At 38.3% G+C, this 144179-nt stretch overlaps 1 protein-coding gene across 2 annotated transcripts; it reads right to left on the reverse strand.

The window, feature by feature from the left end:
- Window positions 1-40437: 40437 nt before the first annotated feature.
- NDFIP2 (Nedd4 family interacting protein 2) lies at window positions 40438-104013 on the reverse strand. Of its 2 annotated transcripts, none has more exons than XM_061170705.1 (8): window positions 103655-104011; window positions 68740-68905; window positions 64849-64982; window positions 58799-58892; window positions 51191-51315; window positions 46087-46153; window positions 43276-43381; window positions 40438-41865 (listed from the first exon to the last, which is right to left on the reverse strand). In XM_061170705.1, exons 1-7 carry the CDS (start codon window positions 103973-103975, stop codon window positions 43278-43280), a joined length of 1011 nt encoding a protein of 336 aa, XP_061026688.1. In that variant the 5' UTR covers window positions 103976-104011; the 3' UTR covers window positions 40438-41865; window positions 43276-43277. The 2 variants fall into 2 exon arrangements, with proteins under 2 accessions (XP_061026688.1, XP_061026689.1); XM_061170706.1 differs by lacking the exon at window positions 40438-41865 and adding an exon at window positions 42711-43001 and having other exon boundaries at window positions 103655-104013.
- Between the last annotated feature and the right edge of the window lie 40166 nt (window positions 104014-144179).

The following is a 144179-nucleotide window of genomic DNA, read 5'->3' on the forward strand; positions in this document are numbered from 1 at the left end:
GCTGCTGGTGTGTAAATGAGTCCAAACTTCATGGAAAGCAATTGGCAATATCTATCAAAATTTACATGCACATACTTATGGAAATTCCGCCTCTAGGAATTCATCCAGTGGAAATACTTGCACATGTGCAAAACAATATTTACATAAAGATCTTCACTGTAACATAGTTTGTATTAGCAAAAGTTTGGAAATTGCCATCAGTAGGGCATGGCTTAAATAAGTGACAAGTCATCTAAACCATGGCAGCACTCTTGCTTTTCTGTATGATGATCATTCTCCAACATCTGTTTTGCTAACAGGCTGTATTTCGCTAATCCTCTCCCCAGCCCTAGGAGATTAGTCTTGAAGAGTGTAAATCGATCATGGTCATTCCATTCTCCCTGTTGGAATACAATAAAACCTCCAGACCACTGTCTCAGGAGGAAACCAGTGGCTGGGGTATAGGAACTGAAAGGAGATTTACTTTTCTCTAAATGCCTCTTTGAACTCTCTGAATTTTTCAACAAGGACAAGTATCTATGAAAAAAAATACATAAAATTTGTAAATAACGTCATCTTCCATTTTTAATTAAGAAACTGAGGCCTAAAAATTATATTTTTGAAGGTTTTGAAAGTAGTAGCAGAAATGAAACCTAAGTCTATGTACTCTAGCTGTAAAGTGAGTCCCAGCAAGGCCCAGCCTATCTGGATATAAGGTCTGTTGTTATTTGCTTTAATATCATCTCTTTTCCCTGGTGAATATGCAGAATGGTTTAAAAACTGATAACCGTAAATTCAGGCAAAAGAGTTCAAATTCTGTCTCTGCCCCTCCTTGAGAGCTATATGAGTTTAAGCAGGTAATGTACTCATTTGCACCTCAGCTTATTCATCATCAAACAAGATAACAATGAAACCTCAGGGCTGTATTCAGTTACAGGTGACCCTTGAGCAACACAGGTTTGAACTGCAGGGGTCCATTTGTACGCGGATTTTTTTCAATAAATACGACAGTACTACTTACCCCTCCTTGGTTGAGTCTGCGCACGCAGAATCGTGGATGGGCCCACCTTGGGACTTAAGTAGCAGTGGCTTTTGATATCCATCGCGGGTCCTGGAACCAATCCCCCAAGATACCAAGGAAGGACTGTGGTTTAAATGAGATAAATTAGAAAAAGCTGTTAGCCTTGTGCTGGGCTTTAATGAGTGCTCTAGTGGACATTGGTTGTTGTAACGTGCTCACTTAATGAAAGTAGATTCAAATGAAGTTTTGGTTCAATATTTTGGGAATTTCTCAGCACTTCTTAAAATAATCTGAAATACCGCATCAGGGATCATAAAACTAAGATCGGGATAACTCCTTTTAAATCAGCAAAAAGAGTATTCTGGGCAGTGTTTCTCACACTTAAGCTTTGCCTGAACATTGGAATTACTTGAAGAGTTTCTTAAACTCCTGATGCCTGAGTCCCACCTTCAGCGACTCTGAGTTAATTGGTTTGGGCTGCAGTCTGGGCAGCAGAATTTTTAAAGAATTTTTAAAGGTCTAATGTGCAGCCAAGGTTGAGAACCACTGGCAGAGACTCTTCATAAATCACCTGCTCTTAAGTTATAGCTATTCTCATGGTGTTGGTAGAGGTTTTGAGGGCTTATATATTTCCCTCAAAGATTAGAAGTTTCACCAGGACAAGAATTATCTCTTTCTTTCTTTCTAATTCTTTTTCTTTTCAACCTCTGCTTTCTATCTTTCCTTTCATCTCATTAAGTGCCCAGTTGAATCTCTATCTTCTTCTGTTGATTGATTGGCTATTAAAGATTGCAAACTCTGACAGCAGCTGGAAGCCTCCCTCCTTAAGAGTTTTCCTCCTCAGGTGGTTACCTGCTTAGTGAGAATCACATCAGGTGGGGCACATCTGCCACACTGCTAGGGCTCCTTCTACAGGCAAATATTTCAGAGATGGATCTGGTTCCCAGCCAAAGCAGTCAAGTTCCCTGTTGTTTTTCCTTTCCTCCCATTTGTTTTCAACTTTTACTGAATTAAATAATGATGCACATGAAACCGTACCCGGAAGTAACGTAACTATTTTGGTTTTTGCTTTCAGGCGTTTAGGGAAGGAGTGTGATACAGCAGAAGAGCACTGGATTTGAAGTCAGGGTGTGGGTTCAAGTCCTGGTCTACCACTTACGCTGAACAATCACTTTGCATCATTGCTAGGCCTCAAATTCCTAATGCATGAGATGGGTAATAATAATATAGGGTTGTTAGGATAATGAGATTAGGTGTCTGGAAAGCACTTTATAAAATATAAAGCATGTTTCAAATAATAATTATTATGATTGTGAAAGGAATAAGTGAAAACCTTAGGCAAATGATTACATCGGTTCCATATAACAATCATTTAGCATCCCTCATTTAGAAGAGAAATAATTTCCCTTAACTCTTTCCTTGTTTGCCAAATCTATCAGATCCTACATCCCTGTCTAAAATTTAACGTGGTTACCCTTATTCCCAACCCTGTAAAATTTGTCATCTAAACACAAAGCAAGTATGTCATTGTTGAGATATTCCTTTTCCCAGTGAACTCTTAGAAGGAAGATATGATGTAAAAAGCAAAGGGAAGGCAACTAGTAGGCATTCGCTCATTTATTCATTCCACAGGTGTGTACTGAGAACCTGCCAGGTGTCTTGAGAGCCTGCCGGGTGGCCAGAGCTACGTGAGGAGCTGTGGTGAAGTGCCAACCAGGACCAGCGGGGGAAAAGTGATAAATGTTACAACTAGGAAAGATGGCGATCATCAGCAGGAGACCTCACAGAGTCAAAAACTACAGAAGTGAAGCTTGAATTCACCGTCCAAATGGGCTGGGCAGGATTGGTGCCCAGGCATGGAGAACAGGAAGGTCTGGGTGAGAGAGAGCACGGTTCGTTAGAATAACTGAAAGAAACTGAGTATACCTGGAATGTGTGAGAGGGAAAGTGGTGAGAGAAGAAGCTGGAAAGGTAAACAGGAACCCTAAACCTTGGAACCCCCGTCAAGGGATTTGGATTTTATCCTAGGGGCATTGGGAAATCATTAGAAGATTTGAAACAAGAGTGGGAGCCTCAGGTTTCTAAGGGTTTTTTTGTGGGTTTTGCTCTGTTTGTTTGGTTGCAGTTTGGAGCATGCTTTTGAGAGGAGAAGGAACGAGGCAAGGAAACTGGTTGTAATACTCCAGAGGGAAAATGCTTGTGATCTAGTCTTGTGACAAATGGAATCAGAGAAAGGAAGGGAGCATTCTTCCTAAAACTCAAATCTGATGATGTCACTCCCACACTTGAAACTCTTCAAACTTTTCCCATTGTTCTTAGGATAAAATTTCAAAAACTCTTAAGACGGCTTAAAGGGCCCTTCACGTTCTGGAACCCCCTTCCTCCCCGCTTACACACCGACCCTCTCTGCTCCTTGTATGTACTAAGCTCTTTGGACCTTGAGGTCTATTACACATAAGCCGCCTAGAAACTTCATAAACTATTTGGTTTACTGAGGAATAAATGAATGAAGTGAATGATTTAAGAGATATGTATCAGTTAGGCTTGTAACTGATAAAACTTGGAGGGGAGAAGGACATCAAGGATGAAACAAATGTTTCTGGCTTGAGCAACTGGTTGGTTTAGGGAACCTCTGAAGAAGAGGCAGAGAAGATGTTTCAATTTGGCTTATATTGAGCTTGAGATGGCTGCAAGTTATCCAAGAGGCGATCCTAAACAGGCTATTGGACCTCAGTACTTAACACACACCTGATTCTGTGCCAGGCACTTTCACATCTATTATCTCCTGTAATTAACTAAAGCCAAATGTAGATGAAAAACAATTAACTATATGATCTAATTTTAAAACAGGCGCTGCACTAATTATGGTAATCCAGACTATGAGTAGCCCACATCTATTCATCGGCGGAAATGAGAAATTTATCCCTGGAGGAGTTTTAAACTATTGATTTCAATCACTTCATTTCCAAAGTATCCCTATGGCACAATTATGGGAAGACTTAAAAAACAAAAACAAGCATAGACGGGTTGGCGAATAATTTTATTCCCATGGAGCCATTTTAGCCTGTCCCAGTCTTTTGCATGAGTAATCCTGGGGCCCAGCTCATTTTAAATAAGCCCAACAGAGGTAAAGAGGAAAATGCCCTACCACCTTCAGCTCAGCCAACATTCTGCATTCCATACCACCCTCAACATCAGTCCCTGCAAGGGTTCTCCCTTCCTACTTTTGGCAAAGTATTAAAAGCCAGACCTGTGAAATATTTCTTCTACCTGGTTTATATATTTTATGTATCTTTGTTTCATCCCCAGGTGCAACATTAGCATTCCAGAATACATTTCCATTGCATCCTTCAAACCTGCGGACTCTAAGTTCCCCAGCAATAGAACCAAGCTCCTTGCTCCACAATATTTTAAAACAATGTTTCTCAAAATATGATCTATAGCTCAGCACACTGGAATCAACAGGGCTGATTTCTTAAAACACAGACTTGGGTCCTTATCCCCAGATCTACTAAATCATCATTTCTCAAGACAGGACCCAGGAATCTGCATTTGTAAAAAGCTACCCAGGTGTCATATAGTCACACTAAAGTTTAAGAATTTGGATAATTTTTCTTAAGTAAGGTAGACAATTCTCACTACACATCTTGCTATCAGAAATAGTTATGCCTTCTCACAGAGAAGTAATATACCAGAACAATAAATACATTCAATAAGTTAATAAAAATTTGAATCCACAAGAGACTGTTTGAACACTCTGAATTGGACTCCTCGAAAGAAAATTTTAGAAGATTTTACCCACCTACTGCTGCCACTAGAATAATTGCTGGAGAACAAATATTTTACACAGAACTACTAAATACCAGGTAAGTGTTCGCTGATTACAAAAAAGTAAGCTAATTAAAGGGGGTACTTTATTTTTTTTTTTTGAATTTTATTTCATTTTTTTTATACAGCACGTTCTTATTAGTTATCTATTTTATACATATTGGCATATATATGTCAATCCCAATCTCCCAATTCATCCCACTAAAGAGGGTACTTTATAATTAAGGTATCTTATTGAGAGAAGGGAAGATTCACGTTACAGAGTAATTCCTGTGTTATGAGGGTTTTGTTTTTAGATTTTGTTTTGTTTTGTGCCTATTTGTTTGGTTTTTGGTAAGTGCTTTTCAAAGACGTTTTCTAAAAGGAATGGCAGAATTGACTCACTGAATTAAACCCTCAACTATTGCCCACAAACCTTCATTCAATGTCTGTATCTTTCCCATAGAAAGATTGTGTGCGCGTGTGATTATATATATATTTAATACTCAACCTAAATACAGATATTTCAGTGTGTTTAAAACTCTTGTTTTCAGAGACAAATAAATACTGTTATTTGAGAGATGCTGGACAAACAGAGATATGTGAGACTTAATCTCTGTGTTTCTCTGCATTTTTTAAATTTGAAAAAGAGAAGACAAAATCACTTTTGTGAACATTTTCATTCACAAAGCTGCAGTCTTTTTTTTATTATTCAGATACTGAAAGGTTAATTTTTAAGTACTTTTCGTTTGCAAAATAAATAGAAAATTCTATTATCCATCAATTAAACATAGGTAAGAAGTAACAGACTTTGAACAGAGGAGAGATACATATTATGCATGCAAGGAAAATTAAAACTCGAGATGCTGCTGGGGTGCGGGGCACGTGCTTTGATGTACAAAAGAACCATTGTTCGTGTGGGACAAAACCTCCCCAGTATGGAACAGAGATAAAAAGGCGGGAGTTTCTAGCAGATCAAGGTCAACTGAGATCTATGAATAACATAAATGCTATTAATCTAGTACCGAATGAATCACGGGAGTTCAGCAGGGTATGGTTATGTGGCAGAGTTCGTGGCAGGAGTGTTTTATGTCACTTTTGTATTAGATAATGAGCATATTCATCCAGATTCCTAAATACCATCCAAACTGGCACAGAAGAAGCCTTAAGGAGCTTGAGAGAACAAATCAAAGAACTAGATCTGAAGCTCAGAAAGGTAATAGGGATGTTCAAACAGTGCGGCAAGTTATGTTTGCAGGCATCCGTACAATCTCACCCTGCAGGAAATAGCGTGAGAAAGGATTTCTTAGTTGGATGGCTAGCAGCTTATTATGTATAATGTCGCCTCCCTCATTATGTCCTAGTTTAATACTTAGAAACGATGCAGACAGTAATACCTTAAAAGACTGGATGCTGGAAAACATGGAATTCTTTTCCTCTGATGACTAATTTAAAATACAAAATGAGCTACTTCTTTCTTCAGGGAAACATTATAAAATCAGTAAGTATCATTCTCTTTTTTTCATATTAGAATCTACCTAAACATTTGGGATTCCTTTCATCTAAGTCTTATTGAAATATATATTTATTTTATATATATATATATATATGTTTGTTTATTTATTTATTTATTTACATTCCACACCCATTTATTTTTTTTATCTTTTAGTTTTTATTGGAGCATAGTTGATTTACAATGTTGTGTTAGTTTCTGCTGTACAGCAAAGTGAATCAGCCATACATATACATATATCCACTCTTACTTAGACTCTCTTCCCATATAGGTTATCACAGAGTATTGAGTAGAGTTCCCTGTGCTATACAGTAGGTCCTTATTAGTTACCTATTTACATATAGTAGTGTGCATATGTCATATATATGTGTATACATATACATATATATAGTAGTGTGTATATGTCAGTGTGTATACGTATATTTTAAAAGCACAATTAAAGGAGTTGAGAAAAGGAAAAAAAAGAGTTGAAAAGGAAGGAGAACTGGGCAGAAAACAGAGGACTTGTAACTGGTGCTAGTAAACTAATCCAACAGAAAATAGGAAGGAAACAAAAGAAAGAGAAATAAGAATAAAAGAAATTAAATTAAGGAAATAATATAAAGATGAATTTTTTTTAAGTAGACTGCAAAGTAGTACACTTTTCACTAAGGGACTGCATTTCCATCCACCCAGTGGAGCATAAAACCTTATAGAAATACATTAAAAACTCACAAAAAGCAAGCACCATAGAAGATTGGCCCATGATGACATCTTAATTTGAACACAGCTGGCCACATGTACTGAGCTCCTACCACTTAGACCCTGTTTCCACTTTATTCATTCTTTTATTCAATAAATATTAAATGCCTTGAATTGGGCATTGAGGATACTGCGGTGAACAAGACATACATAATTCCTGCCTCATAAAGCTTGTTGCTTTAAGATTGATTTCGGTGGTTAAAGAGGGTTGAATAGTGTTCTCCAAAAATTCACATCTATCCAGAATCTCAGAATGTGACCAATTGGAAATAGGGTCTTTGTTAGGATTTTGAGATTAAGTCAACCTGGATTCAGAGTGGGCCCTAAGTCCAAGGACTGGTGTCCTTATAAGAGGAGCAGATGTAGAGACACAGAGAAGGTGGCAGAGGGAAGGTGGAGGCAGAGATTGAAGTGATGCATCTATAAGGCAGGGAAAGTCGAGAACTGCCAGCCGCCCCCAGGAGCTGAGAGGGCAGCACGGGATGGTTCTCCCTCAGCTTGCAGAAGGAACCAGCCCTGCTGACTCCTTGATTTCAGACTTCCTGGCCTCCAGAACTGTGAGAGAATGAATTTCTGTTGTTTTAAGCCATCCAATCTGTGGTCATTTGTGATGGTAGCCCTAAGAAACTCAGATAGTGATGCACAGAATTAATGCAGACGTCAAAACCCAGACTACAGTACCACTGAACATGTGAGCAGCCAGAGGAAACAAAAATGCAGACATCAACAAAATCCTTAATAAAGGAACCAAAGAATGAAGGTGGGCTCACCAACAGAAGGGACTTTAAGATCATCTGGCATCATCCTATTCATTTTAGAGCTGAAGAAACTGAAGGGGATCTGTCTTTTGGCTTCCTTTCTCCTTTGTCTCAAGTGAGACGTAGATGGTCTCTTCTGTGTCAGGCAGCAAATCTCTGTCTGGCTGACACCCCGAATGATTCAGCTGAATTCCCAGGGAGTGGGAAGTTCTCACCAGTAAGATGGTAACTATAAAACGCTTTTATTCTAGAGTACTTAACCTGTAGGTCACAATGGGAGAAGCAAGAAATATGGACTCCTGTCCTTTAGAAACACATCCACAATCCCAAATACGAGACCTGTTACATTTAAGCTATAAGTAAAGTCAAACAAGTGTATTTTTGGTTCCTTGGGTTAAAACTTAAGGCTTAAAACAAGGCAGAAGAAAGGGAAAGTGTAGAATGTTTCCACCAGTGGCATTTAAAACAAGGGCAGGATGTTGCTATCTGGCTGATAGCAGACCAGTTCTATCAAACCAGAAAAGCCGGACAACACACACACACACACACACACACACACACACACACACACCCTATTTAATTATGTTGAAGGACTACGAAAGTAGCCAAAAGCTTGAGGGGGTCAAGATCCTTGGCAGAAGGAAAGTTAATTGAGAAGCTGGGGAGAAAGTGGCTGCTGAGATGCAAAGAAACTGAGCACAACCGTGAACAGTCTCGTGGGACAGGAGAGTCAACAACGGGAGCTCAAGACCATCAGGAGACCCGAGATGTGAGAAGCCAAGATCCTAGAGAGAAGGGAAACACGGGAAAATAAGCCGCTTTTGCTCCTGAGACGCTCCTCCGTTCGTCCGTGGCGCAGGCCAAGAGATGAGGACGCAGATCCAGCAGGCGCTTTGCTAAGCGCTGAAACACTGAGCAGAGCTATTGGCAGTCTCGCTGCACTGGGAGATTAAAAAAAAAAAAAAAAAAAGAGTATGGGGGCTGCCAACGTGGAGGTGCCCAGGCAGACATTTCAGGGTTTCAAGTGAGATTTCCTACACCTTCAAGTAAGGGCAAACCCCAAGTAGAGACGCCTTAAAGATTGGAACTCGGCCCCAAATCAGCTTGTTCCCTAATTGGTTTAAGGTGATCTGCTTGTCTACCACCTGCCTTCCAGAATCTAAAGAAATTCTCTCTGAAGAAAGAGAACATCTTCGAGCCCTTCTACAGTTTTTCACATGTGAGGTCCAGCCCTCCCTGGAAGATGAGCAGACACACTGGAGAGAGACAACTAGAAGGAAAAAAGCCATCATGGAACCAGACCCAGCTGTGATTCGGATATGGAAATGATCAGACCCAAACTTTAGAACCAGAGCAGGTTTGCACATCCCTTTACCACGGACAGTTCATAAAGCATCACAGACAAACTTGTAGTGCATGAAACTAGAATGGGACCTGGCTAAGCATCTTGGTGACTCAGAAACTTCTCCTCTGAAGGCTGTTGTTCTGAGGAAGAGGAGGGAACTCTGACCATTGCCCCAGAGGCTCAGTCCTGTACCCCCTTAGTGGTTGAAGCCAGTATTTCCCAAAATACTGCCAACCTGGCAGTCTGCATAAGGGATATGCAGACCAAGACCTGGCACGGGGATATCCTTGAGGTAACAGCTTCTGGGACCAAGACAAGCAGGCAGAAAGGAAAGTGAGGGGGCCCCTGGCTTTCCCCACTGGCAGCATCAGAAAGGCTCTGAACGGAGAGAGGAGCTCTGATGCTGACAGGTGCCAACCTGGGAGGGAACCACTGGCTCCACGGTACCAGGACGGGTGACAGGCTTTGCTCTGGTCACTCACGTCTGTGCTCTGCGTGTCTTTGCATGCTAAAAACCAAGGACAGGGGTTTTGCCCTCTCTCTCCCTTCCCCTAATGACTTTTAGTGGTGAAGCAGTTAAGGCAGTATTCCTCTTCTTGGCTGGGACTTTGCATTTTTTATTGGCACCGTCTTATCCCCGGAGACAATAGCAGATTGTGTGCCGTGTTCGCAGAGGGATCTTGTCCTGGCAGGCAGGCCTCCAGTCAACACGCTTAACATCCTCTGCAGAGACCGTGCCGCGTGCCTTGTTCCAACCTGACTTTCAAGTGTCTTTTATAAAGACAATCATCCTAATCACAGCAGGCAACTGCGTGAAGAACTTGCACAGAACTGAAACCAAAAATACTCCTAAGAGAGTCTGAGGGAGAAGCAAAGAGAGAGAGGATGCCCCGAAGAGTAGTAGGGAAGGGGGCCTCGACTGAAATCCTGGGACCAAAATGCTCCTGACCTCCTGCCTGTTCCCTGATTAGAAAAAGCCCTTCTCTTCCTCATACCTCGGACCTGGTTAACAGCCCTAAACAGCTTTCTGTTGGGTAATTTTAACCACAGCCATCACCCAGGTGAGGAGCTTTCCTGGCAGAAAGGTAAGAAATTTCAAGATATGCAGAACTGCCAAGCAGGGCCTGAGGGTCTGTGTCCCCGACCAGCAGCCACGCCCCGAAACCACAGTTCCTCCCCAACAGCCGGAGGAAAGCACCCCACAGGTCACCTCCAGGAAAGGCTCTCTCTCGGGCGACGAGAAATATGAACTAAGAGAAACAATGACTAAAGCCCTCGTAAAGTAACAGTTCATAAAGCACAAAGCATTCTGCACTTCCATATTTCAAAAACTTATGTGAAGAAGACAGATTTTAAACATAAGGAGACAAATTCATCAAGGTAAAGCAGCTTGCCAGAGGTCACGTGGCTGGCAAATGACAAAGCTGGTTATTCAAAGAAACTTTCTGGGGGAGAAAAGACAAACCCGTCATGCAGAAAAATTCCCAAATAATTTACGGAGATGCTCTGCCCTCAAGGAGGTGGCACATAACTGCCCACTCCGTACGTGTGGGCTGAGCACCGTGACGACCTTCCAGGAGGATGGCGTGGGATCGTGAGGGTAATTTCACCGTGGAGAAACCTGACACAACCTCAGCCATCAGGTGGTCGATGTCAACATCAACACTGATAAGTCACATGGATAGTATGTCCCCTTGATTGGATGTGATGAGAATGGCACTTTACCTCTGTGGTCTGCCTCCCAAAAACCCATCAACCCAGTCCAATCGTGAGAAAAACAGCGGACAAATTCCAACTGAGGGACATTCTACAAACACCTGACCATTCTACAAACACCTGACCAAACACCTGACCACCACCTTCTCAAAACTGTCGAGGTCAGCAAAGACATGGAACGTCTAAGAAACTGTCTCAGCCTAGAGGAGCCTAAGGAGACACGATGATTAAATGTACTGTGGTATTCTAGACAAAATCTAGACGGGAAAAGGTCATGAGGTGAAAACTAAGGAAATCTGAATAAATTATGGACTTCAGTTAATGATAATGTATCAATAGTGGTGCATGAATGGTAACAAATATACCATGCTAATGTAAGATGTTAACAATAGGAGAAACTGTGTGCCAGGTAGATAAGAATGCTCAGTAGTATCGTCTCAATTTTTCTATAAATCTAAAACTGTTCAAAAATTAAAATTTCACTTGACTAAAATGCCCGAATATCTCTGCCTAACATCTTTCTATAACAGCACACAGTTCTGTCTCTTATTAAGCAAGCATTTTCTTGGTATGTAACTCAGTTAATTAAGTCTAGCTCCCTGACCAGACACTAGATTCTGAGAAAACAGGGACCACGCCTGGTTTTGCTGAGCGTTTGACCCCTACCACTTTGCACAGTGGCTGGCACATAGTAGGTGCTCAATAATGCTGAATGAATGAAACTAGTTCCAAGGGTGTTTAGAACAGCTTTCTCTAAACACATTAAATTCAAACATTCAAAGCTAGGTCAGAAAGGATGCTAAAATATTTAAAGTGTCAAAACAAGAAAACAGGATCCCAGCACTGATTTCAATTAAGGTATTAATTCTGATGGTGGGGATTAACATGGACATTTAAGAACAAAGCACAAACCATATGATCCAGCAATCCCATTCCTGGGCATACATCCTGAATAGATGAAAACTCTAATTCAAAAAGATACATGCACCCCAGTGTTCATAGCAGCACTGTTCACCATAGCCAAGACACAGAGACAGCCCAAGTGCCTATTGATAGATGATTGGTTTAGGATGTGGTGTATATATATATATACATATATATAATGGAATATTAGTCATAAAAAAGTGAAATATTGCCATTTGCAGCAACATAGATGGACCTAGAGAATATCATACTAAGTGAAGTCAGACAGAGAAAGACAAATATCATATGATATCACTTATATGTGGAATCTAAAAAATAATACAAACAAATCTATATACAAAACAGAAGTAGATTCACAGGAATAGAAAACAAACTTATGATTACCAAAGGAAAAAGGGAGGCGGAGAGGGATAAACCAGGAGTATGGGATTACCAAATTCAAACTACTGTACACAAAATAGATAAGCAACAAGGATTTACACAGGGAACTATATTCAATATCTTATAATAACCTATAATGGAAAATAATCTGAGAATGTATATATGTATAACTGAATCACTTTGCTGTATATTTGAAATGAATACAATATTGTAAATCAACGATATTTCAATAAAAAATAAAAATAAAAAATTTCAAAAAGAACAAAGCACAAACTAGAGCAAGGTTACAAGCATGAGTTGGAACCCACATTACAAAGAAGAGGAATCAAAGAGTCAATGAACTTCAAGATACGTACAAACAATGTGGTATCACATTAAAAGTCAGTGTTATCCATGTGTACTCACAGAAATACAGCATTTGTAGGCCTGAAAGTTATCCTTTCACTTTCTTGGCTTCTTGGCTTTATTCAAAATTCTGTGTACAGTCTGAGTTTCCCTACAGAAAGAAGACAAAATATTTAAATGGTTACAGAATAGATAATCACCCCATGAGGAAAAGTTAAGAAGTTGAGAAAGGTTAGCCAGAAAAGGAAAAAGCTAATAAGTGATCAATAACAGCTACTTAATATGTAACAAGTATCTGTAAGGAGAGACCTGACTACTTTTGTGGCTTCACAGAAACCACATAAGAGAAAAATTAGCTTAAATTGCCATGAGCCTTTTTCATCAGAAACTTCCTCTCATATCTTGGATAGCTTTAAAATTAGAATGGCCAGCCATCTGGTTGACATGGCCCTACCAAGAAAGAAGTGTGGCCTTCAGGAAAGTCTGTTAGATCCTTATCAATCTATGATTCTATTATTTGACTCTGTCTTGACTCTGCACATAAATAAAATGATGGCCACAAGGCTTTCTTCCATCACCAGCCAGCCCACAATCTTCACGTGGGCAGAAACCATCTCTGTTTTGTTCACCTCTCTCCTCAGCACCTAACCTTAGTGCCTGGCTTTTTGGTGTTCAATCAATACTTGTTGAACACACACATTAATAAGTAAATCAACCTTGAATCATGAAAAAGATGGCCAATTATTTTCTGCTTTTTTAGACTTATGAGAACTCAAACTAGAAGAACAAGAGCAAAAGAATGTTGCTATCGTTGATTTCTATTCAATCATCTAAAAGAACTTAAGTAGATATTCTACAGAAAAGCCTAGGAAAAGGCATTAACACAGTGCCTGACCCACTATAGTCACTATGGCAAATGTAATTTACAAAGATGGCCACGTTTAATGTATAACCCATCCCACTCTTCTTACAAAGTGACACTGACACACCTCCATTAGGGTCCACATTCCCTTTCCTTGAACCCAGGCACACCTTGTAACTGTCCTAAATGTTACAAAAATGATGCAATGTTATTTCTGAGTCTAAGTTATACAAGGCAATATATGGCTTTCTCTCTTTCCTTTAGAATGTTTACCCTTGTAACCCAGCTACCATGTTGGGGAGAAGCCTAGGCCACATGGAAAGGCCACAGGTGGTGACCCAACATCAAACACTAGACATGTGAGTGAATGAGACTTCAGAAGATTCCAGCCCCCAGCCTTCGAGCCTTCCCCCTGGGGCCCCAGTCCTCATGGAGCCATCTCTCCTGTGCTATGCCTGAATTTTGGACACACCAAAATCATAAAAGTTAATATATGATTATTTTTGTCTTAAACAACTGAGTTTCAGGTAATTTGTTACACAGCAATAGATAAGTAATACAGGGGTTACTCGACGTTAGTTCAATTGGTTTAACTGGCTTGAATATCCCCAGGTCAGCTGAACAAATTTGCTGAACGCCTACTCTTATATGTCTGGCACAGTTTTAGGTGCTAGGAATACATACACTTGAGTCAGGCCCCTCCCTTCTACTAGCTTCCTGTAAGGGGAATAAACACAAAGTAAAAAGTTAATTTCAGAATAATATGATCTGTCTTTCTATTACTAGTGGATCCTTCCTGGCTCAAACTTGGATCCTGAAATGGGGAGCTGGTGACCCCTGTGGGCACCTCTTCAACTGATTGGCATGTGATCTCCTGGCTTTTCTTGTGATGGCGGGGACAAGAAAAGTAGCTAAAGAAGGAGGTGGAGGTTATATTTGCAGTGGGCTGGGGCTCCTGAGGAGAGGGAGAGATACAGAGCAAGGAATGGCATCGTTTGCACAACCCAGGCCTGATTCTGAGTCTCTTTGAGAGGGGAGTCAATTGAGAAGTGAAGAGAGTTAAGTTTTTGAAAGATCTTGTGACACCCTCAGTGCAGTCAGGGCTGTTTCAGGGGCCCAAGTGGTAAAGGCAGAGTCTGCAAGACATCAATACTGTGTTACCATGTTGGTTATTTCTTATTAAATTAACACATTCATGGTCTGGGGGTTTTTTTAATTGTGATAAAATATATATACCATAAAATTTACCATTTTGGCCATTTTGAAGAGTACAGTTCAATGGCATTAAGTATATTCACAATATTGTGCAACCATCACCACCATTTGTCTCCAGAACTTCTTCACCATCCCAAACTCAAACTGAAGCTCCACGTCCGTAATAACTCCCCGCTCTCCCTCCTGCCAGCCCCTGGTAGCTTCCATTCTACTTTCTGGCTCTACAAACTTGACTATCCTAGGTATTGGTTCACAAACTCAGGAGCAGCCCAGTGAAATCTGAGACCGGCGCCTTACATGGAGGTGCAGGGAGGGACCGAGAGAGGCAGCCCACTCCGGGGTGGTAGGTGGCAGTTTTAACAAGCAAGGGAACTTACTTATGAGGCTTGTCTTTAGGGGCCGCAAGATGAGTGTCTGTCCGCCCTGCCCGCCAGCATCTTAACTGTTTATAGAGACGCCTTAAGGGGGTTCAGTCACGTACGCACCCAGCTGGTCTCAACACCACACTGCTCTCTCCAGCCTGCGTTCTTGAAAATGTCTCCTAGTGTGGGAATGGTGAGTGAAATATACATTCACAGGACGGGGGCGGGGGTGAGGAGCCTCCCACTGCCCGGGTCCAGTTCACGGGTGAACCAGCGGTCATGCCCTCTCGATGACCTCCTCCAACCCGCTACCCCTCACAACCTGCTCTTACAATTTTACACGCCCCTCGTTTTTCACAATGTGCCCTGAGCGGTCAGCAAAGGGGTGTCACTAGCGTGGAGCTAGTACATTTGGTGGCCCTCTGGCTGCACTGGAGGCCGATACCACAGCAATGATATAGGCACGTGCAAGAGAAAAGACAGATTAAGAAAATGATTCCCAAAATAAGTAAGAATTTTTCCATCCAGAGTTCCATCATCCAAACTTTTTTTTTTTTTGGAAAAAAGGTTTATTATTCAAAGGTTCTGGAAATTACACAGCACACCTCGGGCCGCACAGTGAAGTCAGGGGTAGAGAAAGAGAGGCAGCAGGCCTAGGGTTCTGCTTTTATTGGGATCAAGTATGGGGACCTAGGGTTTCAAGGGCCTTCTTTTTATTGGTGAATTTAAAACACAGAATGGGAATTTAAAACGTAGGAAGAGAATAAACAAGCAGCCCAAATGGCCAGTTATTGAAATCAATCAAGATCTCTGAAACCAGCTGTCACATCCTCTCAATGACCTCCTCCAACAGTTAAGATGGATATAAAAGAGTATTTTGGTATTATGGAATAGTTCTTTATCTGATTGTGGCAGTGTCTGTTACAATTCATAGAAATGTATATTCCCCCAAAAAAGTCAGTTTTATTATATAATAATTTTTAATGAAAAATAAAGTGCAGGCTTTGCAGACAGACTTCCTAGGTTTGAATCACGTACTAGCTCTTTATCTTGAGATATGTTACTTAATCTCCCTATTTCCTAATTTCCTCATAAAAATAATGGGAATAATAGTGACAGCACCCTCATAGGTTTGAAGTGAACATTAAATGGGGTAAAACATATAAGCATTTAGAACAACCCCTGGTATACAGTAAGTGCTCAATAAATATTAGCAATCATTATTAGTACACATATACATTATGTGGGATTGTTTTACGCTGTGTAATTTTAAAAGAGTATTTTCAACAATTCAGGTGTTCCTTAGTTGATGAGTAGATAAACAAATGTGGTCTAGCAATACAATGAAATAGTATTCAGAAGTAAAAAGGAAGTAAATACTGACCCATGCTACAATATGGGCAAACCTTGAAAACATTATGCTAAGTGAAAGAAGCCAGACACGAAAGGTCACATATTGTACATCATCCAATCTTTTGATTGTTTAAGTCCCCTAGGCCAGGGGTCAGATCATTCAGAGTGTTCACTAGTGTCCTCATGTGATTTAATAAAGATGACACATGAGAAGACTCATCAGGTATGAACACACAACAGTCTGTTTGGATAATGACACAGGTGCCTCCTGCACGGCAGTAATAATGTCCAAGGCCATCCTGTTCTGGAGGACAGCTTTTCTCATTAGAGATTTCAGTATTCAGTAATGACAGGCTTTGCCAGGTATTACTTAAGTCTTGTTCCAGGCCAATGGAAGGGACAAAGATCGTGGCCAAATGATTGTACAAGTGGAAAAGGGAACATGTGCACCTGGCCTTGAGGAGAGGGAGGTTGGCAATGTTTGTTACTATGGGATGGATTCTCTCCTGTGCCCAGGGAAAACCCAGGGTGCAGCTGCCCAGTCTCCCAGGTGGCAGCCACAGCCACAGATGTGTACCATGTAACCACTGGGTCCCACTGGGGGTGACCCAATAAATACATGGGCATGAGCGGTGCAACAAGTCAATGCCACACCGGTCACTATCCTTTAATGTGACAGAATGACTGCACAGTTCCAGTGATATCCATCCCTTATTCCTGGTACAATTATGTTGGTTCTATTTAAAGTGATTTTTCTATTCCCAACATAGGGGTGCCCAGGTGCTCAAATGTCTATTACCTGGGTGAGTGACATGAACCCACCCCAAGTCTGAGTATAGCCACCCATCGGTCTGGTGATGGAATTTTTAGGGCCCTGTCGGTCAGTAGGTTGATGCTTGCCTGTGTAGTTTAATTGACAGAAAAAGAATACCCATGCATATTGACAGCGTGTGTCACGGGCCAGGTGTCCGGGTCAGTATGGGTGATATCAGATGAATTGAGTGCTAGTCCTAGCTTGTTCTTCCTTAATGCACTGCTTTAGGGCCTTCCAATCCCTTTCCTGGGGTGGTGATGCCCACCATGGCAATCCTGACAAGCTAGAGAGGGGCAGCTGCCCACATACCCAATAGCTGGATTGATTCCTTTGCCAGGCATTCAAGTGGGCCCGCTGAAGAAAAATATTTCCATCAGGTGCCCATTCTGTGACCAAACACCATAAGAGCAGCAGAAGTCAAATGTCGAAAAGCCAGATATTTAGTAAGAACTTGTATGGGAAGGTCTTCCCCTTCTACAAGAGTTACGCTTGTGGCCTGACCCTTAGATGTTAAAGGGGCTGCAGCTTTAGATGTCTGACCCAGTTGTGCAGACCCTCCGTGCTGGCCTGGGGAGGCAGCTCTGGGAGGAGATGGCAGACGAGGACCCGCACCTTCTCCCCTCTCTCAGTGCTGCACGTGCCATTCCAGGTAGAGTGCATTTCAGCAGGTCCGGTTTGCAGCAAGACAACAGGATCCCAGTAAAAACTGAGGGCTTCCCCCTCAGCCAGGGTGCAAAGTAATCCATCCCTCCCAGTGGGACATCACATTGCAAATTCCAGTGGATAACGCCTTTCCCAGGCATGATGGGACCTGGTGTTCTCCACAGCTTAGCACGTTGATCCACGGTAAGAACCAGGACAATGGTTGTTTCCCGTGACTTCCATAACTTTATAGTGTTGGGTGTTTCAGCAGGGGTCCCCAGGGCATACGCAGCAACGCTGTACTGGTTGCTCATGTGAATGTATAAAGGCTGGGATAGTACTTTAGTCCACTAGGCCAAGGTGGCTTTACCTGTTAGCCATTTAAGCTGCTGCTTTAATATTCCTTTCTTCCTTTTCTACCAGCCTTGCTGCTTGCAGGTATAGGAGAGATGGAACCTCCCTTCAATGTCATGTTCTTTTACTCAGTCTTGCATACCATGACCTTTGAAATGTGACCCTCGATCACTATCAGTTTGATGAGGTTATCTGTACGTGGTATTCAGCCTCTCTAATCCCCTAATGGTGGCAGTCTGGTTTCCGTGGCAGCAGGGGAAAGCTTGGGTTAGGCCAGATGCACTGTCCACACAAAACAGGGCATATTTAGAGCCCTCACTCAGAGAGGGAGGGGGCCAACATTATCAATCTGCCAATCTGTCCCTGGTTGGAAACTCCAGTGAACGGCTTCAGACTCCTTTGGCAGTTGCCATGGGTGTTGTTTAGAATACACAGAACGTGCTGTTACCAAATTAACCAAATCACCGTCTATCAAAGGCAAGCCGGCATCCTTGGCAATACGCCATCCCGCCCAGGTGCTATGGTTGCCACTTTTTCTAAGTCCCTAATCTGCTGTGTCTACTGAAGGATCAGTTGCTAGGGTTCATACCCAGGCGAGGGCAGCAGCTTCCTGATTGCCAGGGGGTGTCAGCACCTTATGAGCCAGGACGAGGAAGACAGTGAGGGTGTCTTTCCACACATCCTGACTCCACAAGGACTTATTCATGATCATCCACCCCTCCGCTTCCCACTGTCCAAGCCACAGGGTTAACCCCTTTAAAACAGCCCAACTATTACTGCAAAGGGTTAACGGCCAGGGCTTCTGAGTGAGCACTGCCCAGACTGCCCCATTCAGCCCACTGGCTGCTGCGGTTCGTTCCTGTTTCCTTCCAGATGGTGTCAGTGTTGGGCTAATAGAGACTGCAGTCCGTGTGGACAGATGGCCCCAACTAGACCATCTGCACGCCAGACATCAGTGGGAGTTTCCCCCCTCCCTCTCTAAGGGCTGCAGGGGCCGCCACAGCTATGGGGCGGGGAGGGGCATCTGGAGGATCCACATACTCCACAGGGCCTGGAAGCACCCCCGTTTCTAGAGACAGTGGGCTGGCGGGCAGGGTGCTCCTGTGCTACAAACGGGTGTGTCATTTCATCAACGTGGGAGTTTAAGCCATGACAGAGGTAGGTCAACAGAACATATTTTTAACCCACCGCTTGATAGGAAGGGAAGTTCTTACCAGGATATATTGTTCCTTCACGGGAGGCTGTACCTGGAGGAGCTCTTTGTACACTGCAAGGAGCTAGTGCTCTCTGGGGGTATCAGGTTTCTGCCCTCTTCCAGAACTGAGACCAAAATCCTAGGGGTGCTCTCTCCTTGTGTTGTCTCTGCCACACTGCCCAACCCATACCTTCCAGAATCACACATGCCTCTAATTCAAATGGTAGCCTGCTTGGGAGATGCCCAGAGCTTTCATCTGCTTCACTAGTTCATTTTTGCCTGCTTGAAGGGAGCTTGCTGCTCTGATTCCCAGGCCCACACGTGCCCTTTCTTTACCAGGCGGTATAAGGGACAGAGGCACTGTGCCAGGTGGGAAAGTCCTCCCAAACCCCAGAATCCCTACAAAGGCTTGCACTTCCTTCACCTTCTTAGGGGTTAGACAGGCTTGCACCTTATCAATCATAGCTTATGGGATACTGTGGGTCTTGCCCAACTAAACGACTCCCAAAAACTTTACAATGGTGCCTGGGCCTTGAGTTTTCTGTGGGTTTGCCGCCCATCCTCTCCCTCACAGATGTTCCAGTAAAGTCTGCAGAAGGTCCTGCAGCAGAGGCAAGACTTCATATGTTAACATTATATCATCAATGTAACAGGCCATTTTTCTGATGTGGGAAAGAAGAACAGGGCCAGATCTTGGGCTACCATCCCATGACATACATGGGATGTCAGGTAGCCTTGGGGAAGCACTTGTTGCCCCTCCCACATGAAAGCAAATGGATCTTATGACTAGGTGGCCAGTGGTGTACTGAAAAAAGCATTTGCTAAGTCTAGTACAGCATGGTACATTCCTAGGACAGCAGCCAAGATATCTAAGATGGTGGCAACGTTGAGCACAGCCCCATGGGTGGGGGCATTACCTTGCTCAGTTCTCAGTGGTCCACGATCATCTGCCATGAGCCATCTGGCTTTTTTACCAGCCATACTGGGCTGTTGAGAGCACTAAGGGCAGGACATAAAATACCCAGTTCTTGGATGGTTTCTTTTATTTCCTTATGCCCCCAGGCAGTTAACATTGTTTGACAATTACCACTCTTCCCCAGGGGCAGTAGATTTACTGGTTCCCAGTTGGCATACCCCTCAGCACTGGTTTGATTACCCTAGCCTGGAGGCAGAATTCACTGACAGAGGTTTGCAGAGTTTGATTTTGTAGAATATCAGTGCCCAATCTGTTCTCTGGTATTGGAGAGATAAAAACCTCATATTCTCGTGGGGGAGAACACGCAACTTGCAGTGTCAAAGGGACCTTCGCCCTCCATAACCATTGATGGCACTAAAGGGACCAGAAAACTTCAAAGGGTGACCATGTATTAGAGTACATTTGGCTCCAGTCAACCAGAACTGTCACCTTTTGTTTATTTCTGGGGGAGTCAGTGAATAGTGAACTCAACAGGATGCCTCCGATCGCCTCCAATGGCCCTCACCTGGAGGTGACCTTGGCCTGCATCCTATACCCGGGGCATGGTGGCAGGGGGCACCTTGAATAGGACTGTATCCCTGAGGTCTCTGCTGGAGCATGCAGGGCATCGGGGATGGTAGGGGTAGATGGGCAGGTCTGCACTGTTCAGGTTTTAAGGGTTTCCACAGGAGACCAACACTGTGTTTCAGGTGGGTCCTGGCAGCAATGAGGTCAAACCACATTTGCTTCCGCGTTACTTTTACGAGATTCTTTACAGCCGTCTGGGATAGCCTTTTGGGTTTTTGAGCTCCCTTTCTATCTTGGGTCTCTCCCGTAGCCCGTACCTGTTCCAAGGATTTGTCAGTTTCCCCTCAGATCAGCAGTGGATTGCCTAGCATCACAGATGTCTTGCCCACCAAGGGGCTCAGCATGGATATCAGTGTCCAAGCTGGGTGCTGGTGGCGGACTGGAGTATTTTAGCCTTCATTCCTGCAGTGAATGTGGCCTGATCAGGGCTTTCAAAAACAGGGGTGTGGTTGGTCTGTCTCATTCCCAGCTCCCTAAGAACTTATCGCACCTCCTCTATAGATTTCCAGGGTCCCACATGCCTAGCGAGGCCCCGCTCATTGGGCCAAGCCTCCCCACAGGCTAGAATAATCCGACCTGTAACGGAGTGAGGACATACTGTGACCCCGCCCAGGGGACCACGCAGGCACCACCGAAGGGCAGGGTGTGTGGCTATGTTGCTCATTTTCTCTGCCTCTTACCCAGTCATGAAAATGCCACTGTTCCCACAGCTACACTAACTTTGCCTGTTTACTTTCCCTCCCTTTCGCTGGAACTTGGCAGCTATACCAATAAGCTCAGTGGGAGAAACTTTTCTCATCATGGACGTGTCCTGACTTGGGGGCTGCCCTGTTGACTGGGGTTGTCACTGTGCTTTTGCTTTCCTTTCTATTGGGGTCCCATGGAACCTATGTCTTAGGGGGCATTTCATCCGTTTCACTGTCAGTCACAGCATCCTCCCCTTCACTCTCCTCACTTTCCCAGGGATTCCAGCTCTTAGCCTCCCGATCAGCCTCTGTCACCAGCTCTCGGACCTTCATCCGTGGCAGGTTGCACCCTCCTAGGGTTTTAAAACCACACCTAAGGTCTCCAACCTCGCATCCTGCTCTCCACCATGTCTGCCTGCCCTAGTCTTTCTCTAACGTCAGCTCTTCTTCCCGCTTTCTAACTCCAGCTTCAGCCTCTAGTTGGGCATCGGTGGCCACCCAGCAGTCCAGCAGAAGCCTCCCGCCGTGCAGCCATTCGCTTCCTTCCAGCCCGCGGTGCGCCCTGCGCAGCTCCTCAAACCAGCGCGGGAAGCCAGCCGGCGCTCTCGGCTTCCCCAGACGCGCGCGGTGGTCCACGGGCATCTAAACCCAGGCCACCCCTCCCCACACGGAGGTCAATGGCCAACCTGGGATTTTCCCTACAGATGCCTCTTTCCCAAGATCCATTTCTTCAGTCTCCTGGCTGGTTCACCAACTGCGGAATCGCAAACTCCGGAGCTTCCCAGATGAAATCTAAAACTAGCCCCCATACCCAGAGGGCAAGGAGAAGCCAAAGAAAGAGGCAGCTCACTCCGGATTGGTAGGTGGCAGTTTTAACAAGCAAGGGAATTTACTTACAAGGCTTGACTTGGCGGCCGCAAGACAAGTAGCTGTCCGCCCCTGCCCGCCAGCATCTTAACAGTGTGTATAGAATCCTTAACGGGGTTTAGTCAGGTATGCATCTGGATAAGCTCAACACCACATTGTTCTCAAGCCTGCATCCTTGAAAACTGCTCCCACTGTGTGAACAGTGGGTGAAATATACACTCAAAGGACAGGGGAGGGTGTGAAGAGCCTCCAATTGCCCTGGTCCAGCTATTGGGTCAACCAGCGGTCACAACCTCTCAGTGACCTCCTCCAACGCCAGATACATCATGTAAGTGAATGATACAGTATTTGTTTTGTGTGTGTCTGGCTTACTTCACTTAACATAATGTTTCCAAGTTTTATCCATGCTGTAGCATATGTTAGAATTTCATTCATTTTTAAAGCTGAATAATATCCTATTGTATGTATATACCACATTTTGTTTGTCCACTCATCCATGGATGGACACTGGATTCCTTCCACCTTTGGCTGTTGTGAATAATGCAGCTATGCACGTGGGTGTCCCTGCTTTCAGGTCTTTGGGGTATATACCCAGAAATGGAATTGCACTACATGGTGGGTCACTGGGATCCCTTTCTCAGAGTTTATCTCAATTCCCCTGCGTCTTCAATCTTTGCTCAAAGCCTCCCAAGCAAAACCCCATCCTGGGATGCATGCTGCCTTCACTGTCCTTGCTGCAGGTGGCTGGGATGCTGGAACAACTCGTACAGCCACAAAGATTGGCTGGAGTACGGGGCCCACAACACTGCCCATCAATTCTTCCATTGCTCTAGAACTCCATAGCCCACCCCTGCAGTGGCTATTCTAAGCCTTTACCACACTCCTCCAGCCCCACACCTTCCTGGGTTCTCTCCGCTCAACACCTTACTTCACCTCTTAAAGCAAGGTTCCCCAACCTCCTTCATTCACCTTTATGATTTTTGCTCTAATCATTTACCCTGGAACTATCATTTAGTATGTCTCTTTAAATCATTTAATTTTTAATTATTTATTTATTGGCAATAACAGCCGGAAGGGTCCCAGTTGTGCTATACAAGATTTTTTTTTTTTTTTTTTGTCTGCGTTGGGTCTGTTGCTGCGCAGGCTTTTCTCTAGTTGCGGCGAGCGGGGGCTACTCTTCGTTGCGGTGTGCGGGCTTCTCATTGCGGTGGCTTCTCTTGTTGCGGAGCACGGGCTCTAGGCGAGCAGGCTTCAGTAGTTATAGTACGCGGGCTCAATAGTTGTAGCTCGTGGGCTCCAGAGCGCAGGCTCAGTAGTTGTGGCGCACGGGCTTCGTTGCTCCGCGGCATGTGGGATCTTCCCAGACCAGGGCTCGAACCTGTGTCCCCTGCATTGGCAGGCGGATTCTTAACCACTATGCCACCAGGGAAGTCCCCAAGATATTTTTTCTATAACACAGCTATTCAAAATGTTCATTCAGACACCACTTACAATTATTACCATCAGTAAGTATACCATAATTTGGAAAACTGTCTTCTGTGAATGAGATGAATGGCATTGAGAGCGTACCTGTTCACCCTCTACAAGCTCTCCTACATCCACACCCAGGAGATCCCACCATCTGGAATCTTAACTCCATCACCCGTTGTCCTATTAGGAAACTTGATCCATCAGGAGCCTCCTCTCTCCTCCCATATTTTGACCTCTTTCAGCTCTTCTGGTTCCCATCTCTTGTGCTAGGACTTCATCACCTGTCCCACTTAAGTCTCCATTCTCTTCTTTCATCACACCCTACCTCTCACTTCTTGCACAGAAACACTAAACTGCTTGAGTTTTTAGCTCATATTGTTTTCTCTCACCTTCTTACCATTGCCCAGGGTCTTTTCTCGGTCTATAATTCCTTTCACTACCTCCCCTCCTCATTTGAAAAAAAAGATAAGAATCTATGGACTGAAAGAGGATAAGAGGTTTGATTTCTTTCTTTTTATGATCTCTAATTTTAAATGGACACAGCATATGGACAAGTTATATACGTTTGCTCAGTTTTACCACCATCCCTCATTCCCAGCCACCATTCTTTTATAAAACTCTATTATAAAATTTTTAATATTTTTTCCATTCTTTACTCTGGCATCAAAAGACCTTGTGGATGTATAATACTGACAATAACACTACCAAGTCCACAAGTTCAGCTCTGCATACAAAGTAAAAGAAATGTGTCCAAAATGTCTTTTGCCACAATATAAAGTCGCTCTCAGCAGATATAACATATTTTTCTATGTAACATAAATTAAATCTTTAAACCATATCTTGTTGCTAAAATAAAAGTGCTCTCTAATTTTATCTAGATATCAGACAATATAAATATTTAGAAAGTTTGTTATACTTAATATAATGATCTTTCTATTATCAATTAATAATTATAGAATTACTATATATAATATAATGCTTTTGATTTGCTCAAATTATTTGACCAAGGTAATCTTTCCTAGAAGACTTCAAATGGATGAATTTTGTCATCCAGATTTTTGTTCATGTTAATATTTGTAGTAAAAAGAAAAGCTAAAATCTAAAGTCAAATTTTAAAAATAATTCGACAGTGTTTATAGGAAAAAATACTCCCTTATAGAGACCTAAGCCTCTTGAAGATCTTATGAAATTTCTTCCTAAGTTTTATTTTTCCAAGGTCACAGGAGGAACAGAAATTTTAGTTTGCCACCTCAGTTTCCAAGTCTAATACCTGCAACTTTTTATTGCAACAGTAAAGCAGCAGAAATTACAAGAACTTTCTTTCTTGCTACAGACTCCCCATAAGTCCTACATTCCACTGGATTCTGGACAGTGGGTACTGGATGAGGCACATTTCAAATGCCAGTTTTTTATAGAACATGTCTACAAAAAGATTAATCCTTTTAATGTTGTTCATAGTTATCCTTGAAACCTGGTACGCTAGTAGTTAGAAAATATCCTATACTTTACGTTTCAAAGTTCTCAACCTATAAGAACATTTTTTGTTCTTTCACATATCTCACATCATTTCATCGCAACCATAATCTTGGTTGTGTGGCAAGTGCCCTCTTTTCTTATTCCACTTCCTTCTGAGAGAGAATTGCCTTAGTCTGCATTTGGGGAAGCCATATGCTTCAGGGGAAGCTGGGTAATTCTGCCTCTGCTGTGATAAAGAGATTGCCTTTGTCAGTGACTGGTTTGCGAATGACAAAGAAATGTGAGGGCAAATCTCTGAGGGACCTCTAGAGAGGTTTTAAAGCACACCAGGGGAACCCCTCCCTTTTCCTGCCTCTGGAAGCTGAAGCCACAGAGGAAGAAAGTGAGCCCATGAGACGCTGTAGGCCGAAGGCCCAGGCATTAAAGGGAGTGGATGGGAGGGGACAGAGGGCAAAATACTTATAAACAATAGACAATATATATAAACGTAAAATAAATATATATATAAATATAGAAAAGTGTACAATGGCACGCTGACATAGATCCTTAATGCAACCAAAACTCCAAAGCAGTAGCACACCTCAACAAAAGAGAGACTGATGCAAAAAACATCAAGGAATGAACTACAACTACATGTATCCCCTCATCATGTATCCTCTCTTATCGACTCTCTTCATCCCCCCCAACTGTAGCAACTTTATCTAGTCTTGGGGCTGGGGCGTTACCTGGATCTGTCCAATACTCTTCTATGCCTCTTGTTTGTGCCACAGGGTTATTATACTTGGGTCCTTCAGAGTTCTGATTTTTGACACTGATTTTCTTACAACTCAAAATCTTTTTATCTTCAACTACTGTCCCTGCCATGAATGTCATATGTGCATTTGAGAACATGAAACAAAAATTGACTTTTTTAAATTAGTCAAGACCCTTACTTGATAGTCCTGGCATTGCTGTTCTAATAAGCAGACGCTGAGAACACTTAGTACTGCCTTCCCTGCTGCCTGGCTAGAGAACACATGGTATGATTCACAGGCAGATCAAGGAAAGAAGTATAGATTAATATTTTAGGTTATCATCTCATTACACTAAAGAAAAGTTTGCAATTATTTTGATATCTTAGTTCAAAATAAGTATGGCAAAATGTAAGACATTTTCCTTTAACTTATCCTAAATAAGTGAAATAGAACCTTTATTGATGATGTATTGATGAACAGCAAACCTATTCTTGAAAACCCTGATTCATTTTTATTTTCAGTTTAATTTTGACATATTGTGAGGGTTCTTTGTTAAAGATATGATGTTAAGTTAAAACATTTCTTAAGTCCATTTCCAATGGGACAACCTTATCCAACAAAAATCCAACATTCCAATTTGCCCAGCCAATTTGATGTAGTCCTGCTGTGGAGGTAGATCAGGACTGCAACAGTATCACGGGCATCGGTCACAACCTTGGCTCTTTCTGTTGAAGCACATTTCCAGTTTGCACTGGGAGCTGAATATTTTGCTCTATATGGGAACAGCCCTACCCAGGCTGCCTGCATCCAGGGTTTCAATGCAGTTTAATCCAGTCCCTCCACACAGTGTCTTTTCCTATCAGGTTACTTTCTCCTATCCTGGATTTCAGAGCCAGGTGACCTAGGTCAGCTCAGCACAATAGTGCTTCCTTATATAAGAGCCTGATGGGAAAGAATCAAGTCTACAACTTGTCAACTCATTTCTGCTTGCAGCACTGCCAAATTTGGGGGCGAATTTCGCTTCTGTTTTGCTCTACAGGCCAATGAATGGTTGGGCCATCCTTGGGGCTCCCTTATTCGTTAGTCTTCTCCTCCCATTCTGTCTGTCAAGTGAAGTTCTTTGTTCGAGACATAACACAGAAGGCACTGCCGTAAGATTACTCAACCTGCTGTGACAGTCAGCTTGACCATTAGGGTCCCTGGAGCTGACCAAAGAACCATGATCAGAATCTTCATCCTTTTGGCTACTGTTGAAAAAAGCACTGATGTCATATTCCATACAGTTTATAGGCTGTGATTTACCACTGCCGGACTATGATTGTATTCATCGTTTAATTATTACATATAAAGCTGTCATGAACGTCTTTATAAAGAATTTTTTCTTCAGTTGAATTTTTGCCACGTGATAAATTCCCATAAATGAGATTATTAAAACTATTACAAATGATAATTACGACAATTGTATAGAAATAAAATTTAGGGTAAAACCTTTTTTAGAAAAAAAGAGAACACGACTTGCCTGAAAATTCGTGGCAACTCTGCGTGGGGTCAAGACCTGGGAGGAAAGTGTCAAAATGAAAATTGTATTAAGGTAATGAGATTAGGAGTGATTTTTTTTTTCAGAAATTTATAAAATGATGTTAAATTTTGCTGGAATTTTTTTTTTTTTTAAAATATTTGATTAGCACTTAGCACAAGGCCTGGCACAGAATAAGCATTTAATACTTAGTTATTATTAATGATATTCCTCTTTTTTTTAATATTAATTAATTTATTTATTTAGGCTGTGTTGGGTCTTCGTTTCTGTGCGAGGGCTTTCTCTAGTTGCGGCAAGTGGGGGCCACTCTTCATCACGGTGCGCGGGCCTCTCACTATCGCGGCCTCTCTTGTTGCGGAGCGCAGGCTCCAGACGCGCAGGCTCAGTAATTGTGGCTCACGGGCCTAGTTGCTCCGTGGCATGTGGGATCTTCCCAGACCAGGGCTCGAACCTGTGTCCCCTGCATTGGCAGGCAGATTCTCAACCACTGCGCCACCAGGGAAGCCCTTGCTGGAATTTTTTAAAAGAGCACTGAAGTTTTCTAATTATAGGGGACATGAGTTTCTCATTGAAAAAGTATTTATTCTTATTCTCTAAAGAGTATGTGGGAAAAGAGTGGGTTTTCTTCAGAACATTACAGCTTTTAATGACATAGTCAAACTATTCTGGTATTGTTTGCTGGGGTTTCAATAGATGAAAAGTATCTAAAGAACAATAACAACAACAAAAAGAATCTCAAAGTACCCTGTTTTTATTGTGCGGCTCTCTCTCATAAACATGCACATTTGGGGAGTTGTAATAATGACTGATCTACTAATTCAACATAATTGAATAATCATTTTTTCATATTTTAGTCTTCATTCATTCAGATTTGAATTTAGTTTACATCTTGTATGTAGATTCCAGAGGAAAGACAAAGCAAACAATGAGAAGGAAAAAACACTGAGGGTTGGGTGGATTTGCTTTGTGTGAACAAGTAATAAAACATTTCCTCTATTTGTAAAATTGTCTTAAAAGATGGAGAATAGCATTAATGCCTTCTAGTAGCTTACTTTAAATCAACATTTAAACTTGAGTCTTTATTCCTTTTGCTTCTAAGTATCATTATGTATCACTTTGTCCTTACTTAGACAATTAGGTAATCTCTAGCATTTAATAGGAAGCTTTTGTTTTATGTCTAGAATGCCCACCTTCGCTAAAGTAGATACTATTTTTAAAAATTAATGTGCCTCATTCATTTCATTCTGAAATCACGGTACGAAAGTGCTGTAGACTGCTGCTGTGAATGCTGGGTGGTTTTTTTTTTTTTTTTTTTTTGGAGGGGGGAGGTTGTGTGTTTTGGTTTTGGTTTGGTTTGGCTTTTTGCTTAAGATTTTATGCTGTATGGTGCGTGTGTGTGTGTGTATGTGTGATTCCCACCTTGGTAAGGTTCAGCAGGGGAAATACAAGGAAAAAGAAGTTACAAGAAGAAAGTTTCTATCAACTCATATTTGCCAATCTGGAAGAGAGTTTTGTAAATAGGTCACTCATTAAAAATTTATATGGTAAATTCAGGAAGGCTCATCCCGGGGAGACCAACCGTGAAGGTTTGATAGAGCGTTCTGGGTGGGCAGAAGTGCCGGCAGAACCCACAGCTTACGTAAACCATTGCTCTTTCAAATACCCCTCTAGCCCCTCCATGAACATTCAGCTACTCCTTACCCTTAAGTAGACACACTCAGGAATCAAAGGAAGACAAACTCGGTTACACAATTAAACAAACTATTCATTTCTCATGCCCCTTTTACAGATATGTGAATGCTAAAGAATGCTGGACCTGGAGGAGAAGAGGGATGTACAATAAATTACTTAAGGAATTAGCAGTACTTTTTATTTTCTTTACTTAAGAATGTCATCTTTTCCATTTTTAAAGATTTTCAAAAGTCACCCCCAAATCTGTGGCATGATCAACAATATACAGTAGAGATGGAAACGTCTAAGATTTTTTAAAGCATTTTTAATTTTTATGGACATGGGCAACTAAATAGATGATCTGCTTCCTTAGAAAAGCATAAAACACTTCTCCAGTAAAAGCTAAAAATGATTCCTACCTCCAAGAATCTTGCTAGCTTTATTTCCCAGGTATTTTTAGAAAAATTTCAGTTTATGGGCTCCATTGTACCTCTGGACTCTTTAGTCTCATAATTCAAGGTCACTACTTCATAGTTCTCTGGGTAACCTTGTTCCTAGAATTCTCCTTCCAAGCTCCCATCACCAGGGCTCTGGCTCTTATACTTTCCACACAGCATCAAGTTCAGGGCTTAATAATCATAAGGTTTTACCTGCTTCTATTAGCATTCTTGAGATACATTAAAATAAATAGCCAATGACTAAAATTGCTTGGATTTTTCTCCACTCTAAATGACTTATAAGATTACATACTTACTTGAACAGTCACATGAGAATTTCTTGACATTATTTTTCCTGGTTTAGATTTTTAGTAACTACACAATTGAAATCCCTGTTATATGACAAGAGATTTTTGAATGAAACCTGGACGTTTCACATTATGTTTTGAGACTGGATCTTAATGAATACCTTCTGTTTTAGAGGGCTTTCTCTGGCCAGGAAAAGGAGTTGCTGCCTTGTTACTGCAGGCAGAGTAGAAGCCCAGGTCTCCCACTCGGCCTGCACTGACACCCAAGGAGAGGGCCCCCTCATTACTGCTGAGGAGGGAAGGGTGTTCCAGCTCCTCACATGGTGTCCACTAACCCTGAGGAGGGGTGGCTTTGTTATCACTGGATGGCGAAAGTCCTGACTCCCCTCTAGGCCTCTTCTGACACCCAAGTGCAAGCTCCCTACTTGGCCTTCTCAGCCCAGTGGAGGGAGGGTGCCTCGTTACAGCCTGGCAAGCATGGAAGTCTAGGCTCCCCACTTTGTTGGTGAAGGTAGCAATGAAACCATGTTTATTTTCTGTGTGTTTGGCTGCAGCAGAGTGGCTATTGTCTAACAGTTTTCTGTCTTGTTAGGTTGGCCCTTTCCTGGTCCTTTGCAGAGAGATCAGAGTTTTGCTGAGGGCTGTATGTGTCTGTGGCCTTTAGTGTTTCCGGGTTGCTGGCTTCTTTGGCTCCATGTCTGGGATATACAAAGCAAGGAAAACTCAGGGAACTCACCCCCATGTTGTCTCCTTGGTCCCAAGGTTCCTAGCTGATCTGCCTTCTTCCCTCCACCTTTTCTTAGTTAGGTATGTTCTATGTAACATTCAGATACAAGCCTAGCAAAATATGTGCAAGATCTATATGTGAAAAATTACAAAACTCTGACTAATGAAATCAAAGAAGAACTGAATAAATGGAGAGAGTTTCCATGTTCATGGATAGGGAGACTCAATATTATCAAGATGTCAGTTCTTCCCAACTAGATCTATATAGATTTAATGCAATCCTACCTAGGATAGACTTTCACATATTTGGTCAGAACTGTTTTGAAAGCAAAATATTTGGGCTTTGAAGTTAAATGGAATTTGAGTGTAAATTGTGGTCATCTCATAATGGTACAGTTTCTTCAGATTTTGTTCTAGATAAAATAAAACTGGCTAAAAGATTTCAGCTGAGGACTCCAGCTTCTAGGAGGATGGAGTAAACATACTTTCCCTATTCCTCCCACTAAATACAACTAAAAATCCTGCTTTCACTACATCTGCATCAGAATTTTGCTACAAATTTTGATAACTTGTGTTTTCATTTTCATTTAATTCAAAATATTTTTAAATTTCTCCTGAGATTTCTTGACTCCCATGTGTTATTTAGACATGTGTTGTTTAATCTCTACGTATTTTAGGATTTTCCTGTTACCTTTCTGTTATTGATTTCTGGTTTAATTCCACTGTGGTCTGAGAACACACATGGCACGACTTTTATCCTTTTAGATTTTTGAGGTGTACTTTGTGGCCCAGAATGTGGTCTATCTTGGTGAATGTTCCATGTGAACTTGAGAAGAATGTGTGTATTCTGCTGTTGTGGATGAAGTAGTCTATGATATCAATCACATCCAGTTGATTGGTGGTGGTGCTGAGTTCAGCTCTGTTCTTACTGATTTTCTGCCTGCTGGATCTGTCCAAAAATCCTGCCCTAAAAGACTTCAAATATAAGAATTCAGATAGTCTTGCGTTTGAGGCATGTGTATTGAAGACAGCTAATGGGACATCTAGTCAACAGCAGATCTAATGGGATGTATGTTGTGAGTTTCTGAGGAACCCCAGACTTGGGCAGAATTGGGCAGATGTACTCTCCCCAGGTAGTACTGGACCGTGGCTGGCTTCCCTGGGCAGGGGTGGAGCAGGGCTTCCCTGGAGAACAGAGCCCAGCTGGAACTCGTGTAAGGCACTAGCTGCAGAGAGGAAGAAGACAAGCTAAGCAGAGCATATTTACATTTCAAATTTACCCATGAAATAAATTATTCCCCTGGGGAAGAGCTAATAAAGAGGTGGAAGAGGTCAGGAGTTATACCAATTACATTCCTTCCACACAGACGAAACATCAAAAGTGGTGACCTCCCACCCCTTCCAAGAGTACACATTAAATCTTAAAAAAAAAAAAAAAAAACTCACAAACATGGAAGATATTAGCATTATTGGAAACATTTTCCCAGAATTTGAGGACCCAGAGATTTGCCAACTGTAGATGAATGGCTGAAGTTAATACACAGGATGAAGCTCACATGACAAGTAATTTCTCTTGCAGAATATTTTATATCCAGCCTTTACTCTTGCCTTCAGACAATGATAAACTAGGTTTGTGTTAGCCAAGAAATGGTGAGAGAGAGAGGAGGGGGAAAGGGAGAAAGTGCAGGAAGTCAGGGAGGTAAGAACAAAGAAGAGACAGGGGGAGAGAAAGGAAGGGAAGAGGTCATCACTGTTAACAAGGAGGTGTGAACAGTCCCAGGGTTTTTCTACCCAGAGCTGAGAGTGTGGTCAGTTTCAGAATCTGGACCCTGAGCAGGCAACAGGTATCTATCTCTGCAGGGCTTCTTTATATCTTATTGCTTTAACTTTTCTCTGGTAAAAATTATTTTTGTCTGTGGAAGAGAATTTGGGGTGGGGAAAAATGTATTTCTGATTAATATTAAGGGGGAGCATGAGGCAGCACTCAAAGCCGCAGTAATCACTGCAAACCCACTATGGGGAGGCATCTGTGCAAGGCTTTCCTGGTGTGGACAACCCGTGAAGCTCAGGGTCCTTCACCTCGCACGAGACCGGAGGACAGAACCAGGGCAGGTGAGAGTGGAGACTGTGGGTTTTCTTTAGGCCCGTATGAGCAGCAGGGTCTTTACCTAGAACCCTCCTGACTCAAAAGAAGAATTAGACTTAGTTTCATTTCTAAAAATAAAAACCAAGATCACGCATTTGGGAGCTGGATCACTGTAAAGGGGAGTGCCTATTTCAGCTGGGCATTTCCATTTGTTGTTTTACCAAGCAGAGATTTGAAAATGGCACCTGCTTCCCCTGGCAAGGTTTTGTTGATGGACAGTGTGGGTAGCATTGAATGATCTTTGAGACAGTGGTTAAATTGTTGCTGTTGACATTTCCACTAAGCGCAGCTCTAGAAGCAATTGTTGAGAAGTTCGTCACTCTGTGGGGCTCCCAACTGGAAAATGAAGAGAATGAAGGGGCAGAGTAAAGCAGATGTAAACCCACTGCTTTCACACTGCTGTTGCAATGACTTGATTGACAATCAATAAACCAGGTGCAAGGAGCTTGGATGGTCAGTAACCCTGTGGGCATGCAAGACTTGTAACTTCTTTTTCCCGTTGGTGGCTTCTGATGGCCTGAGCAGTTCTGTCAATTTTGGGGAAACAGATAGTTATGCCTGTGTATCAGTTTGAATTGCTCTTAAGTGTCAGTAGTAAAAAACTTGACTAATAACAACCAAGCAAATAATTTATTTTTCTCATTGAGCAAAAAGTTGGAAGGTAGGTAGGTCCAGGGCTGGTGCAATGCTCAATGATGTCAGGGAACCTCACGGCTCCTCCTTCCTTACCACTCTTGATACTTAGTCTACCAACTGTTGCCTCAATGGCACAAGATAGCTGCTTAAGCTCCAGATGTCACACCTGAGCCCAAGGCAGGAAAAATTTGGGAAAAGGAAAGGAGGGGCTTTAAATATCTGTTGCTTTAGCCAGAGAACCCTGGGACACAATTTTGGTACTGAAGCAAGGAAAATTAACTTTAAACCCAGAATCATTTTGTTCTTCTCTAAACCTTCCCAGGCTGGTTATCCTCATCAACCCCAACCCCTTTGCACCTAATAACCTGGTTCCAGAGAATTTCTCACCAAAACAGCTGTAAGAGATCATAGGACAGGACATTTAAATGCTGCAAATACCTGATCCTGGAGCAGCCCAGCTCCCAAAGGCCTTGAAGCCACAAGTCACCCTTCATCTAGAGACTAAAGGACCACGGAAATAAGCCTTGGTTTCTCAGGAATAAACTACATTCGCAGGAAGAAATAATACTCTCCCCCGAGAGCTGCCTCCTGGAATATAGAGAAAAAGGCACGTTCTCTCCAACATTGTGCCTGGGAACATCTTACCCTGATGAAATTAGAAGTCATGCTGACATCACAGAACACAGGGCCATTCTAGTAAAATAATGTATGTGGAAAACGTCTGTGAGAGTATATGATACTTAACAGTGGTTACTTCTGGAGAGGGAGAGGGAGTTGGGAGATATGTGAAAAGGAGATATCACAATTGATTCCATATATTTCTTGTACCCGTATATTTGGAGAAGAGGGTGCTTATACTATTGCTGGCTTCTGAAGTTAGTAATATGTGCAGTGGTAAAGTGAATGGCTCCAACGACAGGTGGAGAATCTCGGACGTGATTTTTTAAAGGTGTAACCGTGTGCTGGGCACACTAGACTATGAAGTTACACTGGGCCTGGATCCTACCCTCAGCGGAAGTGACTAGGCGTGACTGCAAATTACTCCGACCCAGAGTAGAAGGTGAAGAGGTTCAGATGCAGTATCATGGGAACTGGAAAGAGAATTAGTTCCTTCTGAACAGGAGCAAAGAAGGAAGGGCATCATGTAAGAGATGGTAAAATATGAAATGTTTAAACATACTTGCACACTTCCATCTTTTCAAGATCTAGTTCCAGTGTCATCTCAGCAGTGAAGGGTGCCCTGGTTCTCTCAGAGATCAATTACTCAGGCCCATGATGTTTGTTCCTATCTATCTCACGTTAGCACCTTTTTCTGTTCATAAATCTGCTTCCATTAGACTCTGAGCTAAAGGGCAGAAAGCATCTTACATATCCAGGGACACACACAGATCCCGGCCCTAGCAGCTATGCCATCCACCCCATCCATCCATTCATTCAATTTGTCAAGATCTGTGCTAGGCGCTGGGGAGGCAAGCAAAGCTGAATAAGATAAAATATCCACCACTGGGGACAGAAACACAAAAATCAACAGTGACGGCGCAGTGTCATAAATGCCTTGACGGGAATCAGAGAGGGGTCTAAGGACCAAGAGGACCAGAGTCAGGGCAGGACGATGAGAAAGGCTTCCCCAAAGAGAGAGAATTTAAGCTCTTTTTGAAGAAGGTGGGAAGAGGAATAAGGTAGGAGATGGATTTCATGTGGCGGCAACAGCATCATCCCTTCAAGAACCATGAACCGGCACTCAAAAGTATCTGACCCCAATTACCATCACGGTAGAGTCCAAGGGACTTAACTCCAATCTACGTGTTTCCCTTTCAAAGTCATAGACATTAAAAGAATAAATAAATCCAAGACTAAGAACCCATCATTCATAAGAGAAAGCTGGTGAAGTAATTTATCCTAGAATCAGAAACCACCAGCCCACCAACCTATTTTCTGTTCACTTCCCAACCAGGATTTCAGTGCGCTGGCTCCCTGAGCAAAAGCAATGAGTCACCAGTGATAGAGTGACAGCATCTCATCAGCTCGCAGCGGAGCTCTGAGGGACTGGCCTGCAGGCTTCCGAGCTTCAGCCCGGAGACGTGTGTGCACGTCCTCTGCCCCACCAGCTGGCGCGCTTCCACTCTTTGCGTAACTGGGCCCCTTAAACCAATGGTCACCTAGGCAACTGTCGCTTTAATTCCACTTGCCACAGAGGAGACACAGGGAGCCAGCACTCGGTCAACGTGATGCTACTATAATCACCCTTTCCAAAGGGACTGGCAGATAAAATGCCCACGTCAGGCAAGGGCTTACTTCAGGTCCTGGAGGCATCTGCTAACACCAACTGGCAGCCCAGTCAGCGAACACACTGGGCCGAAAGATGTAATAGTAATGTCTACCTTTTTCTTTGGCATAAATCTCACCTAATCCTCAGGTACATATTGTGCTTCCCAACAAACGGATGGGGAAACTGAGGTGTGTCGGTTAAGCAAATTGCCTGAGCTTGCATGAGAGCTGATATGTGAGTCCGGGGGTAATCTGGCTCCAAAACCTAGTCTTTCTGTTACACAAAGCTCCCTCTCTTAATCATCCACAGACTCCTCAAGGACAGAGAAGGGAAGATACTCGTGGAAAAACATTATATTTTTTTGAGGCGAGAAAAATCAACTATATGGTAATTAATCCAATTCTGCTCGCTTTACAGGATTATGGAGAAAGTAACTGCCTTCTCAGCACAAACAGTTCAATTCTGTCCCAACGCTCCCACACTGCCCTGCAGATACAGCCCTGCGGAGAGCCATGCTGTGTGTTTAAAGGCAGGAAGACCAGAAGGCTCTCAGTGAGAGAGGTCATGAAGCAAGAACTCCAGAAATGCTCATTAACCGTTGGAGATCTGTATTACGTGCCTTTTCCTTGCCCTGCAAAGTCTGACTTACGTGTTGATCCTAACACTTGTAACTTTCTATCACTTGTACACAAGGAGATAGATATAGAGAGACACACATGATAAGAGAGGGATCAGCAAGACTACTAGACCAAAATCCCACAACTTCAAACTATGGGAAGGAAATGTGCTGTCACGGGGCAGATGTATTGCACTGGAACCTCTGGAAATTGAGGCTGGGATGTTAATTTCCCCCAAATTCCCAGTTGACTATAATGCACCATATTGAATAACAATCACAGCTCTAGAGAGGTATTCAAAGAATCATTCAATCAAAAATTCATCTCTGGAGATCCTGTAGAATTAGGGAAATGTACGACCCAGCTGTCTGTTAAAAGTTCATAACTCTTCAGCTGAAAATGGTATTTAAGGTGAGGGTTTCAGCCATTTTGGCGAGTTACTCAGTTTTTCTGGGTCTTTCCCACGTATACCTGTTATTAAACTTTTGTTTGATTTTATCCCGTTTGAAAAAAAAAGGTTCATAAATCTCAGTGAACTGACGCTTTCCATAGTCTCATCATTTAAAAAATCTGGATTTAGGAAGTGATATTTCACACTTTATTATATTAGGATGAGTGGTCACCAATGCTTGCTAGCAATTAAGGGTCTTTAGGTCTTCTCTCTGAATGAATAAAATGGGAATTAAAGGTTTACAGCCCAAATGCCATAGTTAGTCAAACCAAATCACTATGCAGGAATTTACATGGCTGAGAAAACTAAGTTTGATGGAAAAGAAATAACATATTTTCACACTAGGGATTTAAGCACAAGTACAGTTCTTATACCTCTGAAGAGTTCATCTTTCCAACAAGGTTGTTACTTTTCACATTCTGAGTCCTCCAGATTTCTTCTGAGCTTTGGGCAAACTTTTGTTGTACTTGCTGATCTCACTATGCTTCTGGTAAAGCTAAAAGAAGAAAAGAAACTGCTTTAAGGAAGGATGGCCTGTGGCCATTCTCGCTGTCACTAAAGGTAAAGCACTATTTAATTAAAACAAACACGAAGGAGTAGGAAAGTAATAAAGTGGGTTTGTTTGTTCTTTTTGTTTTGCAAGCTTGAGAGGAAAACCACCTCCAAGATTATGTGAACCAGTGTGTGATCTGGGCTTGCTATAACCTCAGCTGTTAAAGGGGCAATAACCCTATCTCTTCCCTATTTAGCTGTTAAATTTTTTTTTTAATGGTTTCCATGAAAACTAAGTGGGTTTTTTAGAAGCAGGTAGCTTAATCTCTCAAAACAAAAACAAACAAAAAAAGAAAGCTAAGTTGAAAACATCAAGAAAGAAAAGTGAAAACAAGCAAACATGTTGAGTTCAAAATAAATATTTTCTTTTTAACTGCTTAACTTTTATGAAATATGGAATGAGCTTTTTCTGTTTTTCTAAATAACTTTAGGGAAGGTTGCATTTTAGGTCATATGTCCCAAATAAGAATACACACCCGGGCTTCCCTGGGGTGCAGTGGTTGAGAATCTGCCTGCCAATGCAGGGGACACGGGTTCGAGCCCTGGTCCGGGAAGATCCCACATGCCGCGAAGCAACTACGCCTGTGCTCCACAACTACTGAGCCTGTGCTCTAGAGCCCGTGAGCCACAACTACTGAGCCTGCGCGTCTGGAGCCTGTGCTCCGCAACAAGAGAGACCGCGATAGTGAGAGGCCTGTGCACCGCGATGAAGAGTGGCCCCCGCTCGCCGCAACTAGAGAAAGCCCTCGCACAGAAACGAAGACCCAACACAGCCAAAAATTAATTAATTAATTAATTAAAAAAAAAAAAAAAGAATACACACCCATAAGCAGGTCTGATGTATGGTGATGACTAATCTTTTGCAAAGTAGAAAGAAACATAAATTATCTTCATAAAGCTGATGCTTTTGCATTTATTAAAATTAAACTGCAATCTATCTCCCAACATACAAATTACTGTGACAAGTTAAATGATGTTCCCACACTCCAACCTAATTCCATGCCAGTTGTTTTCATGTAACATAAGTTTGATCATATAAACATTTTGTGAGGCCAAGGTGGTGATAATATATTGTATCAAACTGATTTTCAAAAACATGCATGACAGGTTCACATTTCCACATTTACTGAACGTTATTAACACATATAAAACATGTTTTATATATGGGCAAGGACATTCAATAATAAATGGCACATTATCATCTAACAGTTGAACTTTTATCAAGAATGAGGTTTTAGAACATAATACACTAATATTTCACGACTATTTGAAGAATTAAATAGCAAACAATTAAAAAACAATTAACAGCAGTTTAAACATACAAAAAGCTCACTGTTTACTATTTACCGTAAGCGGAATCACTCCAATACAACTTCTATTTAAAAAAAAAAAAAAGGAAAAAAAATATAGTACTATGTGTGTTCTACAGGCCAAAAAAACGGGTGTCTAGGCAGGGCTGACTAGGTGACTAGGTGACTCCTGCCCTAATACTGCAGTTCCTTCTCTCAAAGGGCAGTGGGTTTAGGCAGTCACTTCTCAGCACAGTGTAGAGTTATATATACGGTGATCATATAATTTCTCCTCCAAATTAGGCCACTTATGAGAGAGGAGGCACTATATAAGGTGAGGAAATAGGAATAACCAGATCTGTTATGAGCAAACTCAGGATATATATGTCACTCTAGTTAAATACAGTATCAGATGCACTATCATTACCTTTGTGCTTTTGGGGACAGTATAGACCAGTTGAAAAAAATTATATTAAATTAAGAAACCCTGAATTTTTCTCCAACTGGACTTTCTGAACTCCACTTTTCCTGTCATCAGAGGTTTTGCTGGAAATATTAGTGATTATTGTCTTAACAGGTTAAAATTTATGAACTTCAAAGGCATGGGATATAGCTTATAGACTCAATAAAAGGCTAGAGATTAGTATTTTTTTCTATTAAAAAGAGATTTTCATTTTAACCAACTATAATAGAATTTGTCTTTTCATTTTAAATTCCTAAGATGTATCCTGAACACACTATATAGAAAATGTATTTTTACCTTAAATTCAGTTTATTTCATAAAAACATAAAAATGGATTTTTCTGGCCATAACTAGCTTATTCAAACATAATAGAAATAATGTAATATGTTTTTTGTATTTAACTTCTGAGCTCCAGTTCACACTCATTCAAAAATTGTTTATAGATACCCTAACAAGGATTTTGATTTTCAATCTTTAAGGCAGAGTGCCATGGCAATTAAGTATCTCCAAAACACAACAGCAGCTATTCTGTCCAAGCTCACAGGAAATGAAGGGAAGTATGGAGGATTTGATAAATCCAGAAGAGAATGTTGTTTTTTAAAATAATATTCTGATTCTCCTGATTAGATGATGAGATTTAAGACTACCAATGAATTGTACCAATTAAAGAGGATCAGGTAACATCACACTTGAATCTTACAGATTTGGGGGGAAAAAATCAAAACAAAAAGTGAAGTTTTGACATTGGGTCAACATCCACATGCAGAAACTAAGTATTAACGCCACAGAAACAAAAATAAAATTTTAATAAATTGATGTATGATAGATGATCTAGATATTTTAACTTACTATGTATCATAGCTTAATTTCATTAAAAACTATTACAAAGAACAAAGTACAGGTCTACAGGAAAATTAATGTGCAATAAAGAGATCTAGCACGAGTTCACATTTCTTCTAAGTAAATTTTAACTTTAATTAATTTCCAAATCAGGCAACTAAATCAAATATTTTGTTTCTTTACCCCAGGCTATTGTTTTACTTCAATGGGCATAACAGGTACTTTAACCAACAATAAAAATTCTAGCAGGGGAGGAGAATAAATGAGGGAAAACAAGAAAATAGGAGGCTCAATTAGCAAAACAAAACATGTTTTATTTATCAAAGACAATGAAATAAATCAGAAAATACAGAGAAATACAAAAAAAGTTATAAAGCACAATAAATTTTATTTTTTCAGAAATGGAAAAATGACCCTGAATAGTTTTAGATGTATCTTTTAGTAGTCAGTGTCTAATAATAAACAAGCAATCAATTTTATATGTTCTATATAGCTGTATCAACTGATTTTTAAGTTTAAAAGATAATTCCCATCATTTTTAATGTTGCATTTCAAAAGCAAAGATAACTGAAGAGAAAACAGATGAGACATAAAATGATTTGTAAAATGTAGTAGCTTATGAATGTAAAATAGATTCCAGTTGTGATAATATTCACACACACTCTCGCAACACACTCACACCCCATATTCCACAGACACACTTCCATAACTTGAAAACAGATATTTCACATATCGCAATTCAGGAAATGATTTTTTACAAGTTAATCCTACAATCGGAAAGCAAGAAGCTATTAAAAGCACAAGTTTTTATTTGCTAAATTAAACTAAACATCTAAAGGAAAAAATATTACAATGATATTGAAAGATACTTTTTATTGGCTTTTTAAAAGACAAAATGCAAATGAGAGTATCTTATTCAGAATATTAATTTTCAAAAATGTCTTAAATGAAATAAATATAATATCTAATACAATCTCTTCCTGCAAGAATCTCTAAGATGAACAATGTTAAAAACCAAGCTTCTCATTTGAGAAACCCTAAAACTGTCATGTCCCTTTAAAAAAAAAAAAGATTTTCTTATAAAGGACATGTGGCATACCCACATTTTCTTAAAATTTGTCCTAAAACTATCTTTAACACCCAAATTTTCTATATATATTAAGTTCACTTAATTTAAAATTAATGAAGAGATATCTAGACACAATTTCTAATAAAACAATGCAGAAAGTAATTTATGCATGGTTATTTACAGAAAGTTTTGCTAAATAATGATGTAAATATTGGTTCAACAATCTGACAAAGCCTAATAATCAGCACTGCAGGTTTCAAAAAACTTTCGATATAACAAAGGATGTTTCATGTGTAGAGTTACTAGATAAATCTAAGAGCCAGAAACTAAAGTATTTGACATGGTTAATAATTTCATTTTTATTACATTAAATGTCAGGTCAGAAGTCAATGGCATTTACATGCTGGAAGACTGTTTATCACTCAACTCTTTCAATTATATCAAACACTGATTAATCAAATGTGACTGCACTTTACTGCTACAACTTTACGGTTTCTTTCAAGTATACCCAAATCTTTTAAATGGGCACATATGCAACTGTGCAAAACAAATGAAATATAAATATTTAAGAGAATGAACAGAAACAGTTTTTAAGCATAAACCACTCTGCCATTCAGTTTTGAAGCTCTACCTTTTCTTCACTAATTTGTCTTCTGTTTTTAGTAGTCTTCTATCTTATTAAAGTTGCAGGTTTACAGACGATCTGGAAATTTCACATTGATATAAGAAAGGAATGTCTGGTCGATGCAGTCTAGGGACAAAAAGAATTAGCCTTAAAATGTATTAAGTTGCAATTATCTAAACGACAGCATAATGAAAACCCATCTTATAGTAGTATTACATCAAGTATATAATATCCTTTTGGTAAGAATGACATAAGGTAGCATATATCAAAATATATTCTAAAGTTTAGGTTTCTAACCATCTAGAAAATATTTACATTATAGTTTAAACTCTTGAAAATGCAAACAAGGTAATCACACTGAATATTCACAGAATATCATTTAAATTAGTAAAATTACTTTGCCTTTTATCTTACAGGTAATACCGACAAACTCTTAAGGTCACTGCTTGTAAAGACATTTTACCAGTTAAAGAGAAAATGTGACATCTTCTAGGGGGAAGAAGAAACCTTAGTGGAACATTTAAAGTGATATTTAAATATAATCTAGAAATGCAATTGTAATCATTGTTCTCTTTAGCAGAAATAAGTAAATCATGTTAGCTTATGTAAAACTCATATAAGCATAAAATTTAAGCAACCAAATCACAAACCATACAATTTATTTATACTTAAGTCATAGCAACTTGAAACATTTTGTACTTAAAGATACATCCAGAAGTTAAGTGTTTTAGCAGACACTTTGCTTATGCAGTTCAACTACTTTAAAAGTTCAAATCAATGAAGTGTATGATACTTGCTTTAAAAGTATCAATAGTATAGGAGTAGAGATATGAGGTCTCTTCATGTGAAGATCTACTAGCTGCACAATAAATAAATGCCTTTACTATAGACACAGCCTCCAGAAACTCACTGGATAACCAGTAAGACAACCTCTGCTCATTTCTTTATATTCCCATTTATTCAAGTTGCAGCCTTCGTTGTTGATACAAACTGGCACACATTAAGAAAATAGTAACAAAGCACCTATTTTCTTCACACAACTTTTATTCATTGATCCAGTTTGCTAAGATCAGTGCATGGCAAATTGCTTTTCAATCACAGATTTGTTTTTTTGTTTGTTTTATCCACCAGATATCTATGTGAATTTCACACTGTTGTATGCAAAATGCCCATTCTCTCCGTGTAAGTGCTTTGTCATATTTTGTTTTCCAAGCTTTCAAATGCTGTGCTGGTGGTTACTTCATATACATCCTGTGGTCAAGCTTTAAAAAGAAATTTAAAAGTCTAATTTAAAGTTTCAGTTTACTCATAATACATTTTTAAAAATTAAAATGTATGAAATTCAATTTTAAAAATGGAAGTTATCTTAAAAGTTCACAACTTCTTAAATTTCAGTAAGTGACTGTTAACAGTATAAAAATCTATTAAATATGCTAAATTTGAGTAAACAACATGAGTACACATTAAGCACTTAATATGCATCTGGTGAATTTGAATACAAAAGGAATAAACAGTTAATATATTAATATTTCTTACCTCTATAATAAGAAGAAATATCTTGTTCTATGAGCAGCTGCCATGCTTTCAGACATGTTTCTGACTTTTAGATAATTAACAAATCCTCTGAAGAAAAGAAGCAGGCCTGAGAAGGTTGAAATAATACAGATATGTTATGTTCTTACACAGAAAGGGGACACAATAAATTTTAGATAGACAATTATAAACAAGATCCTCTTGGTCTAAGGAATTTAATGTGTAGGATTACAGTCACTCCATAATATATTTTACATTATAATGACAACTCTATTGTAAGGAAATATAATAAAATTTTACTGCCACCCCCAAATTATTTCAATTTGTTACACCTAGATGTATCTAAAGTAAAGTAAATCCAGCCATGAAAATCCAAAATTACACAAAAATACACACTTACTAAATTATTTCTTAAAAAGCAAAGCTACCTAATGCATTTAAACTGATTCAACTCATAGAAATCCCATTTTATACCAAACTTTTTAATTACTATAAGTACTAAGCAAACTAAGACATATTTACTGATATAAAGTATTCAAGAGAGAACATATGCACGTAATTGCTAACAATTGTGGGATAAAACCAATAATAAGCCTGTCTAGCAAGATCAGGTGCCTGTCATCTGCAAGATCTGTATTTAGCGATATGTGCATTATGTAAATAATTTACTTATTAGCTATTATTTTCAAGTAATAATAAAAGACTAATTTATAATAAAAATTAAGTTGAGAAAAATCAAGAAAGAAGACTTTGGAAGCAGCCACTCTAGTGATTTCTTAAATGATTTGAGATCTATCTTCTATCTATCTCAGTGTTCTCCTCTGTAAAATAGTATTTTTAAATAATAAACATTTACATTAATAATCATTTATAATAATCACAGGTATCTTTAGTAATCAATAAAACAAAGCCTGTGAAATGCTTCAAAGTTTCAGATGAAAAATATTAGCTAAGTATAAAAAACATTACCATTATTAGTAGAGTTAAGTCTTTGATATACTTAAGCATACAATTCTAAGGGCAACATTTATTAACTCCAGTAAATTTTTAACTAGGTAATGGTGGGCGGGAGGGCAGGGACCAAAAGATATGTACGCATGCAACTTTCCTCACCAGGAGGAAGAGTCTGTCAATTTAAAATGTAAAGTCTCAACTGAAATTTGTAACCCAATTCTAAGACAATAATCGAAGCACTAAAATAAGAAGCATGGTTATAATAAATTAGAAAGGAAAGATAGAAGAGATATACAAATAATGACTTAAACAAGTGGTATAAGTTTCACCTAAATCTGATCCCATCTGCTTCCCATATCCTCTTTCTCCTTGTGACTCCCACTCTGAATTCTACCCTCATGCCCTTCCAGATGCTGTTCAAAGATAACGATATTGTGATCCAAACGTAAAAGTATTACTGAAAAATGTAAACCAAAATTATTTGTGAAATCCCTTCTTTTGTCGATGAAGCTGCTGATTCTAAGACATATTTTGTTCTGCTCAGGCATTTTCCAAAATAAGCCAATTCACATCTAGAAACCGATCACTCAGCAGCTATTGCTTCTCAGCGTTCTGTGATGTGCTCAACACTCCTCTGAGTATTATGTGAGAGCAACATTTTGATCATGAATTAAGTTTTCACATTCCCCTAAATGCTAGATTATGGCTCTGATATGGAACTGGGGCTGTCCTCTGCATTCTACTCTGTCTCACAGTTGCCTTCCGAAGACTCCTCAATCCGCTAATAATATTTATAAGCAAGTATCTCATTCAGTATGCTTAAATACCTAAAAGACTTTATCAATTTTTTCAGTTTTAAGGAAGAAACTCAATAATGAGCACAGAATCAGTCAGAAAACAATTAACAATACAAAAAACTGGCTAAACTTTTGTACAAGTCTGACTTCCCAACAAAATCACAACTTTAGAATAATTTCATTGTAATTATTAGAGAAACAATCTAGGATTTTTAGTGACCTTAACCGACCACTAAGATTTTGTTTCCCCAAAGATCCAAAAGATGCAACAGCAGGACTAAATAAAAACTCAAGGAGAACACTGCCACCTACTGAAATGCTATTTTCTGGTATAATTATGTTACTAGAGAAATGTGGGCTCTTAAACCTAAATAGAAACAAAATGTATTCTTCATGTCAGTAAATAAACTTGAAATGTGGATTAAAGGTATAATGTGATTTTAAGATTAACTTAATTATCATATATCTAAAGAGGAAAACACAAGGGATCAAAAATCGGAAATCCATAAAATTCATCAATATTAATAAAAGACATGCCTTGTAAGAAGAAAACTCAACAGAAGTACTGTGATCATTAGGCATGAAGCCTTTCCTTATGCCTGACTGATTAATGATTAATGCAGGGTACACTTCAAAAGTGTAAAGAATGTTTCAATGATCCAAAAATAAAAGAATGGACAGAATATCCAACTATCCTCCTCTCAACACCTCCTACGATCATTAAAAGAAAATTATGCATGTATATTTTCCAAAATAAATGCTGAAGGCAACTATTTTTTAATCATTTTAGGATTTTCAAGTTTTGTAGGATTGACTTATCATTCAACCACTGATTCTGTAAATTGACAGGCTCTGAATTTTAAATCAGAAATCCAGAGTGCTACATAGAATTATCTGAATAGCCAAGATGATATAAGTGTTTGGATATGAGAATTTTACAACAGGAAAAATTTTTTCCACATAAATTACAAAACAGTATATTTACATCTCACATTTTTAGGAAACATCAAAGTTAAACTAAATGCAAATTAGTCATACTGAAATGCATTAAGAATAAACTTACCAAGTACAAGAAATATCCACCAAAGCCAATACTGTCCATTGAAATATCCAGTAAAATAATCAGAAAACTGTGGAGTGAACATAAATATATTAACCGTATTTGTGTACCTAAATTTGAAAATCATAAGTCTTAGTTTCAGAATGATTTACCTCAAATAATCTTTAGCACTTAAAACAGCACAAAAAGAGAAACAGAAAAGAAAAAAAATACTTAATGACATACACATATAATTATTTGAGAAAAAATAACAGCAAACAAACTTATGCAAAATATTTTAGGAACAAAAAATAGTTTCAAACTGCTTGTAAAGAAGAAAGATAAGTGCTATATATCTGAATCCAACATTTTCTCATTAAGGAGTTCACATGTCAGTTCTTTTTTCATAATCTCTCAAAGCCACAACTACCATCCCAAACACACTACAGCAACCTGCTGCTTTAGATATTAACACCAAAAGCCACATTAGTTTAATCTTATCAGATGGGGATGTTCTGCTGACCTCTAAAAAGAAGAGCTTTTGACCTTCTGTACACCCCCTACTGTTAATCACTGCCAAGAATACTAGGCACATAAAGACCGCCAACTCATTAGAGTCTTTTTATTTTCAAACTAGATGCTCCAGCATTCATTTCCCAACAGTGAGCTGCGAACAGCTAAATGAACCTTGAAGCGGCATTTCAACAGTTCCTATTAGTGGCCGTGGTAGACAGTCTATATTCTCTGTGAAGTGAGGATATGAACAGGCAGATGGAAGGCAGGGTTTGATGACACTGGACACAGGTATCTTTTCCTTGATTAGACTCGGGACATGATGATTTATTATCTTCGAAAAGTTTTCTTTTTAAATCAGTCTAATTTTCCTGCTTATTTAATCTACTCTGTTTCCATTGGTCTCTGAACCGAATCTGATTTAACTAAAAATGAGTTTGTTAAATGCAGATTTGTCCTCAGATGTATCTATCTCCAACTTTATAGGTAATTATTTCCAAGTATTCATTGGTAATTTCCATAAAAGCTTAAAAATCTTATAGGTTTGGTAATAACAAAAATGCTTACAAATTGTAATGTTATTAGTGAGGAAGCATATCCACTAAAGATTATCTAAATCTGTTTTTAAAGGCTTTTAAATTATTCTCACAGGAAGTATTTACAATATATGAACCATGATCTAAGTTCTCAGCTTAGAGTTTTAGAAATTACAAAGATTAGGGATTTCAAAGTACCATCATAGATGCAAATCCCACATACTCCTACACCTTTAAAATATGTACAATAAAGGGAGAACTAGAAAATTGTGGAAATATAGCTTGTAAAGTAGGAAAGCACTACACTACTTTTTAACCAAATGATTAATAATTAGAAATAAAAGGTTTTCATACAGGTTTTAGAGATTATAAGAACAAAAGGAATAAAGAACCAAAGCAACACATTTTTAACTTTCTAATTTTAAAATATATTTAAAAATACATATTTCTAATATTTAATATATAATATTACCCGACAAGAGGCAACCAGAAAAGAACAATGTCATTCTTCACCAAAAGTACTAACCTGCAGCTATTCTTTATTTATTCCCAAGTGAAGAACAGAATTACCTTCACTTTGAAGTCAAAGAGAAAAACTCACCATGTAAAAAGGATAAACTAATAAGCTTTGGGGCTCATTACTAAGTTATCAAGTGTTTCAAAATACTAAAAGTCATAGGGCTGAGCCAAGGTGTGTTTTTGGTTTTTTTAAAACAAGTAAATAACTCATGTTGACTGGTCAACCGCAGGCTGCAGAAATCAAATTTTGGAAAATAAATTAACCAACAATAAGAATTTACCTGATTTAAATTTGCAAAAAAAGAATTCATCTGATTTTATTTTATTAATATGACACCAGTATTTTATTGTTTACATCCTGTCTACTTTCTAAAAGACTTGTCAGTTTTTAATAAAATATATATGCCTTTTAAAACAAATAACAGAAACATCAAAAGCCTTAGAAATAATATCAGAATCTTGGGCTAAAGATATTTACACTAAATATGAGGTTCACAGCAGCTCAGAAACAAAAAGAAAAGCAGCAGTTAATTTATAAATTGCTTATTATCTAATAAAAGGAAACACCAGGCTTTCAGGAGAAAACCTTTCTCTCAGCACTGAACTACAAGGGAAATTTATTGCCTTGAGCATTATAATAAAAGTCAAAGTACAGTGTTACAGAGGCAGTACAGAATTAGGAGAACAGGCACTGAACTGAAATCAAGCTAGATTTAAATCCACATGCAAACTGTGGGACACTGAGCAAGTTATTAGACTTTTTATTCTTAGTTTCATCATCAATAAAATGGCTGGCTTGTCTCCAGCATCACTGATACAGACAGGGTTAAAGAATTTAGTGCCTGTAATGAATTATGCCTGGAACATAGTAAGTGCTCACTGAATGGTGGCTATTGTTATTTTATAACAAAAGATTTTTAAAAATCCTTCTCTTATATCAATTCTCAATATACACTACAGGTATAATATTAACCTTAACTCAGTAAAGGTATTTTAAAAGGAAACTAAACAGTCCCGGTGATTAAACTTGACGCTCTTATATACCTTACAAAACTTTGAGAAACTCCAGTCTTTGAATTTAAGGTCCCCATCTTTATCACACTGACTGGAGTTGATTACTAGACAATCTAACCCCTTCTCAACCTGGGATTCTAAGAGAGAATTAGGCCCTAATATCCTAGAGGCAAAGGTTGCATATAATGCACTAATTTCTTTTTTATGAATGTAGAATGATACTAGCAATTCAATAACTTTAGGAGAATTGAGAAAATCAAATCATTTTCTGTGTTCTGTGACTTAGACAAGAAATCTCATTTGAATAATAGTAATTAATTCTATTACTAACATAACCAATGTTGGACATTACCTAGTTCCAACTCTTTTGAGATTTTCTAGCAATAACTTCTGCAAAGGCAGGAACTGTCTCTTTATCTCTGCATGCCCCATAACACCTAACAGATTTATGCTAATGGTGGGAACCCACTCTACATTTTTTAAATGAAATTAAAACAAGTAATTGCCAGGGGGGCAGTTCTTACAATGGCTCAGGTTTTAATCACCTTAGAAGAAGCCAGTCCACAGGTCCCACCAAGAATCAACTGTTTAATAACCAAATCCTATAATCTAGTCTGAACAGAGACAGGGTCTGAGAAGATTACTGAAACCCTGGGAAGTAATAAAATAAGTTTAAAAATAATGAAGAAACACACAAAATTCAAAGTTTTAATATTTTTTATAATGGGTAATTTTTTAATCTATTTGACAATGTAGGTGCACAATTGAAGTGTCTGAAGCACTTAATAAAAGCCGACATATTAGTATATGATTCTACTGAAAATTCCTCAGGAGGACTTGACTCATTCAACCAGAAATCAATGTTTAAATATATATGATTTGTAGAAAGTATATATTTTATTAGTTGTATATAGCATTTAAATGTGTGGGTAACTTTCAAGAAGAGTTATTAATTAACAAAGCCACTTTCCTAGCCTTACCTAAAGAAATCAGGAGAAAAGCTTTGTAAACAAGGAGCCAAAAGGGGCCTTCAAGAGGCAAAGGAAAAGAGCTGGGGGAAGATTATGTTAACAATACTACTGCCTGTACAATGCGTACAAAAAATTATTCGGGGGCTAGAAAAGCTGTTGAGATAGGAGAAAGAAAAGGACTTCTTGTTATCTCCCTACATACTACCTTGTAAAAGATACGAGATAGACAGAGGGTGATTTCCAGGAACAACAGGAAAATGAGAAGAAAGGCTTAGAAGGAATGTAAAGGAAAAAAAGATGAGTTCTCATAACCACCTCAAAGGCCTGTACTGTAATTTTTAGCTCTTAATGTTACCAAAAAAGAAAAAAAGAAGAAGAAAAAGAAAAAAGAAACAGTGAGAAGATATTTAAGTCCATGATAATTTCACTAACCAATGGAAATTTTTATGTTTTAAAACTGATTTTAGGCAGACCTACGCTATATCACAATAGTGGCAGCCATGATTTACTGAGCACATATACTTGTGCAGCAACTGAGCAAGGTACTCTAAATATGTCATGTTCATGCCTCACAAAAATACTAAATGGCAGCTGTTATCAGCTTACCATGAAGAAACTAATGCTCAGAACAATTTAAAAACTTAAAGTTAGAACACTCATGTACAAAAAGATGAGATTCAAACTAAGATTTATCTGATTTCAAAGTTCTTTCCACTTACTGAGACTTCCCTGGTGGCGCAGTGGTTAAGAATCCGCCTGCCAATGCAGGGGACGCGGGTTCGAGCCCTGGTCCGGGAAGATCCCACATGCCGCGGAGCAACTAAGCCCGTGCGCCACAACTACTGAGCCTGCTCTCTCTAGAGCCCGCGAGCCACAACTACTGAGCCCGCGCGCCTAAAGCCCATGCTCCGCAACAAGAGAAGCCACCGCAAGGAGAAGCCCACGCACCGCAACGAAGAGTAGCCCCCACTCACCGCAACTAGAGAAAGCCCTCAGGCAGCAACGAAGACCCAACACGGCCAAAAATAAATTAATTAATTAATTAAAAACAAACAAACAAAAAGGTCTTTCCACATACTAACAAGCTCTCATATAATACAGTCATAAAATGTCCACACCACAGAGATCACTATGATAGTCAAGTATAGAAGTTAGAATAAGTCTCAAAATAATTGAGCTCATATACACAAAATGAACATTTATGAACTACATAGGAAATTTTATGTATTTTAATTTTAGAGACAAAAGTGATAGAGGCTATCAAGACACTCACCCTGGGGAGGGGTAAGATGTGACAGGGTGAGAGAGTGTCATGGACATATATACACTACCAAATGTAAAATAGATAGCTAGTGGGAAGCAGCCGCATAGCACAGGGAGATCAGCTTGGTGCTTTGTGACCACCTAGAGGGGTGGGATAGGGAGGGTGGGAGGGAGGGAGACGCAAGAGGGAAGAGATATGGGAACATATGTATATGTATAACTGATTCACTTTGTTATAAAGCAGAAACTAACACACCATTGTAAAGCAATTATACTCCAATAAAGATGTTTAAAAAAAAAAAAGACACTCACCCTGACAATAAGGATCCATTTGATCAATGAAAGGCCAAATCCACAGATGGCACCATACCTTCCAGCTATGGTATTGGTGATACAGAAGGATAAACAAAATCCAAGCCAGTTGAAAATAAATGCCACTGAAAGCAAGAGAAATAATTCTTTTAAAGACCACACTTAGGAAACAAATTAACAGAGATATAATATAAACATCAATAATACTTCATGACTCAATGGAAATAGCAGTTCTTTCTCTTAATTCTGTACTAATTAAGTCTTCTTTATAGACTATAGTTTACCTTTTGCAAATGTATTAGTTATTTACTATACATTAACAAGTGGGTAAGCTTGGTTTCTTGTCAGTTTGGTCAACAAGAATCAATACCTTACAGCTTATCACCAAAAGGTGAAACTGCATTTTTTTTTCTTTTATACATACATTTGTTATTGAAACTGCATTTTTAAACCAGTTAAAAATTAGGTCACAATGTAGCTCCCATGTGATCCTACCCAAAAAGTCTAGTCTAAGCCATCATCAGCCAGCCAAATTAAAAAGCAATATTAAAGATGAGCCGAATAAATTATAAATTACTGTTCCCAGAGCAGATACTGTTCATTGCCTTCTCTTCTTACCTAACAAAACCTGTTGTTCCCCTTCCCAGGAACCCACCAACCTCTAGAGCCTGTATTTTTAGGAAAGGCTGGACTCCATACTTAGCCCCCAAAGGTGAGTCCTGTCTGGGAAAATCACAGAAGGCCCAAATCCCTTGCCAGTGAATTTTTTTTTAAATAGGACTTCCGAAAAACATTCTTAAAAACACAGCAAGGAGAGGGAAGATGGAATATAGGTAAAACAACAGTGGTTTTAAATTGATCACTGTTGAAGCTGGGTGATGGATACACAGATGTTTATTACACTCTTGTCTAGTTTGAGAATTTCTACAATGAAAGTTTTTTAAAAAGAAAAGAAGAAAAGGCCCTTCTTCCACTGGGTATCACGTTTAACTGTAATACCTGGAACTGCTGCAGGGAGCCTGCTATCAGCCTGAGGATTCAACCATCACTCCAAATAGTGGGGGAGTGAAGAAAACCGAAGCAAAGCAAGGCAGAGCCACAGCACTGATACGGTCTGTGCCTGAGGTCTGCTCATCCAGGAACTTCTTGTTTTGGGAGATAATCTCCTAACTATTTAAAACAGTTGAGTAAGGGTTTTCTATTTCTCATAGCAGAAACCATTCTGACATAGGTCCTTGAGATATAATCAGAGTACCTTATTTACGTCCAAGATAGCAACATCATCAAAATAATAATAGTAATAATAATAAAACTAAAGATCAATTTGAACCTAAATCTTGTTCAGTGCCCAGCCTCTTACCCTAAATATCTCCAACCAAGCCTCAGGGAGAATAAAGCAAATTACCTAGAGAAATTCTAGTTTTTCAGAATTCTAAAGACAAAGAGGAAACATTTTAGGATAAGTTTAAATGAAATGGTTATTTCTTCGAAGTAATGCCCCTACTCCTGTAATTTCTTCCTTCCTAATACTTTCTAGTCGCAGCTTTTTGGATCATTTATGGCAAACTGTACTATATGGTGTGAGAGTCAGAAAAATCAATTTTGAAATAAGAGACTCGTGTTTGAGTCACACCGTACTCACTCACTAGATATATGACCTTGGACTCACTGCTGACTTCTGTTGAGCCACAGTCCTCTGATCTTTAAGTACCTACTTCACAAGATTGATAAGAGGATTAAGTGAGAATGTAAAGAGCTTAAGGGTAGGACAGAACCTGGCACGTGGTGACTGCTAAAAAAACGCTAGCCGTCATCACTACCCATGCGAAGTGATCTCTTCACATTACAGACTAGGTCCCATCTTTCCTGCAAAAGAAGTTCAAGAGACACTACTATAAATAAAGCTTGTTTACTCTCTACTGTACTGTACAACAGAGATAGGATATTTCCATCACTGTAGAATAATCTATTGCACATAGCCACTCTGTATCAAACTGGCTAATATTTGTGTTAGCTGTAGGGAAAGCACATAACAAAAAATAATTTTATATCTATTTAAAGTAAAGAATTTATATTACCAAACAGCAGTAGAGATTCCCAACTGGTTGCTACCTATGTGTTAATGACAGGCTGAGATATTTCTCTCCTCAGCCCTTAGGGCAGGCAGGTGAGGTCTGGGGCAGAGGACAGACTGCCACCAGTCCTGAGCACCTCACTCCTTTATCTCAGTTTGCTATAAACATTCTATCATTTTGCCAGCATGTCATGTTGTTGAAACATAGGAGGCACTGACGGAGAAAATCCAAAACAGCAAAACATTCCAAAAGTGTATTTTCACCTTTGAGTATGTGTATGTTTAGCTTTGGGGAAAAAATAATTTAAACACTGTCCAATTTCTTCAAAATCAGATTTACCGATATCTATTATATGTATCATTGTACCCAAACGAGAAATAAGATTCAAAAGAACAAAAAAGTAGTTAATGAGCCATGTTTTCTTTATGCTCTCCGCCAGCAGTATGAATTCCTATAAATTGTGCTCATGTGATATAATTTGTTATAGACTGAACTCTGTCCCCTCAAAATTCATAGATTAAAGCCCTGACCTCCAGCGTGACTGTGTTTAGAGATAGTGCCTTTAGGGAGGTAGCTAAAATTAAATAAGGTTATAAGGGTGAAGCCCTAATACAATAGGATTGGTGTCCTTATAGGAAGAGGAATAGACACGAGAAAGCTCTCTCTCTCTGCACACACGTAGAGAAGAGGCCATGTGAGGACACCACAAGAAGACAGCCAACTGCAGGTCCAAAGAGAACCCTCACCAGAAACCAAATTTTCTGGAACCTTAATCTTGGATTTCTACCCTCCAGAACTGTGAGAAAATAAATTTTCATTGTTTAAGCCACCCAGACCGTGGTTTTTCTTTATGGCAGCCTGAACAGACAAATGCATAACTTAATCATCTTTAATTGGTTTAAGCACTAGGAAAACAGAGAAGTTGTGACTACTGAAGCATAAGTAGATTCACTTTTTATGGCCCTTGGTCTATAAAATAGAAGTAAAGCTGAATAGGTCTTTAAGGTACAGAAAGAGCAAAGCATTCAATTCCGGATCCTCTGTGACATGTCTGTCTCAGTTGTCAAAAAAGAGAATTTAATAAATTGTACACTAAACCTTAAGTATGTAAAATCCATAAAAGAAATAATGTGTAGTAGAGGCAGGTGAACATATACATGCCTAAGAAAGAAGACAAGAACAGGACAAGTTAAGACTTAGAACAGTTGGGCTCCACACAAAGTCACAAGGCAAGTAAGAAGCGTAGCTGGGACTGGAGCATCCAAGTCTTTTATGCCTATATCCAGTGATCTTTTTATTATATATACCTCCCACCTACCCAAAGAGGTTAGCAGAATAATCTAGAAAGCAATATTGTACACTGTAGTTTATCCATTAACTAGTAAGGCTACACTTTAAAATTTTCAATAGCCACAAGATACTTATTAATAATAAAGGGGAAAAGAGTAACTTCATAGTGAAGAAAGCTGGCGGACACCACCTTAACCTGATGAGAGTTAACATCACTAGTAATAAGACATATCTAGACCATTGCTTCTAATTTGATGTACTGAAAAGAACACATCATTTCTGTGGTATTCTTGAGGGGGAAAAAGAAAAAAAGGAAAGAAATGCAAAACCTGAATCTACTCATGAGGAAACATGAGCTAAATCCAAATTGAAAGACATTCTACAAAATAACTGACCAGTATTCTTCAGAAGAATCAAAGTTGTTATGAAACAAAGAAAGACTAAGAAACTGTTCCAGGTTGAGGCAGACTAAGGAAACACAGAAACTAATATAATGTGTAATCCTGAAATAGATGCTAGATCAAGAAAAGGACATCAGTGGGACAACTGGCAAAATTTGAATAAGGTCTACAAACTAGTTCGTAGTATTTCGTAATGTTAATTTCCTAATGTTGATGATTGGACTGAAGTTACATACATTAACACTTGGAAAAGCTGGATGAAAGTTATATGGCAATTGTACTATTTTTGCAATGATTTCCTAAATTTAAAATTATTTCAAAATGAAAAGTTTAAAAAGTTTTAAATTAGAAAAATTTTGATACTTGCTTTGAAAATAAACAAATGAATATCATAAATGAATGAATACCAATATACTAACATTAAGCACTTATTAATTTTTTTATCACAGAAAAATCCTCATTATATATAAATGCACCAGGTTTCAAACACAGTAAGTTCCCAGATAAAGAATAATCAGTTTCACTATACTTGATTCTGAACTGCATAACGGCAAATTCCTGTCTTATCCTCATGCAATACTCTTTGTTTAAACTATCAGCCATTGAGAAAAACATGAAGCTAACAATTTATTAATTTTAAGACATTTCCACTAAATTATAAGCAATGAAATGACAAAATTATTTTTCTTATAAACAGAACAAATTCAATAAAATGTTCACAAATATTATGAGTTTCTTAAGGTGTAGTTATAATTCTTAGATGTCCCCCCTTTCTGGATTCACTTATAATATGTGACCTCATCTAAAACCTATATAAAAACAGAGCTTTACATGAACAGAATAAGTCATCAATGCATTGTTTTTCAATGTGTAGTGCCCAGATAACCCCTTTAAGAACTGTCACTTTTATGACTCATCCATGGTAGGTACTTGAAAGAATTTACTGAATAAAGATGCTCAATATCACTAATCGTTGGGGAAATGCAAATTAAACCACAAAGAGATACTACCACACAACTATTAGAGTTCTAAAATTTTTAAAACTGTTAATACTAAATGCTGATGAGGATCAGAGCATTCACTGCTGGTAGGAATGCAGAACGGAACTGAAATACAGTTTGGCAATTTCTTACAAATCAGAATTCACGTTTCAAAACACCTTTCTAATTCTTTTTAAAGTTACGTACAAGTAACTTAATATCTTTTTAATTATGTTTCCCTCAAGTCTAAAATGGGAATAATGCCGGTGATTAATTATTACTATAGCATGCTGACGTGAAGATTCACACACAGTACGAAAGGCTAAACCTTAGAAAAGTTTTCTAAACAGAATCCATTACATTTTTAAGCATTAGAGTTCAAGGTCATTTCCACAGAATGTCAATTATCCAACGAACCAAACCTTAATTTCTAGCTTTTAACTAACATATAACTGACTTCTATTCCATTCTTTTAGAGACAAAATCTCTTAAAAGTATGCTCAGATACAAGCACATAAGGCACATATAAGGCATTTTTCAGTGACACTTCAAGGGATTAGGAGAAGCAAAACATTATCAGGGGATACACACATTCCGTTCTTTACATTTTCTGAACATGGGCAAGCAATTATCTTACCAAATTTACGCATAAACTTTTTTTAGGGTTACATGTGGTAAGAGACTGAATTGTAGACATTGAAAACAGAGAAGGAAAGAATTAAACCAACAAAAGGTTTTAATTGAAATATTCTTATCGATAATCGCTGCAGTTTTATTTGCACAACTTGTATAACCTGAAATGCTTAAATTATAAACCACGTTAAAGAAAATCTATTTCCAGACCTTAGAAATAGACAATAGAACAGAACCTAGACGATAGCTACTGGATAGTTTAGAGTTTGGAAAATATAGCAAGTTGCAATTTGTAGAACAGCCACTAGATGGTAGTGACTACAAATAAATCTATGCTCATTAAAGCAAATAAACTGAAGTACTGGCCTACAGCCTACCCAAAGAAATGTTATCAGGAAATGAAGGTGAAAAATAATTTATAATCTTACTCTTATAATACTGGTGCAGTATTTGTAGAATAGGAAGCATAAAGATATAAACTGTAGAAACATAATTTAGTAAAAATGTTATAAAAGGCAGGTAATTTACATTAATATATTAAATGTAAATATTTATATTCATATTAATTAATGTACCACCAGTGGCCAAAAATAAGGTCAACCAAGTGCCTAGGTTACTGTGCACTTACAACACTGGTGTATCAGTGAAATGTTGTTAGATCTAAAAAATAAAGATTGATAAGAAGATAGCATGGTTAAGTGAAATACAGAAATGGAGAGATAATAACTAAGCTCTGAGTCAAGTAATTAGATGGTGTCAAATAACATGTTTTTATTCCTAAGAAACAGGTATTTATACTAACTACAAATAACTACAATAAATTTAAATTCTTTCTTTTTCCAATGAAGATTTCTTAAAAGACATAACCATGAAAGGAATTAATGTTTACGCTACTCTTTTTGTAAAGAAAATATGTGGGAAGCCTGTTATTAATATAAAGGGTTACCAGGTTGAACTTAAACTAAGAAAAAAATTAAAGTTCACTAGACTAACAGTACAAAACAGAGTTATCTGTAGCCAAAGTGTTCATTTCCTTTTCATCATACTTAACATCATATCTAACTACAAATTATAACTAAAACCACAAGACATAAATATTGCATATACATTAGCTGATTGCCAACCTGAATATAATTTAGTAAATCTGAAGAGAAAAATGTAACTGCCTGCCCATCCACCCACGCATTTCTGAGCGGTTTAACTACTTCTACTCTTCAGTAGATGAAATGAAATAAAGAAAGGAAGCAAGAACCATTTCAAAATGGAGGAAAAGGTACGGGAATTTTCAGACTCAAAAGTAACTCAACTTAGGAAGTATGTATTTTCTATTTTGTCTATTATTAAAGTTGAATGTGGTACTTTACATAGGTAAAACATTCCTCAGTTCTATCATCAAAATTAACTCTACAGTTGAAATAAATTAAATCAGCATTCTATCAAAGAAGGTATGAAAGCTTGGTCATTGAACCAGGTTGAGGGCAGAAATTAACCCTATCATAATCTAATAAATGTACTTAGTTGAATACTGGGTTTCCAAAAATTATTTTATCAATTTAAACAGTTTGAGTGTCATAATATTATTTACTGAGTATACTATGTGCCATTCCTGAGATAGGAACTGAAATAATGAAGGCTATAATGAAGTCTTTCCACAAGTAGCTTAAGTCTACTTTATAAAGTCAAATGTTAAATTAAGAATGTTGCAAAAGGTTAAAAATTTACGGTTTCTGGTCTTCTAATTACTCGCCATTCCGCACAAATAAGACAAACCTTCATACTCCTGTGTCTCAAATCACATTGTTCCAGTTCCCCAGAATATCTCCTTTTCCAACCCTTCCTCCTGTTTAAAGACACTCAAGTGGAAGTCCTCTGCTCCAAAAGCAGAATTTATCATTTCATTATAAACGCTCCTATAGCCCCAAATGGACATGCAGCATTTCACATACAAAAACATATTTAGCTTTAAATACGCTTATATATATATCTCTATACAGTCAGCATCTAGCATAATAACTGCAACACAAAGTTACCTGATAAGTGTTTAACAAATCCTAGGATTTGTATCATATGATCACAGTTAGTTAAATGTCAGGAGCAATTTACATTTTAAACAAGGTAAGACACACACTGACAGTATCTGCCTTCCCTCACTGTCTATGTTACTTTAAATACATACACAACCAATATATGCAAAAAAATAGTTTGGAAATAGTTTCAGTTTTCACTTACTGAAAAACGCCAGCATGAAAATCCCATCATTACCCACTCTGAGCTGGTCTGCATCACTGAAGTCATCTCTTGTTGGACACTCTTCCTCTTGAATCTGTAAAACATAAACTATTAGACTAGCTCACTAAACTATTGATAATTACAACTTTATTATCTTAAGTGTAAAGATAAAAATTTAAATAAAATCTAATGTCCTCAATGTACTGTATAGGCAAAATGAGATAATGAGTACAGTATCTGATACATAATAAGTACTCAAAAAACATTAGCAAGTATTAATTTTTCATGGACACCCCTGAAAAGAGTAACTTTAAAAGTAAACACAAAAAAGATAAAAATTGAATAACATCGAATTAATGAAAATGACATCACAAAAGATCGATGTGACACTGCTGCGTCACTGTCAAATGGAAAGAGGATTTTTCATAATCAGTGGTGAACTCTAAATTGGTACAGACTCTATGGTTGGCAATTTGGCAATATTTATCAAAAATTAAAACGTACACATCCTTTGACACAGTAATTCCAGCTCATGAAATATAAGAAATTATGTATTACAGATAATTCACGGCAGCAATGTTAATAAGGGCAAAAAATTAGACACAATCTAAATGCCCATCAATAGTGGGCAACTGTCAGAAGATAATTCTCTGTGAGTCTTTCATGTTTCTACATGTCTCCCAGGTACAGGCATTGGCTACCTTTTTTCTGTATTATCTTTTCAAGGATGTTTATATAGTAGATGGCTTTGGGAGAGAGAAATAGTATCTCTCTCCAGAGCAGAGATGTAGGCATGCTTATCGGCCATTAAAAAATATTGGGTTCCCCTGAACTCAGGGTTCCACACTGCGAGCAGAGGCATCGCTTGGCCCTCTCTGAGTTGCCCTGCAGGACCTGAGGCTCAGGAAACTGCCATGAGAAAATGCTAATACCCTGGCTACTACTATTGCTGTGAATAATAAAGTTTCTGTCTCTGACCCAGCAGTCCTGTGTCTTCTGTGAGCATCCACAAAACTGTGACAAGCTAATCAGTTAGCTTACAAGTAGGCTAAAATCTCAGACCGTTTATAATTCTTGAGATCAATGAAACAAATTATTGTATATCTAAAACAATGAAATTCAAAAAGCAATGTAAAGATTTAAAAATAAATTATAATCTCCAAAATATATTAAGTGAAAATCATTTATATAGTACAATACTTTTGTGTACAAAAATAATATACAAACACATTACTGTAGTTGCTTATAAATGTCAAGAAACTTCTCTGAAAGCACGTACAAAGTCTGTTATCACTAATTGCCTCCAATATTCAACAAATATTTATAGAATACCCATTCTACATAAGACTTTGCTTCCTGGTACTTGGGATATATGAATGTACGTAAAACAAAGATGCTTGCCTTTCTGAAGCCTATATCCCAGTGAGGGGAGCCGGATAATAAATAAGTTACTTATACAAAAGGTATAAATGCTCTGCAAAAAAAAAAAAAAAGTAAGGAAAGGATGTTTAGGGGAAAAAAATGTAAGGAAAGGATGTTTAGAATGTTTAGTAAGGGCTACAGTTTTCAATATGGTGGTCGCATAAGCCTCATTAAGGTGACACTGAGCAAAGAATTAAAGGAGAGGTAAGAGAGTCAGCCATGCAGATATCTCATAGAGGAGTGTTTTAGGCAGAGGGATAAGCCAGTGCCAAGTTCCTAAGAGAGAATCAGACCTGGCATGCTACAGAAATAGCAAGGAGGCTAACATGGTTGAAACCACAGTGAATAAGAGAGAAAACAGGAAGAAATAAAGCCAGAGTCCACTAAAGGACCCTGGATTTTACTGAGTGAACTGGGAGGTCTTACAGAGTTTTGATCAAATGATTGACATGACCTGATTTACAAACTCACTATCTCCATGTTACATATACATAACCTCAGTTGGGTGTTAATTTTCAATTTCGTGTTAGTACACACAGAGGCTCAGAGAAGCTCAGTGCCTTGCCCAAGATCACATAATTAGTTAGGTCAAGGCAGGACTTAAATCCAGGATACCAATGTTCTTTCCATGCAGTCATGGTAGTCTCACTACATATATTGCTTTTCTGAAAGAAAAAGACTTTCAAAACCATATTGCTCATTATTTAGGCAAAAAGATCCCTTAAACTCTGCAATCATATATCCTTATGGTCTTATGGTCAATTTAATAATTGGCAATGATTAAATACATATTAATGAATTTTTATATCATTTCAAGCTAATTCAAGAAATAAACATTAAAGCACAGTAGAGGCCAAAAAAACACTGTCAATATGATGGCAAGAATATAAAATTTCATACTCTTTTTGAAACACCAGTCCAAGATATTTTATCATAGGACATCATTTTTTTTTCTTTTTTTTAAAATTTATTTATTTATTTATTTATTTTTGGCTGCGTTGGGTCTTTGTTGCTGTGCGCGGGCTTTTCTCTAGTTGCGGCGAGCAGGGCTACTCTTTGTTGCGGTGCGCGAGCTTCTCATTGGGTGGCTTCTCTTGTTGCAGAGCACGGGCTCTAGGTGCGCAGGCTTCAGTAGTTGTGGCACTCGGGCTCAGTAGTTGTGGCTCGTGGGGTCTAGAGCGCAGGCTCAGTAGTTGTGGCGCACAGGCTTAGTTGCTCCATGGCATGTGGGATCTTCCTGGACCAGGGCTCAAACCCGTGTCCGCTGCACTGGCAGGCGCACTCCCAACCACTGTGCCACCAGGGAAGCCCAGGACATAATTTTTAAAAAGATAGAAGACATATGCACAAAGATGTCCTTTACAACATTAACACTGGAAAACACAAACACTCTTGAAAAGAATCTAATTGTTCACTTGAGAGGAATGGCCACTATATTATAGTATATTGATTCCATGGAATTTCACTCAACCATTAACATAACAGAAAAATATTTACATAAAATGCTTAAAAAATAAAAGATAGTAGCTATGCAATAATTTCAATTACATTAAACATTGACTTATAAACCCTAAAATTGGTAAAAAAAAAAAAAAAAAAAATTAAAACGAAGAGCTGTAATAGGACAACAGTCGTATTTTTCTTTCTGATTTCCCACATTGGCTAATTTAAAGAAAGCATTCATTAACTTAATTAACTGTTATTTATTAAACACCAAGGATGTGCCAGATAATAGCTAGGCGCTAGAAATGTAAACACAAGGTCGTCCTGGAGTTGTTCACAATTTATCAAGTGCTAGCTTTTACATCAAAAGACAAGTTACTGACACACAATTTTAAACAAGGTACCAAAAAATGAACCCTATCCACTATATATGGTCATAATATGAGACTAAGTGACAAGCCATGTTCTGAAAGTTTTATAAAGTGAATCATGTGAAACAAATATTTTTCAGAGAAATATTAAAAATGGGCAATACACTTAAGTAAATCAATGAGTCATCACATAATCATACCTGCAACCCTACTCATGAGAAATAAGAAATAGTAGAAAACAGTATTGTTTCCAAGTCTCCAGGCTACCTACATTCCCCCAATGAGATTGGATTTAAGAAATAAACTTTCAGCTCATCCAGCTGAGATTCATTTACAACTGAATGTACTCAAGTGCTAATCAGACCAGTTTTTTATCTGAATCAGGTATAGAAATTCATACTGAATGATACTTTGCAGAAAGAGGGTGCTGGAGCACTGGGATAGAAACTGACGAATTTGAAAGATTTTTTTTACAAGGACCTAAGTTATAAGTTAGTCTCTTTGTACAACTCTGTTTTTGCTTTCCATAAAATTTTCCACAATTCTCACAAGCTAGAGTTACAATGGTATCGGAAATGGGTAAAAACAGAAAACTTTTCTTTATGGACATATTCCAGTTCAGGCTGGGAATCACATTACTTTCTAAAAACAAGACACTGGAAATGATGAAGGGTTTTTAATAGTAATACTTCAGAGTTTTCTTTCCAAAAGGTATAATCACCTTTATGCTTACTTCAAAGCACAGAGAACAAGACTTAATGCTTCCTACTTTCTCTTTAGAGTTCTATCCAACTGTGTAGAAGTTAGGGCAATAGAGGACCCAAGGTCCTAAGCATCCTTTAAGGACCTTTACCATTTCCAAAGTCCCTAGGAAAACACTCCCTGAGAAAAGGAGTTACTGTCCTACTTCACTGAGAGTGTGTGCATGTAAATATAAATGCATGTACAAACACACATGCACTAATAAAAATTCCACACCTTAATAGATCTATCCTCCTTCTCTATAATTCTCCCCTCCCAACAACAAAAATCCTTATTGACTGAGCTATATTTATGCCACGGTCTTAACAGAAACTTACTTCCCCCTCAGAAGGAAAAGAAATCAATAATAGGGGCTTCCCTGGTGGTGCAGTGGTTAAGAATCCGCCTGCCAATGCAGGAGACACGGGTTCGAGCCCTGGTCCGGGAAGATCCCACATGCCGCAGAGCAACTAAGCCCGTGTGCCACAACTACTGAGCCTGAGCTCTAGAGCCCGTGAGCCACAACTACTGAGCCCGTGTGCCACAACTACTGAAACTCACACGTCTAGAGCCCGTGCTCTGCAACAAGAGAAGCCGGCGCACCGCAATGAAAAGTGGCCCCCGCTCGCCACAACTAGGGAGAAGCCCACACGCAGCAACAAAGACCCAACACAGCCAAAAGTAAAACAATTAATTAATTAATTTTTAAAAAATCTATAATAAATTTGAGGTTTACTATCTTTACTTATGTGCCCAAAACTATTTATGATGACGTTTAACTCTGTGTGTGTTGGAGGATGCGAGTGGGAGCAGGTCTGAAGAGGGTTGTGGCTGATGAAAGAAACCTGTCCAGGAAAAATGCTTACCCATCAAATAATCTACGCGCTGGGCTCTGGCCCGATGGCAGCAGGACAAGAATGCTATACATACAAGCACCTTCTTCTCCCTTTTCCCCTCACCTAATTCTAGCTTTCCTGTGTCATGTGATATTTCTGTGTCTTTTTCCTGAACAAAATGGGGTTAACCCAGAATTTGACATCTCTAAAGACTAAAGCAAGAAAAAAAGGTAACAAACTCTAGTCCTGCTTGCAGCCACATTAAAATGTAAATAATTTCTACCTTTTACCTGACTGAAGAATAGCATACATACATCTCATTGATTCTCCATTACTGAGACAGCCACTCCTTTTACCAGAACAGGAAATAACACACATGTATATCACTGACTCTATTACTAAGACAGGGAGATGAGGGAGAAAAAAGGGCGGTGGAATCTTTGACCATCATTCCCAAATTCTAGGGTGGCATGTGTTCAAAGGACAAAAAAAAAAAAAAAAAAAGTGAATTGACAAACATAATTTTGTAGGCCTGGTAACTTCCTTCTTTGTGTCTTTAACCTACCTTGAGTTCATTCATAGAGTCACGAAACTGGCTATGCTAATATATAAAAAATGAAGTTGAGACACAGATGTAGAGAACAAACGTATGGACACCAAGGGGGGAAAACTGCGGTGGGGTGGGGATGGTGGTGTGCTGAATTGGGCGATTGGGATTGACATGTATACAGTGATGTGTGTAAAATTGATGACTGATTAAAAAAAAAAAATTAATAGAAAAAAACGATCTATAATTATAGTTATGGACCACAGAATCTAAACTATATAAGAAGGGAAATAAGGACACTAAAGACACTTCATTGACAGTGAAGAGGTCAACGGGGTGGGGGTAACTTGAATGAGGGAGTCGGAAGTATGGGGGGTGAAGGTTAGTGCATGAGATGCCTGAAATCAAGACTTAGGAAATGATAAATTATTGGTAAAGATTCCACCTAGGATGACCATAAGCGAAGACAGGGTGCAGGAGAAGACCAATAGAAATCGAAATCGAAATGAGAAGGTCAAGGAATGCAGAAGGTAAATTTAAATAGGAGAGTGCCAAAAAATGATGACACAAATAAGTAGTAGTAAATACTAAAAAAACTACAAGCACAAAGAACTATTTTTGATATTACTGAATATACATATCAATTAACACAAATAATATTCTCAGAAGGAAATGGTAACATTGTCTTACTCTTTGAGATGTTTCCGCTGCTGCAGCTGCCATTGCAGCCGCTTTGGCCTTCTCAGCTTCATCATACGTAGGAAGAGAGGTAGCAACGCTGTAAGGAGGTGGCACAGGATAAAACTCACTGTAAACGTCTGTATCTGAAGAAAAGGATTTTTTAAAAAGATAACCATTAAAACAAACTAATATTATGTTTATAGCCAGAACATAATTTAATAAGTTACAGAATGCCACTAAAGACTATCACTGCTATTTGTAGTCCTATGTTATAAGCTATATAACATATAAATTACTACTACATCGTATATATTATTTTAGTCCTATATTTATTATCAAGAGAAAGAACTGATAAATATCATCTAACGGCTGATATACCAAACAAGAACATCAAGAATGAGACTCTGAAAATGTGGGCAACACAAGGAGGTGAGAAACTCACCATATATGAGCATCCTCTATGTTCCTACTGCTATGCTCAAAGACTTTATTTGCCCATAATCTCACAGCCAAAAAGTAAAAATATCAGGAATAATGGTAACAAACACTGAAACAGCACTAGCCATTTACTATAACACTGCTAAATACATTAACCTTAGCAACTCTGAGGTTCAGTTAAGTGATTTGCCCAGTATCACACAATCAAGAAGTGGCAGAAGCCAGGGATTTCCTGACTCCAAATACTTTGTTATTTATTATTATTTATTATTTATTTATTCTCATATTTACTTGATAATATATAAGACGTTAATTTTTCTACACAGGTCAATTTTAACAACTCCTAAGAAAACTCAGTATTTCTCTTTGCTAAAAGATTGATGATTTTTAACTCTTTTTTTACTCTTGTCCCTTCTCCCATTTTCCCCCCATCTATCTAGTTCTTTAGGTTTTCTAGAAGAATTTCTCCCTCCCCAATTTTTAAGCTATTTTTGAAATATGATCTCCAGAACTATATTACAATATTAAATATAGACTGCTAATTTTTTTAAAAAACTGCATCATTTATTGCCAACTTTGGTATAAGTAAAATCATACACACAGGTCAATCAACTGATTAGACTTATGCTAGAATCACTGACATAAAAAACAGGTAGATTCTAAAAGTAGTACATACCACAATGTTTGACATCACCTCTGTGGTCTCCTCTATTATAACTACAGCATTTTTACGTCTTCTACATTGTTTACAATTTTACCTATCTTTATCAGATTTTCTTTCATTTTCCACATGAAAAAACACTGTACTCCAGCAATAATTTTCCTGTTGTGTTTTAATGTACATAGGTTTTAAAATAAGTATTTTTAATGCTATCAATAAGAGCTAAGGATCTGAAGTTAGGCAATTTTCAATCTAATAACAGGAAGTGGTTAGTGGGAGTATAATATTGAATGTTATCCACCAAAAGTCACAAGAGTCATAAATTCTTAGAAAAGACTTATTATTAGGATGTAAAAACACCATACACCGTCAGGTAAATAGATTTCTTTAATTCTGAAGACTAGAGTAGAAGCAAAATTTAAGTAAAAACCATGATTATGAATTTAAGCAATAACATTAAAACTATACATTTTTAAAACTGGAACAATGGCATATATTATCCAAGGACATTAAAAATAGATATGTAAGTTTCTGAAAAGTTTTAAGACCCAAGATAGAAAAAATATCTCCACCAATAACAAGTGAAAGTTGGGAAGGAGCACCTTTAATTTTCACTTGTTAATTTTACTTACTTTTCTTCTACCCTTTAAGGCAGTGGTTGGTTCTCAACCACAGAATTTAAAGTCTGGGGAGCTCCAATCCCAGCTCCTCTTCTGAGAAGTTATGTGACCTCAAGCAAATCACTTAAGCACTGTGAAGTTCCACTTTCTCATCCATAAAACTGACCCAGCGAGGCTATTACTGGCTATTATGGGATGAAATAGAAGAGTATTCAAGAGGACTCTGTAAACTGTGAAGCATTATGCAAATGTCACCTTTTATAACTCATGTTGCTCAGATCTGCAAAAGCAGCCATAAAGCAACCTACTGAAGAACATAATCTCCACAGAAAACTGGCACTGCCCATGCCTAAAATATAACAACACTGACTAAGAAGCTGAAGAAAAATAATATCAACAGTTTTCATTAAACAGAAACCCAAAATTCTAGAATTACTCAGTTCTTGTGCTCAATTATAGTCAGGAATGGCCTTTTAGCACAGGTGAAAAAATTAAAAAGACCAGAAATCAGAGGAGACTGTGAGAATAACTGAACTTCTAGGTACCAGGCTCCACTTGTTTCACAGTTGAAATTTATCTAACCTTTAAAAATGTCATGCTACATTATCAAAACTATTCCAGATCATAGAAAAATGAGAAGCTTCTCAATTCACTTTATGTTGCTTCCATAATATTAATACCCAAACCAAAAAGACAGCACATAAAGTTATAGATCACACTAATAAAGCCGCAAAAACTCTAAATAAAATATTAACAAATTTAAATCCAGGAAAGATTAGAACATGATGACAAAAAGAATTTATTCTAAGAATATAGGGATGGATTAGCTTAAAGAAGAAATCTGTTAATAATACATTTCATTACAACAAAAATTGAAGGAGAAAACCCATGTAATTTTACAATAAGGTACCAAAAAGATGACTCCCAGGTTTCTGGCCTGCTGGAGCCATTTACTGAAATGGGGAAGACTGTCAAAGGAGAAGCTCTGGTGGTAGAGGGAAGAGGCTGTACACAGTTGTGGTGGTGATACTCCTTGAAACTCTTCCCATGAAGAGGTGGAGACTAATTCCTCAATAATCTTGAATAGAGACTAAGTGACTCACTTCTAACAGCCTGAATGTGGCAGATGTGACACTGTGACTTTTGAGGCAATGTCACAGATTCCATTTGGCTTTCTCTCAGAATGCTTGTTCTTAGAAGCCAGCCTCCATTCAGTGAAGAGCCCAGGCCACAACAAGAGGCCACATATAGTTGTTCTGGCCAACAGCCTCAGCTGAGGCCCTAGCATCAGCCAGCAAATGTGTGAGTAAGGAAGCCTGCAATTACCTCCAGTCCCAGAGTCACCATCAGACACAATCACATGAGACCCTAGCAGAGAACTTCATAATGGAGCCCAGTTCCCCCCAGACCATGAGAATTAACAAGAATAAGTGATTGTTATTATACTCCATTAGGTTTGACGTAGTCTGTTAAACAGCAATAGCAACAGTAGCCACAACAAAGGGATTGCAATTTCACTCTCAGCATCTTCCATCATAGAATGATTAACTTAGCATTACTGGGAAAATACAAATTGTGACCAGAGAAATAAATGAGGGTAGTTCTTGAGAATGACCTGCAAGGATGAGGTGAACAGTAGCAAGCAGTAATCACTGCCTTGTATTCCATGCCTACACATGGAAATATTACCATGTGTAGGGGGGACATTATGTGTACGCTTCACCTCCATTCACATGTACTTACCCCAGTCTCACTCATATTCATCATTAATAATACCTTGTTTATGACTATATAAGTAAACACACACACATATGGGTATGTTTATATATTCATGTGTGTATGCATTATATGTGTGCATGAATATATATGTATATATGGTTATTTCTTCCAAAAGTTATATGGCTAGTCCACTGGGAAGGGATTCTAATAAGCATAAGAAAGTTTAACAAGCTACACTTTTAAATTAATTTTTAAAACAATGAGACAGGTAATCTATGAACTATTTTATAAACTATCTTTAGAAAAACCTTTTTTAAAAAAAATCATGAAACCGAAGAAGCCCATTAACAGACTTGATAATTACACAAAAATTACACAGTTTTTACCATACTGGTAAAAACAAAACAAAAAATCGAGCTATTAAAAACATTACTAGTTGTTTCATACTAAAAACAACAACACCTGAAGTTGCAGGTACTTCCACAGTAATACTGCTATAAGGTGGAGGAGAAGAGTCAGTCTCAAGTCCAGATGCTGAAGGAGCAGCCTGCACATTTTGTGGTGTTGGGTTTGAAGTTGACGGCTGCTCTACAGCAGATGATTCTGAATTATCCTCTTCATTGTGAAGCTAAGAGAACAAAGGAAAATGAAAACATTAATGTGAATCAAATTTAAAAAAAAATCTTAAAGATCGTTTCAGGCAAAGAATCATTTTTTAGCTAAAAACAAGGTAAAATAGCATTTAAAAAGATGAACAAAATTTTTAAGAGACATAATCAGTCATTAAGAAGTTTAGAATTTTTATAGTTTCTTTACAATAAGGATGAAGTTCAAATTGTTAGGATTTATAGAGGAAAAAAGTCATGATTACAAATAGATTCAAGTTCTCTCAATCCTACAATAAATATTGTCTACCACGTATCAATCACCGTGTACTGCAAAGAAAACTCCTAACACAACCACAATACCATATCTATTACACTAGTATCTAAAATAACTGGAAATGTAAAATGTATTAATGAAACAGAATAACAATATATATACATTCCAAAAATGTGGAATACTGTGAGGAGGTTTTCCCAAGTATCAAAAGAATTACTAATAAAGCAAAATAAGTCACTGTGCACATAAAATTCTGAAAAACGTCCATTACAACAAATTCATTGAAAGTTCAATAAATGCTAGATAATATATTGAGATCTCTATCACTTAACTCATTCAATCCTCACAACAAGCCTGTAAGATAGAGACTATTAGACTGTTATCCCCATCTGACAGATTAAAAGAAAAAAAGAAAAAAAAACCAAACCAAACCAAACCAAAACCACCCCAGACGTGTAGAGACTTAGAGTAACTTGCCAAACATCACAACAGCTAGGAAGGGTAAAGCCACGAATCACACCCAAGCAGTAGGGCTGCACACCTCTTACTTCATTTATATGGAAGGAAGGAAGGAAGGAAGGAAGGGAGGAAGGAAGGGAGGAAGGGAGGGAGGGAGGGAGGGAGGGAAAGAAATTTTGTCACAGAGCAAATCTGTGTGTTGTGATATAATGCATTTTTGGATTTTAGAAAGAATAGGCGAATTATTACTCCACTTTCTAGGAGCTTTGATAAACTTATTTTCTCTGTACCTCAGTGTCTCCATAGGTAGGTTCTGAATGTAACCAAAATCCTCAAAGAATTGTAAAATAATATTTGAAAATCATCTAGCATAATGCCTAACACACAGAAGGCATTTAACAAATACTAGTTCCACCCTTCTTCCCTTTTATTTAATATACTTTATTTTATAAACTCAAAAACAGAAATTATGTGGTACTCTGTCAGTCCAATAAGTAGTCACTCACTCGCCTCTAGAGAATTTCTTTAAATATGCCAAGTAAAACAGGAGGTCAATTTACTTCACTGCTGTTTGCATGTGTCTTGGTAAGCGATCACACTAGCAAAACACTTTTGGGGGTTCATAAAGGTATTATAACTTTTAATAAAACAGTATAAACAAACCTAAAATCATCTCAAGTTTAAGAAGACAACTTTTTCCATAACACTATGGACAAAAAATGTTGCCTGCCATTCCAGTAAACAATGAATGTTGCCCACCATCAAATCATCAGCCACTGCAGCCAACCCCACACAGTGCACCCTGAGGGGAACTCAGGATGGAGAAAAACAGGATACTGGCCCTACATAGTTAGGAAGCATATCTAAAGAACAATTTCAATAAGCCCAGACTCTTGCATCTCCGCATACATAGAAAAGCCCTGAAATCATTAACTTAAGATGTCTGTTTTGTGTGATCAGCAGTAATCTTCTCATGTCCTACTACTTCCCCCTACCACCCCAGCAAAAACTCCAGTGTATCCCTGTGCTCTTTGCAACAGCACCTCAGAGCTATCTGAGAGGCTGTCTCCTGGGCTATAATCCTCAGTACGGTCCTCAAATAAAACATAAGTCGCAATTTTTAGGTTATGCGTTTTTCTTCAGTCGACAGCACCAAAGTTTATACAATGACATCCACTCACAGAAACTGAATTCTAAGGTCAAATAAGCATAAAGTCAACTCTGTATGAGCTTTTACATTTATTTACTTGCAGCACTTTTCCAAGTAGGCACTAAATGAGCACCCTCTTGACTAGCAACACTCTGCCCTGGTGTCACAAAGCATCTTCTATGTTTCCCATTACAAGGCACCCAGGAGAATTCCCAATGTAGTCATCTTTGACCACACTTTTAAGAGCAAAAATGTCAGATGAACAAGTTAAGGCAAATAAAGTACAAATAAATACTTAGTATATACTTAGTAATTTAGAATATATTAGTATATTTAGTATATATAGTAATTAGTATTACTAAACAAATAATAATGGTGTCAAAAAAGAGGAAGCCACTTTTCCATATCTACTATTAATACCGCAAATGTAGATGGAATGTACTAAAGAGAAAATCCTATGTGACAAACAACTCTCCTCTAGTTCCTCACAAGAAACACCCCTACCACATCAAATATACAAATATGCTCCCCAGAATGACCAACTCTCTTCTTAAACCTGTCAAAATATATTCAAATAACTACAATAAAAAGAATAACTACAGATACTTTTACATATGATCTCAGAAGTAAAGCTTTGGAACTTATAAAACACACCAATTTATTTCAACTGCCTTACCTAACACCTCCAGTTTTGTTTTTACAAAATTATAATATAGGGGACTTCCCTGACAGTCCAGTGGTTAAGACTCCGTGCTCCCAATGCAGGGGTACGGGTTCGATCCCTGGTCAGGGAACTAAGATCGGGCATGCCACACAGCACGGCCAAAACATATATACATATATATATATATATATTACAGTGAACAGTTGCTCTGTGTTAACAGTAAAACCCAATAACTCAGTCAACAATCTCTACCCACTGTAGCATAGAACTTCCAATTTACTTTAAATGCAACACTGTATTTTGATATCTTTGGTGTCTCCATAAATTAACCGACTGTGTGATGAGACAAAATTATTTTTAAGGAAGGACAAGAAAAATTTTAACATAAAAATTTTTCTGCCATTTGAGGCACTACCCCCTCCCCTTTAGTGTGCACTGTGCATCTGCACTATACGTTAACTAGATCCCCTTAGAAGACGCAGGAATGCCTGCTCACTCAAAAAAATTAATTTCCATCTGGTGCCAGCAAGGTAACTCCTTAGGAGATAACATTCCTTTCTCAATTCTGTAACGAGTCACAATGACCCCACTACTCACCTTGTTGGACTATGTAAACTGTCAATATGTTACTTTGTCTCAAAAACTTATATAACTGTGCTTTGACCTCTAACCGGCAACAGCCCTAGGAGCTTTCTGAAAGACTGACTGTCTCCCGGTTATAATCCTCAGACTGGCTCCAATAAAAATTTCCATTTTGTTCTTAGATTGACTATTGTTTAATTTTTTCGACATTTGATTGCCTTTTAACTAAGTTCTTACAAGGGTTCAAATTAAGTTACATGTTTATCAAATTAGACAATGCCAATTTGTAGAAATTTTTCCTTAATCATGCTGCTATGTTGTTAAATGGTTCTATTTTACATTCTATAACAATTACCTAAACAGCAAAAAAAAAGAGGGGGGAGGAGTGGGGTGGGACCTACATATATTCAGTAATGAACCAGGCTCTGTGTCCCATCCACACATCACTTCAAAAGTTATCTTCCCAGGGAATTCCCTGGCGGTTTCACTGCAGAGGGAGCAGGGTTCGATCCCTGGTCGGGGAACTAGGATCCCGAAAGCCAAAAAAAAAAAAAAAAAAGAAAGTTCTCCTCCCAGCTTGTCCTATTTACGAGCCTCCTGGAAAAAAATGTGGGCAATAGCATGTGAAAATTAAAATATCTTTCATCTAGTGACCAGGGTGATGAAAAGTTGCACACTAAACCATAGTTTTTAGTCCGAAGGGTAAAAGGATGACAAGAGGGCTTTGTTAAATGTATCTAGCTATCTCTAGTTTTTATAGATGTATATTAAGTATTTTTAATGATAAGGAAACTGTAATCATTATGATTAGCTAGCTGGAGGTCTAGCCTTCCTGTGTATAAACTATAGTTTCTTTTACTTTAATTGGCGTGTCTCCTATACATATCCCTTTATTCTATTTTAAGGTGATAAAATATTAATGTAATAACTAGAAACTTTATTTTTGAGAAGCTAGAGATCTCATTGAATGTTTTCTAAACATACCAAGATGAGAATTATGGACATGCAATCAAGTGTTGTTTAGTGAACAGTGCCCTGTACCAGGGCCTGGTAGGTTAGCCAGTTGTATGGTCTTTTTTTCACCTTTCTTCTCATTTCTTTTCTCTTCTTTTCTGTTTCAATTTGGGCACAGAAATTGAACTACAGGGCAGAACTGTAAGATTTTGGGGAAATAAAAAACGAGCTATCTCTAAAGTTGTTTTTTTAAAAAAGTTTCTAAAGAACTAATATATGTTGTATACTGCCATATTCTGACTACATTTATTACCAAAGGGCAAAACTGGGGAGAAGAGTTAGTAGTTGCAAGGAGATAAATTTTAGCTCAATGAGAAAATTTAAAAATTTTTAGTTAGAACTTTTTAATTTTTAGAGTACTAGCTTTTCTGTGGGGCAACAAATCCTTTCAGGCAGATTTTGGATGACTATCTGGCAAGACCGTTTTATAACTAGGATGACCATACAGCTGTTTTCCCCAGGACAGTCCCACTTTACACCTGTTGTGTCACAGCCCCACTCAATTTAGCATTTTCTCCACCCCGTTCATTCTCAAAAAAATTGTACGGTCGGTCAACTGACATATAATGGGATTCTTGCCCTTTGTACAAAATTAGTAGATGACAAAGGTTCCTTCTGACTCTAAGATAACACGATTCTAGAAAAAGACCTCTGGTAGCCTCTATCATTCAATGTTGCCTTATCTAACACCTGATTTAGAGAAGCAAACAGATATGTGTTGCAGTAAAATCAATCTGTAGAGTCAAGTTACTCATTTTAGTCACCCAAGAAGAAAGTAAGCTACCTTATCTATGCTCCTAGGGATAAGGTGCTAAGAAATTTCTACAAACAGCCCAAGTGTTAAAACCAATAGCTCAGAAGATAGAGTCCCACAAAACAGTGCTGCTTAGCAAAGGGAGCTAGATTTTCTACCAATAACACTGAATTACAGCAGTCGTCCTCATACACACACATACCATTAAGCAAATGAACAGAATCTTCTTAATTTGAGGTTTACTCCCCACCAAATTTTTTCCACTAAACTTTTGCTGTCTCTGGATACCTTTCTTCTAATGAGAACTAGCCTATGATAAAGCAATGATTAGCAAATGATTCGAAAATGATACAAATGATTAGGAAAGAGTGCATAAGCAACAAGTAAACATTAAAGGAAAAATATTTACCGTGCCTAATTTTCAGCTTCTTCTTTTGAAAGTACAGAAGTTTGGTTACAGTTTTATATTTCATAATATAATACAGGCATATTTCTGCTGGTAAAAACCTTTCTTGTTAGTATGAGAGAATATCATTATTTCATGGTGTTCTACAAAGAGCACAGTGGGCTTCAGATGCTCTGTCACCTGAACAAGTCTGCAAAACAACTGTTAAAAACCAAGTATCATCAGATATTTTATCAAGACACAACGAAGTGTCTTTTAAACAAAAAGGATTCTTACTTCATTATTAAACTGTTACTGTCTGCTCATGATATGTCAACTGAAAGAAAGGTGTAAAAGACTATGTACAGTATAACTGAGTTTTTTTAAATAATAAGAGAGAGATAAACACAACAATAAAACTTTCTTTTAAAAAAGCTATTTCCTACAAATTCCAAAAAAAATAAATAAATAAGAGATTATTTGTGTAGTACATATAGGCAATCAAAATTTCTGGAAGGATACACTAGAAACAGCAAAGAGCTGCAGGTGGGGAAGAGATTTCATCATTCTCTACTATTCGATTTTTCACCCTAAACATAAATCTCTTTGAATTTTTAAATTTTTAATAAATCAAACCAAAATGCAAAAGTCCTCTAATTTCTGGTTTGGCATGTCTCACAGGCAACAATGTTAAGGTAAACACTATATCCTAAGATAAAAAAGCTTTTTCCACATAAAATGTAATATCATTATAATAGCTTCCCTGGGGTTATGTATATACAACTTTCTATTAAAAATGACACAATCTGAAACTGTAACCACAGGAAAAATATATGTGAAGAACGCAAATGAGGAACTGTATCTGTTTTTTTAAAGGAAAAATTGAGAGGGATAATTAATGGGGCAACAGAGTGATTAAAGAACATAAGACCAAATTTATATTGGCACACTAGACAGTTCTTCTGAGCTTCTGACCTAGATATGCACTCATTAATTCATTTCTTAAAACAACATTAAACATAATCACATACTAAAAAGGGGCTCTAGGCTCTTTATGTACAATTCTTTTCCTCCCATACTGCACTGCCTAGTTGACTTCTACACACAGTTCAGGTCTTAGCTTAAAATCAAGTTCTCGGACTTCCCTGGTGGCGCAGTGATTAAGAATCCGCCTGTCAACGCAGGGGACACAGGTTCGAGCCCTGGTCTGGGAAGATCCCACATGCCACGGAGCAACTAAGCCTGTGCACCACAACTACTGAGCCTGAGCTCTAGAGCCCGCGAGCCACAACTACTGAGCCTGTGTGCCACAACTACTGAAATCCGCACGTCTAGAGCCCGAGCTCCGCAACAAGAGAAGCCCCCGTTCGTCGCGACTAGAGAAAGCCCGCGCAGCAACGAAGACCCAACGCAGACATACATACATACATACATTTTTTTTAAAAAATCAAGTTCTCAAGAAAATCTTGCCTATCTCTCAAAAGTCGATTAGGATACAATCTTAAAGCACCCTGTTCTTTAGCACACTTATTACAATAGCAATTATTTATGTGATCATTCATTTACAATCTGTTTTCCCAGCTAAAGTAAGAGCTCTACAAAACTGGAGGTTATGTCTGTCTTGTTGAACACTACAAAAATAAGCTCCAAAGTATTTGGAATCAACTTTGGTTAAAATTAAAAGAACATGCAATATAGGTCACCAGTCACAACAGTATAAAATGGAAAGACTGGAGAAATAACCTTGCTATAACCCAAGTACTTTGAAGTCTCTAACAGCTAGTTATTACCTTAGTAAGTTAATGGAGAAAGAGTTAGAGTATATTTACGTCCCAATGACCTCCAAGGAACCAAGAAACCAAACAGATGGGATAAAGATCTTACATAAATTGCTATTTTCAGAAGAATTCAGCCTCCAGTTAAATTCCTTTTTATATGCTAAAACTGCAATGTAAATCGGCTAGATCCTAAGATTCTCTCTTTGAATACAAAGTGCTCTATATGGTACACTCATTAGTCGTGTTCATAGTCCTTTAATTAAATGACAAATACTTGATCTTATTCTTAAATGTTTATATCAACAGAAAGATACACTTTTCAAAATTCTATTTAGCTTACTCAGATCTTACCTAAGAAAATACATATTTACAAATCTGCCCTCTAATTATGCCTCTTTAGCAATAGGTCAATAAGATCTTAACACAGATTATCATAGTCCAAGGGAAAAAATGAGAGAAAAGAAAAAAAAGAAAGGAGAAAAAAATATTTGAGTGCTGGGCTGGCAGTTTCTCATACTTTCGTTCATCTAAGGCTGTCTGTCTACAGGGCACTGCTCCCTGTCATCCCCCATTTACCTCCTCGGTCTCCCCCTAATTTCTCAATCTAGCACACATGAATTGAGCATGAAAAGACCATAATGTATGCCATAACTGTCTATATATTTCATCATAGGAAGATGTTCTGCTTCAGCCTCACCTGTCGTGGTTTTATACCAAAATATGTGTGTTACATAACATATTTTAAGTTTACTTTTAAAAGACTGCATTTTTCAAATCTGGCCAGTACTTGGGTTTTTGTCCTCTACAACTCAAGCAGTTTTTTGAGGTGTATTTATTGATGATCACGCTGTGGTCTTAAGCAATTAAGTTACCTGTGGCAGACATGTGATTGTCTCCCTCAAATCCCTTCCATCCCTCTTTCATTACAGATTCACAGTACTGTGGGTGGGACTGCACCCACCCTGCTATCTACGCTGGTCAGGATCATTTTCTCCTTTGGCACTGCAACTGCTTCCCAGCCAGCCTGGCCCTCCTCCTGGGCTGGGTGCCTGTGTCAAAGGTGGGCAATAAAATAAGCTAAGACTATCCACTTAGAGGACATAGAAAACTGCTGTGGAAATAATGATACAGAGCAATTCCAGGGTTTAAGATTTCCTTAATTGGTTTGGGGACCATAATTTAGAAACCCCGATGGAGAAGGTGCCCCTACGCATTTTTTATAAGCAGAAGAAAATTTTAATGATAATGTTTGAATTTACAAAACTATTCAAACCCTGAGTTTTCAAAATAGCTCAATGTTCTGATTTTTATAAGCTAACATACTGGTATTTGTAAAGAAATAAATGTTCCCTGCCATTCCAGTTCTACAAGGATAAAGCCATTAGCTACTGCCGTGGCCCAGGGACAGCGCACCCTGAGGGGGGATTCAGGATGGTGAAAAACAGGAAACATTCTGTGCTTTGGAATATACTGGCCCTTAGATAGTTAAGATACATATCTAAGAAAACATTTCAAATGACCTCAGATTCTTGCATCTTCCCATACACAGAAAAGCACCAAAATCATTCACTTCAGATGTCTTCTTTGTGCTTAGCAGTAATCTTTTTATCTTGACTACATGGTTTTCCCAGCAAATAAAGTTCATAGGCATCCTGGCTCCTCCCTTACCTCTTTGGAGCAGTTCCTCGGAGCTGAGAGGCTATCTCTCAGGCTATAGTCCTCAGTAAGGTCCCTGAATAAAACTGAACTCACAACATTTATGTCGTGTGTGTTTATTTCAGTCAACATATCCTATCCAACATAAGCAATGATAAATATAATGACAATGGCAACTTGTAATGAAAGGTTCTTTTCTGTTTCCATAATCAAATTAAATAAGGACCCTTTGACAGATTCTCCAGAAAGTTTTTTACCTGCATGCACCAAAATAAGTCAGGAAATGTCATAACTGGTAAAGTTTAAAAAGCAAAATTGGCTGAAGAGTATACTTCATAATGGAGAAGTGAATCTCAGATATTAAAGTATAGTAATAATATTAAAATAAGCCCCCTTCTAGCAATCAAAATCTGAACATTCAAGAGGTTTTAAAAGCTAAACTATTCAGGCACCAGAATAAAAAACAAGAACTAGTAAACTCTAATTGCAACCATTTCCTTCCAGGAAACTATCAGTTCCAAGTTTGTGCTGTACTTCATGAGGCCCTAGAAGCTTAGAGACCCTTTAATTAGATCTGGGAATATTATTACCTTCCTAGTTAGATCATATGCATGTGAAATTTAGGAAGTATGCTTTATTTATCGCGGTATCCCCTAAAACAGGTAGCAGAGTTTAGGACACAGAATAAGCTTCACATTAAATATGCAGTCCCCTAAGCCTCCCAGAGTTTTTCTTCTACCAAAAGGCAAGAGACAGCTTGGTCAAGTAATGGATGCACTGAACATCTCAAGATCAATAATCACAACTCATATATTCTATGATTCCCATGGTGTTTTTACACATAGTAGAAACCTAAAATATTTAATCATTCAACTTTTGCAGGCAATCACTGTAACTTAATAAGTAAATATTTGTCCCCCAAAGCTTTCTGAATTAAACTAACGGTGTTTTCCAAAAACCATAGATAACTGAATTAATACATGCTAAAGAAGAATATAAATTCCATCCCCACATCACCCAAGTTTTTAGAGTAACTACTCGAGACATTCTTACCACAGCTAGACAAGACAGTCAATAGTAAAGAAAGCCACAAAAATCACAAAGAGCTGTCCCCTCCTATCACAAAATCAAAGAGCTGGCAAGGCTAGGTCAATGCATAAACTACCTGAGACTCTTTACACACTGAAGAAAGAAGCATCAGTGACTTTGAGCACAGAACAGTAATAAATGTTCACACAAAGGACTTTTATCCGTCAAAAAGTAGTTTACTATTAAAGAATATAGATACAAAAACCAAAAACAGGTCACAACAGGGGTGACCTTTTGATATAAGTTAATAATAATGAAGACTCTAGGAAAAACATTTTATTAGACAAAAGAAATGAAACAACAGCACACAGGAAGAACATAAATTATTAATTTAAAAAGTAAATATTTCTAATAATTAAAGCAGCAAAAATGGTGTGTTAGAAGCCGAACTACTGCTAGTAAGAATATATATTCATTCAACCACCTTGAAGAGCAATTTGGCAATTCCTAGTAAGGCTGAAGGTGTGTAGGACCCAATAATTCCACTTGCAAACGTCAATACTAGAAAACACTTGCACATAAAGAGGCACATACAAGAATGCTCATGGTAGTACTATTTGCAATAGTGAGACACTGATAACAACTGTCTGGTCAGCACAAAATGAATAAATATTATTCCACGATTGTAACACAATTCATTTTAAACTTATGAATTAGACCTACATGAGTCATCATAGATAAATCTTTAAAACACGGTAAGTGAATAAAGCAAGCTGAAAAAGTATAAAATAGTAAAATACTGTAACAAATACATGCTAACGTCTGTTATCTCCACAGTGCATATAGAACTATCTTTTACATCATTTTCTATACTTTCCTTTATGCTTGAAATGTTTCATAGTTTTAATATTTACATTAAAAAAAAAAAGCTGGCTAGCCAAGTTGTCTTCCATGTATAAAGTATACATAGCATCCATGAGTCCTTGGGAAAAACTACTCCATGATGAAAACCAGGCAATCAGAAAATTAAGCAAATAAAAAGTAAATAAGGAGAAAAGCAATGAGAAAAGATATGGTGGTTAGCACTGAGTCCTTTCAAAGACAGAACTAATGCTAAACATTGAGCTAAAGACTAAATAAATAGCCGCTGGCAAACAGACAGCAAACCTGAAAAAGTAAAAATATAAGCAACATAAAAATCAGGAACTGGGGAAAGAAAACATGAGAGAAAGTATTAGTACTACTCACCTCATCTTTCATAGCAGGGATTTAATCTCTAATATCTAAAATCAAAACATGAGGTCTTAAAAATTACTCCAATTTCTTACTGATTTTTATACTCTTAATTTTAGTGAAATCCTACAGAACCTAACAACTCTGTGGTAAAGAAACCTTTATCTAGAATTCAGCAGTTCTTTAAGGATTTTTTCCTTGCTGTTAAATTCAAACAAAATTGTATTTTGTATTCTCATTTTAAAAAAATAGAATAAAAAAAAAAAAATAGAATAGTGGGACTTCCCTGGCGGTCCAGTGGTTAAGACTCCACGCTTCCACTGCAGGGGGCATGGGCTCGATCCCTGGTCTGGGATCTGATCCCGTATGCCATGTAGTGCAGACAAAAAAAAAAAAAAGAGAGAGAGAGAGATAGAGAAAAAAAAAAGAGTATTATCCTTTTCTTATTATATTATTCCTGTCCATAAGCACAAATGGAAATGTGTTCACCAAATGTCAACATAATTTATTTCTGGTTGGTAAGATTTGGGTGCCTAGATTGCTTCTTTTCGTACTTACACTGCCTGTATTTAAAAAAATAAGTATATATCACTTTTTATAAAAATATACTTTAGCCTAGTAATTCTCATTTTAAGACTACATCCAAAGAAACTAATCAGAAACTTAAAATAGGATTTCTTTGTAAAGCTGTTCATCGTAGTGTTATAAAAATGGAAAACTGGAAACAATCTATTCATCCAAAATAAAATAAACATACTGTATCAATATAATAGAATCCTATATATACATTTAAGGTGGTGTTTCCAAAGGATACTTAATGAAATAGGAAATGCTCATGATACAGTGTTAAAGAAGTAACAAAACTGTGTGTGTGTGTAAATCATATATTATTCATATTATTTTAAATAAGATGAACTGTTAGCAGTTTCAAAATGATTGTAACAGACAAATGGGTAGCATGGGTGCTTGAAAACTGTACTTTGTTGGTTTTTTTTTTTAACTTTTCTGTATTTTTTCTAAGTTCTCTAGAACAGAGATGAAAGAAAGTACGAAACAATCTTTTTTTGTTCTCAATGTAGGACATATGTGATAAAGAGATTTCCATCTATGCTTATAGGAATAAGTTTCTCCAAGTTAGAAAACTGACATTTATAAAATTGCTCAATGACACTAAAAATGAAAGAAAATCACCACAGACTTTATATCCATTCAATAACCTTTTATAATCATTCTTGTCTTTACAAGAAAAGAAAGGTACATAAACCCAGATAGATGATGCTTGTTATTTTCCATCAACCAGTTAACAGTACTAACACATAAAGTAATACCAGCATGTAACCATTTGAGTGTGATGATATTCTAGTGAAACCCATTTGGAGGTCAAAATAATTCATAAAGGCTTTTTCTTTGTCTCTTTCCCACCTATAACAAGAGTTTTCTTCATGGTGCCCTTCTGTCTTAACTAGTTGTTAATCACATTATATATGTGTCTACATAATCTATTTTCACAGTCAGTAATATCATCTATTCCTTAGAACTTCAATGAGGATGGCACACCAACATTGTGAGCAACACACCACCAATGTTCCAACTGCTTTATTCTATGCCCAGCTGATACAAAACCTCCACAAACTTTCCACAAACAACTCTGAGAAAATGCGCATTAAGCACTCAGCAGAGCAGCAGTAAGCTACTGTGGCGATAACTGTGGTATCGGTCACCATTCTTCCACTGCAGCCCTACATATAAAGCATAGACAGCGCTTCCTCTATCCAAACTAAACTTTAGAAAGCAGATACATTCACATTATCTAACTGCTATATGGTAGGAAAGTGCAAAAATGATAGGGACTTGTCACAAGGACATAGAGCAGAGAGTCAAATCTGGGATGATCTGAGCCTCAAAATGATGATAGTATGAGATTATAATCAATAGAATAAAATTAAAATCCATGAATTCATACTAATATAAATGAATAAATAAACTGGAGGCTACAGGAGTTCTTCCTTATAGAATCCTACATAATAAATGCAGAAGAAATGACAGAATTAGGAAATCACCATTTGACAACCATCGTTACAACTCTTTCAGGTAATCATAAACAGTGAGTTCTAAAACCAATGGGCGAAAGTATAATTTTTTAAAGGACCTTTGTGGGGTATACTATAAAATAACTGATACGAATCTTTCCAAAACATTAATATAATCCATGACAAATAAGATTAAAGAATTGTTCCAGATTAAGGAAGACAAAAAGACACTAACTAAGCACAATAGCTAATCATGGACTAGATCCTAATCTAAAAATAAGTTTTTTCTTTTGCTATAAAAGACACTAATAGGGAAACTGGTAAAATATGTTTATAGATTACAGTATTGCATAAATGTCATTGATTTTGATAACTGCACAATAGTTTGTAAAAGTATGTCGTTTTTAGAAAATATACACTGAAATATTTAGATGTAAAGGGATAACATGTCTGCCACTCATTTTCAAATGCTTCAGAAAAAAATATAGCGTATGGGTATATATACACATATATACAAAGAAAATATCACAAAGCATATGTGATAAAACGTCAACATTTGAGGAAACTGGGTGAATGGTGTACAGGAAATCTTTGTACTATTTTTTCCACACTTTTCTGTAAGTCTAAAATTAAAATTATTTTAAAATAAAGTTAAAAAAACAAAATGCTATATGGCAAGAAAATAGAAAAAAAATATGTTGTATTAGCAAACAGATTAACTTAAAACTCTACAATCCCAGCTTCTAACTTCTACTCTATCACTAGAGACCTATATGATCATTAAAAACCTCTACACCTTCAGTCAGTTTACAGAATGATTTCTCTACATTTAGTCAAAATCCTAGTCTCCCTGGATGGCACTACATCCCTCAAAAGCCTCTCAAACGCGAAATGTTAATCCTCACACCATCCCCCCTTATCTGGAAACAAGAAGACAAAGAAAATGTTCTTGGATACAGCCAATGCTAGATCAAGAGCCTTTCTTGAAATTCATACTGTCTATACAGCCTGCCAGACTTTCTCTCATCCTGCTCTTAGTATTTACAAGGGTCTAAATCATTCCCCAGTGAGTAAAACTTACAAGCCAGCCCCCTACCTCCAATATCATCTCCTCTACCTTAATTCCTACTATAATACAAGACAGCTAAACCAACTTAACACTTCAGCTATGAAACAGGAAGCAATAATATGCAAAGTTGAATGGTCTAGTAACTCCATCAGTTCTCTACTTCTCTGACCTGAGAGTCATCTAGAACTGCTTCTACTAGAAACTATTAGATTTCTACCTCTTAATTCCTGGTCACAACCTCCTGGCCTTTTTCACTCCCTTACTTCCACTAAGTCTATTCCTTGGGCCCTCCATTTGCTGCCACCTGGTTTACTTTCTATCCTATGTAGCCTGGACTATAAAGTGAAAAACTTGCATGACACTCACCCTCAATTTCCTAGTTCCCATATCCTCTGCCACAGCTACCCCAGCGACACCCAGTTTGGGATGAGTCTAACTGTCTACTATCTCCTGGGAGAAGGAGAGAAGCAAATCCCGTAACTGTATAGACGGGCGCCGAGTACAAATTTAGTTTCCAATTCCAGCAGGGCCATCAGAACTAGTCATCACCATGGCAGGCGCTTCAGCTCCGCCACTCTTCTAGCGCCCGCTTCCAACCATGGAACTCTCAGTCCAAATCTTTGCCTCCTACTTCTCAGAGGAAAACAGGGTTTCAAGCAAAAACTCCTTCAGTTTCTCTCCCCTGAAGCTCTAAATTTAGCGTACGGCTTCCACTTATATTCTTTACTCCTAAATGCCAGATAACTGTACAGAGAAGATCCTGCCTCCCAAAGGATTGTTTGTTTGTTTTTTCTTTATGATATGTCTCTCCTTTCTTTTCTCCACTAACTTCTTTCTCTCTGCCCACATGTATATTTTATTCATACCATACTTAGAAAAAACCTGCCCCCAGCTAAAATTTAAATTTTTATCTTGTGCTTTTTGAACTATTTCCATCTCGTCCTTCTTTTCCTTCAATGACAAACATCCTAGAGAAGAAAAAAAAAAAATCTGTGCACTTCTAATTCCCATTTCCTACCCAATCCATTACCATCTGGCTTTCACTCCAACAGCTCTTACAAAGAACAATGACCTTCTTTCTAATTGTTAGATCCAAAAACCTATTCATCCTATCAAACATCTTGAATACAGTCGTCCCCGGATATCCTGGTATTTATTCCAGGACCCTCCACTCCCACCCTGCAGATATGGAAGGCCCACAGGTGCTCAGATCCCTACATAAAATGGCATAGTACAGTCTGTCCTCCATATCCGCAGATTTCAGAACCCAAGAATGCGGAGGGTATGGTGTACATTCAACACAGTTGAGTGTGATTCTAATTGGTTTTTCTTTAGTTGCCAGCGAAGTATTCCCTCTGGTTTTCCTCCTACCTTTTTTATTTTAAGATTTATTATTTATTTATTTAATTTATTTTTGGCTGCGTCAGGTCGTAGTTGCGGCACACGGGATCTTCGTTGCAGCGCGCGGGCTTCTCTCTAGTTGTGGCGTGAGGGTTTTCTCTCTCTAGTTGTGGCGTGCAGGCTCCAGAACGCATGGGCTCTGTAGTTTGTGGCACGCAGGCTCTCTAGTTGAGGCACGCAAGCTCAGTAGTTGTGGCGCGCAGGCTTAGTTGTCCCGCGGCATGGGGGATCTTAGTTCCCTGACCAGAAATCAAAACCGCGTCCCCTACATTGTAAGGAGGATTCTTTACCACTGGACCACCAAGGAAGTCCCTGGTTTTCCTCCTACCTCTGACTATTCATTGTTTCTTTTGTAGGGGTCCTTACTTTCCTCTGCCAACTTTAAAGAGTCTTAGCATAAACTGAATCCAGAGCTGTGGGTACTGCCTCTTACACAGAGAGTAGACTGAAGCTCCAGTCTATGTCATTAATTAGTTTGATTTAGTTTCATTTGCAAGGGCATAAGGCAACTAATCCCATGTAATACTGTTAAAGTTACTATCACAAGCATTCATTTGTCATTTAAAAAATTACTATAGTGTACTGTCTAGTTTGATTTCACATTCTTTTAGATAATCAAGTAGTTGCTAAATGAACAGAAGATAGTTTGATGCCAAAAAATCTAAATTTAAGTTATAGATATACCACCTCCTGTGTAACCCTGACTGAGTCTTCGAGCCTCATCTTCTTTCTGCGATTCATTCATTTTCATTCAGTCAGCCAGTTATCAGTCGCTCAACCAATGGTTACTAAATGCCTAATACAGTATGGGTGTAGGAAATAGGTGCAAATCCCAACCCATCAGTCCCTAGAACTTCTAAATTCTAACAACTAGGAGTTCTGAGGCAAGGGCATAATACAGTGCGACTAGATCAGCAACAGGGGGAATAAAGAAAATAAAAGTTTGCATATTGTATCACAGGTAAACCAGGGAGCCAACACCAGCAAGGACCAGGCCTGAAATACCAACTTTCTTCAGAGTTAGTTTTGTCCTTTCCTCAGCAAACACAGAGACGCTAAGAACAGAATCCTCAAGCAAAACTAAATACAGTAATATCAATTACCAAGACATGCTGTTGTTGATTAGTCACCCAGGAAGCACAGAAAATGCCAAGATGCCATTGGCGGCAATAGTCAAAGGGTTCATCCATCAAAGTGTTCCATGCCAAAGCAAACCCTCAAAAATTGGCTGATAAAAGTAAATACATAATCTGAATAATTTCATAATATCAAAAGCTAAATACATATACAAATACACACACACTCTCTCTCAAAAAGTTGACATTCATGTGCCCCTAAACTGATTTCTTTATTTCTGTATAAATACTTATTCTCATGTTAAAATGATCACTATAATGCCATATTTCTAAAGGTACTTATCAATAAAAAAAAGAAAAAAAACACTGTTACACCAAGATTTTCCACAACACTTGACACGACTGACATTTTCTAGTAAAAATTTACACACACGTGAATTCATTACTGCATGGATTTGCACTAGGAGCAAAGATGCACAAGACAAAAATATGTTATAACTTGTGCCTTTGAAGAAACCAGAGCGAAAATACTATCCAGAGAGAAACTGGATAGGTGGTCCCATATGGTACTCAAATTCCAACTGTCAGCAAACCCATCTCAGCACACGTAATAAAACGAATTTACCAAATACTTTTGGAGGGGGAGAAACTCTGGTAAACTACGTTTTTAACTTTACCTTTTTAAAGACTGGATTTTCCAGTCTTTAAGAGAAGCCTTAAATGTTTTAGCATACTAAAACATTGATAAATGTTAGTATGCTTAATGTTTTAGCATACTAAACATTGATAAAGGCAGACTTAAAAATATTTCATTACATACTACAGTAATTTTGCTCTTAATTAATAAGTCAATGAAAAGCACTATGTAGGAATATATCACGTACCAATAAGCAAACTAACAAAATACTGGCACGAACAGTTATGAGACTATCCTCAACCACCTACGTTGGACTAAGGATATGAAGCATACTGGTTAAGTACAAAGGCTTCGGAATCAACTTTTTAAGACTCAAATCTAGACTCCCGCACTTACCAACTCTGTGACCTGCTTGGACCTCATTTTTATCATCTACAAAATGGAGTCTATTTTCTTACAGGGCTTTCACAAGGATTACAAAAAATAACACCTGTAAATGCTTAGAATAATGCCTGACATAGTAAAGGCCCAATAAATGTTACTTTAAAAAAACAAAACAAAGACACTTTACATATAGCATCTACTCTAGTTCCTACAACAACCCTCTGAGGTGAGTATGGTCGAACAAACTTTAAATAACTGAACTGACACACCTAGTTAGGGGCAAAGACAGGATTCAAATTCAGATTTTACTGTCTCTAAACTCAGACTCTTTCTGTGTCAAGATGTCTCCAAAAAAAATTCACGGGTAGTAATCTACCCTTCCACAGGATTACCCTTATGAGTATTTCTGATGCTGATTCAAGTACACACACACACACACACACACACACACACTACACACACCTTTGAATCCACCCATCTACTTCTCTTTAATGCCACTAATTATCTAATTATCTAATCCAAGCCACCATTATCGCTTACCTAACTATTGCTATAGCTTCCTAACTAAATGGCAGACCCTGACGTTTGGGAGGTCCCCAATGAAAAGGCTGGCTCACCAAGAAATGACACAAGCCTTGCTTAACAAGTCAAATACACACAAACACAGCTTATAGAATATAAATAAGCAAAGAAAGAACACCCAAATTTAAAGAAAACCTCCAATATGAAAGAAAAATAAAACAAAAATATTAGAAGGAAAGTTAATACAGGGAGTAGAAAAACAAAAACCTCAAAAATCTTTAGTTGGCTCAAGTTCCAGCATGGCAGTATAAGCCCCCTACAGTCCAACCCTCCCACTGATAGCCACTATAAACTTGAACAAAATATGAAAAACAACTATCTGAGCATTCTGAACATTAAGGAAAATAGGGATTTGGAGGGAAATTAAACCTTGGAGAAGCAACCTGCACAAAGGAGAGTTTTCCCTTTTTGTTCTTTTTGCAGCTTTGCTGCAAGGCAGAACCATGGTTGTGGAGAGGCACCTTGTCTTGGGCTACTAAAACCTCAATAGAACCCTTGCTATTTCTAGCCAGAGGAAGCATGGAACAAATGCAGCCCAGGCAGGCCAGAAAGTGAGGGGAAATCACTACCCCTTGAACCATGCATGTGTAGGACTGAACTAAAACAGATGAGTTAAGGCCTAAGGAATTAAGCATAGATCTGAACCACTGCACACAGAATGGGAGACAGTATTTACATTTTCCAGAGTACCATAGCAAAACACTCAGAAGATCCAGGATAAAATCCAAAATTACCAGAAATACAAAATACTAGGAAATATAAATCACTCTTCAGGGAAAAGGCAATCAAGAGATGCCAATTCCAGGATGATTCAGATTACTGTTACCATACAAAGATTTTAAAGCTGTTATTACAACTATGTTTTAGGAAGTAAAGCAATATTATCTTGAAATCAATGAAATGGCAGGCCATCTCAGCAGGTAAATAGAAAACAAAAAATTGAACCAAATAAAAACTTCAGACTGGAAAAATAAAATACATGAAATAAAAAATTCACTGGGTGGGATCCATAGCACAATGAAGATAGAGGAAAGAGTGAATTTAAATTGACAGAATTTATCCATTCTAAAGAAGAGAAAAGAGAAAGGATTGAAAAAATAAATAAGCTAACAAACAAATAGAGCCACAGGGACTCTAAACCTTTAAAAGGTCTAGAAAACATGTCATTTGAGACTCAAAGGAAATAAGCGACTGAAGCAGGAAAAAAAGAACTGAAGAAATAATGTCCATAACTCTTCAAAGTAGTGAAAGAAGTAAATTTACAAATTCAACCTCAGTGAGGCTAAAACAGAACAAATTCAAAGAAAACTACACCTAGACACATCATAATAAGAGAACTTCTAAAAATCAAGGTAAAGAAAAGTTATTGGAGCAGCCTGAAAAACCAATATATTACATACAGAGAAACAATGATTCAAATAACTACAGATTCCTCATCAGAAACCATGGTCATCATAAGAAAATGGAACAAAATCTTAAAGGGCCGAAAGAAAAAAAAACTCAGTCAAGAATTCTACACCCAAAATATGTATCTATAGGGGAAGTTCCCTGGTGGCCTAATGGTTAGGATTCCACGCTTTCACCGTCGCGGCCTGGGTTCAATCCCTGGTTGGGGAACTGAGATCCCAAAGCTACGCAGTGCAGCACCGCCCCACAAAACAAAATATCTAATACTTCAGGAATGAAGGTAAAATAAAGACATTTTGAATAAAAGAAAGAAAATTGATTAGAGTTGATCTGCACTTTAAGGAATGACAAAGGAAGTTATTTAGACTGAAAAAAAATTGATAGTAAAGAAAAACTTGTTTCTTCAGGAATGAAGAGAGAGCATAGGGAATGGTAAATGTCTAAGTACATATAAAAGATTCTTTTTACCTCATAAGTTTTTTAAAATATGTGTTACTATTTAAAACAAAAATGATAACGTTTGTTGGGGTTTTCAGTGAATGTACAGGTAACACATATGACAACTATAGCGTCAAGTTTGGCAGGGGGAAGGGAGTACACAGTATACAAAGTTCTACTTTTTACATGAAGTCATATGACATTAATGTTAAACATATATGTATACATATATACCTAACTTCACTGGTTATTGTAATCTTAGAGCAAGCACAAAAATAATAAAAATAATAATATTAACGTTAATAATTGATAAATAATATTATTAATATTAATTAATAATAATAATAATAATATAAAGAGGAATAGCTAAAAAAAGCAATAGAAATTTTGAAAAGGAAACTAAAACAATTATTTTGACCAAATGATCCAAAAGGCAGCAGAAAAGGATGAAAAGAGGAAAAAAAAAAAAAAAGAGAGGACAAACAGAAGGCAAATAATACAACAGTAGAAGTAAACCAACCATACCAATAATTACATTAAATACAAACACTCCAGTTAAATGGCAGAAACTGTAAGAGTGAATAAAAAAGCAAAATCCAACTATATGCCACCAACAAAAGGCACACATTAAGAACTCAGGTTGAAAGTAAACAGAAAAAGATATGCCATACAAAAAATAAGAAGGGAAATAAAAAAAAATAAGACAGGAATGGCTATATTAATATCAAATAAAACAAACTTGAAGACAAAGAGCACTGCCAGAGATAAAGAGGGGCATTTCGTAACAACCTCAGAACACGAGCAAGAAATTGAGATAATTAAAGGGAGACAGACAACTCCATAACCACAGCAGATTTTAACACCCCCTTGCTCAGCAACTAGTAGAATAACACAAAAACAAAAATCAGCAAGGAATTCCCTGGCAGCCCAGTGGTTAGGACTCAGCACTGTCACTGGAGGGGCCCAGGTTCAATTCCTGGTCAGGGAACTAAGATCCTGCAAGCCGTGTGATGTGGCCAAAAACAACAACAACAAAAACAAACAAAAACAAAAATCAGTAAAGACACAGAAGATCAGAACAATACTATGAACCAACTTGATCTGACATTTATACAACACTATATCCAACAACTCAAGAATATACATTCTTAGGCTTCCCTGGTGGCGCAGTGGTTGGGAATCTGCCTGCCAATGCAGGGCACACGGGTTCGGGCCCTGGTCTGGGAAGATCCCACATGCCGCGGAGCAACTAGGCCCGTGAGCCACAACTGCTGAGCCTGCATGTCTGGAGCCTGTGCTCCGCAACAAGAGAGGTCGCGATAGTGAGAGGCCCGCGCACCGCGATGAAGAGTGGCCCCCACTTGCCGCAACTAGAGAAAGCCCTCGCACAGAAACGGAGACCCAACACAGCCAAAAATAAATAAATTAATTAATTAATTTAAAAAAAAAAAAAAAAAGGAATATACATTCTTTTCAAGCGCACATAATACATCACCAAGATAATATACTGGGCCATAAAACAAGTCTCAATAAATTTAAAAGGAATGAGACCATACTGAGTGCGGTCTCTTACCACAAAAAAAATTAAATTAGAAATTTTTAAAAAGATATACAAGAAAATCCCAAATAAATGGAAATCAAATGGAATTCAAGAAATAGCCGATCCAACATAGTGAAGTGATGAAGGGAAGTCTCAGTACGACAGCTGTGTACTAGGCCTAGAGAACAAATAGTACAGATAGAAACAGGAGGATGGAGGGCTCTAGGAAGAATGTCTTCAAAGAACAAAATAAAGGAACTAATACTTATCCAGTGCATGTGACCATGCAAAGAAAAAAACGGAGCTGAAAAGCAAATTCTGAAAAATGACCAGAGGATCTGCAAAGAATTAACAAGGGGGGTGGGGGAGGGATAAATTAGGAGTTTGGGATTAACATACACACACTATTATACATAAAATAGGTAAACAACAAGGACCTACTGTATAGCACACGGAACTATACTCAATATCCTGATATATATATCAATATACTCAATATCCTGATATATATATATATATATATCAATATACTCAATATCCTGATATATATATAACAATATATATTTGCTACACACTTGAAACTAACACAACATGGTAAATTAACTATACCTCAATAAAAATTTAAAAACAATAAAGAAATAAAAGTCATAAAATGTAAACACTAATTATCGATTTAACCAAATATTAGGAGCTTTTCATACACTTAATCCTCACAATAATTCTATGAGGGAAGTACTTATACTATCCTTACTTTATAGATGAGGAAGCTATGGCAGAGAGATGTTCAGTAATCAGCCCAAGGTTACAGTGCTTGTAAGTGAGAAGCCAGGATTTGAAACTACCAGGCTCATCCTATACCATCCATGCTCCTCATGTCTGGCATCGCCGTCAATAAAAGAAAGTTAACTGTAATGAAAGTTCTGTTTCCCAGGATCTTTTAACTCAGCTGACATGTCTACAAGTAATAGAATCAAATTTGTCCTCCAAGCTTTGCTGCATAACCTTAAGCAGAACCTCCCTCAGGCAGTCTTCTGTAAAATGAGACGGTTGAAGAAAATGATCACTAACTGCTTCCACAATATCTGGAGACAATTTATCTTCCTTTTTCCATAAGTAAACCAAATAACCTACCCATGGTTAATTATCTGGCAAATGCAAGTCACCAGTCAGATGAGGAATTATGTAAAACTACCAGAATTCATCTAAACAGGTTTCTCGGCACTATTCTAAAAGCAAAGTACATACCCTAATTATGGACATGCAGAATATCAACACTGTATGGGCTGGGCAACATATTGTTACTTTTACATAAGAGAACTCTGGAAAACTGTTCACTTTATAAATATATCAGTAACCGCATGGATACACTTGAAATCATTCAGAAACGGCATTCATTTATTTCTTCAGTAAGTATTTACAAGGCACTATATAATGGGCCCAGAACTACACTGTGTACTATTATAAACAAGACAGACCTAAGCCCTACTTCCCATTGAGTCTACAAAATACATACCATGGAAGAAGGACTATGATAGGGATGAGTGCACAGTGTTAAAAGAATACACTGAGCTTGGTAAAAAAGGGAGGAAATGGAGACGGTGAGGGAAGGTTTTCTGGAGAAGAGAACATCTGAACAGATTTGAATAAAGAATAGAAATTCATCCTGGAGGAAGCAGAACGAAAAGAAAAGAGGGCAATCGTATGTTCGAAAGCAGAAGAGTCAGAAGGCAAGGGAGAGCATGGTTGGGAGTGGCGCCTGGAGAGGAGCAGGGCAAGAGAACAAAAGTATTACAGTTCAAAACACGGAACGTGTGCAGGGCAGTAACAAAGTAAGCAAGGTGAGCTTAGCGGAGGCTCATGTTGTTCTCTAAGGTTACAAACAAAAACTTAAAAGGGTCTCAAGTGTTATTTCAAGTGTTAATCCTTCCCCTTGTGGGGAAATCACACAAAAAGTCATGCTGATATAAATGAATGCCCTACCCAAACGAGAACAAATGTTCTCTAAAAACTATTGGATTTCTTCAGTCTAACATCCAACAGGCTACAAGTCCTACGAGCCTCAAAATTAGTAAAGAAGTAAAACTATCCAGTTTATTTCCTTATTCTCAAAGCCTCTGCCAAATAGCACAATTTCTTTACATAATGTAACGGGTAAGTCTGGAGAAACATCATAGACAAACTAAACCACAGCACATTTCTAAACTTTTAAAAATACCTAAATCACTGATGTTCAAATCTTAAAAGTCAAAACCTTGAAATAATCTGATAGTAAATCTTAGACTACTTGCAGTATTTCCCAACTTGCACTTGGCATGTCTTTACAAGAATTTTACCTACACCTTAATTCCAGCTAAGTGATCAAACTTTTGGAAGAAACCATAACAACAACATGGCATGAAAACAGAGGATGATTTATAACCAAATGGTAGATAGGCTAGCCTTAATTACAAGGACCTTTTGAGTAAATTTACATTTAATAAGGTCAGCAGAATGTATTCCATAGTTATTTAAATTTAAGTCAGGCCTACACATGTAGAATATGTATAAAATTCTAAAATAATATATTATTAATACACATATAATCAGACAGTGTTTTAGCATGTAGGTGTGATATTAAGGAAAGAATAAAAAGAAAATAGTCTCTAAGTAGTCAATATAAAGCAGATGAGAAAAATCAAAGCAGTACCCACAACTCCACAGTCAATGAAGGTACTAAGCAGGACCACTGTACATGGCTTCCTGGGTTTCTTACTGAACAACCCTATGGGGCCAATCATATATCACAAACAACCTGAGAGAGCCCAAGTCTCAGTAGCAAAAAAAAAAAGAATTCTTATAAAAATGTGTGTGTGTGTGTGTGTGTGTGTGTGTGTGTGTGTGTGTGTGGAGAGAGAGAGAGGGAGAGGGAGAAGGGGAGAAGGAAGGAGACAGACACAGACACTAAGCAACATACATTAAGCTGTAAGGTAATGCAAAACACGCACACACACACACACACACACACACACACAATCGGAGAGAGCCCAAGTCTCAGTAGCAAAAAAAAAAAAAGAATTCTTATAAAAATAAGAGAATAAAATAACATAAGCAAGATTTTGAGTCTCTGGAATTGCTCTTGAGCTAGCACCACTCATTCAGTCATTCTTATCAAATACTTCCTAAGTGCCTACCATATGCCAGATACTGGAACGTATAGCAGTGAACAAAACATACCTGTCCTCATGAAGCTTACACTCAGGGGAAAGAAGGAGGTAGGAATTAAACACGTAAAATACTTGATAATATCAGGTGGTGATAAGTACTATGGAAAAAAATGTAGCAGGAAATGGGGCTAGGGAGTACTGTGAAGGGGGTATTGTGATGTTAAATGGCCTCAATGAGGTGACCACTCCAACAGAATGAAGATTCCATCAGACATGAGAAACTTGTCTTTGCTGTTCTCATCGGAAATTTTATACTCTAACTGGGGTCTCCACACCAATTCTAGTGATAGACCAAGTGCCTGCCTGATTACCAGGTACAAAAAGTAAGTGATGCAAAACAACCTTTACCACGTTCCTAAGGGTTTATTTCAAGACTGAGTGAAACAAAAATTTGTCAGAAGCATCCTGCAGCAGGCCCAAACTTAAGGCCTTTATGAGGTGCATTCCTCTTTCACCTACACCAGGGGTGGGCAAATTACAGCTAGCAGGCCAAATCCAGCCCACCATCTGTTTCTGTAAATGAAGTTTTATTAGAACACAGCCATGTTAACTTGTTTACATATTAAGTATGGATACTTTTGCACTAAAGCAGCAGATCTGGCACACAGCTGTGACACAGACCACATGACCTGGAAAGCCTAAAATATTAACTATCTGGTCCTTTACCGGAAAGTTTGCTGACCCCTGGTCTAGATCATCACCACCACCACTACCACCGTCATAGTGAGATTCCTTTCAGGGCCCTCTTCACGAACACATGACCAGTGCAGTCACACGGAACTTTGTTGCAGGAGGGCCTCATGCTTGAGGTTTAATGCTCTATGGTCACCCTTAAATTCTTAATAATTTTACCTTTGAATCCAAGTTTTATAAGTGAACTCCAATGGGACAAAAGAGCATGTGCCAGGGACTTGGTGCCTCAGCTCACAGGCAGTCTGCCTCCCCAGGAAAGATTCTCAGTCAGCTGAACGCCCTGGCTCAGCTCAACTCACCACCTCATGACTAGGAGTACGGCAAGGTGGTAGCTATCCCCATCCCAGGCTGGCGTCACCATGATACATTCACGAGCAAAGCAGTATCTAGCAAGTCCTGGCATGGAGGCTGCAATCCCTTGGGGGTGCTGTGGGCTAAGACAGCAGGCCCGTCGGAAGTGGAGACTGGCTTTCCCATCCAAGGCCAAGACCCCACGTTTTCACCTGGCAATGCACCTTGCAAGGTATGTAACCGGACTTGACTGCTTTCAACAAAACTTACAAACGAGAGTTCCATTCTTCTATCAAATCTAGCATAAAATTGATTTCTTTGTTTTGTCCCATTCCACTGAGCCATCCCCCTTCACCTTGCTCTAGGCACACAGTTCTCTTATTTCTTAAACCAACAAGCTCATTTGCTCCACAGGCCCTTATCACACCTGAAATACTCATCAGCTAGAACATTTCAATCAAGTCTTGGCCTGAGTGTCACACCTGCAGAGTGGACAGAGTTCCCTAATAATCCTGATTCCAATCCACTGAGGAGTCAAACCCACTGGTGTGGCATACCATCTCCAAAGATGCCACCATCAATTTTTTGCCTCCATGTATGTGCACTGCCTCTCCTTCATTGGGAAATGGAGTTTATTTCCCCTCCTTATGAACCTGGGCTGGATTTATGGCTGCTTTAACCAACAGAATGCAGCAGAAATGACATTCTGGAGTTCTAAGCTGTAGCCTTAAGAGGAATGGCAGCTTCCTCTTCCTCCTGTGATGTGAAAGGCCAAGGTCACACTGAGAGGGCACATGAAGAGGACACACAGAGGAGAACTGAAATGATCAACATTCAACAGTGCCAGCTGAGCTTCCAGTCAACAGTCATCAGCAACTGCTAGCGAAGGGAATGAGTCGTCTTGGAGGTTCCAACCCAATCAAGCCCCCAAATGGTTGGAGCCCCAGCTAACATCACATGGAACAGAAGATCCGCTCTGCTGATCAGAGCCAAACCAAGGAATCTTGAAACATAATAAAATGCTTGTGCTTTGAGTAGTTTGTTACAAAGCAATATAAAACTAAAACACCAAGATTTGAATACCAGATCCATCACACCTAGATCCACACACATGCCTGTATATATTTAACCTCTTTATGTCTCATTTTTTTCATCTGCAAAATGAAGATCATAACATTATCTATTTCACAGAATTGTTCTAAGGAATAAATATGCTCATGTGTGTAAAGCACATAGCAGAGTTCTCAGCATATTCCTGACATAATGCAAGAAGATATTATTATTCTATTATTGCTATTTTATTATTGATAAAATGTATTATTTATACCATCATCCTGCTTTACCTTCTTTAAACCATCTATTACTATCTGAAATTATGCTCACTTATTTATCTGCCTCCCCTCCACCAAAGTATGAGCCATGAGACGAGAACTTAACTGTCTTGTTCACCAGCACCTAAAACAGAATTTGACTGACAGAGATACTTTATAAATTAATATTGAATAAATGAGTTATAGGACCTCAGTTTCACAGTTAATCAATAATGATATCTAAAAACTGCTCCCATACCTTATCTTAAGTATAAATCCGACAAGAGGCACTCAAAACACAAGATACACACATAAACTATCTATAATATGTTATTTTCAGGATATAATTCCAATGCATTTACTTGTTACTGCGCAAATACTACACCATTATTGGATCATGTACTGCTCAAATATGCCTAAGTGATGGCTAGCATCTGACTCAGCACCGTTCAGGTGTTCTAAAGTAGCTTACTCGTTTGTATATTTTTTTTTAAATGAACTGTACTCAATCAAACTAATGACACACTCTCAGTTACTATTGCTACATGCACAGAAACAGCCAGAGAAACTTCCACGTGGGGTCCATTCAAAACCAAATTACCCTGGCAACACAAATTAACATAATACTAATCTTCAAGCTATGGAAACTTGGTTTTAAACACATCTGAGAGTGAATTTCCTCAGTTACAGTATTTTAAAAGTTTAAAATCTATATTAAAGATGAAATAAAAATCAGACATTCACAGAACCCTGAAGCACTTCTGAGGAAAAGCAGCAGTCTAGAAGGTACACAAAGATACACAAAAACACAATTCAGTATAACAAGTTCTCTAATACTGTGATTCTCAACTTTTCCTCTGCCGTGATGTAGAGATGACAGATGCAAGAAACTCATCCTGCCTCCCTCTTCCAATTATAATTTCGTAGGAGTTTTTACATCTAGGAACAGGATTTCATAAGGCAAACAAACCAAAGGGGTGTGGTACAGAACTTTAGGTGAGAAATAAACACATGTAAAGTCAGGGAAGTAAGTAAGAGAGAAGACATTATGGGTGAAGGTAATAATAAGTATGTCCTGCTGAACTCCAGCAGTTAGTGCATAAAAATTAAGGCGGGCAGGGGGGCGGGGAGGAGGGGGGCGGGATTGCTAAGATGTGGCATTGTATTGGTATGGAAAGGTCCATTCAAGGAACTTGTATGTTAAGAACAGAAATTTATACTTCAAAATCCAATAAGCCTGGGCTTCCCTGGTGGCGCAGTGGTTAAGAATCTGCCTGCCAATGCAGGGGACACGGGTTCAAGCCCTGGTCCGGGAAGATCCCACATGCCACGGAGCAACTAAGCCCGTGAGCCACAACTACTGAGCCCATGTGCCACAACTACTGAAGCCCGTGCACCTAGAGCCCGTGCTCTGCAACAAAAGAAGCCACCGCAATGAGAGGCCCGCGCACCACAACGAAGAGTAGCCTCCGCTCGCCGCAAGTAGAGAAAGCCCGCGCGCAGCAACAAAGACCCAACACAGCCAAAAATAAATAAATTTATTAAAAAAAAAAAAAAATCCAATAAGCCCACCAGAATGGCTAAAATTAAAAAGTCTGAAACACCAAACTTTTGGCAAGGTGGTGAGGCAGCCAAAGCTTCCATACATTGTTGGTCTAAGTGTAAAATGGTACACTTGGAAATGGTACACAGACTTGGAAAAAAGTCTGGTGGTTTCTCATAAAATTAAGCATACGCCTACCCTATTACCCAGTAATTCCACCAAAGAGAAATGAAAACGTACGCCCACAAAAAGATGTGCACAAGAATATTCCTAACCACTTTGCCCGTAATAGCCAAAAACCGGAAACAACCCAAATGTCTATCAACAGAGCAATGGATAAACAAACTGTCCTATATTCGTACAATTTATACAATGAAATACTATTCAACAATAAAAAGGGATGCACTACTGATACACACAATAACAGGATCAATCTCCTAAACTTCTTGCAGAGTGAAAGAAGCTTTGCAGACTACATGCTGTATGATTCTAGAATAGGCAAAGCTCATTCGAAGTGAAAAACAAAAACAAAACAGTATAACGATCACCTGGTGGGTAGGAATGAACAGGGAAGGGTCATGAGTGAACTTTCTAGGGTGACAGTAACGTTCTATCCCAGTGGTCAGGAAACTTTCTCTGTAAAGGGCAGAATAGCAAATATTTCAGGCTTTCTGGGCTCTGCCTCAAATACCCAATTCTGCCACTGTAAATGAATGGCATGGCTGTGCTACCATAAGACTTTATTTACAAAACAAGAGTTAGAATGTAGTTTGTTGATCCCTGCTCTATATTTCAAAAGTGGTTTGGGTTACACAGATGTATGTACTTGTCAAAACTCATCTAATTGGCCATGGAAGATTTGTGCATTTCACTATATGTCAGTTTTATCCTAAAGGAAAAAAACCATAAAGAAATACTGAACTCTAGGCTAATGATAAGCATGTGGTTTGCAGTGAGGTACACTGATATCTGCAACTTATTCTGAAAGCTCAAAAAATAAGATGGATTGACAGATATACGATAACACAAATGCAACAAAATGTTGGGAATTGTAGACCCTACAACTGGTATATGGTATATGGAAGTTAACTGTGCAATTCTTTCAACTTTTGTATATATTTGAAAGTTTTTTGTTTTGTTTTGTTTTTGGCTACGTTGTGCGGCTTGTGGGATCTTAATTCCCAGACCAGGGATCGAACCCGTGCTCCCTGCGGTGGAAGTGCAGAGTCCTAACCACTGGACCACCAGTGAATTCCCCGAAAGTTTTAATGTTAAAGGGGGGGGGGGGATATTCAGTAAGAGGCCACTGAAGATTTTTAAGCAAAGAAATGAAAATCAAATTTATATTCTACAAATACAATTTATGCAGCGCAAACAATATGCAGAAGGATGGTCAGATGAAGGAAGAAAGCACTAAGCAAGCTATTACAATAGTCCACGCCATAGAAAGTATCAACATTTGAGGATTAAGTACAAAGTGAGTTCATGCAGAGAAGGAAAGTCAGGGGAGTAAAGAGTAGAAGGCTCCTTCATTTCAGGAATGAGGAAGGAGTTTCAAGGAGAAAGTTCACAATGTCAACATAAAGGAACTTAAGCAAGAAGAGAACTGAAAAGTACCTATTAGATTAAGCAATGACCCTGATTATGTAAAAGAGGTGTGGTAAGAATGTAAACCAGATAAAGGATATTGATAAGTTCAAAGGAAACAAACAAGTGATGATCAAAGGAATCTAGCTGGGCCAAGAGAGGAAGGCAAAACTAGAGAGCAACGTAAAGTAAAAGACTGAAATACTTCTTTAAAATGGAAAACAAAAGTCAACGACTGCACCTAAAAATCACCATATATTATCTCATCCAGAAAATGTACTCTTGGGTAAGGCAGCCTGCTATGGGCCTGAGTGTCCCTGCACATTCTTGCTGAGTGTGAAAGAAGGTCAAGGTTACCACAGCACTTAACTGCCTCTCAGGGAGAGGTGAACTAGCTTGTTTGTTCTTTGCTACAATGTTTGCAGCTTGCTAAAAAAAAAAAAAAAAAAAAAAAGGGCTAGACCCTTGGTCCTGAGTTCCTTAGCTGTGATCCACTCTGTGCTTCCATCTAGACCTGTCACCCTCATGGGACCTGGTTACAAGGAAAACCAGCACAAATATGCTGACGTTCATGAGTCTGCAGGGCTGTGAGTAATAATGTCATTTGTTTCTGACCTGGGAGTCTCCTGTTTTTCTGCCAGCAACCATGAAACATCAACAGACTATCAGCTTGTAAACACGGTAAAATCAGATCTTAAGCCTTTTCACTGCTCTTGACATGGGACAACAAAGAACTAGTTGATATTCACGTTGCTAAATAAAACAAGAGACAAAAACACAGTCACCAGCAAAAACTGAAATATATACACTATTTTATAGTTTATTTACCTTACATTATTCATAATATTTATCATGTACCAGTCTCTACACTATATTTTTTACTTATACTACATTATATAATTCTCATAATAATCCTAATGAGGTAGGTACTAATATGAGGAAACTGAGGCTTCAAGATGCTAGGTAACTAAGCCAAGGGCTCACAAATTGTCATCAGCACAACCTAAATATAAGCCCAGATAACTTTAAAAGATGTGAGGGTTTTTGTTAACTATTAATAGTCAACCTCCTTCCCAGTTGATTTATCAAGGACAACTCTAATTCATATACAAGAGCAAAGTATCTATATCATCACAGTATGGATAGTTCATTATTTTTATAGAAAACTAACATTTTGGAAATGTTAATATAATCAAAGTTTTCTCTAAAAATCTGTGGTCAAGGTTTAGGAAGAGCTAGGTTAAACAAATCCAAATCACTGTCTTTACGGCAGAAGCTCTCATGGTTTAAATATGCAAATGTACGTCATTATATGCTAATATATATTATAAATCTTCTAAGATCATCTATTATCATCATTCTGAATGATACAGTTTGGGAAACTACTGCTACAATCCACAGTGCCAATTTAACTTATACACAGAATACCTCTGAAAGCTTAGTAGTCAGCTTGGTGGTTCACACACACAAATCCTTTAAAATGGAAAACATCAAAGTTAGAATGTGGCATAACAGCTCCAAGCCAAGTCACCTACTTCATAGTTTGGCAACACTGCCCATTTCCTACCAGACAAAATTGAATTTCCCATAACACAATGGAACTACCTGGCTTTTTCTTAAATTAGAAGGGTAACAAGTCAAGGCTTTTTGTATTTGTAGCTCTGTACATTGTTATCACTTGACAAAATTTGGACACTTTTAACAATGGAGGAGCGATCACAGAAAAAGTAGTTTCCACATAAAGCTTGTGAATTGGTTAATGGTAGTAAGTCATTCTGATGGTCCTAGGCATCACCGTTAACTTACCAATACGGAAAGCTAAAATTTAACTCTATGAATAAGTGGAAAATTAATATCGTATACCATTTCACCGCCAAGCATGTTTTCCTATCTCCTACTTAGTCAGCTCTAAACATTCAACAACTGAACCTGTTTATTGCTCCATTGTTATTAACCATTCCAGAGTTTTTAAAAAAAACCAAAACTGAGCTAAAGTCAGCCACACAGCAGTTGTGTTCATTATACAAGCCAGAGCTGTAAGCTGTAGATTGGTCCCTAGCTTACTGCAAACCAACTCAGATGCCTTTTATTTCCTTTTGCCCTCTGCTCTGAAGGAAGGCCTCCACCCATTCAAAGTCTATGTAGGACACATCTCCAGTAGTTTGGGGTGGGGGGGGTGGGGGTTGGCGCATATACCTAGGTAAAGTTACTGATCAGGCCATTCTCAACAAAACCAAGAGTTATTCTAGACAGATGAAATTACCATGTAATTACACAGGAATTGGAATCAAAATCTGCATGTAAACTGTACTAAGATTTTCAAACACTTCACCTTACAAGGAAAACAAATTGATGTCCTACCTACTTTAAGCAAGAAGTATCTTTAGAAGGACAGATTTTTGCCCGCTGCTCTGAAGGAATGCCTCCACCCATCCAAAGTCTCTGTGGGACACATCTCCAGTTTGGGGGGGGGGGGGGCAGGGAAGGCAATAAAATATGATACTGTCCGGACTTCCCTGGTGGCGCAGTGGTTAAGAATCCGCCTGCTAATGCAGGGGACACGGGTTCGAGCCCTGGTCCGGGAAGATCCCACATGCTGCGGAGCAACTAAGCCCGTGCGCCACAGCTGCTGAGCCCGCGCTTTAGAGCCGGTGAGCCACAACTACTGAAGCCCACGCACCTAGAGCCCGTGCTCTGCAACAAGAGAAGCCACTGCGATGAGAAGCCCGCGCACCGCAACAAAGAGCCCCGCTCGCCGCAACTAGAGAAAGCCTGCATGCAGGAACGAAGACCCAACACAGCCAAAAATAAATAAATAAATTTATAAAAAAAAGAAAAAAAAATGATACTGTCCACTTATTTTGAAAGGAGTTGTAGAGAAAAAGAAAATATCTTAACGCTGACAGCAATTTCCAACATTTTGGTGTTAGGAATTCTTAAAAATAATAATCATAACTACTGAAAGCAAATGTGACACTATAATAAATTACTTTAAGGCACAAATACATCAATTAAAAATGTTTTGAGCAGTGATTTGTATATGTGAACATGGTGGATTCTGATAAGCAAAACCCCCAAAGAGAAAGAATTCGAATCAGTTAACACCATTAAGGGAAACAAATAGCAACAGGAAAGAAAACAGATTAGAGAAAAGAAATCCCACTGGTAAATGCAATAGGTATTCAATATTTACCTATTGCATTTTATTTTTACTAACATCTGCAAAAATAGGAATGCCTTAAAAAACAAACAAACCACCAAATGTGTATACACTAACAACTTGACAAATGCCTTCCCAAACTGGCAGCAACATTTTCCAAACCATTCCAAAAATACTGATAAATTTTCACAGAATTCAGAATATACATCATTTGGAGATTTTACCGGATGTAAACCAGATGAAGTGGAAGCCTCCTGAGCTTTTATCTTAAAAAAAAAATGCAAAATTACATACACTGGGATTTCATCTTTCAGTAGCCTTTGCATTTGTCAAAATACACTTAACAGAAATTCTTTACTTCACAACTAAGTCTCTCCTGTGCAAATAGATCTGAAACATGAAATCTGCACTAACAGATCTATATTTGTAAATTTCACAAACAGTACTATTAATTGCATCATCGGTGCTCCATATTAACGTTTTCCTCCTCTCCCTCAGTAAATAGGTTTAACTAAATTTCCACCTCAAAGTTTACAGAATAACATGCTACCTAGCTGCAACGAAACAGTCAACTACTGCTGAGTCCATTTTTTAAATAAGGTTTACGTAGGAATCTCCAATGACACCACCGGAATTAAAATCAGAGAAAAAAAATATTTGAAAATTTGACACGGAAAACATAGAGGGGCACTTTTCACTCATTTCAACATACAAAGGTTTATACGGTTAAGCTGGAAAACCTTGTATTTAAAGAAAATTTTTCAAACAAGATTAGCATTTTTTAGTAAAACTTCCTGTTTCCCCTCCTACCAAAAAAAAAAACAAAAGTAACAGAAAACAGAATGCAATCACTTTTAATTCTAACAAAACAGAAAAGGACAAAATGACAAGGTTAACTAGAATTGAGAAACAAGTTCATCCCCACGACTATTCTCTACAGCTGCACGATTTTTAAGCCCACATTTTTTTTTTTACCAAATCCACTTCCCACCTTACGTAGGGCTTACACCTGCCTCCTCCCCACCCACTCCATCTGTGACGGCGACCACCTTCCCAGCAGGTATGTGAACTCATTTCCAGTATACAATCCACAGGAATATCTCTGAAGTGACTGGGTCAGGGCAGAACGAAATGATCGAGAAAGTGAGACATAAAACAGATACAAGTTTTAAAGGGAGGGGTAGGGGTGTCTAACAGCGGAGGGATGGGGACCTCGAAGGAGACTGGGGTCTGGAAAGAAAGGTCTCAAAGGAGCCACAGGCAGGCTCCATCCGAGAGGTGTGAAGGAAGCAAGGTCCTGCCAGAAGAGGCAAAAAATAAATTAGCCAGCACGTCCACTCCGCGAAAAACCCGAGGAAAGGGACTCTGTGGGCCACGGCGGGGGGGCAATCCCGGGGTCCTCGGCGGCGCAGGAGGCCCGGGCTGGGGCCAGAAACTCACCACCTGGTAGCGGCCAGTCCCCGGCTGGTGATGATCCATCCCGCCCGGCTCGGGATCCGGCTTCCGAGCGGGCGAGTGCTCTCGGCGCTCAGCCCCCTCAGTCACCCGGATCGACGACGTCGTCTCCGCAGCGACCCTTCCGCCTCTGTTTCTGCCGCCGCGGTCGCCCAGCCGAACCACCTCACTTCCCGTCACGGCCACAGAAGCCGCCGAAACCTCCGCGTCGGCCGCAGCTCTGGGCCGAAGCTCCGGGGCGCCGCGCGCGCTACTGAGCATGCTCGGGATGGTCGCGCATGCTCGCTGGGTCTTCCGCCGTCCCATCCGCGTCGCGAGTTGGGGGGGGGGGGCGGGGGCGGTTTAGCTGGGTGGGAAGAGGTGGAAAAGTCAGGCAAGTTCCAGGGAGCAATCTAGGTTGTCAGCCTGTCCGGAGTGGGCGGTGGCAAAAGGATCAGGGGAAAAAATATCACCGTCCTTGACTGGTCTTTCCGTTTGGACGGGTTTCGCGCAGGCACAGTCACAGCGCACAGACACAGATGTCGAGGAGAGCGGGGACGCATTCCTAGAACACCTGAGGACAGGTCACCCTGTTTCCCAACACTTCCTCGTATTACTCACCCAGCCTAGGACAAGGCAGAGAGATCCGTCTCTAGGACCTTCCTAAAACTCTTATTCAGAATCATTAGTGAGCTAAGGGATGTCTTGTTAGCTTGTTTTGTTTGTCCCCTTCTTGGTAGTAAGAGATTTAAGAATCCAACAGGGACTCTTCAGCCATACTCATGTATCTCGCCAAGGAAAGAGGCCTCTAGCCTCTAGAGCACTAGGTTGCTGGAAGGATGCAAGAAAATAATGAAACAATATAGGACTCTTTTGTGGTCATATTCATATCAATAATTCCAAAGGGTTTAACAGTAAGGAATCACTCCGTGTGCAACATTGTCAGTCGATATCAGTATCCGGTTAACCACACGTGACCTACTATGTGTGAGTATCTCCCACGGGGTGCAAAGCATGTTTCTCTAGCAAGTAGAAGAGTATGATGGGGCAGAGTACTCTTTAACCCAAAGACCTGCTTTCTATACCCTGAAAACTATGATCCCACGTGACCTGGCTCAGCTCTCTTTTTTACTTAACTTCCCTCCTGAATCGCCAAAGGAGATTCCTGGAATGAAGAAGGCTACTGGATGGGCCTGATCACCTAGTTAAAATAGCAAAAATACAATAAAGAGAGAAACTCATTGAGAGATCAGCTGAAAAAATGTAAGCCTTCCTCTGATTGCTTTATTCAAAGAGCTTGACACATTTGGTGGTTAGAGAGTATTAATTAATAGGCTAACAATAAGAGGCAATGATATTGTCATACTTAAATGTCTTTAAACTTTCTTTAGGTCTAACTTAATGTGTTTTAGACTCTAAGATAATAAACATGACATTTCATTGTGTTACTGTACAAGAGCTCACTCTCACAGTTTCACCCCAAATGGTATCACCTTTCAATGATCAAAACAACCACCAGTTCAGCAAAATGAAATTAGATTCCTACACCATTTATGGTCTATATGGTTCATTTAGAACTTAATTTTATATGCAGTTGCACTTTCATTAATCATTTATATGTCCACTTGTTTTTCAAATAGACTGCTGCTCAGGACAGAGGCCATTTTTTACACCTAGCACACCCAGAACAGTAATGGGAACATAACGGTGAAAACCAACTTCCTGACAAAAAGCAAACATCCTAAATCTTGTTAGAGTAACAGATTCTTCCAATTTTACTCTCCTCCCAAGTTTTGTGAATGTTTTGCTAATCTAGAGAGGTGACAAAATTCAACAGGAAAGGGGTTCTTCAGAGAAGAGGAGGAAGAGAAAGAGGGGAAAGAGAAGTAGAATAACAGCTGATACGTACTGAGCCCTTCCCAAGCCAGGAACTGCATGTGTTATATCATTTCATCCTCACAACAGTGCCATGACGTAGGCACGATTGTAATCCCGGTTTAACAAATCAGGAAACTAAGGCACCAAGAGCCACTTGTCCAAAGCCAAATCACTCGTAAGTGGTGACAGACTCCAGAGCCCCCACTATATTAGGCACCATGGTATAATACACCCTTAAAATGAACAAAGAAACAAACAAAACAAGTCTTGTCTCTTTCTGTCCACCACTACTGTGAAACTTCTGCAGAAGACCAAAAAAAAAAAAAAAAAAAAGTGATGCATCACAAAGAGCCAATCTGACTTCCTTAAATGCCACCTCCTTGATCTGTATGAAATAAGAGATTCTCATTGTTCTCTAAAGAGCCATTCTGAGCTCCTTTTGCCCATTTCGCCACGAAGCCAGTGTGACCTGTAATGGGCCATCACAAGCAGAGGCCCTGACTTGTCCCACTAGGAGCAACTTTTTTGGGAAGATATGGGGGTAATTATATTCTTACCATTTTAGAGGCCTTAAGCAACATTTGAGATGTTGATATTTAATCTTTTGGTGGTGACAATTTGATATTTAATCTTTTGGTGGTGACAAGTCTAGTTACCTAAGGAATTGGTGGTGGTCTACCACTATAAACTCAAGTGGGATTTTAGAATTAGAGTACACTTCACTAACACCTCTTGTTCTGGCCTAATCAATATTCATCTCCAAATACACAGCCACCAAAAATTTAACTAGTGCCACACTGCAGTGTGACAGACATGGAGATAAGATGGCTGGATTCCCTGTCATGAAAGCACACTCTGCCTAGCGCCATCCAGCTGTTAGTTTTGTTGATGTTTCCTTTGGCTTGGCTTTCTACCTTGAGGTCATGCTGTCTTCAGGGTGGCACCCTGCTGTTTACTAAACAAGGCAGTGGTCTAGCCCCACTTTTGCCTGACATTGGACCCTTTTAAGGGGCAATCTCTGCTTCAGAGTTCCCTGCTGAACTAGCTGAGATTTTGTCAGCTCTGCAGTATGTTGTGACAGCGCTCCGTGCCCAATCCTTTTTGCTCTCACAGATGTTAACTCTCCAATAAAGCTCCTGCACTCATAACTTCATATCAGCATCTGCTTCCTCGAGAGCCCAACCTAGACAAGTACCAATATTGTCGACTGAAAGAAAAACGCACAACATTGTTGTGAGTTCAGTTTTACTCAGGGACCTTTCTGAGGACTGCAGCTCTGAGACAGCTTCTCAGATAGTTCCGAGGAACTGCTCCGAAGAGGTAAGGGAGGGGCCAGGATATCTATGAACTTTTTTTGCTGGGAAAAACATGTAGTCAAGCATAAAAAGATGACTGCTAATCACAAAGAACAGACATCTCCAGTTAAAATGACTTTAGTGCTTATCTACGTATGAGAAGATGCAAGAATCTGGGATCCTTTGAAATTTTTCCTTAGATGTGCATCTTAACTATCTAAGGGCCAGTATATCCAAAGCACAGAATGTTTTCTGGTTTTCTCCATCCTGAATCCCCCTCAGGGCACACTGTCAGAAGACAACTGCTGTGCCTGATGGCTTGATCCTTGTAGTAGAACTGAAATGTTGGCAGGCAACTCTTTTTTTTATAAGATGTAAAGTGATAGAACATGATTATCAAAATTATGTTAAATGACTACAACTGCCCTTTCACATAATTGATGTTTCGTCTCCAGAATAACCCTCAGTACCCTCCATTGTTACCATTTTCTCATGTGGACATAATGTATCTACAGCCTTCCTGTGAAGAATGACTTTGATTTTGTTCTTTAGAGTGATGCTGTCAGGCCAAGTCACAGGGACCCCTTTGCCTGGACATACTTCCCACTGGGAATCCCTCTTACCTTCCCAGAAGCAGAGGCATTCCCTCCAGAGGTAAACCAATTTCTTATCCTCCCTATCCTCCTCTTACCTCTAACCAGGTATGCTAAACTGTGTATACATGTGTAGGATTTTTGTTGAGATTCCCACCAGTTAAAGAGCAGCAGACATGCCATTGCCTGCAGATGACCATCTACACTGGCCTAAATCACAGGGAGGCAAATGCTCCACATTTTCCTTACTTCTTCAGTGATTTTTAGTTTTTATATCACTTCCTCTACAACATAGAACATACAACATAGAACTACTCCTCAAGTAGCTACTGATGGTTAGTGTGACCATAGGTCCTAATAGTTCGTTGCATTTGGAATATGTATGATTTTGTATATTTATCTAGAGAATGATCAAAAAGAGGTAAAATCACATTCTCTATCTGAAGATTTCTATCTCTACCTAATAAAAATTCACTAGCCATTATTTTCTGTATATTAAATTCTAAAGTAGATTTTAGAAAATACAAGAAACTATTGTCATTTTAGTAAATGAAAATAAGTATAATTATTACTGCAGTTTTATCTCTGTTACCATGTATGTGGATTTTTTTAAGCAGTTTGTAGGCTCGAACCTCAATTTAGCTTCACATGGTGTTCCTTATTTAACTGGTTCTGAGATTCCTGTCATCTGTTCAGCTCTATAATTTTAGAGAGGAAGTCTTGTAAAGCGAGCAACTTGACAATCAGGTATCTACTTCCTTTGTCTCTTTATTCTCCTCCAGTATGTTGAAAGACTCTAAAACATAGCTAATGTTCTTTTCTTTTTTTTAATTTATTTAATTAATTAATTTATTTATTATTTTTGGCTGCGTTGGGTCTTCATTGCTGCGCGCGGGCTTTCTCTAGTTGCGGCGAGCAGGGGCTACTCTTCGTTGCGGCGCGTGGGCTTCTCATTGCGGTGGCTTCTCTTGTTGCGGAGCACGGGCTCTAGGTGCACGGGCTTCAGTAGTTGTGGCACGCGGGCTCAGTAGTTGTGGCGCACAGGCTTAGTTGCTCCGCGGCATGTGGGATCTTCCCAGACCAGGGCCCGAACCTGTGTCCCCTGCATTGGCGGGCGGATTCCTAACCACTGAGCCACCAGGGAAGCCCCATAGCTAATGTTCTTTATCAGTCAGAGTTCAACCAGAGACAGACCAAGAGCAGATAGATATGAAGAGATTGATTGCAAGGAGTTGGCTTACGCTGTTGTGGGAACCTGCTAGGCAAGTCCAAAATCCGTAACTCAGGCTACTGGAACTCTGGAAGCTGCTGTCTAACAGGCAGAACTTCTTCCTCCTCAGAGACGCCTCAATTCTGCTCTTAAGGCCTTTCAGTAGATTGAATCAGGCCCACCCAGATTATCGAGGCTAATCCCCTTTACTTAAAATCAACTTATTTTGGACTTTAATCATATCTCTAAGATACCCTCACATCATGCTTAGATTAGTGTTTGATTAAATAATTGAGACTATAGCCTAACCAAGTTGAAAAAAAAAACTGACTACCACATGTTCATTTAAGTGCTACAAGCAGAAATTTTCTCTGTATAATAAAGGATGGGGGGGGCGGGGAGAACAGAAGAGAGAAAAGGAGGAAGTACCAGAGAGTTAGCTTAGAGAATTAAAATAAATTTTCATGTTAAGTTATTTCCTATCAGCTTTATTTTGTGTAAGTACTGTTGTGTATAGAGGCACCACCAGGCAACAATTAGAAAAGGTTTGAATTTCGATAAGCTACAATATTTTCATTTAGCATTTTCATTTTTCCTTTGTTTGGTCATGAGCAACAAATGTGAGCAAATCAACAGCCATTTTGCCTTAAGGATTACATATTTTAAATTGGGCTAAGTTATAAGTTATTAAAATGGTCTTTGCTTTACCTTGAATATGGAAGGCTGTTCTTTGACCATACTAAAGCAGGACATTTTTGTGTTGTTATTTGTTTCCTATTTTTCTCTGAAAGCCTGATTATCACTTTCGTCACAGAAGAGCAGGGCTGGCACTGAGTATATTGCCTATTATGACAGGTTTCTCTTGACTAACGTGTGATCATTGTGTAAGAAGACAAACACTATAAGTGTGTGGGAGCTGTGGGAGAGTAAAAAATACTAGGAAAGAAAAATGTCTCCTACATATCAAGGTGTTCTTAACATGTTAAAGATCATGCGCTTGCTTTCTTCATAAGAGGAACCAGGCCTTATTTGTTAAACAGCCTGCTGTCAGTATGCTGCTTCACCATTAACAACATAATACAACATTAACAAGAGGGTCGCCATATAACAAAGTTGCCTGATTTCAGTACTGAGGATAAAGGGCATTCAACATCTGAAGGGACAAAATGATGACAGTAATTAGACAGAGTGACTTACCAGATGCTGCCTTTCTAGAACTAGGAAAAAATTCATAGCCATTACCTGGCCTTAAGATTCAAATCGGAGAAAAAAACTAAGGGCCTAACAGAACCAAAGTAAGCCAAGATAATGAAAAAAAGGGGGCGGGGGAGGGGTGGAATTCCCTTTATATCTGGAAGTTATGTCCTAAAATAAATAAAATATTTATAATGTATCCCACGTCACCTGTCAATAATATGTAAAGTTCCCATGAAATATCTGTAAATTCGGCTTATAGAGAATGATCACTGAGAAATCTGGCATTATTTCCCCAATAAGGGTAAAGACATCAAGCTCAAATCTTCTTTATCTAGCGTCTTAGTCTGTTTGGGCTGCTATGACAGAATACCACAGATAGGGTGGTTTATAAACAATAAAAATTTATTTCTCACAGTTCTGGGGGCTGGAAGTCCAAAATCAGAGTGCAGCATTATCTGGTTCTAGTGAGGGCCCCCTTCTAGGTTTCAGACTGCTGACTTCTCATTGTATTCCCACAGGGCAGCAGGGGCAGTGAGGGATCTCTCTAGGGACTCTTTTATAGGGACGTTAATCCCATTCATGAGGGCTCCACCCCTGGACCTAATCACTTCCCAAAGACCCATCTCTTAATACCATCAACTTGGGCATTAGATTTTCAACATTTGAATTTGGGTGGGACACAAACGTTCACACCATACCATCCAGATACTAACTTTTAAAAAGAAAAGCATCAATGTTACAAAAACACACACATACACATAAATATAGCACATAGAGTAGAAAATCAAGTTTAGTTTATTTTTGGTTTGAATGGGGCAGATGATTTGGCTCACTATAGGCCCCTGAAATTTCTTTAGAATCCAATTGTTTGGAAAAGAGGGAAATGTTTGTTTTCATGGAGCCATAAAACTTTAGCATTTGAAGGGACCTTCCAGATCACCCACGCTTCATTTTGAAAACAAGGAGACTGAGGCTCAGAGCGGTGAATGCAGCCTTAGAGTGCTGTCTGCGAAACTGCCACTCCACTTTCAGCTTGGTTCAAATGCAGTAACTCATAAAACAATCCAAAATACTCCATTGACTGTTCCCACCACATCCAGCGAGAAATAGCCATCCAAAACAGTACAAATAAAAATCAAAAATTTAGAACTCCGACACATCAAGAGCTCAACATGTGGGACTTATCTGGTGGCGCAGTGGTTAAGAATCCACCTGCCAATACAGGAGACACAGATTCAATCTTTGGTCCAGGAAGATCCCACATGCCGCGGAGCAACTAAGCCCATGCACCACACCTACTGAGCCTGCTCCCTAGAGCCCGCGTGCTGCAACTACTGAAGCCCTCGCACCTAGAGCCTGTGCTCCGCAACAAGAGAAGCCACCGCAATGAGAAGCCCGCGCACCGCAACGGAGACCCAACGCAGCCAAAAAAAAAAAAAAAGGAACTCAACATGTCAAAATTTCTTTGGAAGAAATATTACAGTCAAATGTATTGCCACCAAAAAGGATTAATTCTGAATAGTTGCTAATTCTCTCAGGGGTTGCTGCTTTGGAACAAGTAAAATATCTTCTTTTTAAAATACAATAAATGGACCCTCCAAAAATACAGTCTTTGAGAGCTGAGTAGATACCTAACATTAGTTGTATGCATGCAAGCTTAAAAACCAAACAATCCCAACCCCATACATACATACACGTCCATTCATATAAGGTTGGGATATAAAATGACCTAAACACATAAAGTTAGCCCCTGACCATGGGATTTTACCATGATTCCTGAGACAATACAGCTGCACATACATACAGTAGCCCCTAGCTACACGTGACCATTTAAATTCAAATTAATAATATTAAAAATTTAGTTCCTCAGTGACACTAGCCTCAAGTGTTTAGTGGCTACCGTGTTGGACAGTGCTGATAAAGGACATTTGCATCATCACTAAAAGTTCCATTGGACATCATTGCTCAAACAAAGATTCTCTTACTATTCACCTTAATCGCCTTCATTTTCTTCCTGAATTATCCACATAATTTTCTAATAGCTTTTGTCCCAACTGTGCAATATCTTAGCAATGAGGCTCCTGAGTAAGTCACTGAACCTGCTGAGCTGGTTTACTCATCTTTAATATCAGATCCTTATCTGTCTCACAGGTTGTATTGAAGTTCAAAGGAAATGTAACCATACAAATAAAAAGGGTAATTGTTTCTGAAGACCCTTTTCCTTTCTTTCATTTTCCAGTGACTGCCAGAAAAAAAGTGATGTTTAATAACTTTTACACTTAAAATGCGGAATAAATATTACCATATAGGGAAGATAGAGACTACCTAAAAGAACACAGAAGCTGGTTAGGTCTCCCAACTAGGCCGCATCTTATTTTTTCTAGGCCAAGTGACTGGACTTATGCTCTACGTGAGTCATCATAAAATAAGTAATAGCGCCAATCTGTGTAACCATAGAAAGTACATCAGTTGTTGTTATCCAGGAATAAAACTATTCCATAGTATATTTGTCAGCCATTGTAATTATCGTAATAATGGCTAACATTTGTTGAAAGCTGCCGCCATTTTTGCTAAGTGCTTCATATATATCTCACTATATTTCACAGCAAAAATATGCCGTAAGTGCTATTGTTATTACCATTTTACATATCAGGAAACTGAGACTTAGAATCTTAAGGAATTTACCAGAGGTCACAAATCAGTGAAGGAAAGGGGATTTGCTGGGTTGGGTTTTTTTTCACTTTTAACAATTTTTTTATTGAAATAAACATACATACAGAAAAGTAAAATTCCTAAGTGTACAGCACAAAGATTTTCCATATACTGAACCTATGCTACCAGTACCCATTAAGAAATGGGATATTTCCAGAACCCCAGAAAACCCCTTGGCCCACTTTCTGTCTCTACTCCCATACAAAGGATAACCATAATCCTGACTTTTAATACTTGTATATAAACGTTTGACTTTATCTACATGGAATCATACTCTGTGTACCCTTTTGAGTCTGATCCTTTTGATTAACTTTATGTTTGTAAGATTTATTCATACCATTGAATGTAGTTGTAATTAGTTCATTTCATTGTTGTATAGTATTCCATTGTGTGAATATACCATACTTTATTTACCTGTTTTACTGAATAAATACAGCTGATAGACATTCGGGTTGTTTCCAGTTTGGGATTTGTATTAGTTTCCTAGGGCTGTGGTAACAAAGTACCACAAACTGAGAGGCTTGAGCAGCAAAAATTTATTTTCTCACAGTTTTGGAGGCTAGAAGTCAAAGACCAAATGCAGGATTGTTTCTTTGGAGGGATGTGAGGACTAATGCATTCCATGCTTCTCCCCTAGCTTCTGGTGGCTTACTGGCAATCTTCGTTGTTCCCTGGCTTATAGAAGCATTACCCCAATCTTCCTCATCTTTACATGGCATTCTCCCTGTGTGCATGTCTGTGCAAAAATTTCCCCTTTCTGAAAGGTCTTTAGACATATTAGATTAGGGCCCCCTCCTATTTCTGTATAACCTTAACTTACTTTTTTATAAATTTATTTATTTTATTTACTTATTTTTGGCTGGGTTGGGTCTTCATTGCTGCGCGTGGGTTTTCTCTAGTTGCGGTGAGCAGGGGCTGCTCTTCATTCCAGTGTGCGGGCTTCTCACCGCGGTGGCTTCTCTTGTTGTGGAGCACGGGCTCTAGGCCTGCGGACTTCAGTAGTTGTGGCTCATGGGTCCTAGAACGCAGGCTCAGTAGTTGTGGCGCACAGGCTTAGTTGCTCCGCTGCATGTGGGATCTTCCCGGACCAGGGCTCGAACCCCTGTCCCCTGCATTGGCAGGCGGATTCTTAACCACTGTGCCACCAGGGAAGCCCCCAACCTCATCTTAACTTATAACATCTACAACAACCGTATTTCCAATTAAGGACACAGTCTGAGATATTGGGGGTTAGGACTTCAACATATGAATTGGAGGGGGGACATAATTCAACCCATCACAGGGCTATTATGAACAGTACTGCAAAGAATATTTTTGCACATATTTTGGTCAACATATGTACTCATTTCTGATGTGTGTATTCCTACAAGTGGATATGCTGGATTATACAGTATGTGTATGTTCAGCTTTAGTAGGTACTGCCAACCCATCCACCTATGGTCACCCAATCTATGACAAAGGAGGCCAGAATATACAATGGAGCAAAGACAGCCTCTTCAATAAGTGGTGCTGGGAAAACTGGACAGCTACATGTAAAAGAATGAAATTAGAACACTCCCTAACACCATACACAAAAATAAACTCAAAATGGATTAAAGACCTAATTGTAAGGCCAGACACTATAAAACTCTTAGAGGAAAATACAGGCAGAACACTCTTTGACATAAATCACAGCAAGATCTTTTTTGACCCACCTCCTAGAGGAATGAGAATAAAAACAAAAATAAACAAATGGGACCTAATGAAACTTAAAAGTTTTTGCACAGCAAAGGAAACCATGAACGAGACAAAAAGACAACCCTCAGAATGGGAGAAAATATTTGCAAAAAAAGCAACTGACAAAGGATTGATCTCCAAAATATACAAACAGCTCATGCAGCTCGATATCAAAAAAAAAAACAACCCAATCCAAAAAATGGGCAGAAGATCTAAATAGACATTTCTCCAAAGAAGACATACAGATGGCCAACAAACACATGAAAAAATGCTCCCCATCACTAATTATTAGAGAAATGCAAATCAAAACTACAATGAGATATCACCTCACACTGGTCAGAATGGCCATTATCACAAAACCTACAAACAATAAATGCTGGAGAGAGTGTGGAGAAAAGGGAACCCTCTTGCGCTGTTGGTGGGAATGTAAATTGATACAGCCACTATGGAGAACAGTATGGAGGTTCCTTAAAAAACTAAAAATAGAATTACCATATGACCCAGCAATCCCACTACTGGGCATATACCCAGAGAAAACCATAATTCAAAAAGATACATGCACCCCAATGTTCATTGCAGCACTATTTACAATAGCCAGGACATGGAAACAACCTAAATGTCCACCAACAGAGGAATGGCTAAAGAGGATGTGGTACATATGTACAATGGAATATTACTCAGCCATTAAAAAGAACGTAATTCTGTCATTTGTAGAGACATGGATGGACCTCGAGACTGTCATACAGAGTAAAGTAAGTCGGAAAAAGGAAAAGCAAATATCGTATATTAACACATATATGTGGAATCTGAAAACATTGGTATAGATGATTTATTTACAAAGCAGAAATAGAGACACAGATGTAGAGAACAAACGTATGGATATGAAGGGGGAAGGGGGAGTGGGATGAACTGGGAGATTGGGATTGACATATATATGCTATTGATACTATGTATAAAAGAGATAACTCATAAGAACCTACTGTATAGCACAGGGAACTCTACTCAGTGCTCTGTGGTGACCTAAATGGGAAGGAAATCCAAAAAAGAGGGGATATATGTATACGTATAGCTGATTCACTTTGCTCTGCAGTAGAAACTAATACAACATTGTAAAGCAACTATACTCCAATAAAAATTTTTTTTAAAAAGTAGATACTGCCAGACGGTTTTGCAAAATGGTTATACCTATTCCCCTCCTCTTACCAACGTATGAGAATTTCAGTTGCAAAACAACCTCACAAACATTTGGCATCTTCTGTCTTTTTTATTTCAGCCATTACAATGGGACTATAGTTCCATCTCATCGTGATTTCAGTTTAGCTTTTCCTGAAGATTAATAAAGTTGAACTCCTTTTCATATCTTTATTGACCATCTGGAGATCATCTCTGCTCATCTGTTCATTTACTTATTTTTTTATTGAATTGCCTGCATTTGTTTCAGATTTGCAGCAACTCATTTTTCTGGAAATAATTGGTCCTTTGTCATATTGACGTATATGTATATCCTTTTTCACTCTTCTTGGTGTTAAGAACGAGGCTTCAGGCAAGTGGACAGATCTAGGTGATCTGCTTCACTTTCTGCCTCCTTCTCTTATGCATGTGTTTAAAATGCCAAAGGTGGGGACAGGGGGAATCATACTCTAAAATAGGGTCAGGAGGAATAAATTGGTGCAGAACTATCCATCATCATCTGGTCTATTTGAATATATTTTCATATCTGACCTTTAGTTTCAGAGAGTAAGAGCGAGCATGTTTGTCTCTGTGAGTGTCAGGCTGCCATCTCTCTATTCCTTTCAATGCTCCCTTCAAAAGGCTTTAGCTGTTTGGCCTGCTCACCTCTCTTTTTTACAGCTTTTTGTACTTCCCCTGCCTTCAGGCTGGCTGTAGAGGATAAGATGTGTCTACTTTCAGTACCTAACATGGGACCTTGCATAAAGTAAGCCCTCATTATTGATTTATTGACTATAATTGATTGAAGCCTTCATTTCATTGCTATGTAATAGATGCATAGCATCCATTCTTAGGATGCTGTCTTATTTTTTAAAGAATTTTTGATATCAGCAAGGAAATATGCCAAAAGGTAACCAAAATATCATACTTTGTAAATGAGGTTTAGGAAATATCTAATAGTTCTCTATGAAATTTTCCCTCATTTATCCTAAATATAAATAGAACTAGGTCTGACCACTTAAATGGCATCTCACTAATGATCTCCTTCCCACTTTCATTTATTATTATAGGTAGAGTCTTTTATGATCCCCAACCTTGTATTTGTTCTATAATGGGCTAGAACTCTGCTAAAGAGTTTTCATGAGTTACTTTTTATTGTGGTAAAATATATACAACGTAAAATTTACCATTTAACTCTTTTTAACTGTACATTTCAGTGGCATTAATACAGTCATACATTGTTGTGCTACCATCACCACCATTTATTTCCAGAACTTCTTCATAATCCCAGACTGAAACTCCCTACCCATTAAACTTTAACTTCCCTTTCCCCTCTCCCCCTAGCGTCTAGCAACCATCATTCTACTTTCTGTCTCTATGAATTTGACTATTCTGAGTACCTCATACAGGTGGAATGTACAATATTTATCCTTTTGTGTCTGACTTATTACATTTAGCATAATTTCCTCAGGTTCATTTGTGTTGCAGTACGTGTCAGAATTTCATTCCTTTTGTAAGGCTGAATAATATTTCGTGATATGTTATATGTATATACCACACTTTGTTTATCCATTCATCCATCAATGGATATTTGGGTTGTTTTCACCTGGGTTCTTTTATTTAATCTTCACAATTACTACCCCTGGCAGACCTGAATTTGAAAGCTGGCTCTGTCACTTATATAGCAACTGACCTTGGCCATGTTGAATTTTCTCTTTGCATATCAATTTTCTCATTTGTAAAATGGAAATGAAATTACCCAGCTCACTGGAGTGGAGTAAGGATTTAATAAGATAACAAAATACCTCGTGTAGTGCCTGCCAGATAGTCCGTGTTCAGTAAATGGCAGCTGGTAGCATAATGATTCATGTTGATAGTAAGCAATTCAAAAGTCTGTTCCATACATTTCAGGAGAAGTCCAGACTAGTGTGTGCAATGTAGTCCCTGCTTTATGGAAAAGTCATCTTAGGTCGTATACATATGGCATATCCAAAAGGTATTTTTGGTTTCTAAAGTACTCAGATCAATGAAGGAAGACAAAAATCATTTGTGAAACATGTACTTTTTATTCCACCCACAATCTATTTGCCAGCCTTAGAGAGGTTAAAATGTCAGTTCAAAGAGTTCAGTCTTAAGAACTACCAATGACTTGTTTCTTCAGGGAAAAAAATGTTTCATTTTGCTTATCAGACAAATAAGTAAAATCATATCTTTAAGGAATATGGACTTGATAACTTAGTAGAAATAAAAGTATCTTCAGAGTCAACTAAGTCATTCTCAGAGTGAGCATCTGGGAAAATAAATAGCCAAAATTTTCAGGAGAATTTTTAATAAACTTTCATAACAATCTCAATTTAGAGTTCCTCTAATACCAAATATAAATATTAACCAAAAAGAAATTTTAAATATGCTTTATAATTTTAATAACTAAAGTTTTTTCATAAACATTTTTCTTTTTTTAAGATTTATTTATTTTTATTTATTTATTATTTTATTTACTTTTTGGCTGCGTCGGGTCTTAGTTGTGGCACACAGGATCTTCACTGAGGATTGCAGAATCTTTCATTGCAGTGCACAGGCTTCTCTAGTTGTGGCGCGTAGGCTCCAGGGTGCGTGGGCTCTGTAGTTTGTGGCACACAGGCTCTTTAGTTGAGGCACACGAGCTCAGTAGTTGTGGCACATGGGCTTAGTTGCCCCGCGCCATGTGGGACCTTATTTCCCTGACCAGGGATCAAACCCGCGTCCCCTGCATTGTAAGGCAGATTCTTTACCGCTGGACCACCAGGGAAGTCCCATAAACATTTTTCTTATTATAGAAAATTTGAACATATAAAAAAGATAGACAAGATATTTACTTCCGGTCTTTTTTCCTAAGCATAGTTTTTTACGGGGGCAAGGAGAAATAAACACAGTGAATGATTCTCTGTATTCAATTTTATATCCTTTTTCACTTAAACTTATAATGCAATACGTTACATAGGATTTTTCCAAAGTGATGAGAACTCTTTATGAACACATTTTAACAACTAATTAATCATTCTTTCTTAATCCTTTTCTAGGCAAATGATTTCTGGAGAGGAACTATAGCAAAGCAATTAAGAATGTGAACTTAAGCCAAATTTCTGGGTTCAAATCCCAATCCCACAAGTTGCTAGCATCAACCTGAGTAAGTTACTTCTTCACCAAAAAAAAAAAAAGGAACTATTAATGGTGTCCCTACCTGTTAGGGTTTGGTATAAGGATTAAATGTGTTAATCTTTAACACATTGAATACATAGAAAATTATTAGGTACATATAAAATGCCATAATAGTGCCTCACATTTGCTAAGGATTCTATAAATGTTACCTATTATTAGCTATTAAAAATCCTTGGTATGGTACACTAAAAACTATAATTGTAAAACAAGATAGATGTAATTGACTAAATTTAAAATACGTAACATTATTTGTAGATAACTTATAATGCTTTCTCAGTTTAAATTTTAACATCATCTATAAAGTATTTCAGATCAAGTATTATTAGACTTCTAATCCTCAATTTTTAATTTATGGACTAACTTTGTGATTGTTTTTCACTTGTCAAAGGCATATACATCTTCACTGACAAATATAATTTGTCAGATCTTCTAATGAAAAGCACTTAAAAATAGGAGTGAAAATCAATAAAATTTAAATTTTTATTCCCCAGTTGCACTAGCCACTTGGTCATACCAACCAGCTCAATAGCTGTATGTATAGTGGCTACTATATTGGAAAAACTGATATAGAACATTTACGTCATTGCAGAAAGTGCTGTTGAACAGAGCTGTATTATGTCTTTTGACAAAAGTAGCATGTTTGCATTATGTATCAATTTATGAGTAATGTGTTTTTGCCCCAATTTTATTCAATTAATTATGCAAACTTTAGTAATTAAAATTTTTTTCTAATATTATAAAAGCTTAATATCATTTGAGAACTGCACAATCATCTATGGTAAATATCAAATGCAAGAAAAGCAATATGTGAGTGTGATATACATGTTTTATTTCACTTGTTTCTTTTCTGCATTAATTGAAAGGCTACACTCACCATACTTAACAAATATTATCTTTTAAAATACTTAATTTACTAGATTAAACACAGCTTAAAATTTTTTTTTTATAATGAAAAACGACAATTTCTTCAGACGTAGAGAGACTAATATAACAAACCTCCCCAGATCCATCACCCAGTTTCAACAATTATCAATTGATGACCTATCTTTTTTCATCTATAACCTACCTGCTCTTACCCTCCATCCTCTACTGGATCACTTTGGAGCAAATCTCAGACAATATTTCATTTTTTCTGTAAACATTTTAATAGGTATCTTTAAAAGATAAGAACTCTTTTTGTTTACTTGTAATATTTTTTGTTTTTATTTTTTCAGTTTTATTGATATAATTGACCTCCAGCACCATATGAGTTTAAGGTGTACAGCTTAATGACTTGACTTACATATATTGTGAAATGATTACCACGATAAGTAAGAACTCTTTTTTAAACATAATCATAGTAACCATTATCACAGCTAAAAACAAAGAAACCTAGCAGTAATTTTTAATATATTCAAATATAGTCATTAAACAAAAACAGACCAAAAAAGGCCAGTCACTTTTTCTGACTTTGAAAGCAAATTTCGAGGTTAGGAAGTACATGTGATATTGTCATCAGTTCAAGGTCACTGATCATTTGGTGTCAGAAACACTATGGATCAATATTCAGGAAATAAGAGCAGTATGTCTTATCTGTTATTTGCTAACAACAACAAAAAAGCTTCACGCACGAACTCAAAAATAACCAGTAGGAACAAAAGTAGGCTATCCAATTATTCAAAATAGGCCAAATCATCCTAATAATAAAAACAAGTTACTACCTCACACCAATTAGGATAGCTACCATCAAAAAAACAGAAAATAAGTGTTGGTGAGGACATGAAGAAATTGGAACCCTTCTCCACTGTTGGTGAAAATGTAAAATGGTACAGCCGTTGTGGAAAGTAGCATGACATTTCTTAAAAAAATTAAAAATAGAGCTACCCTATGATCTAGCAATTCCACCTCTGGGTATATACTCAAAAGAATTGAAAGCAGAGCCTCAAAAAGATGTTTGCACATCCACGTTCATCGCAGCATTATTCAAAATAGCTAAAACATGGAAGCAACCCAAGTGTCCATGAGTGAATGAAATGGATAAGCAAAATGTGGTATATACGTACAATGAAATGTTATTCAGCATTAAAAAGAAAGGAAATTCTGACGTATGCTACAACATGAGTAAACACCACAGACACTGTGCTAAGTGAAATAAGCCAGTCACAAAAAGGCAAATACTGTATCATTTCACTTATATAGGGTACTTAAAGTAGTCAAAATCATAGTGACAGAAAGTAGAATGGTGGTTGCCAGGGCCTGGGGGAAGTTACAGAGTTAAGTTTTGCAAGATGAAAAGAATTCTGGAGGTGAGTGGTAGTGATGATTGGACAATAATCTGAATGGGCTCAATACCACTGAACTATACACTTTTAAATGATTAAGCTGGTAAATTTTATGTTACGTGTAGTTTACCACAATAAAAAAGATTGGAAAAACACAACGCACTGTACTATGCTCTTTGTAACAGAAGACAAACTGTGCATAAAGGGTGAAACAAAATAGATTAATAAATATTTTGCACATGTGTTTGCAAATATACCATACACAGATACAGGAGTGATTCCTGTATATCTTGAAGAGGACAATATTATTCACATAGGAACTCATTTTTGCTCAGAGTTTTTATAATTTCTACATAATGTGGAGAAAATAATAGTAAAAATGTGCAGAAAACATAAAAAGTTGATGATAAATGCTTGCACAGGTAGAAGGAAATAAGTTGTTTGACTCAGCTAAAACATCCTACTTATAGGCCAGAAATAAGAGACAGAAAATGGATTGTGAAACATTCAACCTGTTTGGCACAGAGATTCAGATACAGGGATGAATAGACAAGACATATTATCATTCAAATTGAGGTTACTAGTTGGATTTACTGGATGCATTGAGAAATTTGGTAGCCACTCTAGGATTTTATAATAAAGAGAAAGATAAACAAAGGAAAGGTCAAAGAATTTAGAGTATAGGAAAAACAAAACAAGATAAAACTGGGAACATAACTGAATACAGACTTAGTTGGTTCTGATAAGATGTATGTGTAAATTGGAATTACATTTATTTTTTATTTACTTATTTTTTTACAGTATTTCTGTTAATTAATTTATTTATTTTTTAACATCTTTATTGGAGTATAATTGCTTTACAATGTTGTGTTAGTTTCTGCTGTATAACAAGGTGAATCAGCTATATGCATACGTACATCCCCTCCCTCTTGCGTCTCCCTCCCAACCTCCTTATCCCACCCCTCTAGGTGGTCGCAAAGCACTGAGCTGATCTCCCTGTGCTATGCAGCTGCTTCCCACTAGCTATCTATTTTACATTTGGTTGTGTATATATGTCAGTGCTACTCTCTCACTTCGCCTCAGCTTACCCTTCCCCCTCCCCGTGTCCTCAAGCCCATTCTCTACTTCTGCGTCCTTTTTTTCTTTTTTGAATTTTTGAATTTTACTTTATTTTTTTATACAGCAGGTTCTTATTAGTTATCCATTTTATACATGTTAGTGTATATATGTCAATCCCAATATCTCAATTTATCACACCACCCCCCCATCGCTTTCCCCCACTGGTGTCCATACGTTTGTTCTCTACATCTGTGTCTCTATTTCTGCCCTGCAAACAGGTTCATCTGTACCATTTTTCTAGGTTTCACATATATGCGTTAATATACGATATTTGTTTTTCTCTTTCTGACTTACTTCACTCTGTATGACAGTCTCTAGATCCATCCACGTCTCTACAAATGACCCAGTTTTGTTCCTTTTTATGGCTGAGTAATATTCCGTTGCATATATGTACCACATCTTCTTTAGCCATTTCCCTGTCGATGGGCATTTAGGTTGTTTCCATGACCTGGCTATTGTAAACAGTGCTGCAATGAACATTGGGGTACATGTGTCTTCTTTTTTTTTTTTTTAATTTTTAATTAATTAATTAATTTATTTATGGCTGTGTTGGGTCTTCGTTTCTGTGCGAGGGCTTTCTCCAGTTGCAGCAAGTGGGGGCCACTCTTCATCGCGGTGCGCGGGCCTCTCACTATCGCGGCCTCTCTTATTGCGGAGCACAGGTTCCAGACGAGCAGGCTCAGCAACTGCGGCTCACGGGCCCAGCTGCTCCGCGGCATGTGGGATCTTCCCAGACCAGGGCTCGAGCCCGTGTCCCCTGCACTGGCAGGCAGACTCTCAACCACTGCGCCACCAGGGAAGCCCACATGTGTCTTTTTGAATTATGGTTTTCTCAGGGTATATACCCAGTAGTGGGATGGCTGGGTCGCATGGTAGTTCTATTTTTAGTTTTTTAAGGAACCTCCATATTGTTCTCCATAGTGGCTGTATCAATTTACATTCCCACCAACAGTGCAAGAGGGTTCCCTTTTCTCCACACCCTCTCCAGCATTTGTTGTTTGTAGATTTTCTGATGATGCCCATTCTAACTGGTGTGAGGTGATACCTCATTGTAGTTTTGACTTGCACTTCTCTAATAATTAGTGATGTTGAGCAGCTTTTCATGTGCTTCTTGGCCATCTGTATGTCTTCTTTGGAGAAATGTCTATTTAGGTTAACTGCTCATTTTTTGATTGGGTTATTTGTTTTTTTTCATATTGAGCTGCATGACCTGCTTGTAAATTTTGGAGTTTAATCCTTTGTCAGTTGCTTCATTTGCAAATATTTTCTCCCATTCTGAGGGTTGTCTTTTCGTCTTGTTTATGGTTTCATTTGCTGTGCAAAAGCTTTTAAGTTTCATTAGGTCCCATTTGTTTATTTTTGTTTTTATTTCCATTTCTCTAGGAGGTGGGTCAAAAAGGATCTTGCTGTGATTTATGTCATGGAGTATTCTTCCTATGTTTTCCTCTAAGAGTTTTATAGTGTCTGGCCTTATATTTAGGTCTTTAATCCATTTTGAGTTTATTTTTGTGTATGGTGTTAGGGAGTGTTCTAATTTCATTCTTTTACATGTAGCTTTCCAGTTTTCCCAGCACCACTTATTGAAGAGGCTGTCTTTGCTCCATTGTATATTCTTGCCTCCTTTATCAATGATAAAGTGACCATATGTGTGTGGGTTTATCTCTGGGCTTTCTATCCTGTTCCATTGATCTATATTTCTGTTTTTGTGCTGGTACCATACTATCTTGATTACTGTAGCTTTGTAGTATTGTCTGAAATCAGGGAGCCTGATTACTCCAGCTCCGTTTTCCTTTCTCAAGACTGCTTTGGCTATTCAGGGTCTTTCGTGTCTCCATACACATTTTAAGATTTTTTGTTCTAGTTCTGTAAAAAATGCCATTGGTAATTTGATACGGATTATAGTGAATCTGTCGATTGCTTGGGGTAGTATAGTCATTTTCACAATATTGATTCTTCCAATCCAAGAACATGGTGTATCTCTCCATCTGTTGGTATCAGCTTTAATTTCTTTCATCAGTGTCTTATAGTTTTCTGCATACAGGTTGTTTGTCTCCTTAGGTAGGTTTATTCCTAGGTATTTTATTCTTTTTGTTGCAGTGGTAAATGGGACTGTTCCCTTAATTTCTCTTTCAGATTTTTCATCATTAGTGTATAAGAATGCAAGAGATTTCTGTGCATTAATTTTGTACCCTGCAACTTTACAAAATTCATTGATTAGCTCTAGTAGTTTTCTGGTGGCATTTTTAAGATTCTCTATGTATCATGTCATCTGCAAACAGTGACAGTTTTACTTCTTCTTTGCCAATTTGTATTCCTTTTATTTCTTTTTCTTCTCTGATTGCTGTGGCTAGAGCTTCCAAAACTATGTTGAATAATAGTGGCAAGAGAGGACATCCTTGTCTTGTTTCAGATCTTAGAGGAAATGCTTTCAGTTTTTCACCATTGAGAATGATGTTTGCTGTGGGTTTGTCATATATGGCCTTTATTATGTTGAGGTAGGTTCCCTCTATGCCCACTTTCTGGAGAGTTTTTATCATAAATGGTGTTGAATTTTGTCAAAAGCTTTTTCTGCATCTATTGAGATGATCATATGGTTTTTATTCTTCAATTTGTTAATATGGTGTATCACATTGATTGATTTGTGTATCTTGAAGAATCCTTGCATCCCTGGGAAAAATCCCACTTGATCATGGTGTATGATCCTTTTCATGTGTTGTTGGATTCTGTTTGCTAGTATTTTGTTGAGGACTTTTGCATCTATATTCATCAGTGATATTGGTCTGTAAGTTTCTTTTTTTGTAGTATCTTTGTCAGGTTTTGGTATTAGGGTGATGGTGGCCTCATAGAATGAGTTTGGGAGTGTTCCTTCCTCTGCAATTTTTTGGAAGAGTTTGAGAAGGATGGGTGTTAGCTCTTCTCCAAATGTTTGATAGAATTCACCTGTGAAGCCATCTGGTCCTGGACTTTGTTTGTTGGAAGATTTTTAATCACAGTTTCAATTTCATTACTTGTGATTGGTCTGTTCATATTTTCTATTTTTTCCTGGTTCAGTCTTGGAAGGTGATACCTTTCTAAGAATTTGTCCATTTCTTCCAGGTTGTCCATGTCATTGGCATAGAGTTGCTTGTAGTAGTCTCTTAGGATGCTTTGTATTTCTGCGGTGTCTGCTGTAACTTCTCCTTTTTCATTTCTAATTTTATTGATTTGAGTCCTCTCCCTCTTTTTCTTGATGAGTCTGGCTAATGGTTTATCAATTTTGTTTATCTTCTCAAAGAACCAGATTTAGTTTTATTGATCTTTGCTATTGTTTTCTTTATTTCTATTTCATTTATTTCTGCTCTGATCTTTATGTTTTCTTTCCTTCTACTAACTTTGGGTTTTGTTTATTCTTCTTTCTCTAGTTCCTTTAGGTGTAAGGTTAGATTGTTTATTTGAGATTTTTCTTGTTTCTTGAGGTAGGCTTGTATTGCTCTAAACTTCCCTCTTAGAACTGCTTTTGCTGCATCCTTCTGCTGTTTGCCCTCTGGTGGATGAGGCTATCTAAGAGGCTTTTGCAAGTTTCCTGATGGGAGGGACTGCTGGTGGGTAGAGTTGACTGTTGCTCTGGTGGGCAGAGCTCAGTAAAACTTTAATCCACTTGACTGTTGATGGGTGGGGCTGGGTTCCCTCCCTGTTGGTTGTTTGGCCTGAGGTGACCCAACACTGGAGCCTACCTGGCTCTTTGGTGGGGCTAATGGTGGACTCTGGGAGGGCTCACACCAAGGAGTACTTCCCAGCACTTCTGCTGCCAGTGTCCTTGTCCTCACGGTGAGCCACAGCCACCCCCCGCCTCTGCAGGAGACCCTCCAACACTAGCAGGTAGGTCTGGTTCAGTCTCCTATGGGGTCACTGCTCCTCCCCTGGGTCTCGATGCGCACACTACTTTGTGTGTGCCCTCCAAGAGTGGAGTCTCTGTTTTCCCCAGTCCTGTTGAAGTCCTGCAATCAAATCCCACTAGCCTTCAAAGTCTGACTCTCTAGGAATTCCTCCTCCTGTTGCCAGACCCCCAGGTTGGGAAGCCTGATGTGGGGCTCAGAACCTTCACTCCAGTGGGTGGACTTCTGTGGTATAAGTGTTCTCCAGTTTGTGAGTCACCCACCCAGCAGTTATGGGATTTGATTTTATTGTGATTGCGCCCCTCCTAACATCTCATTGTGGCTTCTCCTTTGTCTTTGGATGTGGGGTATCTTTTTTGGTGAGTTCCAGTGTCTTCCTGTCGATGATTGTTCAGCAGTTAGTTGTGATTCCAGTGCTCTTGCAAGAGAGAGTGAGATCACGTCCTTCTACTCTGCCATCTTGAACCAATCTGAGTTACATTTAATATTTTAACTTTTAAAAATCTGCAGGCATTTTTTTTTTATTTTTTATTTTTTAAATTTTATTTATTTATTTACTTATTTATTTTTGGCTGTATTGGGTCTTCGTTTCTGTGCGAGGGCTTTCTCTAGTTGCGGCGAGCGGGGGCCACTCTTCATTGCGGTGCACGGGCCTCTCACTATCGTGGCCTCTCTTGTTGGTGGAGCACAGGCTCCAGACGCGCAGGCTCAGCAGTTGTGGTTCACGGGCCTAGTTGCTCCACGGCATGTGGGATCTTCCCAGACCAGGGCTCGAACCTGTGTCCCCTGCATTAGCAGGCAGATTCTCAACCACTGCGCCACCAGGGAAGCCCTGCAGGCATTTATAAAATAGACTATACGGACTCTGAGATCCTGTCCACATCTAAGTTTAATATTCTGAGTTTCAGTTGCCTTTTGAAATTTTAATTTGCATTTTTACTCTTCTTATCTGGGAAATAACTTGTAGCTTTTTAATATTTTGTAATTCAATCCTTCAGGAGTTCATCCAGGCATTCTTTCTTTTATGGAGTACCTACAACAATATTTTATGACACTGTGGTGTATAGTGAGTACACAAAAAAGAATCAGATACCTTGACTGCCCTCAAGAAGGTCACTATCTGTATAGCAAGGATAGAGAGGTGTACAGGTAATTCCTTTATCTTTAAGATAAGGATAAGGAGGAGTGAGGTTAAGAAGTGGGTGTTTCAAGTAGGAGGAATTTTGAAAGTGCACAAGTAAAACCTGGGAATGCACAGTGCCTGAAGAAATTGCAGGTAATTAAGTATTCTTGGGAAAAAGGGTGGTGAGTGATTGGGCGGCACAGTTAGGAGAGGCCACATAATTAAGGACTCTATTTGGCAATGCTAAGGAACGTGGATTTTATCCTGAAGGCAACGGTAAGTCAGATGAGGACTCCAGTTAGGAATGTGACAAGATAAAATATGAATTTACAATTAATCTGAGGATCAGGTGGAAGTGTGTTCAGACAATTAGAGGCATGTAGGGCAACTGGAAGAGACTTACAGTAATCATGGCAGGAGTTATGCTCCCCTGGACCAAAGAGGGGACAGTGGGCTCTCAGAGGCAGGGATAAAGCCCAGAGATACTGAGGAAGTGGAACTGTCTAAATGTGGTGAGGGTCCCACCCCAGGAAATTGGGTGGTCTGGAGAAGGAGCTCGAGGCAGATAGTTTAATAAAATTTCCCAGGTAATGCTCTTGCTTTGTCAGGTGTGAAACCCACCAGTGTAGATTGCTTCTCAAAGAGCTTGAGTGTCAAAGAAAAGAGGAGAGAGAGGATGGCAGTAGAGGGCCAAGGGGCACCTTTGGTTAAAGATCAGCGCTATGACTGTTCACATGCCAAAGAAAATGAACCAGCGGGGAGGGAGAAGCTGGAGGAGCCGAGATCATAGAATTTATCCTGCAGGGAAATGACTCAGTGGGAGCAGGATTTCAGTTCTGAGATAGGAACTAAAAAGGTAAGTATAGAAATGTAGACACAGACAGTTGGAAAGGGAGGGAAAGGGACAAGGTTGAAGGAATTCTACCTTCTATCCTTCCACCACCACTGCCCCCCCGCACCCGCCCCCCACCCCCGCCCCGGCAAACCCATCCATCCCAAGCCGGTGATGAGAGGGGGCTGGTGAGAGAAAGATAAAAAAAGATCAAGAGCCCTGTTCAGGGAAGAAATTGTGTGTTTGTACTGGTACCAATGGGCACACTTTGTTATTTTCTTCCTACACGGTTGCTAGATTTAGCAAATAAAAATACGACACCCAGCTAAATTTGAATTTCAGACAAACAACGGATAACTTTTTAGTATGTCTCATGCAGTATTTGTGACACACTTAAACTGTTTAAAGTTTATTCTCAATACGAAGTTTATACATACTTTTAAAAATTATTCATTAGTTTTATAAAATTCAAATTTAACTGGGCATTCTGTGTATTACCTGGCAACCCTATACTAGAACTTGAAAAATCGGACGTGAGGCTTATGACCTAATACTTAAAGTTAAGGTTGACGTTTACTAGGAAAGTCCTCTTCATTTATTAATACTTATTCTGTTTGTAAGCATGACACACTGTCAGCAGCAGACAGGGCCACAAACACATGCTTATAACATGGCAACAACTAGAAGCGAGACTGATAAGCATGTGACTGCTGAGCTGTTTCTTTCCTACCTGCTCCTGTCCCATTTCCAGAAGCACCCTCCTTCACCTCTGGCTCTGGGAATCAGTGTTTCCTAACAGTGAATCATCTGTTAGGTTTCTGTTATCCAAGTCTGGAAAAATTTAATCATTCCTCTTATACTACCCTAAACCATCTACCCTGATATTAGCTAAAAGTAGGGTAACAAACTGTCCTGGTTTGCCCAGAACTGAAGGTTCCCAGGACTTAGGATTTTCAATTTGGGGGTTTTTTTTAAAAAATTATTTTATTTATTTATTTTATTTTTGGCTGCGTTGAGTCTTCATTGCTATGTGCGGGCTTTCTCTAGTTGGCGGCAAGCTGGGGCTACTCTTCATTGCGGTGCGTGGGCTTCTCATTGCGGTGGCTTCTCCTGTTGCAGAGCACAGGCTCTAGGCGCGCGGGCTTCAGTAGTTGTGGCACACGGGCTCAGTAGTTGTGGTGCACGGGCTTCATTGCTCTGCAGCTTGTGGGACCTTCCCAGACCGGGGCTCAAACCCGCATCCCCTGCATTGGCAGGTGGATTCTTAACCACTGCGCCACCAGGGAAGTCCCTGCCACTTTTCATTTCATCCTGTTTTCGTTTTTGTTTTTTAGGGATGCTATGTTTGCGGGGAGGTTAGGAATGCATGGGGATGTTTATATTTGGGCATCAGGTTAGGAAGAGATGGTTGGCAGCCTTCTTTGGAGAAATATGAGGAACTAATACATTAACACACTTTCTAGGATCACTAGGAATGATGTAGGATCAGAATTCTTACTTCTCAAAATGGCTTCAGGACTGCCCTTGTTTAGTCTATGGAACAACATTTTTTTAATTCAGATACAACTCAAATATGTGGATTAGGTTACAGTAGGTATTAGATAATCTAACTGACCAAGAATGCTTTCTAACAAGACTATTTTCTTATTTTGAGCTTATTATATTAAGCTCTCACCAATACCAAAAGATCAATTTAAACTTCATTTTGTCTTCTAATTTTCTGGATACAGGATTATTTAAGTTCAGAAGTAACTCAGACTGCTTCAGAGATGTTAGGTATTTGCTCAACTTTTTATTTTGATACTATGCACAGTAATAATTGAGGTCCACAAACTTTATCACACAGAATTATTTCCCTCAGCTTCCTTCTTATTTATGGCTCTTTCTCTTAACTAGGCTAAACTTACACTTTGTAGTTCTCTCCATTTTTTGTTTGTTTGTTTTTGTCTTTACTAAAAGACCAATCAAGTAGCCAAAATCTATGCACCTTATCTAGCTGTCAAATTAGCTTCAGATTTGTCTCTTTCTCTCTCTTTTGTTTCCCCAGAAAAGGATCCAACTGTATTAACTTCCCATTAGGAAGTTCTACAACAGTTTGGGCGGGGACAAATATCACAGCCTCACCCTTCCCTGCAGCTGGTTAGCCAACATTTCTATACAGGCGGAATTGCATTTAATATGAAAACATGAGCAACTGGAATGTTGTTTAAGAAGAATAAGGTAGAAGCAATGCAGCTCTTTCTTTTGAAGGCAATGGAAGCTGGTATGTACTGATTATACAGACACAGACTTTAGGCCTGTCTCTAGCAGTGGCTGAGCCATTTCCTCTCTCTCAGAGAGTCGCTGCCCTGAGTCACTGCCTAGCTGTTGCTGGGTGCTTGTTTTCTAAGTAGTCACACACTCCACCCTCACTTCCCCACGCACAGAGTTCTGGGGAATTGCCCCAATTTTCAGCTCTGCTGAGGTGGTTTGTGACTCATCCTCTTTTCTCTTTAATGACCTTTTAAAGCAACAGGAATAACCCCTATTTTTATTTTTTTTATTTTATTTTATTTTTTAGTCATTTCTCTTGTAGGCCTCTTACTTATTTGAAAACAGGTATAATGAAGTCTAAAATCAATAACTATGTTTTGCATACCATTTATATAAAATTGGCTTTCTATTCTGCTTCCTAGATAAAATATTTTCTTTCCATTGGGGGGGAAAAGGGCAGGAGGATCTTATTTCCTATGGGACAGTGGACTATATTTCCCATTAAATGCTCTCAGTAATTGTCCTAAATAAGGTATGGAACTGCAATCCTAGGCATTCTATGTAGGTTCTGTTTATTCATAACTTTACATACAAGATCTCTCCTCAAATGACAAGGACTGCCAGCGCAAGCAAAATTGCAGCATTTGATTTTTGCATTATGCTGCAATGTCAAGTAATTTTTTAAAAAAAATCTTAACTCCAGTATCTTTGTTTTATTTTATTGTTATAATTTAAAACTGTTATCATAACTAAATATCCTCACCTTTAATAAAACCTCCTTACCAATATTTTATGTTAGAGTTCTTGGCATGCTTATTAGCCTTCTAACCTCCCATAAAGTGGAGAAACCCTTGTGGATGGGCTATGGAAGATGTCTTTGTGTATGTACTTAACTCCCATCACTAGCCCTGGAGCCAACTGGATTAGAGAATTTTAAGCAGCCCAATTTTGTTGGAACATAAGGTGTGAAGGTGGGAATAGCAGGAGATGATGTAGGAGAGATATAGTGTTAAAGAGCTTAAATTTTGTTATTTTAGAGTTTGTCGTAGGTCTGGAGAGAAAGGCTGGGCATAATCTAATTTTAGGAAGTCTAAAATCTAATTTAGATCAATTCTCCTAAATTTAAGAAATTATATATTTCAAAAAATTTAGAGGAAAAAAAGTATAAGGCTCCTATATAGTTCAAGAAGGTTTAAAACTCCAGAAATACATTTCTCACTATATAATTCAAATGGCACTAGTAATCACATTGAGAAGTGTTATTGGTTAGTATATTCGCGAGTGGGTGAAGGAGGAGATATCAAAAGAAGCAATGAGATTCACACTGAATTTTTTTGTAATCTCACACTTAAATTTATGTGTATAGATATTTATTTTTATATGTAAAATTTTTGTATATAAATTTGTATATATGTGATATTACACACACACAGATGCATGTGTGTATGTCTATGTAGCGGAAATAAAAAGCATATAACTATGGACAATGTCAAATGATAGAAATATGCCTAAAGAATAAACTGAGATTATTTTTAAATACCATACATAGCGAGCTATTTCTTTTTTTCCTTTCTTCTTGCTTCCCTTCCTCCCACCCTTCCCTTCTTCCTTCTTTTTTTGGTTATATAAGAAGAAAGAAAGAAAGAGAGAGAGAGAGAAAGGAAGGAAGAAAAGAAAGAGAGAGAGAAAGGAAGGGAAGAAGGAAAGGATGAAGGGAGAAAGAGAAAGAAAGGAGAAGACCAAGTTCTGGCTCCAGGGGCTGGCACCTGCATGTGGTGGGTCCCAGCCAGGTCTGCCAAGCCTCATGCATGTTTGCAGGTTGGTCATTGCTGCCCAGTGCTGATGAGGCATGATTGTAGTGCCACTGTACACAAACAAGCCCTAGTCATTTTTATATAACCTACAGACCAGGTAGCAAGATGGTGTCTATGACAGAGAAAAAACTGTACCTAGAACCTGGATGAGACACATGTAATATAGTTTGCTTAAGACAGTTTTAGAAACCATATAATTTAATTATCCTGGAGTTTCAGGTGAGTATGATTTAAGTAAGAAGAGCAGCAGCAAATCTAGGTTTTATGAGGTCTGAAATGTATTCAGTTTGGGAGAAGGGCCCTATTTAAGACAAAATGAAAACTGACAAATTCAAAATTTCTATGGTCTTTCCCAAGGCCTTGGGAAGGACTCATGCAAGCAAGGGATCCTAAAGCTTAAGCTTTAATCTGCCTTTGCTTCAATAAGGGACTTTCTTTGATGTGGCAGGACCTTACCCTGGACAATCACAAAACCATTTCCACCACCCAAACACATGTACTTTGCAGCACTCAAAAAGCCACATTCTCTGCCCACCTGAGCCAAAGAACATGGAAAAATGATTTGAGTGACAATTTTCTCAATTCTCCCCAAATGGTTACATAACTAGAACTACTCTAGATGCATAGGAGAGAAGTTAATTCGTTGCATACAAGGGATGCCTTAGTGCAATTATGGCCTAATTCGCTCCGGGAACTAGTTGAGAAAGACTACGCTAGCTTCATATCTTCTGGTATTCTTTGCTGCAAATGTATCACTGGAAGCTACACGATAAAACGTGTACGGTATATTTGTCAGAGTGAGCACTTCTACTACTCTTTAAAGCCAGTTTCTACCAGACTGAGTCAGCACTTTAGACTATGATCCCAGAAAATGCTTACTCAGAGTGGACACGTCTAGGCAGGTATGAGCCTCTGGTTATCAGAGGACTAATATAAACCATTGGGGCCAAGAGGCAAAGATGAGGTCATAAACAGAAAGTGAGGACAAACATCAGGAATGATGGTGGTGAGAAAGAGGTATCAAGTCTAAACACGGAGGAAATGTTGCAACCCTGTTCTTAACTGGGGGTAACCACATGATACAAACACAAGCTTGACAGGATGGGTCCAAAGTGAGAACCGATGGTGTACTAATAATATAAAGAAGGCCTACTTCTCATTTTCTATGCTGTTCTAATATTTTCTCTCAAGGGAGAACAATTTTTTGGTGGACAATCATGAAATGAATATTAGTAAAAACATAGAAACCTACGATTAAAGAAGAGGTTGCAAAGAACATGTCAATAATCTACATGAGATGAAGTCTCCTAACTTAGGTAAATTCCATGTCAGTTGTGGGATATAAAGTATGGTTACATATTAGCTATGCCTATGAGGAGGAGGCATCTAGAGGGATTCTCAAAAAAGGCAATGCTTGAGATGAATCTCAGAGATGAACAGAACATTACAGGTGGACAAGGCAGGGTAAGGAAGGCTAAGTAGTGTGAACAAGAACTTGCACGGGGTGGGGGGCTTCCCTGGTGGCGCAGTGGTTGAGAATCCGCCTGCCAATGCAGGGAACACGGGTTCGAGCCCTGGTCCGGGAAGATCGCACATGCCACGGAGCAACTAAGCCCATGCGCCACAACTACTAAGCCTGCGCTCTAGAGCCTGTGCTCCGCAACAAGAGAGGCCACTGCAATGAGAAGCCCGCGCACCGCAACGAAGAGTAGCCCCTGCTCGCTGCAACTAGAGAAAGCCCGCGCGCAGCAATGAAGACCCAACACAGCCAAAAATAAATAAATAAAATAAATAAATTTATAAAAGAAAAAAAAAAAGAACTTGTACGGGTATCAGTGATGCTTCAGGGGCTGTGAAAGATGGATTCAGAGCAGGAGTAAAACAAAGATTATACAACATTCAAAAGAGGTAAGAAGATTATGCTACAAATTTCTAAAATGGTTGATCACAAGGAGGATTTTAAATTGGATTACTAAAGAATGCTTCATGTCCTTCTAGCTTCCAGCATGGATTAACTTGAAAAGATCAATACATCCTAACCTCGCCTCTCCAAATCCCACACATACCATTCATTACTGGCAGTAGAGGAATGTGTCTGAGTGCTTAAAAGAGGCGGAGAGGAGGAAAGGGGGCATTGGCTGAGGGGCTGCAATGAAAGTTAGTATAACATAACCCTGGGGATTAAAGCAGGCAATGGAAGGCTATGCAATAGGAGATGTTAAGGCCAGATGATTGAGGAAAGCCAAAGGAAAAAAATGTGCCAAGTTTCAAAAACGTTAGGAAAAAAGTTACAGGAATTGAAGGCAGAATATGATGCCAAAAATATGAATCTCAGGATAATAATAGCAAGTGCCAACAGTCTGGCATTAAATCAGGGGAAAGGGAGAAAAATAGGAGAAGACAGGAAGTAAGTCCTGAGTGGTTGCCCTAAAACATTGGTTTGTTTGTTTGTGTTATTTTTTAACATCTTTATTGGAGTATAATTGCTTTATAATGGTGTGTCAGTTTCTGCTTTATAACAAAGTGAATCAGTTATACATATACATATGTCCCCATATCTAAAACATTGGTTTTTAAATTGTGAAGCACCAAATGAGCATCACGTGACAATCTGTTAGAAATGCAGATCCCCAGGCCCTGCCCCAGACCTACCGAATCAGCAGCTCTGACTGGGACCCAGCAATCTGTGTTTTAACAAGCCCATCAGGTGATTCTGGCACAACTAAAGTTTCAGAAACACTTCCCTAGAATATCAGCTAGAGTTTGCAGCTTGCTTTAATGGGAGTAGGGAACTCAGTTTAACTCCAAGGGCCAGTTTCTATCTTGATTGTTATATGCTAAAGGTTTTTATTTTTAAAAAGCTACCCCCAATTTTGGCATTGTGTTTAGATTTCAGGGATCAGTCACAAATTGTTTTGTTAAAAAGGTCTGCTGCAGAGAAGAATGTCATTTTTTTCTAACCACTGAGAGTTACAATGAGCTTTTTATAGCACTGAAAATAAAAGACCTAAAAAAGAGAAAACTTAGTGAACTTGCTGCTGATTCATTTGTACCAACTGATAAAATTTATGAACCATCATCAATTTTCACTCTAGCTATTATATCATGATTTTAGGCAATTATTTACAACAATGCTTCACAAAACTTTAACACTTACTCAAGCACAAAGGTTCCTATTGTGTATTTCATAATAGATAAAATCAGGTTCCATAGCACATCCTCTTCTTTTTGGGGACAGGAGCTTAGAGAACAGAAAGTACACTGTAAAACAAAATGTAATCTGATTTAGGACATTTATTCCTATCCTAGTAAATCCAGTGAGCAAAAGACAATTTACTTGATGAAAAAATAAATGATTTTCTTCTCAAAGGGTTTATGAGTCAGGGTCCACTCAGGAGACAGAAACCAAACCAATTATTTAAACAGGAAAAGTTCAATATAAAGAATTGTTAGATAGTAAAAGGTGGTCATCTACCAAAATGAGTAAATGGAGTCCAGAAATGTCAGGTGCAAAAAAACCAAAAAACAGCTACTATTTATAGGCTGTGAATACAGACAATAAAGGAACTAAGTACAGTACCAAGAGAAGGCTTCCCCTACCCCGACCCCTACCCCAGACTAAGATTTGGACCTCTTCAGAGAGAAAGCAGCTACCATAGTAACACAGCCTGCCAGTAGCCCAAGAAGTTGCCAGAGTATAAGCTGGCACAGGTCTGTGGAAGAAGCCCACCATTGCTGGAGGAAGTGGTGAGTGGGCTGGAAGTGATACACCATTTGTCAGATGGTGAAGGCAGGCCAGAGCTGTTCAGACATCCGATAGGGAGATCATGGCCTCAAGATATGATTGGAACTCCTCTGCATAGTAGACTACTAATTTCCTGCTCTGAATAATCATATCTAAGGACTGGAATCTGGAAGGGAAGTGTCTTACTGAGGCTATTGCCTAGAGGGTCACACTAGTGCCCCCTACTGGCAAGTCTAATATTCCCTTAATGCATCTCAAAGAACTTCCTGGGTTCCAGACATACTATTCTTTGCCTTTATGTGTGGTAGCAACCCAACTTCCCCTTAGTAATTGGGATCAGTTATACCAGCCAGTAGAGTAACTTTTTTTCCTGTCACCTTCAAAGGACAAGGTGGTAATCTTATCTTCCAATTCGACAGAACCATTATTTTGTCTTCTGGTGGAAGCATTCCCTCCTGAGAACTAAGACCTTCAAACCAGTGGAGCGCAAAACTGCTAGGACAGGAAGCAAAGATTCTGTAAGTGGGTTGCTAGGCACAGTAGTAAGAGAAGCCACTGCTACTTCTACCCCTTGATTCCTACTACCATATATTAGGGGTAGAGAGTACCATACAAGTCTCCGACTCAAAGTGTATAAATGTATTCTGTAAGACAGACTACTTGGCTTCAGGGTATTTTTTTCTCCCAAACTGGAACTGTAATCGAGTTTTTACATTTACTAATCAATTAGGCCAACTGCTTCTAAGTCTCTGGCTTCATACATTTTTCTAAAAGAGAGGACTTTTATGTTTGTTTTTAGAGCAGATAGTGAAAATGGCTTAGATCTAGTGTGACGTGAACCATAGTGGAATATATGACAAATGGAAAATGATATACTTATGAACCATTTAGGGAAATACGGATTGAATGGATGGCTTGGATTAGAAAACAGTGGAGCACGCATTCCCAAAAGATTCACAGGTCAATGTCACCTGAGAGGGACATGTCTAGTGTATCAATACAGAAGAGTATTCTTGGCCCAGTAATGTATCACACTGTGATAAATGGCATGGATCATGATATGATTGATGTTGAGGGCATACGCTTCAAATCTATGATAAAATAAAATTAGAAGGGATATAGAATAAATTGAATGAGTTAGGATATTAAAATCTTTAGACCTTAAATTTGGGACTTAATTTAACAAGATTAAATTTAACATAGAATCAATACAAATACTAATAAGCTCTTATGGAGTTATACAACTTGATACTAAAGTTCTTATAAAAAAACAAACAGGCAAGAGTAGCCAGGAAAACACTGAAAAAGGAAACACTACCAGGGAACTAGCCCTACCAGGTATTAAAACATAGTAAATATAAATCCTCCATAATTAAAACAGTGTGGTACTGGCACATGAATAGACAAATAGGCCAGTGGAATATAATAGACTAGCTAGAGTTAGATCCAAATATTTATGGAAATTTAGTACATGAGAAAGGTGACTATACAAATCACTGGGTTAAAGATAGACTTTTTAGTACATGGTGCTGTGACAACTGGGTAGCCATTTGTAGAAAGATAAAATTAGATTAATATCTCACACCATACACAAAAATAAACTCCAAATGGATTAAGTATCTACACGTAAATTTAAAAAAATCATACAAGTAGCAAAGGAAAAACAGATGAATTCCTCCTCAACCTCCATGTAATGAGAGACTTTCTAATCATGACTCAAAATCCAGAAGCAATAAGAAAATAATAAATTTGACTACATAATAAATTAAAAAATTTTGCACGACAAGAAAACCATAGGACTTCCCTGGTGGCGCAGTGGTTAAGAATCTGCCTGCCAATGCAGGGGACACGGGTTCGAGCCCTGGTCCAGGCAGATTCCACATGCCGTGGAGCAACTAAGCCCGTGCGCCACAACTACTGAACCTACACTCTAGAGCCCACAAGCCACAACTACTGAGCCTGCGTGCTACAGCTACTGAAGCCCATGCACCTAGAGCCCATGCTCAACAAGAAAGAGAAGCCACTGCAATGAGAAGCCCACGCACCTCAACAAAGAGTAGCCCCCATTTGCCGCAACTAGAGAAGGCCCGCACGCAGCAATGAAGACCCAACACAGCCAAAAATAAATAAATAAATTTATTAGAGAAAGAAAACCATAAACAAAGTCAAAGTATAATTGACAAATTGGAAGAAATGTTGATGATACATAATACAAAGTGTTAATAATCTTAATATGCAACTACTCTTAAAATTGAGGGACAGTAGCTAAAGCAGTGCTTACTAGGATGTTTATGGCATTAAATATTTATATTAGAAAGGAAGAAAAGTCTCAGATCAATAATGTAAGTTTTCAATTCAGGAACTAGCAAAAGAAGAGAAAAAATAAAACCAAAGCAAGAAGAATGAGGGAAATAATAAACATTAGAGCAGAAATCAATCAAATTGAAAACAGAAAAACAATACAGAAAGTCAATGAAAAAAAAAGCTGGTTCTTTGGGGAAAAAAAAGTAAAATTGATGAACCTCTAGCAAGACTGACAAAAAAGAGAGAGAGTGGCACAAAATACTAATTCAGGAATAAAAGAGGGGATATCACTACAGACCCCACAGCCAATAAAAGGATAATAAGCGAATATGATGAACAACTCTATGCGCACAAATTTAATAACTCTTATGCACATAAGATGAAAAGTACAATTCCTTGAAAACATAAAGAAATCTTTTCCTTCTTTCCATTTTCCCAGGATATTATAACATTATCTTCTGATGATCCCAACCTATTCTGGTTAAAAAAAGCCAGAATTCCAAAGTACAGTTTAACATTTTATTTTTTACAAGGCAGAAGTTCCTCCATATGAATAAAATGGATTTAATTATAGTTAGAACAAAGAAAAGTAGTCCTGCTGAAAAACACCCCCAGGTTTTTCCTCACTTAACTGACGTTCAAAGTAATTTTATAATTTAGTTTGTATGGTGAAAGGCAATATAATTATCTTGTTTATGAAACACAACACATGATGACGTATTGCAATTCCAAATGCCTGCTTCAAACATTGTTAAATGTTCCCTTTAGAAAAAGTATATCAATGAAAAGGCCCATATTTATTTTAATCAGTGAGTTCTATATTCTATTTATATGAGTTCTATATTCTATATTCTATTTATATAGAACTAGAGCTCTATATTCTAGTTTGGGAAATGGAAACAATTTATCTCATCAGCTTCATTAATAGTTGCTTCTGCTCAGATGGAATGTTAATATAGCTTATGACAACTACTAAACTTTAATTAGTACACATAATTTTCCAAACAAATGGCTAGAAAAAGGGTGATTCTATAATTCATAACTCTTATTTTAAAATAATTTAAGTACTTATTTTTGCTTTCTCTTAGTATATAAACTAGAATTATAAATTTATAAGACCGATATAAAGGAGTGTTATAGGCTGAATGGTGTCCCCCCCCAAATTCTTATGTTGAAGTCCTAACCTCCAGTACCATAGGATATTTGGAGATAGTGCCTTTCAAATAGGTCATTAAGATACAATGAGGTCATATGGGTGGGCACTGATCCAACATGACTGGTGTCCTTATAAGAAGACATTCGGGGCTTCCCTGGTGGCGCAGTGGTTAAGAATCCGCCTGCCAATGCAGGGGACACAGGTTCAAGCCCTGGTCCAGGAAGATCCCACATACCGCAGAGCAACTAAGCCCGTGCGCCACAACTACTGAGCCTGTGCTCTAGAGTCCGCGAGCCACAACTACTGAAGCCCGCGCGCCTAGAGCCCGTGCTCCACAACAAGAGAAGCCACCGCAATGAGAAGCCCGCGCACCGCACTGAAGAGTAGCCCCCGCTGGCCGCAACTAGAGAAAGCCCACGCGCAGCAACAAAGACACGATGCAGCCAAAAATAAATAAATTAATTAAAAAAAAAAAAAAAGAAGAGATTAGGACATAGACATAGTAACAGAGGAAAGACCATGTGAGGACACAGTGGGAAGGTGGATATCTGCAAGGCAAGGAGAGGGGCCTCCGAAGAAACCAAACTGGCTGACAACTTGATCTTGGGCTTCCTAGCCTCCAGAACTGTGAGAAATAAATTTCTGTTGTTTAAGCCACTGAGTCCGTGTTACTTTGTTATGACAGCCCTAGCAAATGGATGCAAGGATATTCAATATTTTTTCCCACGTGTTGAAAAATGTCTGCAGTATGCTAGGCTCCGTGGGGAATACAAACATTTTAAGAAACAGTTGTTTCACTCAAGAAGTTTAGAATATTCAGACTTAAGTGGGTTGAAGACTGTGGCAGATCTTATATTCTGTAATAAGCAGAAAGATATATATATATACATATATACATTCTCTTATAGCCTTTAAAAGTAAACAGAACACTGAGTTTTCTCTTCATGATGGCTAAAACAAATCCTACAGTGTTTTTTTTTTTGCACTGTAATATATAAAACCCCATAATAACATATAAATGCAGTTTAATCATGGACAAATTATTAATGAAAAGCATTTTTTTTCTGCTCAACTGCACTTTCACAAGAAGTACAAGAGCAAATAGTAAACTTTACACTACATTTAACTAAGAATGTATTTAGGATCTCCAAACAGGTGCTCATTAACACTGAATACCCACCAAAAGATAACAGTCTAAGGCCAGGGGACTGACACCTAGAGCTGAGTAGAGACAGCGTGCATGCACCAATGGCGCTAGAATCCAAACAGTGGTATCTGGGATTTTACTCTTCTTACAAAACAGGAGCTACTCTTGTATTTGTGATTGTTCCGAGGACTAATTACAGGACATTTCTTTCCAGTAAAAAGTTTCAAAACTTACACACTGCTTTTTTCACTGAAAAAAAAAAACAACAACTGTGCTATTAGTTAAAAGAAGATATGTTGATAAATGAGAGTGTTGTCTGTTCTCTGTGGTTTGGTACAAGCTATATAATCCATTCCCATCCCACACATCTACATTACTCAACTCTCACTGAATAACTGAAAGTTAGCCTTGCATTTAGGCACTTACTGCATTGTCTTCTCATACATTCTTAATACTGTATTGCTAATAAGTTGATAATGTACCCCCTTGGATTAGAAATAAATAATCAAAGGCGCTGAACTCTGGGAATATGAGCTGTCAGCTTTCCTTTCCTCACTAATATTGAGTTCATTACTTTGATCACTTGGGCCAGTGGTTAGGGTTAAGGATAGCTCATACTCTGCTGAACATTGAATAAGTATTTGGGGGAAGCTCCTTCTGGAAATGAATTAATTTTATCAGAAAGGGGCAGAGGCAAATTCACAGACAGACATGTTCATAGTACTTGCTAGGAAAGATTTTCAACACATAGTTATTGCTAAAAACTATATGAAGCTTTCTTAGGCTTGGTCTATAACTTTTATGATTAATATTAAACAGATGAATTCCATTCATTCATTCAGTCAGTCCACAGAGATTTGCTGAATGCCTACTATAAGATGCTATCTTATGTCAAGTTCCCTAGAAGCAAAGCCTGAGATGGAGATTCTCGTTGAAATGATTAGTTGAGAGAGTGATCTCAGGAGAATGGGGGTGAGAGAGGCAGGTTAGTACAGGGGATAAAAGCTTAGCAGGGATGTAATCTCACCGGGATACTAGCTTCAGTCCAGTCTCACGGGAAATTCTTTTCTCATCTTGAGGGAAGGGAGCCAGCTTTTGTGCCTCCTGTCAGTCAATTATTTGATGGGGGCTATATCCCTCAGGGTGTGGCTGCTCCAGTCTCCCGTTCCGCTGAAGGGAAGAGAGCAGTTCTCCTGCGTTGGGGACAGCTGTGAGTTGCTAACAAGAGATACACTCATAAGTGCTAGGGGATGGACAGACCAGCCAGATCAAGCAGGGTGGGCACTAAAATAGTCCAGCAGATATGGTCCTGACTTGTTAAATTTTTAAATTTTTGAAAATTTAGAGGTAGAAAGTACCTTAGAGATTACATAACAAATTACCACTCATTTTCCATATAAGGAGAACCGAGGTTCAAAGACAGTCTTAGAAGCCCCTGATTTGGCATAATACGGATTAAAGCACAAATCCGACTTCCAGCAGTTTAACTTTTATTATATCCCAATTCCTAATTCCAGAAATTTTTCTTTTGATTAGTATATAGGTAGCAGAAAACGTACCTCTAATGTTTTTCTTTCAGAGAGCAAAAGGACTTGATAACATATTTTGGGACAAAATTAATTTTGTAATGGGAAAGAATTAACTGCTCAAGGTCAAATTACTGGACTTCTCCTTCCTGCAATGAGTTTAAGAAGAATTCAACATCTAAATTTAGATGAGAACAAAAAAATAAAAAGGCAGCCCCAAACTGGAGATAAGAATAAGAGACAAAAGATCAATTTCTTCCTATCACAAGTGATGAGGTAGAAAAACCCCAGGCTGGAATAATGCCTAGAAATGAAAAGCAAAAAGAGATGCCTCATCACTGGATTTTTTTTTTTTTTTAACAGAGCTAAGTATTTTGATCACATTTTATGAGGAAGAATCTTGAAAGAAACTGAGAGTTAGGATTCTATTTTTGAGTCTTTAGACTTGACATAGACAAAACCAGGAATTTTCCTTTTCTCTTAAAACATCTTGGCTTTATAGATATATTTACGCTGTCTTTAGGGGTTATGTAACTGTACCAAACAGTCAAAATGTGAGGATTATAAATTCCATTTACTGTATCTGTTTATATCAGGAGTTCTTAACCTGGAATCCTTGGATGCCCAAACTGTCCATGGATAGAATTCAGTGGGTAGTTGAACTTGATGGGTAAAAACATTTACATCTTTATTTTCAGTAATATTTAACTGAAATTTAGAAAGTCCTCCAAGTATGAATGTTGGCAAAAATCTTAGTCTCTGTGACCTTATAAACCAATAGGAATCACAGAGACTTTCACATCACAGTGAAGTTGTTGAATATATCTCAAAATACCACTTACGCTAATCACTCCCTCAAAAGTACTGCAGTGTTAGCTCTCAGCCTCCCTGTCTACAGACGCCCTTGCAGTGGAGCTGGCCAAATGCAGAGCAACTCTGGGCCTCCATATGGTGAAGCTATATAACCTCATAATAGAAATTTAACTCAAATAGCTTTAGAGATTTTTGATATTCCTTGAGAGAATCTATCCATTCCTTGTTAAGCAAGCTATGGAAACTTTAATTAAATTTAGGATAATATGTTTTTGAGAATCTGGATTGTCAGCACTTGAAGCCAAAAAACAAAAAGTAGAAGTCAACTGGATGTCATACGACATGTATATTGCTCTGTCAAAGAAAGTTTATCATTCTTATTCATGTTAAGTAACAACAGCCTTCACACTAAGAGTTGTAAAAAATAAAATTTCAATTTGAGTTGCCTATATTTAAAATCTATTGTTATTTAGTGTATTTTTTAAAGCTCATATATTTTTATAGTACAAAAATAATATTAAAATTTTTTCAATATTTTGAAATATTGAAAAATGTTTAAATATTTTGAAATATTGAAAAAATTTTCAACATTTTTTCAATGATTTTCTTTGTAATCCTATATATTCAAAACATTTATTTTCACTTAATTAAAAAAATATTTATTGAAACATAACAAGCCAGCCGTTGCTAGGGACAACATGATGAGTATCTCTATCTCATATAGAACAGCAATAAATTTTTAACATGCATAACTTATTTAGTACTAATACAAATGTCCACATAACCACAAAGATGAAAATCAATCAATCTACATTTATTTTCAAACCCTGTTGTCCCTTGAATTGCTCTTAAGCTCACCTAGGTTCTTAACATCAGGGCAGCTTTAATGGTCCTACTTGGCTACACACTGGCACTTATTCATGCCTAGTTAGACACAGAGTAACATATCAGATTAAAGGGGGAATGGATTTTACAATTTAAAAATGCAAACTATATAAGAAGTGCTGACTACATTTGAATTTAAAAACATTATTATTAGTAGGAATCCATAGGCTTTATCAGACTGCCAAAGGGGTCCATGTTATAAAAGAAGGTTAAGAACCTTTGATTTAGGTGCAAGTTGTTATTTATGCAAATCATGACACTGAAGGGTTGCTCTCACTGGCCTTTGCTTCTGTGTTCTGATTTAAATCATTTTTATTATTTCCTTAACTCATATTTCTTCCTATTTTTTTACCTTTAATGAGATATATTTCACATACCATAAAATTGCTCATTTCAGGTGTATAATTCAGTCATGCAATTAGTAGCTTTATTGAGTCAGTTTTAGAACATTTTCATCCCCCTAATAAGATCACTCATGGTTATTGATGGTCCTTAGATCATTATTAGGTGTATTGAAATTGTATCTCACCTCCTCCTCATTGATTATAGTGTTTTTTAGATTATAAGAATTCACCTATAATGAAAGTCCTGTGACTATGTTAACACAGTGTGGCATGACTGGTATACATTTTAGAAACAGGTTTAATGAAAAGACATTCATTCTAATTAATTCAGGCAGTAGTCATCAATAGATGCTAACACTGGTGTG

This window comes from Eubalaena glacialis, chromosome 16, assembly GCF_028564815.1.
Source record: "Eubalaena glacialis isolate mEubGla1 chromosome 16, mEubGla1.1.hap2.+ XY, whole genome shotgun sequence".
Taxonomy (NCBI): Eukaryota; Metazoa; Chordata; class Mammalia; order Artiodactyla; family Balaenidae; genus Eubalaena; species Eubalaena glacialis.

What these genes read in the sequence shown, in the direction of transcription:
- NDFIP2 (XM_061170705.1), bottom strand. Translation starts at nt 103,975, where the DNA reads ATGGGACGGCGGAAGACCCAGCGAGCATGCGCGACCATCCCGAGCATG. An exon ending in GGACTGGCCGCTACCAGGTG is followed by an intron (nt 68,906 to 103,654) that starts GTGAGTTTCTGG and finishes TTGTTCTCTTAG; the next exon opens with CTTCACAATGAAGAGGATAA. An exon ending in GGAAGTACCTGCAACTTCAG is followed by an intron (nt 64,983 to 68,739) that starts GTGTTGTTGTTT and finishes CCTTTTCTTCAG; the next exon opens with ATACAGACGTTTACAGTGAG.